Source organism: Perca fluviatilis, chromosome 21 (assembly GCF_010015445.1).
Source record: "Perca fluviatilis chromosome 21, GENO_Pfluv_1.0, whole genome shotgun sequence".
NCBI classification, from domain to species: domain Eukaryota; kingdom Metazoa; phylum Chordata; class Actinopteri; order Perciformes; family Percidae; genus Perca; species Perca fluviatilis.
In genome coordinates this window covers 20,244,564-20,378,529 of record NC_053132.1, presented here as the reverse complement: position 1 = coordinate 20,378,529, position 133,966 = coordinate 20,244,564, and the positions used below count along the sequence as shown (strand labels likewise).

The 133,966-nt window shown below is 40.6% G+C and overlaps 3 protein-coding genes and 21 non-coding genes across 24 annotated transcripts; 17 read left to right on the top strand and 7 right to left on the bottom strand.

The window, feature by feature from the left end:
- Positions 1-29,393: 29,393 nt before the first annotated feature.
- Positions 29,394-86,230, bottom strand: rhbdf1b (rhomboid 5 homolog 1b (Drosophila)). Its single transcript, XM_039788403.1, has 20 exons — positions 85,869-86,230; positions 50,295-50,430; positions 49,539-49,672; positions 49,009-49,155; positions 41,016-41,244; positions 39,824-40,030; positions 38,857-38,979; positions 38,236-38,378; positions 37,814-38,068; positions 37,591-37,702; positions 37,382-37,456; positions 36,170-36,331; positions 35,154-35,254; positions 34,918-34,981; positions 34,635-34,729; positions 33,651-33,726; positions 33,150-33,250; positions 32,488-32,641; positions 31,627-31,850; positions 29,394-30,026 (listed from the first exon to the last, which is right to left on the bottom strand). The coding sequence occupies exons 2-20, from the start codon at positions 50,400-50,402 to the stop codon at positions 29,831-29,833; spliced, it is 2,706 nt and encodes a 901-aa protein (XP_039644337.1). The 5' UTR covers positions 50,403-50,430; positions 85,869-86,230; the 3' UTR covers positions 29,394-29,830.
- Positions 30,177-30,248, bottom strand: trnap-cgg. The gene has a single exon. It is a non-coding gene; the product is annotated as a tRNA-Pro (tRNA).
- Positions 33,389-33,482, top strand: trnai-uau. Its single transcript has 2 exons — positions 33,389-33,426; positions 33,447-33,482. It is a non-coding gene; the product is annotated as a tRNA-Ile (tRNA).
- Positions 52,609-52,702, bottom strand: trnai-uau. The gene is made up of 2 exons: positions 52,665-52,702; positions 52,609-52,644 (listed from the first exon to the last, which is right to left on the bottom strand). It is a non-coding gene; the product is annotated as a tRNA-Ile (tRNA).
- trnai-uau lies at positions 53,110-53,203 on the bottom strand. Its single transcript has 2 exons — positions 53,166-53,203; positions 53,110-53,145 (listed from the first exon to the last, which is right to left on the bottom strand). It is a non-coding gene; the product is annotated as a tRNA-Ile (tRNA).
- On the bottom strand, positions 53,620-53,713 carry trnai-uau. Its single transcript has 2 exons — positions 53,676-53,713; positions 53,620-53,655 (listed from the first exon to the last, which is right to left on the bottom strand). It is a non-coding gene; the product is annotated as a tRNA-Ile (tRNA).
- Positions 55,135-55,228, bottom strand: trnai-uau. The gene is made up of 2 exons: positions 55,191-55,228; positions 55,135-55,170 (listed from the first exon to the last, which is right to left on the bottom strand). It is a non-coding gene; the product is annotated as a tRNA-Ile (tRNA).
- Positions 86,231-89,478: 3,248 nt separating the features above from the next.
- trnai-uau lies at positions 89,479-89,572 on the top strand. Its single transcript has 2 exons — positions 89,479-89,516; positions 89,537-89,572. It is a non-coding gene; the product is annotated as a tRNA-Ile (tRNA).
- Positions 89,573-90,557: 985 nt separating this feature from the next.
- Positions 90,558-90,651, top strand: trnai-uau. The gene is made up of 2 exons: positions 90,558-90,595; positions 90,616-90,651. It is a non-coding gene; the product is annotated as a tRNA-Ile (tRNA).
- A 1,384-nt stretch (positions 90,652-92,035) lies between these two features.
- Positions 92,036-92,129, top strand: trnai-uau. The gene is made up of 2 exons: positions 92,036-92,073; positions 92,094-92,129. It is a non-coding gene; the product is annotated as a tRNA-Ile (tRNA).
- A 524-nt stretch (positions 92,130-92,653) lies between these two features.
- Positions 92,654-92,747, top strand: trnai-uau. The gene is made up of 2 exons: positions 92,654-92,691; positions 92,712-92,747. It is a non-coding gene; the product is annotated as a tRNA-Ile (tRNA).
- A 4,025-nt stretch (positions 92,748-96,772) lies between these two features.
- trnai-uau lies at positions 96,773-96,866 on the top strand. Its single transcript has 2 exons — positions 96,773-96,810; positions 96,831-96,866. It is a non-coding gene; the product is annotated as a tRNA-Ile (tRNA).
- A 5,857-nt stretch (positions 96,867-102,723) lies between these two features.
- On the top strand, positions 102,724-102,817 carry trnai-uau. The gene is made up of 2 exons: positions 102,724-102,761; positions 102,782-102,817. It is a non-coding gene; the product is annotated as a tRNA-Ile (tRNA).
- A 1,133-nt stretch (positions 102,818-103,950) lies between these two features.
- On the top strand, positions 103,951-104,044 carry trnai-uau. Its single transcript has 2 exons — positions 103,951-103,988; positions 104,009-104,044. It is a non-coding gene; the product is annotated as a tRNA-Ile (tRNA).
- Positions 104,045-107,593: 3,549 nt separating this feature from the next.
- On the top strand, positions 107,594-107,687 carry trnai-uau. The gene is made up of 2 exons: positions 107,594-107,631; positions 107,652-107,687. It is a non-coding gene; the product is annotated as a tRNA-Ile (tRNA).
- A 4,182-nt stretch (positions 107,688-111,869) lies between these two features.
- Positions 111,870-111,963, top strand: trnai-uau. The gene is made up of 2 exons: positions 111,870-111,907; positions 111,928-111,963. It is a non-coding gene; the product is annotated as a tRNA-Ile (tRNA).
- A 1,132-nt stretch (positions 111,964-113,095) lies between these two features.
- trnai-uau lies at positions 113,096-113,189 on the top strand. Its single transcript has 2 exons — positions 113,096-113,133; positions 113,154-113,189. It is a non-coding gene; the product is annotated as a tRNA-Ile (tRNA).
- Positions 113,190-115,216: 2,027 nt separating this feature from the next.
- trnai-uau lies at positions 115,217-115,310 on the top strand. Its single transcript has 2 exons — positions 115,217-115,254; positions 115,275-115,310. It is a non-coding gene; the product is annotated as a tRNA-Ile (tRNA).
- A 1,117-nt stretch (positions 115,311-116,427) lies between these two features.
- On the top strand, positions 116,428-116,521 carry trnai-uau. The gene is made up of 2 exons: positions 116,428-116,465; positions 116,486-116,521. It is a non-coding gene; the product is annotated as a tRNA-Ile (tRNA).
- Positions 116,522-117,654: 1,133 nt separating this feature from the next.
- On the top strand, positions 117,655-117,748 carry trnai-uau. Its single transcript has 2 exons — positions 117,655-117,692; positions 117,713-117,748. It is a non-coding gene; the product is annotated as a tRNA-Ile (tRNA).
- Positions 117,749-120,656: 2,908 nt separating this feature from the next.
- trnai-uau lies at positions 120,657-120,750 on the top strand. The gene is made up of 2 exons: positions 120,657-120,694; positions 120,715-120,750. It is a non-coding gene; the product is annotated as a tRNA-Ile (tRNA).
- Positions 120,751-121,593: 843 nt separating this feature from the next.
- Positions 121,594-121,687, top strand: trnai-uau. Its single transcript has 2 exons — positions 121,594-121,631; positions 121,652-121,687. It is a non-coding gene; the product is annotated as a tRNA-Ile (tRNA).
- A 1,445-nt stretch (positions 121,688-123,132) lies between these two features.
- zgc:163057 (uncharacterized protein LOC563335 homolog) lies at positions 123,133-129,950 on the top strand. The gene is made up of 3 exons (XM_039789352.1): positions 123,133-123,464; positions 125,761-125,965; positions 129,030-129,950. The coding sequence occupies exons 1-3, from the start codon at positions 123,373-123,375 to the stop codon at positions 129,156-129,158; spliced, it is 426 nt and encodes a 141-aa protein (XP_039645286.1). The 5' UTR covers positions 123,133-123,372; the 3' UTR covers positions 129,159-129,950.
- A 1,434-nt stretch (positions 129,951-131,384) lies between these two features.
- LOC120551738 (hemoglobin subunit beta-1-like) lies at positions 131,385-132,762 on the bottom strand. The gene is made up of 3 exons (XM_039789276.1): positions 132,578-132,762; positions 131,754-131,976; positions 131,385-131,611 (listed from the first exon to the last, which is right to left on the bottom strand). The coding sequence occupies exons 1-3, from the start codon at positions 132,667-132,669 to the stop codon at positions 131,483-131,485; spliced, it is 444 nt and encodes a 147-aa protein (XP_039645210.1). The 5' UTR covers positions 132,670-132,762; the 3' UTR covers positions 131,385-131,482.
- Positions 132,763-133,966: the final 1,204 nt, after the last annotated feature.

Genomic DNA, 133,966 nt, shown 5'->3' with positions numbered 1-133,966 from the left:
GCAGAAAATGCTCCCCAAAAATAATCTTTAAATCGAAAGTACAAGATCGTTCCGGCCCACTTTAACCTCTAATCACAGCCAATGTGTCCATGTCTCTGCCTTTGATCCCAGAGAAACTCGATTGTGTCTTTTTTACCATTTGTATCCACATGCTCACCCGTATAGAAAAGAGAGGCAGAGGAGGAGAAGGAGAGGGCGACAGGACAGACACTTTCTGTATTCTCTATAATGAGCCGGTTTGAGCCTGAGCCAGACCTGGACCAGACCCGCAGCAGCTCGGTCCAGCTCATTATGCAAGGCTGCAGACAGCTCTGGCAGACAGAGGGGGGCCACAGCAAAAAGAAGAGAGGGGAAGATGAAATGAAAGAAGAGAAACGAAGGGAGGGACGATACAGACAGAGGGAGACTGACACATATAGGGAAAGCAAATGAAAGACGGGGATATGCGAGAGATAAGGGTAGACTCGCACAAAGAGAGGATGAGAGGGAGCGGGGGAGGGCTGAGGTCTGTCCTTTGGCCGATGGTCAATTAGTGGTGGGGAGAGAAAAAGGCCACGGCGAGCTGTGTGTGTGTCTGCGGCTGCACCGAGCTCTCAGCTTGTTTACTCTTCTAGTGAAGGAGACAGCTGGGGCACCTCTAACACTGAGGCCGTAGAGCATCATTAGAGGAAATATTAATGAGGTGAATGTGAGATGAAATGTTTCTTGTATGTCAGTGGAGTGAACAAAGGAAGTTGCTCTATAATTACATGCCCAGTGCTTGAAAAAAACAGATGTATCTTAGGGAATATAATACAGAGTTATGCCTAACGGATTGCAGCAGGATTTGGGAGTAAAATTACTTTGATATACCTTAAAATTAACTAAAGGTTTTGGATTGTTAAACACATTTTATGGGAGGATTACAGAGGCACTATTGGGCTAGTTCAGGGATTCAAGGGTACCCCAGGGTGTACTTATTCAGTTCCTAGGGGGTACATGGAAATATATTTGAAGAAGTAATTTGAAGAAAAATAAAATATAACAAAAACCCTTGTATTGAGTCAGCTGTACCACCGAGCACTACAGGTTAGGATTGAGAGTACATTAAAGAAACTAGCAACGAGCTAAAAGTAATAAATGTCTGAAACATCTAGCTTTTACCACTAGCATTATGAATGTGAACTGACTTTTCACCTTTCAACATTCACAGTACAATTGTGGAAAATTATTACTGTAATAATAAGCTAAGATGTTGCAATAAGTTACCCTTTATCAACAGTGGTATAGTCTAATGTATTGTAGTGGGTGTACTGTATGTATATATTGGCCACAATCTGCCTCTGGGGGAGGAGGGTGGGGGGCATATCATAGTAGGGGGTCTGGGTGTCCTCCCCCAGGGAAGTTTTGAGCATCAACGACTTCATTTCCTGAATTAGGATACACTTTTATGCACCAATGTGCGGTGGAAATACATTTATTTACCCTACGTGAAAAAGAAAAACACAGATGACAATTCAAAATACAGTATATCAAACATATAATGGAAAGTATGTTGTTGTCATTGAGCATTTGTAAGTGGGTATATGGAAATCCTGGAGCTTTCTTAGCAATTGCGTATCACGTAGACTACACCGCTGGTTTGTAAGTTGTAACTAATGGCATGGAAAAAATGTGAAGAATCTTGACCAAAATAACTCATAACCAAAGACTTGGTGGCGACAGTGTAAGACCCACACATATTTATTAATAGATCACCAACATTTATGACTGCATTATTACCAAAAAGAAAGGCTAAACACCAAGGATACAGCTCATACTATTGTTTGTTTTCCTAGGTGATCTACAACTAACCCTATTGCATGCTAAATGCCCGCAAAATGTCAAACGAATGTAAGTGTTAAAACTTTGGGTAGGTTTCAGACACTTGTTCGCGTTCCAGCATTTTCTCTTTCAGACTTAAGAGTCAGACGATGAAAGAGGAGAAGAAGAAGAAGAAGAAGATGAAGAAGAAGAAGAAGAAGAGAAGCCCTATTTTACAATTTCACTCCTGCAGGGCCAGTTTATGCGTTCCTGGCCAATCTCTATTGAGGGCCGGCTGATGTGGGCAGGCGTACGGTTTGCACAATCCTCTCCCCAGCATTCCTCTGTTTGTCTGCCTCTCCATTAAGGACATGTAGTCTGGCCAATATGTGTTTGTGTGTCTGGCAGGCTAGCTGGCTCGCACGGGCTGGGCGAAAGGGATGTGTGGGCAGAATGCTAACTCAGTCTGATTGTTAGTTAGTATCAAAGCGTGTGTGTGTGTGTCTGTGTGTGTGTGTGTGTGTGTTGTAGCCATGTCTGAGGACAACAAGGTCAAGATCATAATAATTTCTTTAAAAAAAACTGCATCACATAAATTGCTTGAAAGTGTTGATAATTCAGCAAGCGGCCCTGTTGCCCCACTGTGCTTGTGTTACTGCATTTTGTTTAGGAATCCCCTATAGTCTACGTTGGATGACTAAAAGAAGCAAACACAAATGAGGCAGTGACAAACAAACTTTCTCAAGCTTTTCAGGAAGACGTGAAAGGGTGATGTCAGTAGGCAATATGAGACAAACTGTTGGGAAAAAAAAAGAGAAGAAAAAGGAGAAGGAAAAAAAGCAGACAAACGTGTGACGTAGGACAGCGGGGTAAAAAGAGACAGACAATCACAGTGATATGTCTGGGAAATGAGGTCTTTATTCTGGCTTTGGTAACAGCAGCGCATCTCATCAATTTGTACCCCATAACAATACATGAATAAAACTGCTATTAATCTTCCATGTGTGCGTTTGTTGGCATACTTTTCGCAGACCTTTGTGAACTTGTACCGGTTGCGCGGACGTACACAAGGTTTCATTCATACTACAATTAAGGGTCCCTGTTGGTCTGGCGTTCCACGAATGCACATTTTCCAATCCAGCGTTTGTGCGATTTCTCGCCAGGAGTCCAACACCATTTGGTTGTCTTTGTATTCCTTCAAAGATGAATGATATAAATGTGTGTAACGCGGACCTCCCTACACAACCTGTCTCCAAAACAAGCATCCATTTGTTATCTTCTTCTTGGCGAAGCAGCTACAACGCCAAATTTTGGGCTGCATGCGGTTATCCACATAGGGGTAGAACTGCAAAGTTGATTCGATTATATGTCAACTATTAAATTAATCACCAACTATTTTGATGAGTAATTTTTAAACATTCTCTGATTCAATGAAAAAGGACAAAACAAGACATTTGAGGACGCGTATCTTGGGCTTTGGAAAACACTGACTGACACGTTTCACCATTTTCTGATATTTTATAGACCAAACAACTAATCGATTAATCAATAAACAATCGTTAGTTGCAGCCCTACATAGGGGGATTGGCGGACATTGGAGGATGACGACATTTACTTCACCCGGAGGATATATGGTGTGACATGGATATAAATCCTATATTTAAAAATGCAGCACATGTAATCACACCCTAAATATTAAAAGGGCATTTTCACCAGCGCACGTAGACATGGAAGAACCCTCTTTCTATTCAGCAGTTCTGTGCATTTACTTGGTGAAACACAGCACATTTCATTTTCTCGATTTCCTGTCAGCAAACAAAGGGGAAACCTGCTTTGTCAAAGCTCCAATTCCTCCGCTACACCCCTTCTGTGCTTCCCTGTGATTAGGTTCAGAGCACATCATGGGGGTGAGGGGCGTGAAATCATTTGTGGTTGTAATTATGGGCTCCCCTCTCCAGAGTAATCATGAGCTATTAAAAACCACCCTCAGCTCAGCCCCTCATCAATGCCAGTTAACATCTATGTTCCTCTGGGAGGCTGAGGGGAAGAGGCCAACTAGCCGCAAACTGCAGTGGGCACAGAGCGGTGTGTGTGGGGTGTGTGTGTGTGTGTGTGTGTGTGTGTGTGTGTGTGTGTGTGTGTTGTTCTGCATGTGTGGAGCTAGCACATACTTTTGACTTTTGTGTGCATGGAAAGACATGAAATAATACAGAAACTCTAACTCTGAGCTAAAACCCTGAACACACTTTAAAACAAAGAAATATAAATTTGGCAGCCTTTGCGACACGGCTACTTCTACTTTTTATTGACTTTGTATGTTACCGTGCGATCTCTACAAGATCTCTGTTTTTAATCTTAAAATGCTAGACAGACTAATAGTGCTGATGTAAGGTAATGGTTGATTTAAATCCTTGATTATAGCTCACTAATGGAACTTAAGCCGCTTACAAACCTAGGGCAAAAATCTTAAAGTGCCCATATTATGCTCACTTTCAGGGTCATAATTGTATTTTGAGGTTGTACGAGAATAGGTTTACATGGTTTAATTTTCTAAAAACACCATATTTTTGTTGTACTGCACATTGCTGCAGCTCCTCTTTTCACCCTGTGTGTTGAGCTCTCTGTTTTAGCTACAGAGTGAGCTTCCGATCCCATCTATGTTGGGACTCTCCCATGCGCAGTAGCTAGATAAGGACTACTAGCTAGAAGCTAGCGCTGCTAGCGGTTAGCCACCTCGTTCTCAATCACAAAACACTGCTACAACACGATAGAACTACTTACATGTTCTGCAGGTATTCCACGCAAAGTTGGAAGTGCGCCCTCGTTTAGAAGAAGTCTCCCAGCTAATCCTGCCTTGTACAGGTCGAAGTTGGAGAAACAGCTAGCTGATGTGGTATTAGCTAAAGTGGTTAGCACACACCAAATGTTTCGGCCAATGACGTAGATTTTGACCAGCTCACCCGGAGACTGAAGGCAGGATACATTCAGAAACCCTTATCTCACTCAAAACAGCATGGATGTTTTTTTTTTTCCAAGTTTGTATGTGTGGGAAGCACCAGAGACACAAAATAACACCCCAAATCCAAGAAAAAGTGATTTATTCATAATATGGGCACTTTAAGGTGGCGGTTACTGTGTTACATTTTTGGATTAAACCAATTTAAGTTGACTAAAAACATGACCAGGTTTAACTGATGTAAATGCAATGATTTAGCTCATCAGGACATGGAGCTTCAAATTATGTGGAGTAAACAGATAGCTAAGGGACTGAACGGAAATTATTGGGGTTGGGAGGAGAGACTGAATACAAAAGAAAAGCCCCATTATTGATATTTTCTTGGACCATCCCCTTAACTTAAAAAAAAACCTGCAATGTAATGTATTGTGTAGTGGTGTAAATATTTCATCATCTTAATTTTTTTGAACAAAAAAAAGGAGTGAACAAAATAAAATATGAATCTAGGATAAGATGATGTAAAAGACCCTCCCATGCTCTCCAAAAGATTTTAGACTATGCTTCATTCAGCAAAAAGTAAATTACCCCTTCCCCCTGAATAATTTGTATACAGTCCCTAACTCAGACTGCTGAAAACTCATATTGGCTTCAGTTGAACTTCAGAAGTTAAGATGGATTTTTTTTTTTTTTTTATAGCACATCATTTTTATAACAGTCTAAATTGCTTACTTAAATACTTACTATGGAATATGTTCTATATTAGGAATGAGGTCAGTGTCTCTCTTTCTACCCCTCACTCCCTCCCTCTCTCTCTCTGACAGTTTTATAGGCTTTGTGCCACCCCTCGTAGCACCCTGGTTGAATGAACACAATCCCATTATTGGTGACAGTCAATTAAACATCTAAATGCCAAATTCTGAATACTTGATGCCGCGACACAGAGGGCAATTGAAGATCGTTGGCCAGAGACTGATTGGCCCATCTGAGTCTGGGAGGGGAGTATTATGGTGATGACAGTGTCTGAATGGATGTCTAGTGTGACAAATCTAAATATTCAAAAGGTGGCATTTATACTGTACCAAAGTATTTCCTCAAAGTTCATTTTTTTATTGTCCACACTACAATTTGAGTAATCTCTGCATTTTACACACACATATGTGCAGAAGTAAAAAAATAAAAATAAACAAAACGCCTCAATTTTATAGTTGTTAATCATCCTACTTTTTAGTATTTTTTTTTAAATCTTTGTAGCGTGTAACACATTTTTACTTCCTCATCTAAAAGATTCCACGTTTACTCCTTTTGCTGATATACATCTTGGTTTTACTTTGGTTCTAATCTTTATCTTTGTGAACATGCACATTCTCCTCAGTTCATATTTGCTCTCTCCAATCTGAAACTGCTTCTGGATAGACTCTGGAACCATCCTATTTTTGACATAATACATTATTTGCATTGTTTTGTCTTCCACCAAGTCTCTAAATTTAGTTTAGGCTCTAAAAAGTTGTTGTAAAAAAATAGCAGCACAATGCACGTTCTAGCTAGCCTCTGTGCTAACATAACATGCCGTTCTACTGAGCTACTTTGAGCCAACTGTATGCAGATATCTCTTTATAGAAACGTCGTTTCTCAACTCCATTCTCGCGTCTCAAGTTGCTAATCGGACTAACAATGACCAGCGCACGGAACAACACAGAGATCCGTTACATATCCACTGGCTACACCGGACCCACAGAAATATTGCTCGATGCCCCCAGAGTTTGTGTCGTCAGACCGATAGCCGATGGGTTCTTTGATCGCAACTTGGGAGCTGTGTCTCACAAGGTGGTCCTACAGCCCACAAAGACTACAGCAAACAACACAAGTAGAAAAGAAAAGAAGAAGAGGACAGCGGAATACAAGACTGGGAAGAAAGGGAAAAGGTCATATCAACCGAGTGTGTGTGTGTGTGTGTGTGTGTGTGTGTGTGTGTGTGTTTGCTTTATTGAGAGGGAACTAGTGAACATTTCTGTCACATTGTATTGACACAGCAGGGAGCTGAGCGAGAAAAAAAAGAGAAAAAAGTGAGAGGAGTGTTTATTCTCTTTCCATTCCCTCCTCTACTCAGTCTTTTCCCTCCCTTTTTGTCCATTCAGTGGTGTATGTGCTTGTGTGTCCCTGTGTGTGTGTGTGTGTGTGTGTGTGTGTGTGTGTGTGTGTGTGTGTGTGTGTGTGTGTACACACTCTCTGGCACACTTGAGTCTTTTACTGATTACCTCACACACATCACGTCTTTCTGGAGGGCTTTTACCGGGGGAGGATTATCAGGCAGCCGGAGCCTTTTAACCCTTTCTCTGCCCTCCCTGCTTACACCAGGCAGCTAACAAATGCTTCCATCATGTCTCCATCTAATAGCTGCAATATGCAACGTTTTTACCTTCTAGTAGGCAGAATGAGCCAGAGGTAGAGAGGCCGACTGGAAATGATGTCATGAGGTCGCTGGTTCAATCCCTGGCGACCAACAGGAGGGTGTACTTCAGTTGTGAGCAAAATTATTAAAGAGTACTCTTTCGATGCATGTTAGCAGAAGGAAAATGGTGCCATTCATGCTCCTTCTTGACAGACCTTGAAGGGGAAGTGGCAAAGAAAAAAAATAGTCTCGCTATATGTAGGGCCTGTTGAGTTTAGCCTTTCGGAGGGGTGAAAGTGCACGTGTCATTCAGAACACAAGGCAAAATAAGAGTTCTCTTGCAAAACGTAATGTGCAAAATAATAGTTTTTTTCTCGATTACATTGTTTTTGAGATCATTAGGAGCCAAAATGTTATTAATTGCACAGCCCTACTTTACATTGTAAGGGTTACTGGCAAAAATTGCTTTTGAGAACATTTTCACAAAATCAGGCTTATTTTTGCTTATCCTAACTCGTTTGGAAGAAAAGTGAAAGGTTGTACCATGGCTTGTTGGAGGCTTGTGTTTTAAGTATATGCCAGTAAGAACAGGGAGAGTGTAATATATGCCTGAACTGAAGTCCCTCATAAACATAAATGCACATGTGCGCCATCTCTGAGGTGGTCGGGTGTTTGTCTCTTCTCCCTCCCTTTCTCCCCTCCTCATGTTTTCCTCTGTTTTATGTGTGTGTCCTGCCCATCCTCTTCCATTCAATCCCCCGTTTACCATGACAATAGGTGCCTGCCGAGACACCTCTCCCATGTATAGCCCTGGCCACCGCTGGCTACTGGCAGGGGCCCATTCACTGCCGCAACCCACCCTGCACCATAAAGAGCCTGGCAGGGCTGGCTAGCCCCTGTAAACAGCTGACACCACACTTGTTGTGTCTGCAGTCTATACTACCGGGGAAGGAGGCAGGATGGTTTATGTACTTAGAGGAGGGGTTTGGTTTTTATGTACCCAATAGGATAGACCTGCACTTTGAATGGACAGGAAAACTGTTAAGGACAAATTGTTCAACGTTTAACTTGAGAGGAAGAATAAAGGAGATGGTGAAGGACCAGATTGTTTCAAGACCAGACATGGTAATAGCAGTCTGAGTGCTTCATCCAACTTTTCCACCTGTAAGAAAATCAGTCTACTGTATAAATCCTCGGTGTGGTGTACTTACAAGACCATAATGATCAAAAAGAAAAAATTTGACTTGTATTTAATTTATCTGCAGCATTTATCTGCATGGATTTTTAGTTTGGGTCGACGCCGTCTGTTCTGGTAATTTGATTGAATCTATCTGTGAGGGTGGACACTAAAAATAGTTTGTTATCACTTACTTACTTACTTACTTACTAACAGTTAGCTGTTGCTTCGTGTCATGATTTGAGCTCTCCGTATGTTACTTCATGACTCAGCACATTAGTCACTCCATGTCATGTTTCAAGTTTTGATAGTATGGTCATTTGCCGTCACCATAACTCGACCCATCAGCTAACGCTAGCTAGACCCTGCTCTTATGCATAATACAGGACGTGTAGACGGAAGTAGAAGGAGGTGTTAAAATAACATGGACGATAAGCAACATCTGGTGGGAGTCCGTGCTAACTTCAGAAAGCTAAGCTAACAAGATTTAACTTTCAGAGTGGAAGCTAGTTAGCCTAGCACATTAACAGCATAACAGACAGCAGGCCCCCAGGAACAGCGCTCAGCCTTGCAGCCAGTTGTGTCCAGTGGCCACTTGCACTATTGAATCGAAAAATCGATCGGCTCAGAAAGGATTTTCCTCTATAGGCCACCATTGTAAAAATGACGTCAGTAAAACTGCTGCCAGGAAACCTTGAAATGAAAACAAGGTTGGTTTCGACTCTTTCTATTCTGAATTTTAATCCATGGACTTTTAATATTTGAAAACGAGAAAAAAGCGATTGAAAAACCTGTGACGTCACCACAATGAGCCAGCGGGAGAAACACTACTGCGCATATTAAGTGGGCCGCATATAACAGAAGTAAAAAAAAAACAAAAAAACGCCATTTTGGCGTAGGCGCCAGGCGAGCAACTCCATTAAACTGAACAGGGCCCCCCGAAGAGTAGTCTTTCTTATTACGTATTTTCAATCTTATACTTATAACAGCTTTAGGACAAAGAGACTTTCTTGACATTATTTTCTTTTAGATTGACAAAGATCATATGTGTAATTCATGGCTCAATTCAAACGGGATCAAATAATTATTTTTCCATCCCCATTCACTACTGTGCATATTTTAGGTCCCATTGTGGTTCCGACCGGAAAGAGAGCCACTTCGCCTCGTGGCTTGCTGCACAGATTCTGGAGGAGAGTCTGTCTTGTGCTTACGATTGCCAAATTACGGGGGACAAAATACTGCCACAAAACATTGCCCCCTCTCCTTGGCGATGGCTGGAGGTCAGATGGGTTAGCAGGCGACTGTACTGTAGCCTCTTTAGCAGAAGCCACACATGATTGGCTTCGTCTGAAGAGCTGCGTTCTCTCCAAAATCAGCAATTTAGTCGTGGGGCATTTACGAGGCTTTGATGTGATTGGAGGAGAGGTTTTGTGTGTGTGTGTGTGTGTGTGTGTGTGTGTGTGTGTGTGTGTGTGTGTGTGTGTGTGTGTGTGTGTGCATGCCTCAGACCTTGGGAGGGCTGGCTTTGCAAGCCCAAACTTGCCCGGGCGATGCCACAAAGCCTGTCAGAAATGAAAGATGATGGGAACACAGTGCCAAGAAGCATAAGAGGATATTCACCAGTAATTCTTCTAAAGACAAACACACACCCAACTGTCACACAAAAGCTGATATATGATCCAGCCACACTTATTGGAATTTGTCTGTTACTAAATCTGTGCTTTTTAAATCGCCCCATTGACAAAGAGATCAGGAAACAAAGAGCGAGGTGCTTATACCCCGTTTACACATACGTGGTTATTTTGAAAAACAGAGACATTTCCCTTCGTTTGTGCCCTTCGTTTACACACAAACGGAGAATTCGCCTCTGAAAACGATTATTTCTAAAAACTCCGGCCAGAGATTTTGGAAAACTTCGTTTGCATGTAAAACTGAGACAAACAGAGGTTTAGGCAGCGGTTGTTGCTATTTTCAGGATTCTGATTGGCTAACGTGGGCTTGAGCTTCTCGTTACACTGCCACCTACAGGTTTGGCATGCTCATGACGGTATATATACACGGGTTCCTATAAACGAACACTTTTCTGATAACTGACAGGTATGCACAATGTTATTTTTGAAAAACGGAGAGGGTGAAATGTCAGTTTATGAAAATAGTCGGCCACGTGTAAACGTAGCCTTAAAGGGAAGAGCTGCAGCCAACCGCTTTTGACGCAGGTGACCCACAGTTAACATATAAAAAGATAAAACCTATGATTACTACAGATTGTGTACATAGCAGTGTGTGTGTGTGTGTGTATTCTCTCTGCCTCACACAGGCAGAACTCCTATGAAGAAACATGATTAAACAACAAACTAAAATGGAGTTTACAGTTGTCTCCTGATAAGCAATGAGAGGAAAGCGCTTGCTGTTGATTTAACTTTAATCCTTTTAAAACGTATTGACAGGAGCTGTTGCTGTTGGCAGCGATCCATTGAAGGCGTGGAGTCGCTTGTGGAATTTTCCACTGGTTTCACACAGTACACAAACGACTTGTTCCTCTCACGCCAAGTTATCTATAGAGTTAGACACTTCAGACTGATTCCTGACTTATCAGAGGGGGCTCAGCTGATTAAAGTTCAAGATCAATTTCAAACTCACGGCGAAATGGCTTTTTCACGAAGGAGGGAGACCAATGAATACTGTGGCCCAACAACCTCAGAATATTCACGCAAATTTCAGAAATGGAAAGTCAGGGAGAAAATTGCACTTTATATGAAGTTTTGAAGGTTATAGCGATGAAGTTGATGACAGTGTTTAGTGTGGGCTCATCTTATGGCGCACCAAAAATATTCATGAGACATTGATTTGGTTGTCAAATTGTATCTCAGACAGGGCAGGCTCTGAAGTGTTGCTCTGGAGGGAAACTGAAGGAAAGAATGGGATGGAAGACGTTTGGAGAAGTGAAACTGAGGTTGATTTGCATTGTGATGAGCACAAAAAAGAAATGCAGGATAGATGATTTCTCTTTGCATAAATTTGTTTAAATATTAATCGAGGCAAACATACAGAATGTGATTCTATTTCACGGTTGTCTTGTCATGGAAAAACGCTGATGATTGACCAGCAAAAAAAACGTCCCTCAGCCATGCTCGGGGAAGTGGAACACCATGTCCTGCTGTGAGATGTGAAGAACTGTGGAACCTGTAGTTAATATCATTTAGTACTGGGGGGGAGAGTTGGTGTGTGTTTGCACATGTGTTTGTTAATGTGTGCAAGAGTGCACTCCTTCCACAACTGTTGAAGTATTGAGATCCTTTACTTAAGTAAAAGTACTAATACCCCACTGTAAAATACTGTCCTACAAGTAAAAGCCTTGTTAAAGTATTTTATTTATTTGTTTATTAATCTGTAAATGAGCCAGGTTATAGCATAAATGCTAATTTTCACCTGTAGTCCCGAGGCAGGAAGACAACAACATACAAGATAATGCAACACAAAAGAATATGACAATATACAATATCAAACAAGAAACACATTAGCACACATTTAGGGAGATTACATCAATAAAATTAGTCAAAATGATGACATAACTGGGAACTTTTAAGAAATTGTTTAAGGTGCTTTTTAAATGTGCAGTAAGTTGGACATTCTCTAATGTTTGTTGGGATGCTGTTCCAAAAATGACCTCCTCTAATAGAAAAATCCTCACAGTTTAGAAACTGGGAACGACCAAGACAGTTCCGTCAATCTAGTAAGTGTTTAATCATCTAATCATTCCTGCTGTACTTGTAGGCCTGTATATTGTTGGGTGATTTAACTTATAATAAAACATCATATTTTATAAATGACAGTAGTAGAGTAAAAAGCGGCATGAAAAGAAAAGACTCCAAAGTAAAGTAAGTACCTCAAATTTGTACATAAGTACAGTACTTGAGTAAATGTACTTAGTTACATTCCACCACTGGTGAAAAATCAAGTCACTTCAGGCAGCTTGGCAGGGTCAGCCCTATGTTCCCACAGCCCAATGGTCCCACAGCTCTATGTTCCCACAGCTCTATGTTCCCACAGCCCAATGGTCCCACAGCCCAATGGTCCCACAGCCCAATGGTCCCACAGCCCTATGTTCCCACAGCCCAATGGTCCCACAGCCCTATGTTCCCACAGCCCAATGGTCCCACAGCCCAATGGTCCCACAGCCCAATGGTCCCACAGCCCTATGTTCCCACAGCCCAATGGTCCCACAGCCCTATGTTCCCACAGCTCTATGTTCCCACAGCTCTATGGTCCCACAGCCCAATGGTCCCACAGCCCAATGGTCCCACAGCCCTATGTTCCCACAGCCCAATGGTCCCACAGGCCAGTGTTCCCACATTTCTAAGAATTTTTTTTTTCACTGAAAATTAGGCCCTATGTTCCCACAGCCCTATGCTCCAACATTTCTAAGATTTTTTCACTGAAAATTAGGCCCTATGTTCCCACAGCCCTATGCTCCCACATTTCTAAGACTTTTCTTAAAATTAGGCCCTATGTTCCCACATTTCTAGGACATTTTCAAAAGTGGGTCTTGTGTTCCTATTTCCCTTCCATTTCCCTTCAATTTAAGCCCTATCCTCCCACAAAATTCTTTAGGGTTAGGGGAATAAAATCTGATACAAAGTTATGAAAAAGGAAATAGGGCCTAACAACGAACATAGGGCCTAATTTTGGAAAGAAATCTTAGAAATGTGGGAACTGTGGGAACATAGGGCCTAATTTTGGCACGCTCCCCAATTGGCCAGGTGTGCAAGGGTGAGAAAATAGGGCATGATTTAAAACTTTTCATTCTTTATAAAAACAACTTCCATAACTTTTTGTTTGTAAAACCGAGTGCAACAACACAAATGCCCTTCATCCCCTTTTGTCAATTCATCGCAGCGTGTCCCTGTGAAAAGTGTCTTTGCTGTATGTACTTAAAGCATCAAAGTACTAAGTAGTAATAACACAGTCAAATGCTCAACTCTAGTTTCAAAGAAACCCAAGTACATGGTAGTTGTGATTTCACTTTCACTGTGTGTTGTGTGTGTGTGTGTGTGTGTGTGTGTGTGTGTGTGTGTGTGTGTGTGTGTGTGTCCCCTTCACACCCACTTGTGCCGAGTCATACTGGCCCATCACACCATCTCCAGTGACTGCTAACAGCCTCTGTCCAGGCAGGCCCAGACCTGCCTTGTACAATGATTAGTCCTGCTTGTCTTACACCAGACACAATGGCCCCTTCCTCACAGCCATGCATCGCTATTGACCCATCGCTAACTAACTGGAATACAATGAAACAGAGAGGGAGAAATGGACCGTTTCATTGATAACAATAAGTAGAAGCGCAATGTGGGAGAGTCACATTCCACTGATGATTGTAAGGACTGGGTACCAAACTGGAAATGTGACCGTGCTCATTCACTTTCCTTTTACACTGTAAAATTATATGTGTGTATGAAACTTTGTTTTATTTTCAGATTAGAACTGTAGTTGGACTTCAGCATGAAAGTGTTATCAAGATACTACTTAGCAATATCTGACTTAATTCAAAAAAATATTTCTAACTGGATTCAAGGAATAGAGCTGGAACAATTCCAAATTTTGCTGTACAATTAATTGTCTCAGAAATAATTGCTATTGTCTCTTTCGGTCAAATTTTAAAATAGTTATTTATTATTTTTTTTAAATAATGTAATAACTCAAATACACAGCCTATGAAGTAAACAACGCCTCTTCTCTTCGCCTCGTCTTTAACTGTATCCTCATTTGTCATTTTGTTGCTATGAAGGTGTATAGGGTCAACAACTAACAATTTAAATAATAATTAAAAATATTTAGTCTGACTAATAATCACTTATATAATTACAATTTGGCATATCTAAACTAAATCAACAATTACCAGAAAATGACAATTATGTAATAATTGTTATGGGCCTATCAAGGGAAATGTCTGTTAAAAAAGGCTATCACTGGCTATCATTTTGTAGGTTAATAGAGTCCAAACAGTATTTTTCAACCCAGCTCTAGTAGGGCTGGGTATTGTTAAAAAGAAATTTTAATACCGATACCAATACCATGACTTCCATACTGGTTCCTACATTTTTTTTTCTTTTTTCCAATACCAATATTATAAAACAAAAAGAAATTACAACATTACACATTATGTATTTTTCAGCTCCTACTACGTGAGGCCCATCTCTGTGCGTAACGTAGAGTTTTTCCTGCCTGCTTCGACGATGTGTAACGTTAGACAGCCAATCACAAACATTATTATATCTTGGCAGAAGCATGCTGCGTGCTTATTGGCTCACTGACGCGGATGGGATTTACTCTTTAGATATTGAAATTGGGTATTGAATGACGAGGCATTTTTTCGATTATTGATACTTTAGACGCAATTCGCTAAAAAGTATTGAATATGAACCCAGCCTTTTAAACGTTTCCAACCAGCGGGCAGCCTTTGTTTTATTAACTCACTGAATTCAGCTGCTGTTCAAATCTGTGAAATGCAATTTGATTGACCAGGACACTAGCTTAAATGTTGAAGCAAATTTTGAAGAAATAAAAAGGAATTTTTTGGGGTTTTAAAAGAAGACAGAATAACGCAGATTGGTCCAATAATATCAAGAGAAGTGACACTTGAATCTAAAAATTCTTTGAAACAAGTGTCTGCTGGTATACAGCTAGTGATGGACTTGTATCCAGGCTGGTATGAGATGGACCTGCCTCGTGACCCTACCTCATATCGAAACTCAAGAGACTATTTCCAGTAAACCGCACACCCTGTTTTCCAACCCAAATATTATCTGTTTGGTCACATATTTGTGTGAGACTTGCAATGCAGCATTAACACAACCACATTCTATATCTAATGTGATGCATATCACATCATATAAAAACAGACTGAACACACACATTAGACACAAATCATCTTGATTTCTGCATCAGGTATGTAATGGAACAGCAGCATTGATGCTTATTTATAAAAAAAAAAAAAACTAAATGATTTTCTTTGCTTTTATTTTAATTTTTTTCCAGGAGTTTACCTACTGCATTTCTCAACAAGACAAAATGAGTAAAAGTAAGTCTGTTTGATCGTTACAATTCTTATGAATGCTTTGGAATAGTTTTCTGTGCAGAGATATTTTTTTTGACAGGGATTTAGTTCATGTCTAATTTCTCTTTTAATTTGCACATTTCTTTTTTTGTCCACCACAGGCAACCAAAAGGTAAGTTTGTTTCCTTACAGTGCTTTAGGCCTGTGACTAACCGCATGAAAATGTGCATTTATAAAGCCGTTTCCCTCTCCTAGGACAAAATGGGAAAGGGGCCAAAGCAGGAGGAATCCTCAGGATCTGACTCAGACGGAGTAAGACATCTTTCATCTTACCTTCTCCCGAACTGCCTGAACTGTCTCGTTTCATTCCAGATGTTACTTCCTTCAATTGGTTATGAAGACTATTGCACATTCACACACCACACAATCAACAGCCCTGCTCTTACACTATCGTTAATGTCTTTTCTTACTTCTGTTGGCTTTGCTGCTACTCTGAAAGCAATCATACTGCAAAGTTCATAAGCGGTAACATAGAGGAGGTCACATTTAATTATAAGTCTTTCATTAAAATGCAGTTTTCCCTTTACTCTGCTGTTTTTCATAGGTAATTAATGAATTCTCATGACTTTGACACTGGTAGTTGATCCAGGCATAAACATGGGTGTAATGTGACACAAACCCGATATGATATAGGCCTACTCTCACACTCTTCTTTAAATTGCAGCCAGTCAATGACAGCGAAATCCCACCTGCCACAGAAGTTGATGAAATCACTGAAGGTGTTGCTGGTAGGTGTTCAGACTAGGAGTGGGGATTGAAACGAGTTCTTCAAAAACGCAGTAAATTTAATTATTAGTAAACATCTGTGACTGAAATAATGTGACTGAAATAAAATCACTTACGGCAAACTTTCCTCGTGAACTGGCTTTATCTACCTAGGACTAAAAGTGCAGCAGAGAGGAAGCCCATCACCTGTGGCTGGACCATCGACTTCAGCAGACACAGAAGAGCTGGTATGCTATAACACACCGTTTACACATTATTATTAGTGTCAGTAGGAATAAGGCCATGAGTGTTCTACAATATACTGTATGTAAATGTACCTTTCAGCAATACAATAAATGGAATGACAAGTAAAACATTTTCTTAATTAGACTAATGGTTTTTGAAAAAGTCTGGTCAAATAACTTATTTTTCTTGGCGGCCTGGATTTACATGTTAAGTGAGTTACAAAAACACTGGTTGCATATCTTCCAGATTTTTGTAATATTGTTGATGCCGTCAATAAATCCCTCTCAGCTCACACCTTTCACCTTCATACCAGCAGCAGCAGCCAGCGAGTAGGGTAATCATCCACCACCCAGACGTACCCTGTCCACCACCCCTGCCGTTAGATGGTCACAGGCTGGACCCAACCACATGTTCCTGTAGGCGCAGTCACCAACAACACCCAAATGTATTGTCCCTTAACATCACTTTCGACGAGGCAAGATCCATCGAGATGGCCACGAGGGAACAGAGTGGCAGCGCAGAGTGGCACAGACTGAGGAAGATGAGGCTCACCTCCTCCAAGTTCCGGGAGGTATGCCATGTCCAAAGTCCCCTCTCTGCAGACAACCTTGCAGAACGCATCCACAAAGGTGGGGTTCAGACAGCCTTGATGAAGAGGGGGCTTGAACTGGAGCCAGTAGCTATTCAGAAATATGCCCACATTAAACAAGTCAACTACTGGCCATCAGGATTAGTCATCCATCCAGATGCTCCCTGGCTCGGATCCTCTCCAGATGGTGTCATTTATGATCCGACGGAGACACCACCATTCGGGCTGGTGGAGGTGAAGTGCCCCAACGTGAAGGAATATGTGGAGTGCAAGTACCTGCACATGGAGAGCGGCGCCTCGCGCCTGAGGCCGAGCCACTGCTACTATTGGCAGGTGCAAGGCCAACTGCTTATCACCGGAATGCAGTGGTGCGATTTTGTGGTTTTTGCAGAGGAGGACTGTCTTGTACAAAGAATTTATAAGGATGCGCAGGTCGCTAGGGTTATAAGGGAGAAGGGGGATTATTTCTTTTTCCATCATTACTTGATCTGATCTTTTAAAAATCAATGGTTCATTCAATCAGTTCTGTTTCAATCAATAATAAATAAATAAATAAATAAATAAATAAATCTTCTTGTTCATCTTTACAAATCTATACAAAACCACACCTGACCACTGGCACCAAATATTGACATTTAAATTAATAAAATGAGGTGCTTTAAATGAACACATGAAAAGTTATGTAATGAAAAATTATATATTGATATTATCGGTATCGTGAGCCGTGTATCGTATCGTGTAGTACCCTGTGATTCCCACCCCTAATTTAAACACATTTAAAATGTATTGTGTACGTGTATGTAATGTAAAATAAATACATTTAATAAACTGGTAAGTAGGTGGCAGACTGGATCTGGACGGAGACAGTATGAACCTTCCATTTTCTTTACTCTCTTCCCCTTGTTTTTGCTTCTTTTTTCCTTTTCTTTTTTATTAACATTCTCTTCTCTTTCCTCTCTGGATCCCAAGTGTGCTACGTGAATATCAGATAACGATTCCATGACAATAAATCCAGTGAGACGTAACCCACACAGAGGGGGAGAAAGGAGGAGGTCGCGTGCACAGGGTGAGCGAGAGAAAAAGAGAATTACCAACCATCAGAGAGACTCTGAGAGGCCATTCAGGGACGGAGTATTGTTAGAGCGATCGCTAATGAGATGTGTGCACCTGTGTGTGTGTGTCTGTGTGTGTGTGTGTGTGTGTGTGTGTGTGTGTGTGTGTGTGTGTGTGTGTGTGTGTGTGTGTGTGTGTGTGTGTAGTATTAGTGACTGGGAGCCAATGAGTGGAGGATAAGAGCAGGTCTTTAGGACGGCTGGAGGACACATGGCAAGGAAGAGGAGGATTGTCCTCTGGAGATGACAGGGAAATGTGTGTGTGGAGGGAGGGAGGGGGGAACTCAGGAAGTATAAGACATGTCCCATGGCCTCCCCCCACCCCCGTTAATGCAAATCTCCAAAGAGTTTAGTGCAACCTCTTGACGGTGTTGCTTATGACAAACACCACATATAGCTACTTTATGTCGAACAAAGCCCGCACACCCAGTCAAAGCAAAGCATGTTCTATCAAGACGTATGGTGTCTTCTTTAGGCTTAAAAGCCCTTGTGTGATGTGAGGAAGAGACGCTCACTCAATAGCTCCTCTCACAGAGTCCAAATGGACGCTGGTTGACTTAAGATGTAGCAAATGAACTGCAACTGAAATTACAGTAATTACGATCCATTTCCCTGACAGGGCAACGGTTTGAAAAATAATATCCAAACACCACAACAAACAAGCTGGAATCAAATAGGGGTTTTAACAGTATGGAGTTTGTCTTCACATATACTAATTTCAACCTTATTGATATTAATAATGTATTTATCCCTTGTGTTGACTTCGGGTCAAATTGACCCGTTTTCCTTACCTTAAGAGTTAGTATGGTTTATGGGAAGCTGGGAAGATTCCCACTTCAAGCTGCAGTTAAGAATACATATAATATGGTAGTGAACGCAAAATATGAAAGATTTGTATGAAGCGATAAAATACCTCAAATTATAAAAATAATGTCATTAGACTTAAATACACACACACACACACACACACATGCACACGCACACACACACTTTGTCAGTGTCGGTCCAGGTGGTGTATAGGACTAATGTGGTTTCAGGGGGGCCTATAACATTACTCTCCATCAACTCTGCCATAGGTGGCATCATCAGACAGGTGCTTGCTAGGCCTGTGCCCCCCCACACACACACACACACACACACACCCCTCCCCCCCTTTTGGTCAGCCTCCTTTACCTGATGCCCTGGGTGCTGAGTCTGAGGAGACTGTGCGTGTGTGTGTGTGTGTGTGTGTGTGTGTGTGTGTGTGTGTGTGTGTGTGTGTGTGTGTGTGTGTGTGTGTGTGTGTGTGTGTGTGTGTGTGTGTGTGTCTTGGTTGTTTTAGGCACAATGAAGAGAGAGGGTCTGTCAGTGGCCACCTGTTGGCCAGCTGTCAGGGTCCCATTTCAGGGTCGCCTTTCCATGCAGACACAACAGCAGCTACATCTATCCATCTATCTGAACCACTCTATCTATCTATCTATCTATCTATCTATCTATCTATCTATCTATCTATCTATCTATCTAAACCACTCTCTGCTTTAGTCTATGCCTTAAACAGTCTATGACTGCTATTGATGTGGGAAACCTTCAATTTTTCCCCCCAAAAAAACAACAACCATCCATTAAAAGATGAGTTGAGGCGATGAGTAGAAGAAGGAAGAGGGGGAGGTCGGTGGAGTATCTGTGGGGTATCTAAGTGTGTCTCGTTTGATGCTGATCAATGGCTCGTAGATACCATCCTGTTCATGTCACATTACCATCTCTATAGAAGCTGTGATGGAGAGCCAGGGCTGCAGTGGGGATTGGAAAAATCTAATGATGAATGAGTGATGGAAATTGGGAGGCATGACATGGACAGGAGGAGGAGGAGGACGTGACAGGATGGAGTTAGATTGGAGAACGGACAAGTGTGTGTGTGTGTGTGTGTGTGTGGGGGGGGGGGGAGATAATTTCCTATGGAGGAGTCTGCAGGGGATGGGGGTGGCTGTGAGTTGGGGGAGGGGGTCTAACGACTCTGGGTGCTGCCTCTATTAAACCAAGCACCCACTAGATGACAGAATGAGAAATCCTGAGACGATTGGTCGGGATCTACATGTTGGCAGGGTCATTAATTTGTCACTATCAGCTGCTCCGCCAGATTTTATAGTGACGGCAGAGAGGAGGGGGAACAGAGAATATTAGATCATCACATAGTGTTATATGTGTAGTCTATGACGTAGCGTCACTGTGTCCACGTTCGGACACTTATTGGCCAACGCTCTATCAAAATATCTGTTCAAATACAAATATAAATGATCTATTAATGTTTTCAGTTAATTTAATGTTGTAAAACTAAAGTGTAGCTTCTTACCTTTCTAACAGTATATAGTTTTAACTGTTTAGTTTTTACTTTACAAGAGCCGGCTAAAGTACGCTATCTCCGGTGAATTAGCCGTGCGCTACCCTTGGCCATAACCGGACACCCCTATCTCCTCGCTGTAAACAATGGCCGTTGTTGGGTTTTCGGGGGTATTAAGTCCCATCAATGCTGTCAAAACTACCGGATCGTACTTCCGTCCTTCACAATAAAATGACATGCTTCAACAACTCTCAACTATGCAATAAAAGCTCCTTAATTTCCAGTACAGTAAAAATAGAAACGTTTTAGTGGAAAAGATCATCGCCCGAGCGTTATTACTTGTCTTCCCTATCAAAGTCACTTTGACATTTAGACATCTAAATGTCCATGTACATATAGGAAAATTCATACGTAGATTGTTAGATGGGTATGGATTAATTCTGCTAACATTTTTGGTGAAGATCGGAAACGTAAGTAGCCATACGTGGCCTTAGTCGGACGTGTCCGAATATGGCCAATAGCAGCGAGTGGTGTCTAAACGTGGACACAGTGACGCTACATGTACACTCACATGTTGAAGGAACTGATGGGATTACATTTCACTGAAACTGTACCATTTTCACGTGACCAAAAAAATGTATTGGTTAATTTAAATCTCACTTAAAGCTGCTATGGTTGATATTTCTATTATAACAATATATCCCATGAAAATGTGTGGGTCAAATGGGTCAAAATAAAGCTGTAAAAAACAAACACTACACACTACCTGCTGAGCACCAAACAGCAGACAGAGACAGTTAGCGACTAGGCGTTGAGCATAGTTGACAACTAAAAAGCCAGCTATTTCCCTCAGGAGTTGGTGGAGACCAAAAGCAGAGCTAAAAGAGAGTAAATATTGGACTTACATTCACCAGGTCACCAGAAACCCAACTCCAAATAAATGTTAAAATTGCTATTATTGCTATACTAGGCAACTTTATGCTAAAGTTTGTCATATAAAACATAAAAAGTGATAATATGTCAATGTTGTTTTTGTGGACAAAACAGTTAATGTAGGTTTAAAGACTGGAAACAAGGGGAAACAGCTAGCCTGGTTCTGTCCAAAGGTAACAAAATCAACTTACCAACATCCATGAACTAACTAATCAACACATGATCTCATGTTTGTTTAATTAGTACATAAACAAAACATATTTGTGCTGACTAAGCTAACTCTTTGTGCTAAGCTAAGCTAACCGACTGCTAGCGCTAGCTTTCTTACACAAGAGAGACACAAGAGTGGTGCTTACCCGCTCAGTGAACTCTCAAAAAGAAAGTGAATAAGTGTGTTTCCCAAAATGTCAAACTATTCCTTTAAAAAGTCCCATTGTTTGCCTTTTTATTTGTCACCTCGGTCAGTAAATGTTTAGCAGTGTAGGCTACGCACTATTCAGCACACACCAATGATAAGACTTCATAAAAAGGTCACCGCAAAAGTTGGGCAGAAATCCGCGCCCCTTAAATAACCTGATGCCCAAAATGTCAAATGGACTGACAATCAATAGCACTGGGTAGCCATGGCAAAGGTCTCCATCACTCTATCTATCTGTGTGAATGTGTGTGGAGAAAGAGAAGGAAACACTGCATATATTCAATTTTTTGTCTGAATTCCGAAAAAGACGATATTCCAACTAAGCCGTTTCCATGGCTAATGAAAGTCAATATTCCACTAATATTCCCGTTTACATGTAGTCGTACAAAATGATTTGTTTCAAAGTTAACCAGCGGTGGTGGACTTGTTGGACCGTGCTAACACAGCGTCCCTCTTTCATTCCTTTAACCAGCTTCTTGAAAAGATTGGCATAGCGATGTGTACGCATATCCAAAAACCTTGATATCCAAGTCTTTGATAATGTTTAAAAGTAGCTGTGCGTTTCTCCTTCTTATTGGGTCTGCAGCCTCGCAAACTGTTGGCTGGTTGGTGTGTGTACAGCAACCATAGTAATGCACTGAGCTGACCGTAAGCCTGCAGTAAAAACCCTGATTGAGGCGCATATTCCAAATGCGCTGTATACATGTCCAAAGAATGCCTCTAAAACCTGAATACCGGCATATCCTACATGTCTTAATCGGAAAATGCTATATTCGGAAAAAGGCCTTATTTGGAATATCCAACCGCAAATATGCTGTTTACATGACCTGTATCAAATTCTGAATATTTTCATAATAGTGGAATATTGGTGTGCATGTAAACGTACTGCCTGTTGCAATGTTTTTACACTTTGTTTTTTTATGATAACATTTTGAGTGTGTGACCTCTGATCCTGTTTAGATGGAAGGGGGTAAGTATGTCTTTTGGATAGATTGTTACAAAATTAAAATCAAATTATTGCAGCATTAAGTGCAAATATAGAATCCACTGTCATGTTTTGTATGCAGAATGCAGATCAGTGCGGTCTGTGTTTTTTGCTCTCACAGCTCCCATCCAACATAAGTACACACTTATTTAGACTCAATTACAGGCAGGACTTAATGAATGCCAGAGCAATCGTTTTTGTGTGTGTGTGTGTGTGTGTGTGTGTGTGTGTGTGTGTGTGTGTGTGTGTGTGTGTGTGTGTAAACTCAGAGAGAAAGGTACAGTGCACAGGGAGAATCAGGGATCATCACAAAGAGTTCTGCACGCTAATAAAGCTCCTGCTTGAATTAATGACATTCCAATCCCAAACAACAGCCCAGCAATGTTGCAGTAATTCAAGCTGTATGCCCTAAGCAGCAGCCTGGTACCAGGTTCAACCTGCGAGTTATTGGTCTCAGGTTGCCATCTAGTGGATAAAAAGATAAAAAGGATCCTTGCTTTTCTCATTTCTCTGTTTAGTACTGAGTCATACAGTAGAAGAAATGCAGGGGCAGATTGACATTCTCAGTTATGTAAGCTTGTTAGGGGTTCTCAAAACACAATTTTTATGTTCAGTTGGTACTACTATCCACAGTGCCTTACAAATGCTACAGCGGAGTATAAATTCAGAGATAACAAAGAAGAAATGGAAATAATAATATGTTTGCAGCCACTGTTCTCTATTTAGGCTAAGTAGCCTACCTACTTTTAAAAGTAAGGCAGGAAACAGTGCCTCAGCTATAGTTCTTACTAACTGTGTTTTCCCACTTCGTCCGTTTCAGCCCTGTAGAAGAACTCAGACCTATTAGGCAGCATTTTTTTGCGCGTATGTGAACACTCCAAAGGGACTCAGACCCCTCTGGAACCAACGGTTCGCTTCAAGTCCGCGTTACGGTTCTCTTCACCTGTGCATTGTGAACACAACATGCTTCAGGTTCGCGTTGCCCTTTTGCCTTTTGCCAATGTATTTTAGCCCTGATGCCCCATCAGAGCTGAAGTGGACCGGAAAGAGAACTAAGTCCTCTTTCAAGTAAACTGACAACGTAAACACAAAATGAACTGAGTTCCTTTTCTGTTGGTCCACCTTTCGGTCCACTTTAAGAGGACTGAGTTTAAAGAGTAGTATATGTGAAAACACCCTAAGCTAATTATTAAAACCACAAGGTACTGCTATGGGCCTGTCACTAGTCTAAATCCACGACCTACCACTTCCAGGATTGCTCCGTTGCCGCCGGAAATTCCGCCGTATGTCCTTTTTTTCGGCCGGATCTCCGTTACCTTACCGCTTTCTTTGTGTTGGAATTCTAACCTCCGGTGGATTTCTGAGGACTCTGGTTAACTGCTCCTCAGATCTCTGCAGGGTAAATCCAGACAGCTAGCTAGACTATCTGTCCAATCGGAGTTTTCTGTTGCACGACTAAAACAACTTTTGAACGTACAAAACACCAAAACAAGTTCCTTCCCGAGGCTATTTTGCAGCGGCACCGTGGCTCCGTCTGGCACTTAGCACTGCCCATGACGATTGTGACTGGTTTAAAGAAATGCTAATAAACCGGAGTAGAGCTGCAACGATTAATCGATTAATTGTCAACTTTTAAATTAATCGCCAACTATTTTGATAATTGATTAGTCGGTTTGAGTAAAGACAAAAGTAAAAATTCTTTGATTCCAGCTTGTTAAATGTGAATATGTTGTAGTTTCTTCTCTCCCCTGTGACAGTAAACTGAATATCTTTGAGCTGTGGACAAAACAAGACATTTGAGGACGTCATCTTGGGCTTTTTGGGAAACACTGATCCACATTTTTCACCATTTTCTGACATTTTACAGACCAAACAACTAATCGATTAGTCTAGAAAATAATCAACAGATTAATTGACTATGAAAATAATCGTTAGTCGCGGCCCTAAACCAGAGCACGTTTCTCGCCCATCCCCGAATGCTGTGTGGACTAGCCAGACCCTCCTCCGCAGCGCTGTGAAGGAAGGTCTGGCAAAACGAGACTATCCTAAAACAAACTCAAATCATTTTGCTTATGACTGACAAGAAAAACAAAAGTAACAAACTTAGCTGACCTCTCTGAAAAGATTATGTGCATATCAGTATAGTAGGCTAGGCTATATATGTAGCTTAAAGAAAACTTTGTTTGAAGGAGAGCATCGACAGCAATTTTTCTCTTTCTTGAAAAGCACACACATGCACACCTTTTCTTTAAAAAAAAAAGCTAGCTGCTGCATAAAGGCCAATACCCTGTAGTAGTCTTTGTTTGTGTTTTGGCATGAGTTATTCCATGTAAACAAGCAGTGTAATTATTAGGACTTACCAGTTTATATGTCATATCTTGACTACTCGTCTTGTGGTCAGTGTGAGCTCTTACGCCTTCAGCAGGTGTGTTTTTCAGAGAATTATTCTTAATCAACCACCATGGTAAAACTACGGTGCCCGGGAGGTGACATGGACGTCACCTAACAAAACGCGCAACGCTGTCCCCTTGCTGCCCCTTGGGCCGTTCGGATTTTGATGTGCGATTGTGTGTCTATTCGCGCCGTTACGGTAGCGGTGCTTCCAAATTTGACGGGTCATTCTAAAAGTGAGCTTACTTTCCCTGTACAGTTAACGTTTTAAACTGTAACACGATTATTAAAGAATATTAACCTGTAAATATAAAATTAAATAATAATTTATATTTGCAGCTAGATTCACCAATAATCTGTGTGCGTTTTACTTTGTTTCCACGCCACGTCCCTGCTGCTCAGTGAAAAAGTCTGTGTCTGTGTGTGTGTGTGTGTGTGTGTGTGTGTGTGTGTGTGTGTGTGTGTGTGTGTGTGTGTGTGTGTGTGTGTGTGTGTGTGTGTGTGTGCTGTTGGAGTTTGAACTGTAACAGCAGTCATGAAAGCACCGGCCAGTCTGGACTCTATGATCTCATCCACCAGTAACAGGCTGAAAAAAAAAGAAGCAACTAAACAATGTCACTTCCTGCTATCATCACAGCTGCTTTAGTCACAGCAACAGCAACAGCAAGGCCTGCTACTTCAAGGTGTTAGCTGCTGGTCTCCACATGTCCACAGCAGCAGCAGCAGGTCCTGACATGTGGAGTGACATAGTGGAGTGATGTCTGCTTCCTGGACAGATGTTGCAGGGTTCCAACATGGCAGATTTAAAAGTAGGCCCTCAAAACTAGGGTAGGTTTTTATCGCGATACGGTATTATACCGATCCTTTGGGCAACGATACGATATCTGCTGATATCTGTCTGTCACGATCAGTCTTGAATAAAGTACTTGAAAGCAATACTTGAGTGAAAGTACAAGTATCTTACCAGAAAATGACTTTGGTAGAAGTCAAAGTCTCCTTTTAGAATATTACTTGAGTAAAAGTCATAAAGCATCTGATATTTACAGTACGTAAGTATTATTAAATGTACTTAAGTATTAGAAGTAAAAGTAAAAAAAAACTTTGATTATGAACTTTATGGCCAAAGGTGTGTAACGTTATCTTCATCACCACTGTGGTCGGGGTGGTCATCGTCTGTTACCATGGCGGCAGAGCCTGCACCAGATGCTTCCGTAACACTATCAGTCATTATGCTTCCTCCTCTTTTTCTTTAGTTTCGGCCTATGGTTGTTGTTTTTTTTTGCCGCTTGGCAACAAACAGGCATTACAGTAGGTCACCAACTGGAATGGAGCGTGCAGTATCTTGGCAATTTAGGAGCAATGATTCGCCAAACCTGCTTTTTTTCCAGCGTACTTGTTTCCAGTAACGAGGAACCAAGATGCTTAGGGGAAATGTAGTGGAGTAAAAGCAGAAGTTTCCGGAAATATAAATAACCAATTAAAGTACAGATACGTGAAAATTCTACTTAAGTACAGTAGCGAAGTATTTGTACTTTGTTACATTACAACCCTGGTCACAATACAATGTTGATTCGATTTAATTGGATATTCGGTCTCATATCCATTTGAGTAATGGATATGAGACCGTATCATATGCCCATTTAACACAGCTACATTTATAGAAACTCAAAAAAAAAACATTTTAATTTAAAAAATTATTATTTTTATTATAAAAGAATAAATATAAAGTGGGAATCTATAATAAGGGGAATCTTACAGACTTATGTATCGATATTTTCACTTTGCATCGATAATATTGGACCGTGGATCATTAAAACGATGTATTGATCCCGATCGATGTATCATTACACCCCTACTCTAAACTATTTGACAGGCTCCAGAGGTGCAACCGGTCAGCGTGTGGTACTTGTAAGCCAGTAGCCAGCAGAGCGACGCTGAGGTTGAGAGTTCAAGCCTCACCTGGAGCAGGAAAGCTTAGCTTTCTGCACATGTCCTCTGTGTACTTTAAAAAAAAAAGAGCAGGACTCTGTTGTTTCTTTGTTGTGTTTATTGTCAGGTGGCTAAAACGCCACCACACTGAATAAAAACACAAATTCCCCTTCGTAACAGCTATTAACAATGAAGCAGATTAACATACAAGAGTGTTCTTTACAGATGTAACACTGGGCCAATATTAAAAAAAACAATCCATTTGTGATTTTAAGTGCGTTAAAGGCTCGGGCGGAAACTAAGGTTTCCAGTCTGGTGAAAAAACAAACAAAGTTGTAATTCTGCCACTAAATACTGAAGTAAAAACCAGTTTTACATGAGTTTGTCAGATTGTGTGATGCCGTTTCGACAGAGGTTAAGTAGCATCAGAAACTGCTGACACATGCTGATACATGGCACAAAAAGACATCATTGTGTCTGTGTGGTTTTATGTCAATAAGGCACATTTCAGAGTCTCATTTCTTGGTGAGTGTTACCCTTTAAAGACATCCAGTAAATGGACAGAACTGTTCGGACATCAGTGAAAAAGTACAAAACAAAATTCATCCGCTCATCCATTGCAGCTGTCTCAGGTTGTACTGTTCCTTTTGGGACCACATAAGCGGTGCTGTTAGTGCCAGTTTTTTTTTTTACCACAGAAGAGAGGTAAATGATTTGGCAGGACACAATTGTCTATGAAGCTCTCCTCCAGTGTGACTGGTCATTGATTAGCCCAGCTAGAGATCAGTCACACACAAGTCAATCGTTTCAGTCCACTTTACATTGATAGTTTCGTTCCCATGCGCGTGAATATTTTAATGAAATGCCCGGAGGCTTTCATGCATAGCCTTTATTCATACCGCGGGCTGTTGTACCTTCCCAAACAGTGACACAAATACATACACGTGATAACCTGAAATACTATTATTATTATTCCAAGAGAAGTTGCACTGCAGCTCCATGTGCAACTTTCGTCTTCATTAACATCGAGGCTGCGGTCGAAAAGTCCAAAAAAATAACCCGAGGCTACGTGCGAGGGGAATCCGACTGCCCTTTCCACTCGGCTGCCTAATAATTGCGACGGCGGGTGTTATCGACGAGGGTCTGCCGGTGAAACCACGCTGTTCTGAAGGTGGACTACAGAGAGGCATCTGGAGACTTCGCCCCATGCCTTGTCACCGTGGCGTTTCATGCTGGCTCAATAAACGTGGACAACCCGGTGGAAAATATGACTTCATCACCATTTTATTTCCCATCTTATTCTGCATTAAATATGTCGTTTCATGTGAAGCCCCTCCCCCGCGTGTCGTTTCGTTATTATAAAAGCACTGAGCTGTAGGCTGTTTCTTGTATGAAAGGTGTTCAGCAAATCAAGTTGATTATTATTATTGGTTGCTCTGAGCTCACCCCTCTTCCCACTCATTTTTATCCACATGAATCCAGATTAGGATGATTGTATGGAAATAACTGTTACATGTATGCAAGATAAGCAGAACGCGTTAGACCTACAGACCTACTGTAGGCTACATTTTATATAAGGGTTAGATGGTTGTGGGTGGGTGAAAGAAATACATTATTAATGAGGACAACATTCTCTAAACCGTAAACACAGCGGAGCTGTCCGCTATACTGTGCGCATCTACGCACGAGGACAGCAGTCAAAAGCTAAGCTTAAAGTCGCGTTAGGTATCCTCTGTCAAGTTTAGAACTACAGTTTTTAGTTGTTGCAGTTGAAATATCCCACGATATCAGCTCCAGTGACATTACTGCGCGCATGGAAACATTTACAGTTACTGAAAGCAGCCTCTCTCATCACTACAATACATCTTTAAAGAAAACACTGATACGTCACGACAATGCATCATTTAAAAGCAGTAGCCTACTGAGACTGTCGAAAGGGTGAAAATAACTTATTTGGGTTGGTGTGGGTGGGAGATTTCAGGTAATTGATTTGAGCCGACAGCGGGACAGCGTTATCTCCTTTCCTTTCGTGAAGGATGGTCCAGTGTATCCTATGCTAAAGGAGGTAACTAAGAAAGCTCTGAAGCACCTTTCCTTATCACTTAGACAATTCGAACGGCTCTTATCATGGCAGCCACTTAAAAGGGGCGCTATGCCGTTTTTGCAATTTCTTCGCTGTTTTCTCGCTTTTTGCTCACAGGATTCTCTATAGAGCTCCCCCTACAGCTTCGGAATAGATATTTGGTAACACTGTGTAACAAGTCGCTCGGTCAGTCTGCTGTTTCCTCTTTCTCTGTTCCTCCGACAATGCTTTCCTAGCTTTCTGCTTCTTTTTTGCCAGCTCAGCCATGACGATAGCGTAAAAGACTCCATCGCTACCTTGTTAGCCGGTTCCTGGATGGGTATGTGTGCAGTGCCTAAAGCAATTCGTTACATCGCGAGACCTGATATCACGCAATACTTCCTGACTCTGAGGCCAGCGGCTCGCTGGCCAAAAGTTGGGTGTTTTTTCTGCTCACAGGTGCTAGGGGGGAAGCGAGACGACCACAATTCAACCCGAAAAAAGTCATATAACCATTCCAATGACTCCGAAGCTGTTCAGTTGAGGTAAATTAAGCTAAAATAAGCTAAAACAAACGGCATAGTTCCCCATTAACTACTTCTGGGTCATTTCACTCCATTAGGAACCTTCCTAAGCTAATTTGACTATTCGACCGCAGCCCCAGTCCAGCATCAGAACACATCCAGAAACAGTCCAGCTGACATGTAATTCCAAGGGCTGACCACCGTTCACAGGAGATGTGCGTTCAGGTCGTACTTCTCGCAGAACTTGTCCGTGATTGGGATGCAGGTGAGGTACTCGCACCAGTCACACTTCACCGGGTAGACGTAGAAGAGGACGGCCAGGGCGGAGAGCAGAGCCAGGAAGACCAGCAGGAAGACGCAGATCTGGACCCGCTTACGGTACATGTCAGATTGCCCAAAGCTGAAGAGGAAGAAAGCTGCGTTATTCATCGTCTTATAATGGAATTAAAAGAGGAAGTCACATATAAGTCTTCCAATTCGGTTGAACTTCATTACCATTGTAAAGAGTACCGAGATTATGCTGTGCATTAATATTAACAATGAGAAAGCCGGGCTCGTCCGGGATTTGAACCCGGGACCTCTCGCACCCGAAGCGAGAATCATACCCCTAGACCAACGAGCCACATATGCATTAAAAGAAGATATAGAAGATTATGGTCCATAGTGAACAAATTCTACACTCAATACATTTGAGTTAGACACCCCTTTTAGCAATCTAAGGTAATCATTAATATAGTCTGATTAGGCTGACTTTTTAGGGAATAAGCTAATTTGCGTACTTGCTAAGAGTTGAGTTGAATATTGATATTGTTCTTGTATATATGTTCATAAAATATAAACTTAGGCCAGGAGAGGGAGCTTGGTGTAGCCGAAGGCCTGGAGGCAGCATCAAAGGGAAGCCAGGGGAAACAAATTTGAGCTTTAGAGGTGCTGGGTGGGTAGACCTATTTTTCTTCCTTTGGACAAAGCGAGGCTAGGTGTTCCTCACGGTTTCCAGTATAAATGCTAAGCTAAGCTAACCGTCTGCGGGAGCGCGCCTCTGTTCCCACAGCCCTAAGTTCCCACATTTCTAAGATTTCTTTCAAAGTTAGGCCCTATGTTCCCACATTTCCTTTTTCATAAATTTGATCAGATTTTATCCCCCTTTCTCCCAATTTGGTAGCCAATTACACCCAACCTATTATCCAGCAGCAATGGACTAGAGATGGAATGTAACCCTAACCCTAACATAGGGCCTAATTTTAAGAAAATTCTTAGAAATGTGGGAACATAGGGCTGTGGGAACATAGGACTGTGGGACCATTGGGCTGTGGGAACATAGGGCTGTGGGAACATAGGGCTGTGGGACCATAGGGCTGTGGGACCATTGGGCTGTGGGACCATAGGGCTGTGGGAACATAGGGCTGTGGGACCATAGGGCTGTGGGACCATAGGGCTGTGGGAACATAGGGCTGTGGGACCATTGGGCTGTGGGACCATTGGGCTGTGGGAACATAGGGATGTGGGACCATAGGGCTGTGGGACCATTGGGCTGTGGGACCATAGGGCTGTGGGAACATAGGGCTGTGGGACCATAGGGCTGTGGGACCATAGGGCTGTGGGAACATAGGGCTGTGGGACCATAGGGCTGTGGGACCATAGGGCTGTGGGAACATAGGGCTGTGGGACCATAGGGCTGTGGGACCATAGGGCTGTGGGACTATAGGGCTGTGGGAACATAGGGCTGTGGGACCATAGGGCTGTGGGACCATAGGGCTGTGGGACTATAGGGCTGTGGGAACATTTGGCTGTGGGATCATAGGGCTGTGGGACCATAGGGCTGTGGGAACATTTGGCTGTGGGACCATAGGCCTGTGGGACCATAGGGATGTGGGAACATAGGGCGTCTGCTGGCTCCAGCTTCCTATTTACCGTACAGCTATAATAGTGGCATCGATTTCCCCGTCCACCTCTTGGGAAAAGAAAGCAAATGAGCGAGACACATCCCTTTCTTCCTGTACCTGATGTATGGCAGGAAGGCGAAGGACAGGAAGAATCCCGACACAAAACCGCAGATGTGGGCGAAGTTGTCGATCCATGGAAGCAAACCGAAGGAGAAGAAGAAGACCGAGATGGCCAGCAGCTTGGCAAAAGCCCGCCATGGTCGCTCGAGGATCTGCCAGCTCTGAAACAGCTCCACGAACAGACAGGCCAGGATGCCGAACTGACTGCCTGCAGGACCCACCTGAAATAGAGGAAAAAGGTCGCTGACTGAGCTTCTGGGTAGGTGGGTTTCAAACACAACTTCGGCTACATCCACACTAATACGTGTTTCTTTCTAAACACCTATCTTTTGCTACGTTTACACCTCGCGCCCACACTACTCCGACATTTCAGAGACCCTTAAAATGAAGACATTTTCTGATGACCCCGGGGGTCACATTGTAGTTTGGACGGGCAGAAACGGAGACCTTCACTAACGACGCAGACGCCCACGTCAGTCTTATGGGTTAGGGCGGCATACATACCTTTCAGTAACGGATCCAACTCGTCATCAGTCCAAGCAAATAAAACCCTGATCTTACTTTCTGCTACTGTTGTTCTTTCTCCAAAGTATTTTCTGTATTTTCAACTTCTGCTTCCTGTTTACACAGGCACACACATGCCCAGTGTACGCGAATGGTCATGTGATATGCGTTTTCAGACGTGATAAATACAGACAAAGATCATTTCTGATATGGAGCCTAACACTGGTGTGGACGGAGATCTTTTTTCTTTTTTTTTTCAAAACTCTCACAAAAGGAGAGCGTAGTAGTGTGGATGTAGCCTGAGTCTCAGATCCAGCATCTTGTATACGGCTGGTTGTGAGGCTGACACTGTACCTCTGCTCTGTAGGGCAGGAAGATGGCTGAGGCCAAGTTGCCAGTGATGCCGCTGAGCATGTAGATGATGGAGATTCTCAGCCAGCCAGCCAGCTTCTCGATGTCCCTCAGCACCGTCATCTGGAAAACCACTGACACCAGGCAGTGCAGGATCCTACCGACACAGACACAGACAGGCCAAATCCGCCTGCTATCTTACTACTACTACAACTGTTTTAAACGGATTAAGCAGTTCTTTTTTCACATGAAACATCTTCAGGGTTCCCCCAGGATTCTCCTAAGTTAAATGTAAGACGTAAGACCTTTTGTTATACCACCTAGGATATGTAATTTGATGTAATTTAATGCCAACTTCACGGCCAAATAACGGAAAATCAGTGTGGATTTTTAACCCGAGAAAATGTGCCAAGTAATATTACCTGAATACAAAATAGAGTACATTTAAAACGTTACCCACACAAAACATTTATTTGAACCTACGAAAGACCTTTGTAAAGGAAATGTTTTCAGAATATTCAATTTAAGACTTGTTTTAATACTTTTAAGACCCTGCAAGTACCCTGCTCTTTCATAGTGCTGCTTCAAATTCTGAGGCCTATTGTCAGATGGCCAAAAAAAAAGAAAAAAGGATAGGACTATATTTATTTTAAGACTTTATTCACCCAGCATGAAGAAAAAGAGACAGCCAGAGTCGGGAGAACTGGTCTGGGATCTCCGGGTTGAGGAAAGGCAGCAGACCACAAACGTCAACCATGCAAGCCACCTAGAAAAGACACAGTCAGAAACAACAGTCAGGGCTGAAAGGGCCATCAGTCAGCCTGATGAACCACTGCCACCCTGTGGAGGAAAATGAGAGTGTCAAATTCAGTACAATGTCCTTTTGATTCAGGGAGGACTGCAGGCTCCAGTGGCGCAATCGGTCAGCGCGCGGTACTTATAAGACAGTGGCCTGCAGAGCAATGCCGAGGTTGTGAGTTCGAGCCTCACCTGGAGCAGCGGAAGTTTTAAATTCCATCCGTATGCATCTCATATACCCACTGAAATACTGATTAGTGTCTAAAAGCCTTTCGCCGTGAGCAAAAACAGCAACTGTTGGTATCGAGTGTGAAAAGGTGAATGAAAAGCAGCAGTCAGACTGATATGCGGAGAAGAAAAGCTCCTACCTGTGAGCAGAGAGTGGCCTCTTCGTGAAAGTAGCCGCGCATGAAATCACAGTACTCTCTTGAAGTGATTTCACATCTGCAACATGAAACGCATCACTTCATCAGCAATCACTCGCAGGAAAAAAAACACCAATGAGATGGATGCATCTTTGTTTTAGTGTTCAATAAGTGTGATAAAATGTCCAGTATTTTCACCCTAGTTACATAAAAACAGATCTGTTGATCCTGCAATGATATTATACGTTCTATGCACTGTGTTCTGTGTCATATTCTTCTGCAGTTAATTCTGCAGAAAAAGGTCTAGCATACTTAAGATTTTCTATATCATTTAACCCTTGTGTTGTCTTCCATTCGACCATGCATGATCCTCCTGGGTCAAAACTCGAAAATCTCAATTTTTCTGATGTTTTTGTCTCTTTTTGACACTTTTGGTGCTTTTTTCAATGTTTTTGGCGGGTTTTTTTATTTATTAATTTTCTTACATGTAATGCTTCTTTTCACTACCATGTATAAACATTACTAACAACAACTTATTACCCGTTTTGGTATTTTTTTTGGATTTCATGGTCAATAAACCTCATTTATAGGAAATTGTACTGAATTATTGATTTCAAAATTAGAAATGATGAATTATTTAGACTAATATTAAAGGAAGGATAATCACAGAAGGGTCAACGTTCAGTTGGGGTACTGTTTCAAAACATTTCAATTTTTTTTCTTCAGTTTGCTAAAAAATTTAATAAAACACCCAAAATTCAACGAACTTGTACTTGCGTTGTATGGAATCATGCGTGTTATTTTTGGGCTGTTTTAAGGAGCTGCTCATCTAAAGTTGTACTGTTTAGGCATGAAAATAGTCAAATTAAAGTGAATTATTACTGGCACATATGCACCAACTTCAAATGATAGGTAATAGCTTTAGAAAATCTATACTAGCTCTGTACTAGTCATAATGCCGTGCCGTTCAGTGCCGTTGATCCTTACCGTCCTTTGGTTCCGATGCAGCAGGGCCGGCCTGTTATGGTGCAGTCTATGTGGGGAAGGTTGGTGTGTTTCCCAGAGTTGTACCTTGTACAAACCTACAGATCATAAAAAGAGGAAAAAAAATTTTTAAACGTTAAATCCAGCCATTATGTGTGGAGGAAAGTGGTGCATTCAGACCTCAGTGTGTTCAAGTTACAGTAGACTTGTATTTACTTACTTTTGTTTGTAAGACAAGTGGCTGACAGCAGCAGATGATCAACTGAAATGCTTAAACTGTACTCACCGGCCACTTGGTGATGTCATCAGGCCACTCATGAGGCGAAACTGAGGCTGGCTCCAGACAAATTCTACAAAATCAAGAGCCAAAGTTAAAAACAAAGCACAGTTAACATTCCCGTTTTCTGTTGGAGCGACTGAGCCCCAACAATACAGTCCACACGTGCAATAGTGGTAACAAAACGTGTGCTCCTTTAACACACGAGGATAACAATCACACAGAGAGTGTTTTGGGGAAGTCACCTGGGGTCCTGATGACAGACGGCACCATGTTGGCGTAGTGTACCATTCAGATAGGGAGCACTGGGGTGGTGAGGCCACTTTACCCACAATGCCAGGGTACTCTGCAGTAGAGGACAGAGAGACGGAGGGAGAGAAATCATTGTTAACATTATGCTGTATATCTATTAATTTTGCCTGTGCAGTGGCAACTACAGCTATGATAAATGGTGCAACAAAAGCTGCCTAAAGGTGCTCCATGTAACACTTATATACAATATATCTCTGTTGAATCAACTGTGAAATCGTATATGATACCGTGAACAGTACTTGCGATAAATGATAAACCATAAAACCCCTCCCACCATCATCACCGGACAACAGGACAAACGCAGATTACAACACACAATTCGGACAGTTGAAAAAAAATCACTGGTGCCCCCTGCCCTCCCTTCAGGACTTGTACACTGGTAGGACCAGGAAGCGGGCAGAGAACATCACCAAAGACCCCACACATGCTGCACACACTCTCTTTAACCTCCTCCCCTCTGGCAAGCGCTACAGATCCCTTCGCACAAAAACAACCTGACATAAGAACAGCTTCTTTCCCACTGCCATCACTCTACTGAACTGCGGGATAAGTGGGGTCATCCCCACTTTGGCCACTCACCCACTTCTCTACACATTACATACTTATCATTCCAATATGCATCTTGCACACTACTTTGCGCTATTACTTTTTGCACCTTACATCCCACTCCATGTGTACTTGTCTTGATATTATGTCTTATTTGTATATTTGTATATTATGTTGATATGTGCCTATATGTATATTGTTGTCTCTATTGTACAGTATTGTCTACTGAATGTTACTACTACATGTATTTGTTGAATGTATGGAGAGTTAACACCTACCGAAGTCAAACTACTTGTGTATGTAAGTATACTTGGCCAGTTAAACTGATTCTGATTCTGACCAGAGACGTGCTGGCGACAGACACATTATATATGAGTGAACTGGTCAGGTTGGTTTGACTGACCGAACACTCCTCCTGTAAAGTCTGCAGGCAGCCGGAGCGATCGTTCCTCACGCAGCAGCCGGACTCTCTCTCGCGTGCTCTCTTCTCCTGGATCAGTTGGTGGATCTCTTGGTCTTGACGCATGCACGGGGAAAACTTGGCTCCCAGGTGGATCAGCGCCTCCTGCAGGACAGCGGGGGATGACATACAGCTTGGTCAGATTGTGGATCTAGACCAGTGGTTTCTATTTTTTTTCATGTACCCTTGAAATGGTAAAAGTCAGATCTAGACAACTAGAGTTTAATTCACTGGAGCTTTTCCCATGTTGACCCCCACATTTAAAGGTGCACTATGAGTTTGTGCATGGTTTCAGCGCAATTTAATTTTTATCTCAAATCGTAGGCACCTCTCCTTGATCCGCTAGCTGCCTGCCCCCTGAATACAGAGTGAATAAGCCCGGTCTCGGGAGAAACACAGGGGTCGTAAACGTAAAACAAACACTAGGGGCACAGGATAGGCACCAAAATACAACAAACCACTCCAGCTAATCGCTGACAAGCTGGCTGGGGGAGGGGGTGACAGTTAGTCATGACAGTGAAAGCTGTTATATACTAGACGTATCCAAGGTGGCGCGCGACATCGTGACGTCAAAATGATGTAATATCCGGGCCGGGGCGTCCGATTTATGGCGGGCGAGCCAAGGTCGCGCACGGCTCTTTTTTTTTCAGCGGCGCGGAAACAGGAGGCCTGAATGAGTTCGCCGACAACCGGATGTCAGGACTCTCAGAGTGACTGCAAGTCTGTCTGGTAAACTTACTGGGTTAAGATGAGTTCTTTTATTGTGAATGAAAGGGTTGATCTGACGAAGTAGCTCATTGAATCAAATCGAAGCATTGACGGCTATGCTGCTGCCAGTTCTGCCGTTGTTTACCTTTTTCTTCTTCTTCTAGTCCGTAGAAAGAGCAACGTCGGTAACCTTTGCTCATTAGCGCCACCGGTGTTCACGGAGATTTCATGACGTCACATATGCACGCGCCAGCTCGGCTGCGGTTACTGTAAAACAAGCTTTACGGAAACATGGGGGGAGGGGCGAGCTTGCTCTGTTTTGTTTGGAATTTACTTGGAATGTCAACAGAAGTGACATCATGCAGGAACTCATAGTGCACCTTTAAGAGCTGAGTAAAAACACAATCATAGACAAAAGATGCCAAATGGAAGATAGAACCTACTTACTGAGCTTGGACCCACCCAGAAGTTTTGTTGTTGCACAAACTTAACATTTTCATAAACTGCCTTGTTTCTCAACACCTAAAAAAAGAAAACAAAAAGCTATATTACTAATATTTCATTATACATAGTCATACATTTTCAGTGGAAATTCAACACAAATTATCCACAGACACTATACCAATCTAATAATAAATGCTGTAAAATATACTTACAGAGTCGACAGTTTCATGTTGTGAGAAGCCCATAGGGGCAATGCCGTAGATGGTGATAGCCAGAATGGTGACGAGCAAATGGACACATGTGATCCAGTAGGTAAAAAAAGGCCTAGGGAGGACAGAGGGACAATTCAGGCTCCGTTATCTGGGGCATTTGGCAATAACTCGATATAATTTAACATCAGAGGAAAGTCATCCTCCAAAGAACATAGCTGTTTACCTGTTATCGTCCATGTCCTCAATCTGCCTTTTGACATAGCTGTCAATGCGCTTGCGGTACGTTCGGTTTGTGAGACGACCGACCATGCCAAGGCCGTACGGCCTCTTCTCTCGGGCAAACAGCTTCTTAACAGGAACCACTATCCTTTGTCCCCGCTGCTGATGGCTGCTGACGCTCACCACTTCCTGTTTGAGACGAACCTTGGGTTGGACCAGAGAGCCATCTTTTGCCTTCCGCCATCCTCGCTCTAAGGGCCTAGTTTGAGGAAGTGTCAGGCAGGACATGTTAATATAATACAGTACAAAATATCATAAGAAGACAGAAACTTCAGCGATGCAAAAGTTGTAAATTTGTCTCCACACATCAGAGGTGCATGTGTAAATAACTAGGAGTAAATAACACTGTAGAAAATATAAACCCACAGCATGAGGTGACTCCTCTCCAGTTCGTTCCTATCCAGCGCGCTTCCTGTGAGCTCGCTCTCGTCCAGCTGTTTGAGGTCGGCCTCTGATGGCGTCTCAAAAACTTCGTCAGCATAGCTGGACAACTCATCCTGCAGGCCGTCCTATAAAGACGAAAACTAAGTCAGCAAGAATTCAAAGCTGAAGAACTCAGAATATATTGTTTGAAAGAGGGCACAAAGGGTCCTGACCAATACCAATACCCCCAAAAAATACAGTATTTAGTATACATACCAGAGTATATATCAGAGTAAAAAAGTGCTTTAAACCAACACATAAGTGACTTGCCTACGAAACATTTTGTGAGTGCAGGCAAAAGGACATAAAGAATGGCTTTTTGTGCTTCAAGCAAAAGTGGCAATAATTTTGTGCATTTTGTGTAATTATTTTTACGGCCTTTATTTGATAGGAGAGCTTAAGGGGGAATGACATGGAGCAAAGGGCTACAGATCAGAACTACATATGGGCACATGCTCTACCAAGTGAGCTACCCAGGCACCCAAATATTTTGAATTTGATACTATTACTATTATTTTAAAAGTTATCCTGGCAGCGGTGTGTGGAAGTGTGTCCACTGCTCACTCTGGTAAAGAAGGAAGTGTCGAGTTCATCAGGGAAGTCCACGGTGTCGTCTTCAAAGAAACTAGGGGGCATGAAACTCCGTCTGCGACGTCGCCCATAGGTGCTGTCGGCTAACGTCCGGCCCTAACAAACACACAGTCATCGAACACCACAATAACACAATCACACGGACATCACCGTTATTATGGTCAACAGATTGCAGTGCAATGATGCCATGACAGTTTATCTGGGGGAATCCTCTCCTTAATGATAGAGTCTGATGGCTGTGTGTCGGTGGATTAGCTCTGCAACTCTGGAATATCCCGTTTCAGCAGATAGCTGAGCATTCGGTGTGTATTATCACGGACCATCTGCTAGAGAGACCCTGTGACCCCCCCGGCCAACACACACTAGCACATACTCTCGCTGAACATCCATTCATCCCTTTGTATGTGCGAGTCTGCAGCCAGTGGCCACATGCTTTAGAGAGTCATTACTGTAAGATATTCCGCCTGAGTTTAATCTGCAATAACCCAAGCTGAGCTCATATTTTATATAACATGCCTAAACAGGCACACACACACACACACACACACACACACACACACACACACACACACACACACACATGAATATAGATAAAACCTATCCATTTATATGTAGAGGAGACATGGACATATTAGAATATAAATGTGTTTACAAAAACATAAGATAATGGAGATTAAAGTGTGTGTATGATAACTTTGCCCGCAATGGACTACAAATGCCTTTGTATTGCATAGTTATAGCTGATCCCAATGTGCGTTCCCACTGTGCAGAAAAGACAAAGTAATCTCAATTTCAGAACAACAGGGGCTGCGAGTAGCTTTGAAGTTAAAACAGGACAGGAGTTCAAAGCACAGATTTTGCAAAGCACAGACTATTTGGTGACTAAACTTAAATCTAGGGCATGAAAACAAACAAATAAATAAACTCGAAAAATGAACACCTTCATTAGTGCTGCTGCAGCCTTGAGACTCATGACTGCGACAGACTCCCGCTTGCGTCGCTGTGGCAACCGGTTGAGGGCCGAGCGGGAGCTGGAAAAGGAGCAGAGGGAGGCGGTGCCGGGCGTGATGGGAGTTTGCGGGACACTGAAGCCGTCTACCTCTTCCACCATGCGGAAGGCACGACCCCGGGCCAGGGGATCTACGATCTGCGCGCGCGAACACACACACACACACACACACACACACACACACACACACAGACACAGACACACGCACACACACACACACACACATACAACAGTAAACACACAGCGACAGAATAGTAAAAAGCAGGGGTAACACACATCTAAACTAGGGTTAGATTGATGCTCCAGGTTTCAGAAAGAAGCTTTTTTTTTTAAAGAGAACAATGCTTAATTAGTAGGTTTAAGTGATATATATTTGATATAAATATTAGACAATTAATACACATTATTGTTTACTTGTTAACTTCAGAATAGCAGCAGACATTTGTCTACTCTAGATTCCCACCCTCACCCAGTGCTGCTTTCTTAAACATTCAATAGGCTAGATGAGGACTACACTTCATTTGAAACAATTATATTTTCAAATGCTCACATCATACTTATTGTATTGTAATCTGACACAGATGTATGTAGTCATGATATAATTATTATAAAAAGTAATTCAATAAAAAGATTTTCAAGAGTTGAATTTGTTACTTTAAAACAGCATTTTGGGGCTACTATAGCACTTCCTTATGCTAGCATGCCAAACTGAATATTTAGAGAACACAAATATCATTTTGAGACTTATTTGTTTGTTTAATATGCATGTGAAATGGCCGCAGATGAAAATGTGTCACAATCCAAATCTGCACTAACAGTGCTGCAGTAGTTGTAATGCATGCCTGTGTGGTAGCATTGTGGGTTTTAGTGGAAAGTTATTGTGGGAAATCATGCATGAATTACTTGAAACATATGAAAACCTCTACACAGTTAAATTAGCTTTATGTTTCAGCCATCAATTGAACCCCAGCCTAGATGACAAAGCAAAAAGGTTAAGCAAGCGCCGAAGATCTAATGTGAAATAAAGAAATAGAGTGAAAAGGGTGAGGGAGAAAATGCGATGGAGGAAAAGGTGAATAAGCCTCATCTCCTCCTCTCTAACGTGGCCCTGGAACTGGCCTACCCTCTGCATGCCATAGTGGTGGTGACTGGGGTGGTGGGGGGGGAGGTAGAGGGGAGGAGGGGTCTCAGTGCTGGCCAGGGAGAGGTTGTCCTGGCTGTGGAGCTCCATCTCCCTCATCACCTGCGGCTTCAGACCCCCGTACAGATGGCTGCAGTGCTGCAGGCTCTTCCTCCTCCATCGCTGGGTGCTGTCGCTGTCTTTGCTCACCCCAAACCAGTCAGCCGTACCCCTGCAGAGAGGACGGACTCTGGTTAGTAAATCAGTGAAAACTGAACATTCTAATGTATTTGACTGGACAGATGTCTGCCTTTGGCTGGGTATCGTTACAAATTTTCAATACCGGTTCCGATTCCGATACCGTGACTCCGATACAGGTTCCTAAACGCTACTTTTATTTCGATACCAGTTGTATAAAACAAATAGAAGTTACAACAATTCACATTGCGGCGCAAATCTTTTTAGATATTTCTCAGCTCCTGCTACGTGAGCCCCCTCCCTGTGCGTAACGTAGAGTTTTTACTGCGTGCCTCTAAGACATGTAACGTTAGACAGCCAATCACCAGCTTTATTAGATCTTTGTAGAAGCATGCTGCACGCGTTATTATGGAACCCATGCAACTTCTAGGCAAGACCCGTCCTTTCACACGCTCTATTGGCCAGGCGTCCATGCTTATGCAAGGTAACGTACGGCTGCTCTCTCTTAGTCGATTAGTCGACTAATCGGTTGTTTTGCTCTTAGTCAACTTAGATTTCTTTAGTCGATTAGTCATGTTTTATGCTTTTTTCATGCTGACTTACTTATTTCCAAGAAACGTACGAGCACATCTCTGGTAAACACAAGAATTAAAGTGGTGCTTTTGCATGACTCTTTGCAGAGAAACTCAGATTTACAGATCTGTCGATTAAATCAACTAATCGATTAGTCGATACAATTGAATGAGTGTTAGTCGACTAAGAATTTCTTTAATCGAGCACAGCCCTACTGACCAGTCAGTTATCCTTACCTTAACTACTCAAGGTCAATGCCTAACCCCAACCAATCGGGCTGCTTCGTAGGGCGGGACTTGCCTAGAAGTTGCGTTGGAGCCATAATAAGGCATGCTGCATGCTTATTGGCTCACTGACTCTGATGAGATTTACTCCTTAGGTATTGAAATTGGGTACTGAATGACGAGGCATTGTTCAATACTCAATACTTTAAGTATATTTAAAGTTTTGAATTCGGTACCCAACCCTATTTCCCAGGGAGCTCTTTGTATAATTCAGGTAGCTATCAAAGAATACATAATTATAGGCTGTCCTACCATTTTATTGCTCTATGGCAACAACCCTCAATAAACATAGTTATTTTTGCAAGTCATGACAACAGGCTAAGCCGAACTTTCATGTCAACTACCAAAGAAAATGAAATAATAATAACCTTGCTTCATTTTTTTGTATACATAATCTGCTTCAGCCTTCAGAGAATCTCGGCCACACAAAATATTCTTTGACAGATTGAGCCGTACATCGTCCTCCTGATTAGCAGAACAATATGCTGATTACCTGCAGCTGGTTGTTGGGGATTAGTTGACTGGTTCATTTGTTGATTGCTCTCTTGTCTATGCCGTCTTTAAATGTGGAACCTTACCAGTCGTTGGCCAAAATGAACAGACATCTTTTTGAATGACTCTTTTTATTGTCTGCTATGTACCCGGTCAGCTAGTCGAAGCAACAAAGCAAGTGCTTATGAATCCCCAACCTTTCCATACTTGCTGTTATCGTAGGGTACTGCTCACACTGCCTGCTATGATGGTGCAGTCGCTCAAGACCTAGGAAGCGGGACAACCAATGAATGAACGGGAATGTTTGTCTTACAACAAGGACGCCAATAAGTGACTTGAGTCGAGCCTGCCAGCTACTCAGTGAAACAAGATCAAATGAGCCGTTCTCCGAAATAGGACTACTCAGTCAGTCAGTGACATTTCTGTAACACCGTATTGAGCTTACGTAGCGTAGCCTACTTTCATACAAGTGGGATGCTGAATCAATGCATTCAAATGAATATTTTATCTTTATCAATGTAAACTTATACATGATGACTGGTAATGCGTTGATGAGAAGTTTTGTGGGGCGGGCAGCACTAGCTGTCGAACGTGCAAGTACTACAACGTGTTTTAAGGAGAAACTGACTAATCATGTTTGGCAAAAAGTATCAAAACTCAAAAGGTTCGATACATTTACATGTATCAACTCGAAGGAACTCGAAATCTGCCCATCACTAAATATTACACTTTCTTTTTGGCACCTTAAATACTAAATAGAAAGCAAAAATTCATAGTTTCATATAGTTACAAAAACATTATTTTAAAGGCAACAAAAAGGAAACTCTGACCAGTTTAAACGACTTGTTTTGGTATTAAAAAGAAAGACTGAGTGGGGCAAATGTGCAAAATTAGATTTATAACAATAAATCAGCTTGAACTTTATTTAGACAGTGGAAGATAAAACATGGGCCGGCATCAACAGCACGCAGTGAGCAGGTCGGTTTATTAAGCTAATGTCTGTTGTGCAACATATCAGACAAAGACGTCATCATTGATTCAGCTCCCTTCTGTTATTTTTCTCTTTCTGTGTGTATGTGATCGTGTGGACGCTGCTAACTCAGCTTAGAGAGCCTGAATGAAAAATACTGTCTTGATCCATACACGGCCTACTGCCCTCTGCCTGATAGTCCTGCAGTTCATAAACTGACTCGGCTGTGTGTGTGTGTGTGTGTGTGTGTGTGTGTGTGTGTGTTTCTAAATAAATGTGCATCCAGGTCCCCATTTTCCCATGAAACAGTGCCTGCGTGCCAGGCAGCGTGTTAACCGAGAGGTGGGAGGGGGAGGCCACACCGGGGAAACTGTTTGGAGAGCAGAACACTCAGTAATAAACACTCAGCCCTCATCATCAAGAAAGACGCCAGCTGGGGAAGCCTTTTAAGGCTGCACAGGGGCAGGGAGGGGGTTGGCGCGGCTCTGACTCCTTCCAGAGAGGAATGTCTTCGGTTTTGGAAAGCAGAGAGAGATTGGAGTCAGATTGTTGGGCCTCTGACAGAGGATAGGAGGTCATAATGTGTAAATAAAATATTTCTTAAATACAGATAACAATCACGCTGAACATAACATCCACTACTGATGGTAAAACATGAAGCCAACGCCCGCCAACTTTGTGATTGTTTCAAGATAGATGACATTGTTTGTGTGTGTTTGTTTAGATAAGCGGGTGTTTGTCTGTGCGCACATGCAACGACAAGCACGCATGTCATATTCGCCAAAACAGAACCATAAATAAAGTTTTCATGACTGGTTGACGACAGCACAAATCCACCAACCATCAAAGATTAAAGCTAATGTGAAGCCACATGAATTAGCTTTCATAGCCTCAAGGTAAGGCTGGTTACACATAGAGCAGCAATCTACTGCACTGTAATTATAGGCTTAGACGGCACTCATTTCATCAGGGAGAAAAGGCCGAGTGGCAAATCTACAGAAAAACTATCACCGGAAAAATGGAGAGCAGAATAATAGAGAACATAAATATGAACACTGATGATAGGTTTTGAGTTTTCTCTCGTTTAACCTCGAAGTATTACCTCTCCTTGGATCCACCAATGAGAGGTATTATTCACCACTGAACAAAAACCTGCAAGGACATAACCCAACTAACTACATGTATTTAAATACTATCCTGAAAAACAAAACTGATGAACTTCCAATTGCCTCTTCATGCTTCTATTCCAGGTAATTCTAGAGGCAAATATTTTACTTTTTACTCCAATTTATTTACCTTTAACAGCTATGGTTCCGAGTTACTTTGCAGTTTCAGATATGACACGCTAAAAAAGAATGCAAGAAAACAACTATATTAAGTAGTTAAAAGTCGCTCCACCTTGACCAGCTTTAACATCTTAACAGACAGTAAAGGCATACAGAAATACCGGTATACAGTATAATATACAATGTAACAATGACAGGGGTCATTCTGCTGCATAGGTACTTTTACTTGTGATAATTTAAATACATTTCACAGTGCTAATACTAATATGTACCTATACTTTTTTACACTGTGGTATTGCTAATTTTACTGGTGTGTTCTTGGTGTTGAGTGGTATCGGTCTTCTCATGGTAAGCAAGCAAATAAGCCTATTTACAAAACAATTCCTTTAAGTATTTGAATACTACCTTCCCGACTGACAAAAGAGAGGGCCGGCAGTATTACATGCAATCAAAAATCCCAGTTTATCATTGTTCAGTAAAACACAAGATTCACAGCTATTAAAATATGAGCCACCAGTCTCAGCTAAATCTTATATTCTATTTTAAGAAAACCTTATCAACATCAACAGGGGCTTTGTTGAAATTGACTGAGGACTCACCTGTCCAGAGAGCTCCAGGAAGGGTTCAGGGTCTGGGTCATACCTGAGGGGGGGAGGGACTGTGGAACTGTGTATCCTCCATCATAAGCATCACAAACATACTGTCCCCGCTTACCCCAGGACCTGTTTTAAACCCTGATCCGCTGAAAACAAACTGATCCTCTGCAGCTCACACATACAGCGATCCATAAGGGGATTTCCCAATATCCAGGCCAGGAGTACCTTGCCACACACGCTGTTACGCAAGGAGAATATGATCACAACATGTCCAGCCGGCGTTGATTTCCCCAGTCAGACGGGAATCAGATCTCTACACCGTGATGTAAAGAGGACTTCCAGTCTTCTAACCAGCTGGATTTGCTCATTCAACGCTCTAATGAGCGGGAGGATTTTACATTTGCTGACCCTGTGTCACCACCAGCACACAACACAAGTTCCCATACGCCTGCGTGTGTGTGTGTGTGTGTGTGTGTGTGTGTGTGTGTGTGTGTGTGTGTGTGTGTGTGTGAAAATGTGTCCGTGTCTGGCAGGCCTCCCAGTATCCCTCCTCGAGAGTTTTTGCGTAAAAGGATGTGACCAACTGGGCAAAAAAGACAGCAGCTCTGGTCCTTGTCAAACTAAATAACCCCCTCCCCCCCCCACCCTTCTCTCCATTCAGAGCCCCAACGATCACTTTCAACGTGGCCCGTCACTCTCTTTCTCTGGCTTGTTTTTGCAGGAGTACACCAGTTCCACACCAGCACTCCACAGGAAATGGGAGATTAGAAGGAGGGAGAGAAAAAAGATGGGACATCATACACATTAGGAGGGAGGAGTGACAGAGGGAGGCACTGAGACATGCCTGGACATGACACACACACACACACACACACACACACACACACACACACACACACACACACACACACACACACACACACACACACACACACACACATACACACACACACACACACACCAGTACCACAAGGGTTTACCTTGAACCCCACCTTGCTTTGCACAGCGATATATTCGTGTCAGCAGTTTAAAAAAAAAAAGTCCAATGGAGCATGTGAACCTTACTTTAAACACCTATCATTACGAGCATCAGTGTGACTGAGACAAATGATTAACTCTGTGGTCTGATCTGTCAAAATGAATGCCTCCTCAACATGAAAAATGACTCATAAATAGCATTTTTTCTGTTTTCTGCCAGATCAACAAACATCAGGGTGTCCTCCTTAGTTACCCTACGAGCTAAATGTTTGCAGCAAATCACCCTCTGACATGCACTTTGTTTGAAGATTAAAGATTTAAGTTGTATTTGTGCACTCTTTTGATGAGGTAATTCATATATCCTCCTGTAAACACACACACACACACACACACAAACTTTCTCTGAATCCCATTAATTCTCTCATTAACGCATTAGTTCAGTTTCTCTCTCGCATACACACATACAAAGGCAGGTAGAACCTCGGCATGATAAAGTTAAGACATTAAGACACTCCTTTGAAGACAGTGTCTCTAGGTTTTAGTCTTGTGTTCAAACATTGACATTGAATTTAAGGCTTTGATGTGGCCCACATGCTGTGTTAGGCACATAGATAGTGCGTATGAGTAATTGTGTTATTTTGTCTGCCTCAAACCATGTGGTCCTGTGCGCCACCTGGACTGATACTGATACACTGTGTGTGAGAGAGAGCTATGTGTCATAGTCTGTGTTCAAAGCGTCACATCTGTGGCACAAAGAGACTACAACAGGCTAAAGGGATTTTTGTGCAAAACTCATTCAGTACAGACATTAAGGGATTAATTTTTTTAACTGTATTTTTAAACAGTTTAAGGTGTATTTACTTTTCCTCAACCTGCCTTGGGGGCAGCAGAAACAAGCTATAAACATTGACATATTGGCATATAACCTTTTAAGTCAAAATGGCGGACTTAAACTGTTGACTATTTACACATCAAGCAGATATGAAGCACATTCGGAATTTATTTGTATATATTTATTTGTTTATTTGGATTTATATTTTTCTGGCTACTTGATGAAATTTAAGTCCAATATTCCAATAGGTCCAATAAATTTGAATCTCCACCAAATACTTGGCTCTTTAGCTGCTAAGTGCTCAATCTACAGAGAAATGTACACAGGCTGTATTCAAAACGGTGCCTTTAAACGAGCCATCAGGACTTCCGTACGGTTGTGATGCCACAACTATACTAAACTTAGCACAAAAATTAAGGAAATTTGTGTTTGGTAGATTATTTCTCTGTGGTAACAATGCTTTTTGGCAATAAATGTTATACCGTTGGAAGGCCTGTTTAGTTCCCTTTCAAATGGTGCCCCATTTGTAAGGAACATGGATTTGTGGGATGAGCAGCAGTGCTGAGTATGTGGGTTACGCCCATGAACAATTTGCCAAATCTTCTCTGCCATTGCCAAACAGGTTATTTTACTTGTTTTGAGATTCTGGTACCCCAAGGTGCTGCCAATTAGAGATGAGATTCTGCAACCAGTGGCAATCCCATATCTCCACAGTCTGGGACCGAACTCTATCCTCCAAGATGACAACGCTCGCCCCCACAGGGCGGGGTTTATCAGAGACTACCTCCAGAATGTGGGAGTGGAGAGGATGGAATGGCCTGCCAGCAGTCCTGACCTCAACCCCATTGAACACTTGTGGGATCAGCTTGGGCGTGCTGTTCGTGCCAGAGTGACCAACACGACCACGTTGGCTGACTTGCGACAAATGCTGGTTGAAGAATGGGATGCCATCCCCCAGCAGTGTGTGACCAGGCTGGTGACCAGCATGAGGAGGAGGTGCCAGGCTGTTGTGGCTTAGTATGGTTCTTCCACACGCTACTGAGGCTCCTGTTTGCGAAATGAATAAATTGTTAAATTGCCAATAGGTCTTGTTTCTTCAAACTTCAATCATCCAATCCAACAAACACCAAAAGAGTCAATGGCAGAATAAGCTGTTTGGCAATGGCAGAGAATATATAGCTGCTTTAAAGTTGGACTATATTTCCAGTTGAAACACAACCAAAAAAGCCCAAAGACGTGAGCTTGCATACATTTGCTTTAGCTGTTTTGACCAGTGCTTAAGTACATTTTATTCACGTTTTAGGGGGCGTTTTTCCTTACATACTGTAGATGCATCTTGATGGCTGGAATATATTTATTTTATGACCATAACATCCAGTTTTCCCCTTTTACTTCCGCTAAGTAGCTTTAAGGTTGAAAAAAATCATCTTAGTCCACTCTGTCCGACAACATTATATATATTGTCTCATTTGACCTCTTCATTGAAGCACTATTTAGTGTACTGAAAAATGCAAAGTGAAGACTAGTGCACCATTCCATCCATATCACATATTTGATATTTTTGAAAACTTCTGGCTCGTCACTAGAATTTAAAATAAAGTGCTGTGGGTTAAAAATGACTGGCCCACCACTTGGTCAACATTGCCATCCACCTGGTGGTTAAAGAATCTGTGACAGCTCCAGGTTAGGCCAAAAATAATTTTAACAACATACTGTTTCAAATAGAAACAGGAAACCTTCAAACTGTTATCAGCTCCCTCCCTCCTTGCTCCACCTCTCCTTTGTACCTGATGATCTGTTTGGGTATAGATGAACGCCGTCGGGTCAGTATTTTGGGGACGCAGGACCGCCTTCGGATGGTTGACACCCTCCTGGGCCCCCTCTTGCCCTTTGGGGGCACTGTGTTGACTCGCTCAAAGCGCACCCTTTTCTCACTTTACGCACAGTGCAGCGTGTAGAGAAGAGGACAGGGAGGCAGTAGTGGAAAGCCAAAAGATGAAGGAAGAAGAAAGCAAAATCAAAGAAAAAGGCGGACAGGAGAGAAGAAAAGAGAGCAAGATTAATTTGTGTTAAATCAGAAAGGAGGCTGCAGCTTAAAATTGTTTTGTTAAAGATTTATTAGTGGAGAAGAATTATTAGGATTAGAAAGTATACCACAGGTTGAAGTCATAGGGAATTAGCAGCTGGAGGAAATCAGCAGAGGGGAATGAAGAGAGCCTCTTATGAATGTGTGTGTGTGTGTGTGTGTGTGTGTGTGTGTGTGTGTGTGTGTGTGTGTGTGTGTGTGTGTGTGTGTGTGTGTGTGTGTGTGTCTTACCTCTTGATGGACTGTGTAAAGGAGGGCAATCTCTCCAGAGGAGGTCTGAGGTAGTTGTTGGAAGTTTCCAAGGCAGCGATGCGTGTCTGGGGGTTTTCACCTGGCATGCTGACACTGCGTAGGCGCTTTACCGGCTGCAACACACACACACACACACACACACACACACACACACACACACACACACACACACACACACACACACACAAAAAACACAAATGATGCCCTCCGTGCCAAGTTATGTAAAAGTGAAAAGTCTGAGAAAAGGAAAAGCTTTTTGTCAAAACTGAGAATGCTTTCATGCTTACAAAGTTTTAGTTACACACAACATTTTACAATTCCAATAATTCAAGATTATGCATTGCTTCTGTTGGACTCCCTCCAGATTGTTTAGACTTGGTTTGAAAGATTGTTGCAAATTGTTGGAAATGCAAGACAGTGGATGACCAATTTCTTCATGTCCTATGGTCCTGTGATAAGGTGCAGGAATTTTGGACTGGGATACATGTTAACCTATGTCAGATTGCAGGGACACAGGTACCATTCAGCCCAAGATCATTTGTTCTGGGAGATGGGTCAATCCTAAGCGGGATAGATAAGCACATAAAAAAGTGGGTCCAAACTAGTTTTATGATAGCCAGACAGATTGTTTTAAGAGGATGGAGGAATGAAGGGGTGCTGTCAATCCAAGAGTGGCCTTGCGAAATGGCTAGGGTGGTGGCGTTTGAAAAGATGTATTTTTTTTATTTTTTTTACCTGGGTGAGTGTGTCGTCCGGCGTCAGCTGGATGGTTGGGATGTCCAGTTTTAGCCATGGCGGCTTTTTCCTCTGCAGGCTGCTGTTCCTGCTGGCGGGCTCATCCATGCTCGCTGGCTCCCCCTACGCCTGCCAGCTGGACAACACAAACAGAGGAAAATGGGACTGTAGGACAACTCACACAATCAGAATACATTTCACAGAGACATGATGGGCAAAATGATTCCAAGCATCAAAAGCCAAACAATTGGCCAGCTTGAGTAATTACAGACACTGGACAGAGTGAGCAACAGTAATCCCCGTCGCTCCACGTTGTGGGCTCAGACAGATCAGTGTGGAGGCAAAAGGCCCGAATAAACAAACGGCTTGAATCCAAACGTTTAAAGCTTCGAGTCTGTCATGCCCTCGGGCATCTTTTCCAAATAACCTGCATAACAAGGCACTGGTATGACTGGTAAAACTAACTGATGCTCTGACATGACAACAGGAACGAAGCAGCTACGTCACATCAGTATGAGCTGCCATATAACCACAACTGGTGTTCCACAGCATGAGCCAATGGGTAACTAAAACGTGGATTGAGCCAAATGTGCTGTGACTCAATAAAAAGAATGTCTTTAATGATTTAAAATTGAAAAAGTTGATAATTTCACAATGTGGAAATTAAATATAATTTAATATCAATCCAAGTGGAATTAATACGTGTAACATGCACCAGCGCTGCATTGACAAGTGTTTGGTCTCACTCAACAGTGACGAGTCCTGTCTGCTCTGATTCATGTCGAATAATCTCACAGAGACGATCAGCTAGTCAGGCCGTCTCCTGTGGTTCACAGCCTAGTTTAAAAACATCCTGCTCCAGGTGAGGTTTGAACTCACAACCTCGGCATCACTCTGCAGGATACTGTCTTATAAGTACCGCGCCCTGACCGAATGCGCCACTGGATACAGTATGTCCTCAATGAATAGAGACAGGCAGAAGAGAACGGGATGCTAGTACTCACTGATGAGTTTGCTCACATCCTCTTTAAACAGACTATCTACAAGTATAAGTGGTCTGAGTGTAGCGGGCCACCTACTAACAGACAAAGAGAGCCTGATAGATCGAACAAGTGAGGGAAAGCCCAGAATAATAGGCCAAAAGCCTCCACTCATCCTGTTGTTTACTGGTTAATGGGTCTATGGGTAAAGGGAAGCGTTTGGAGAGAGAAAGGGGTTTTCCTGCTTAACCATTTTGGTGGAAGTATAAACGAGGCAGCTCACCATCTCTGTAAAAGCCAGTGAGCAGACCAGTGCAAATGAGGCAGTTTGCAGTGAGATCTATTAATATGAAGTGTCAACACAAACAATAATCATTTCTTTTCCCATGGGGTTATGCATTTTACGGTAAAGCTGCTGAGCTGGTCAGGTGAAGCACAAACTCAAAACCTCAGCACCTTTCTGCTTCTTACTGGTGCCACATCGTAACAATAGCACTTTATCATGCACCGAATAGCTCCTCACCTAATTGTATTAAGTGCTGAGGCTTTGGAATTCACAATTCATCTCTATGATGACCAACACCAAGTCCAATGGACCGTTACCTCTCCGTTCTCACACGGCACACAATGCTGCTTACAAAGATCATGGGGGCACTTTTACCACTTGGAATTCATGGTAAATTTGGAAACAATGGGTCATTGACTTTAGTCAGATTCTAGATACATAAGCCTGAGTCACAAGGCAAAGTGTCGCCATGGACACTAAACTTGAACCTGTGCTCGTCTGGTGGGAGGGGTTTCGGACGGAGAAGGAATAGATGCAGGAGGAGGGCTGTATTTTCCAAATCCGCTGGTTGTTTAGCCTTTTCCCGAAAACTGCATAGCCCAGCTTTAATAGACCAATTGTTTGTTCTCTAAAACTTCCCTGCTCCAGGTGAGGCTCGAACTCACAACCTCAGCATCACTCTGCAGGTTACTGTCTTATAAGTACCGCGCGCTGACCGATTGCGCCACTGTAGAATGGGTCATTGACTTTAGCCAGATTCTAGACATAGAAGCCTGCATCACAAGGCAGAGAGATACCAACAACATTGAACTTGTCCAATTTAACTCCATACAATAGATGATTTGGGCCTATTGATCCTTCAGTCGTTCCATAAGTGTATAAAGCACCGAGGGGCTTTATCCTGAATGGTCAATGTTTTTCCTTTTATTCATTCATTAAAGGGCAGGGGGGTACAGTTTGGTCTTCCTCAACAATGACAAAGTTGGATTCTAATTCATTCTCATGTCCGAGTATCTCCTGGGATTGACAGTCCAGGTTAAAACTTCACTGCTCCAGGTGAGGATCGAACTCACAACCTCGGCATCACTCTACAGGTTACTGTCTTATAAGTACCGCGCGCTGACCGATTGCGCCACTGGAGCCTCTGTAATGCTACAGATTTAGTAGTTTCTTTTGAAGAAAAAAACACAGAGCTAATGGTGGCACATTTTTTGGTGGCAGAATTTTTTTATAATAATGGGTCATTGACTTTAGCCAGATTCTAGACATAGAAGCCTGCATCACAAGGCGAGAGATACCAACAAAATTTAACTTGTCCAATTTAACTCCATACAATAGATGATTTGGGCCTATTGATGCTTCAGTGGTTCCATAAGTGTATAAAGCACCGAGGGGCTTTATCCTGAATGGTCAATGTTTTTCCTTTTATTCATTCATTAAAGGGTAGGGGGGTACAGTTTGGTGTTCCTCAACAATGGCAAAGTTGGATCCTAATTCATTCTCATGTCCGAGTATCTCCTGGGATTGACAGTCCAGGTTAAAACTTCACTGCTCCAGGTGAGGATCGAACTCACAACCTCGGCATCACTCTACAGGTTACTGTCTTATAAGTACCGCGCGCTGACCGATTGCGCCACTGGAGCCTCTGCAGGGCTACAGATTTAGCAGTTTCTTTTGAAGAAAAAAACACAGAGCTAATGGTGGCACATTTTTTGGTGGCAGAATTTTTTATAACAATGGGTCATTGACTTTAGCCAGATTCTAGACATAGAAGCCTGCATCACAATGCAGAGAGATACCAACAAAATTGAACTTGTCCAATTTAACTCCATACAATAGATGATTTGGGCCTATTGATGCTTCAGTCGTTCCATAAGTGTATAAAGCACCGAGGGGCTTTATCCTGAATGGTCAATGTTTTTCCTTTTATTCATTCATTAAAGTGTGTGTGTGGGGGTAGGGTACAGTTTGGTCTTCCTCAACAATGACAAAGTTGGATTCTAATTCATTCTCATGTCTGAGTATTTCCTGGGATTGACAGTCCAGGTTAAAACTTCTCTGCTCCAGGTGAGGATCGAACTCACAACCTCGGCATCACTCTGCAGGTTACTGTCTTATAAGTACCGCGCGCTGACCGATTGCGCCACCGGAGCCTCTGTGGAGGAGCAGATGTAGTGGTTTCTTTTGGAGGGCAGTCATGCATCTTTAGCACCACAAGATGGCGTTAGGATTCTCAAAGGTAAGGCTCTCTTCTTACACTCAGACACCGCTCACACCTACACACACACACACACACACACACACACAGTATGTCCTCAATGAACAGAGACAGGCAGAAGAAAAAAGGGATGCTAGTACTGCCTGATGAGTTGGCTCACATCCTTCTATGTGAGGGTCTATGGGTAAAGGAAAGCATTTGGAGAGAGAAAGGGGTTTTCCTGCTTAACCATTTCAGTGGTGGTATAAACGAGACAGCTCTGTGAAAGCCAGCGAGCAGACCAGTGCAAATGAGGCAGTTTGCAGTGACATCTTTTAAGGGATGCAGTGATAGCACTTTTTTTAAGATCAAGTACAAGTACAACTACTTACATTTGGGTACTTGCCAATACCGAGTACCGATACGAGTAGGCCTACTTAATAATCCCTCTGGGGTCCGAGGGTGTTTGCAGACACACAGATGATTTTGGCCTTCTCTGATATTGTTGTCAATTAGAACAAAGCAGTATTTTCAAAGTACCATGCCTATTTTTCTATTCAAAGCTCAGTGCCTGGGCCTGGACATTTCCCCGGGCTACTGTCAATCAAATAAATCATATAATTCCTAATATCAAAATACTGAGTGAAGTTTAGAAAGAATGAAGAACGCAAAGTCCACTGACGTCATTCACGTGCATGTTAAGCACCAATGTGGATTTACCGATCCAGCGGAAAGGATGGTTTCTTTACGCCAGCAGCTAAGTTCACAAGATTTTGTCCATAATGGAAAGCCTCGTGGCAAACTATAACAGTTAAAAAAATTCGACTACACACCGAGAGCTTTCGTTTCAGCCTGTTGGTGAGAAAAAAAGAGAAGCTATTTACAGAGTAGCACTGTGGTTGTTAAAACAGCGCTGTGTAGAAACCACATGCAGACGGAGCAGATTGACGTATCACTTTCTTCATGTGTATGCCCGTTAAGCTGATGAGAGACATCGGGCTAACACTGCTACTCCAAACATCAGCGGTGAAGTTTACGGGCGACAGGCTGCTGATGTGCTTTCTTCACAAAGCAGCTTTGGAAACACGGTTTCTGTGATGTGGTGACGTGTGGTGAGAAGACGTCAAAACCGAGTATTATTAACGACCCACGCATTGGGCAAGAGCCTAGATATTTTTTTACAGCCACCTCTCCAAACGGCTGGCACTGCTCGTCTTCCATCTCCTATACCTGCTTGACGGAGAAGCTCTTGTCCCTTGGTATCGGGTGTGGTAGTATCGGAGTCATTTTACGACTACAGGCTCACGGCAAAGGACCGATAATTCATTCTCATGTCCGAGTATCTCCTGGGATTGACAGTCCAGGTTAAAACTTCTCTGCTCCAGGTGAGGCTCGAACTCACAACCTCGGCATCACTCTGCAGGTTACTGTCTTATAAGTACCGCGCGCTGACCGATTGCGCCACTGGAGCCTGTGTAGAGGAGCAGATGTAGTGGTTTCTTTTGGAGGGCAATCTTTGCATCTTTAACACCACAAGATGGCGTTAGGATTCTCAAAGGTAAGGCTCTCTTCTTACACTCAGACACCGCTCACACACACACAGTATGTCCTCAATGAACAGAGACAGGCAGAAGAAAAAAGGGATGCTAGTACTAGATTTGGAACGAGCTTGAGGAAAACTGTCTCCATCTTCAAGAAAAGCCTCAAGGAAAAATTGCTCATAACATATGACATATAGTTTGTGCTGGGACCGTCTGTTTGTAGTATTTGTCTATGTTAGTCTAAGTATGTCTGCATTTTGTATTGTCTATTTTGTGTTTATGGTAAATTGAGTTTTTGGTTTGTATATTATCTGTTGTTGTTTATCGTTATCGGGCCCCCTCCGAAAAGCTTTTAGTAGCTTATTTGGGGTTCCCCATTTCACGCGGCTTATATACGATCATTGTACCTTATGAAATTGTGTTTAATGATACATTGATGACGTGTGAAATAAACGTGTGTGTAAAGTTTATTTTAGAGAGAGAGAAAGGGGTTTTCCTGCTTAACCATTTCAGTGGAAGTATAAACGAGACATCTCTACAAGTACGAGTACATGCGCACGGCATCGGACCGATACCCGATACTGGCCTCGGTATCGGTGCGTACATCTTTTAATATGAAGTGTCAACACAAACAATAATCATTTCTTTTCCCATGGGGTTATGCATTTTAGCGTAAAGCTGCTGAGCTGGTCAGGTGAAGCACAAACTCAAAACCTCAGCACCTTTCTGCTTCTTACTGGTGCCACATAGTAACAATAGCACTTTATCATGCACCGAATAGCTCCTCACCTAATTGTATTACAGTTTTTGCCTATCAAAACCTTACACTCAAGGAGCAAAACGTTGGCCCAGATGTGCACCACTATAAGCACAATGTCAGCCTCACACTGTTCGCAAAACAATACACACAGTGATTTGCAAAAACACTAAACACACTTGTATACATTAGACAGAGAACTTTATTATGATGTCACTTCCTTGCCATTCCAAAGCACTGACTGTCAAATGACCACACCTATGAGCCAATCTGTGAAGCACAACCATCAGGTGAGCAAACGCATGATTGCTTAATTGTAGACACACCAATCAGGTTCAAGCATTATAAAAATGCAGCAGGTAGGTGTAGTATTTTCTGTACTGTATATTTTCGGTCTTTCTTTCTTTCTTCTTATTTTGTACTGTAATTGTAACCTGTACTGTATATAGTATATTATGTTTGTCCGTTGTTTGCTGAGCTAACAGTGTTATGCACACTACTGTAGTACTGTAGCATGTTCTCCATGTTGACTGATTTGGGTATATGGAGAGAAATACATTATATTTTCCTCAGTCTGCAGCATTGGTCTGTTGGTCTATTGGTATATTTGCACTTTCTCTGTTTACTTCATTTACAGTGCTCTAATCACTGAGAAGTAGAATTGCTAAAAGGGTTTTAGATTAGCAACAGCAGTGTATAACTGGTTCAAACTGAATGAAGTCATATAGAAACACGTGTGTACAAAATATGTTTTTTATAAATTAGTGTATAGTTTTTGCAAGAGTGTTTCATTTTGCGAAAGGTCTGAGGTGTTCTGCTAATTGGGTGTGTGGTTGTGCTAATTGTGTGTAGTGTTCTGAAAGACCGGTCCCTGCTTTCAAAATAGTGCTTAAGCAATCGGAAAAAAACTGTAAGTGCTGAGGCTTTGGAATTCACCAGCACAATCTTTTTTTATTTTTTATTTTTATTTTTGATAACCAACAAAAAGTCCAATTGACCTTTACCTCTCCGTTCTCACGCGGCACACAATGTTGCTTACAAAGATCATGGGGTTACTTTTACCAATTTTACAGTGGATGTGCTTTTGTGAGCAGGGCTGTTTATAACGTAACCGGTAAGCTCAGAAAATGTTAATAGTTAACGAATGAAAGGTTTCTTGGTTTCGAAAGTAGCACATAACATAACAAACAGTGTTCCAGCCAATAACCGACAAGAAGGAGTTGGTTGAGTCATGAATACGCATTGTGGAAGTAGCCTACGTGCTAACGCTGCTGCAGTGATGGCTCAACCAGCTCCTTCCTGTCGGTTATTGGCTGGAACACTGTTTGTTATGGTTCGTAGTGCAGGTTGGTGCAGTTTGTTTTTGTTGCCGTTTGTGGAGCCTGGGCTGTCTACAGACACCGCATTTTTTTTACAGTGTGTTCAGGGGACAGGCAGCTAGCAGATAGTGAGGAGATGTTTGCTGTATGTGACGAAAAATGTTGTAGCGTAAAAAACGCGTCACATCACTTAGAGCACCTTTAAGTACATTTAATATCAGAAAATTACTTTTGATACTTACGTACTGTAAATATCAGATACTTTTACTCAAGTAATATTCTAAAAGGAGACTTCTACTTCTATCAAAGTCATTTTCTGGTAAGATACTTGTACTTTTACTCAAGTATTGTACTTTATACAAGACTGATAAAGGCCTTCATTGGTTACAGCGTCTGCTTCTCTCTATCATCCTTCTATAAACTTGGTCTTTCACTTTACTAAAATGACATTTAGTGTGAAAAAAATGTGTCTGTGCTGCAGCTCAGCTTGAGACAACATGAGTAATTCTTTGGGTTGTAGCTCAGGCCAAGGGGAAGTAATTGAGCAGGAATGGAGGGACTATTACTGGATAATAGGACATCTGCATGGGGCTCTGGAGAGACGTAATGAGCGGCCACCAACCAGGAGCTCCTGTACATCTCAGCTGTGAATCATTCTGTCATTCATTGCTGAGAGGGAAATTACTGGCTGCCACTCTCTTTCCATAAAGCCATCAGCCGAACAATAATCTCCTCCATCAGACGTGGTGCTGGAGCCGATACTCAAACTTCTGGCCAAAGCCGAGTCTAACGAGCTGAAAGATATTCAACAACGGCAGCTGGATCACTTCTTCATACAGACTGCCTCGGACAGAACGGGACTTGCTTCCAAATGTCCACACACACACACACACACACACACACACACACACACACACACACACACACACACACACACACACACACACACACACACACACACACACACACACACACAGAATAACAGTTGCACTACATTATTAAGGGAAAAATCCCCCTTTGGTTACTCTCATTTGTCAAATACAATCAGTTTGGGTACCTATTTTGCACTAAATTATATCATTTTCTTTTCTGGTGTATCAGTTCTCACACAAACTGCTTTGTCTATTTAGCTAGTGATCTCCTACATTTCCCAGAAAGCGGTGCACAATGCCTACAGAACAGGCGTGAACTTGTGGCTCTCAGCAAAAGGTAGTGTGTTGGGACAAATCAAAAGTGTGATTACTCAGCTATATATGGGAGTTGTGGCACACAGCATGAGCACAGGCTGAGCACATGTTTTCACGCAGCTTAACAAAGATGTGAAACACATCATGGCTTGTTCCTGACATACTGATCTACTGAGGTTACTGGGGGTGTGGACGTTTGTATTTTTCTCTCCTACAATTTGACACTGAATTTAAAATTAAAGTCTCATACTGGATTCGCTTTATTCTTACGGTAGACAAAATCTTTTTAGCTTCCTGCAGTTCATAACTTTCTATATAAAACAGGTGTAAGTCCCCAATATTGGCTGTAGTTATAGTTATAAAAGTGCATAATTATTTTAATACTAAACATCAAAGCTACTATGTGTAGCATTTGAACTTCCGACTAAAGCCAAACCAAACGCTAAAATTGCTAATCTCATTCATTTTAGTCACACAAGCGGCGTTGGTTGGTCAATCAACCACTTTGGTCCGGACTGAAATATCTCAACAACTACTAAATGGACTAATCTTGCACAGACAATCATGTTTCCAAGAGGAACATGTCTTTGCTGATCACCTGACTTTTGTCCTGACATGTCTCGAGAGCTGTTGGATGGATTGCCATGAAATTTGGTACAGGCATTCATGTTCCCAATAAGATGAATCCTAATCATTTTGTGGATCCTTTAAATTTTTCCTCTATTGCCACCATCATTACCTCCGCCAAAGCGGTTATGTTTTGGGCTGGGGTTGTCTAATGGTATGGCTGTCTGTCAGCAGTATTACGGAAAAGCTACTAGCCTAATTTTTATGAAACATGGTGTAAAGGGTGTAGCATGGGCTAAGGAATAACTTTTTGGTGCGAATCTGAATCACAGGGTGGATACACTAATTATGTGTCGGAATAATCAGAAAGATAAGTTCCAAATGGAATAATTCCCACTGCATTTACATTGTGAGATGAGGCATGCCTTGGCGAAGGTCTGCGCTCTCCCAGTGCTATTCTAGTTATCCAATATCTTTGACCAGTTATCTGAAAAAATTAAAGACATTCCTATGAGCCTCAGCTGTACTTTGTGTTTAGTGCTAAGTATCAAATATCAGCATGCTAACACGCTAAACTAAGATGGTGAACATGGTAAACATTATACCTACATAAAAAGGAATATGCATAGTAACTTTAAACTCTGATCCCTGACAAAACAAATACCTTTTAATGGGACATTTGTAGCATACATTTGTCCATACACTGTATATAAAGTTTAAATACCCACGTAGACCAGCCCTAAAGGCAGGTTACAGAAAGTTGACTTTGATTAATTTTGCCTCTCAGTTCCCCTTGTCAGTGTGTGTGTGTGTGTGTGTGTGTGTGTGTGTGTGTGTGTGTGTGTGTGTGTGTGTGTGTTGGTCTGTGTGGTAGCCAGTGTGTTCTCTTACGGTCACAGAGGATAAACACACCCCTGCAAATAGAAACCTTGCTCAGAGCAATCTATAACCACATCCTTTGCTCATTCTGCAGTGATGATACTCAATGTGTGCTTGCGTGTGTGTGTGTGTGTGTGTGTGTGTGTGTGTGTGTGTGTGTGTGTGCACGCTGAAAGGAGCGCAGACTCACATGTACTTACAATAGAGAGCATGATGCTCCAGCTTCACACGTCAGGTTTTTGCAATTCTCCATGAAGAAGAGATACCGCATGGTCCAAAAATCAATCTTTCTTCATCTTTTTTTCCAACGTCCGACATTTGTTATTCCATGACCTCTCTTTTTTTCTTTTTTTTCTCTAGTTGGGTTTTCATGGCAGGCAGATTAAGGGCTGTAATCCCTGTGCTGTACACCACACGACATCGCTCCCTCTGTCAGTCCACCCAGGCTCATGCCGACCCCTGATTGGACGCCTATATCGCAGCGATGGTGTCATCAGCACCCAGCAGGAAGTTTATTCATCTTCAAAGCGGAAGAAGTGAAAGTCATCACAAAATTGTCAACTGCTGGGCTTTAAAGTCGAAAAAAATAATGCCAAGTTGCCTCTTGAAAAATATCACGGGAAATGTAGACTTAGCAGAACAGCGGCAGAACAGCGGCGTAATTGGATCCTTTTTTTACATAGGGTGACATTTCCTGACATGTTGAGACAGAATGAAACAAGGGCATCCCCTTGGAACCCAAGCAAGGCTTGTCCTGACACCGCTCTCTGACTCCGGTCTTTGAGGCCGAGGCACCCACTTATTGTGGCATGGGAACTCGCTGTGACTGCATGTCAATGAGATTTAATATCCAATAGATGGATGAATGGATCTTTATGTTAAGCAGTCCAAAACTTAGTCTCTGCTCTGTCTCCTTTCATTCTCTAAAGCTCCCTCCCTCCCCCTCTTTCTTTCTTCTGTCTCTTTCTGTCTTCTCTTGTTTCTGCTCCTTCTTGCAAACTGGAGTTTTTGTTTTCTTCTTTTGCTGCTTAACATTTAATGTACTGCCAAAATGATGGTTTGACAAATCGCTGCGATTCAATTGGAATTAACTGAATAATAATACCAAAATGACATACTTTGTACTGTGAGAAAGCCTGACAAAAATAGCATTTTGATTAAACAGAATTTTTAGGTTGGCTGAGGCTGGTTTCATTGCAGCTTTAACAAAATGCTATTTGGTCATTTAGTAAGTTTGCCATTGAGCAACAACCGCTGCAAAAACCTGTTCAGTTCTGAAAAGCCAATCTTGGCCCTATGTGAGCCAAAGTTAGTCAGAATAACCATGGTTACTTGAGCTTCATTTGTGCAGACTCTGTTAAAAAAAGCCAAGTATCTGCTGAATTTGAGGTCCAAAAAGATATTTATTGTCATTTGGCAGGTAAATAGTAGGCTATATAGAGGGAAGAGTTGTGGTCTTTTCTCTGCTCTTCAAGATAAAGGTGCTATAAAACGGACTGCAGTAGATTAATGCTCAGACAGTCCAGGTAGGTTTTGAACTTTATTACGCTGCATCGCTCTGCTCTAATAGGCACTTACAACCTGCCCAACAGCACCGCTGGGTCCAATTTAACTTTAGCTTTAACGTAGTTCTTTTTCAGGACAGTGCTTTCAGGCGTTGTGGTCATGGGAACTGACCGACTGCAGCCCTAAGAAAATTGCGTGCTCCAGGTGAGAGCTGAAGTCTTGAACTTTACGGTGGTAGGCACGCTGCGTGTAGCATGCAAGGATTTAAAAGGAAAAAATGTTGAGGCAAGCTTTCAGACATTTGATTTGCTGGCTTTTTAGGAGATGGTTTAATAGATGGTTTGTATGATCCTCTTAAAACTGAATTCATTACTTCCTGTGGAAAGAGAAACTACCATACGTTACACCAGAAACTGATCAGGGCATAGAGAAATAAATCTAAAGCTTCTGATTTGGGGAAAATGATTCTATTCTATCATCTGTTCTACAGATCCTACAAAATCCTGCCTCCGGAAGCTTAAAAAAAACTGTACATCTGCATTTTTTTTTTGTTTCCTGTGATGTAACAAAGCATGAGTAGATCGCATAGATTAACAGTGAGTTCCGCTTTTATTCTCCACCCCAAAACACCATAGGACCACGTATGCTCTGGGCTCTCATCTGCTCCAGATGTTACAGTCGTGACACAGTAGGTCCTTTCGTTTCTGTTCACAGAGTCCTGCAAACACTAATGAATGATTGAACATCTGCCCCAACAGGAGCAGTATGCCAGTTATGGGAATCATCATCTCAGAGAGCAAAACAATAAATGATAAATTCGAGGACCACAATGGAAATAAGTTTGTAACTTTCTTGTGTTATCCTCGACAGTTCTGATAAATGTACAATGTCACTGTGTTGGCATTTTGTTATGCATTTATTTCTGTTACTGTCTAATAAATCAATCAATCAATCAATAAATGGCATTGACAAAGAAAAATTCTACTTTGACTTCTTGACTTCTTTGAGCCTTTCACACTATCATCCTTTTCATTGTATCACCAACTGTTTCCTTTAATCACACCAGGATGGGTTTGGGGAACAGTATAAGGGAATGAATGAAGCTTAACTCCACAGCAAATTCCTTCATATGATGAACAAAAAATAGCCACCGACTGTAGGGGCGGGAATCTCTTTGCACCTCACGATTCGATTCTAAACCGATTATCGATGCATCTCGATGCAACAATTTTATGTTATTTAAAAAAAAATATACATATAAATCTGAGTTTGCTACTCAGAGTTTGCTAATCACTTCCTAGACAAAGCAGCTGGACAAGGCTTAGATTTTGACATATATTTGTCACACACAGGTTTTAATGAAATGTTTTGTCTACTGAGGTTTTTATTTTGTGGTCATTCCATGCTTACGCCTTAAACATGCTTGTGAAAGTCCCCTTCTCTCCCAGTAATCTTCCATGTCAGAGGGCCAGTCATGTTTAAAGGTGGACAATTGGCTTCTTAGAACATGAAACATGAGCTGGTCAGATGTAATGTGATAAAGTAGATGAACAGCCTATATGTGTTTTGCCTAATTATTTTATGAATGTCTTATTAGTTCATGAGTGTATATATACACAACATTTAAAAAAAATGTTTCCTTTTGGCCATTTTTGTGTGTTTTTTTTCTGCATTCTTGCCTAAACTCTTAAGTTGTTGGCCATTATCCCATCCTCTTTCAGTCACTCTGTTTTCTGATTTGTACTTGTCTGGAGACAGTAACTTTTAAATTAAAATCAACACATTTAATTATTTTAATTTAATTAATAAATTATATTTTTTATTTTTTTTAATCGATTATTAACTTATCTGAATTGAGCATCGAATCATTCTAGAGAGAATCGCGATGCATCTAAGAATCTATTATTTTTCCCACCCCTAACCGACTGTACATGATAAAACACTGGCTGCTAAAACATCCATCTGTAGTTTAAAGGGTTTGAAAGACTCACACTGGGGGCATCTGTCTAAAAGACTGCTTTGATTGTCTTGTGTTGTCTGTCATTCATCTCGTTACTGCAAATTACACGAGAATGAGCGATTCATTAGTCAGACAGCCGAATCACATCGGTGTGCAGGAGTTGTGGACACGTGTCCCATCCACTTTGACACACATACTTTACAAAACCACACACACACAGGAAGTAGCTACTTAAAGCTACTGTATATGTAGCATTTTCATATGTACGTCAACATATCTTCAAATCTGACGTTTATGTATTTCTGTACAAGCCAGTATCTTTGTTGCAGCTTCTTAAAATGAAGACCCCTCTTACCTCCTGTCACATAAAGGCCTTTGAAGCCTTGTATACTACCTGGTTTTCTCATTCACTGTACTAAAGTGTCTTTTCCATCTGTCTTCCAAAACCATTACACCATCTGCCATTGTGAGAAACTCTCAAAAGCTTTGAATCCATTTTAGTAGAAAACCAGTGCCCTCACCCTGTTTCTGTAGAGCAATCTCCTTCTGTGCCATAAAACGGTAGAAATTCAAATGTGATCTGGTGGCATTGTAGGAGATCCAAGTCAATTCATCGGTGGTCATTTGTCATGGTTTACTGATGTTTAAATTAGTGCTGTCAAACGATTAAAATATTTAATCGCAATTAATCGCATTAATGTCATAGTTAACTCGCAATTAATCGCACCCTTTTTTATATTCTAAATGTCCCTTGATTTCTTTTTGTCCCATTATTTTTTCTCATTTTAATGCTCTTATCAACATGATAAAGTGGATCGGCTTGCTTTGTGCTTTTGTCGCCTGGCTTTGACGAGGGGGCGGAGAATTTGCATCAGCTGTGTGCTTGGCCATCAAGTGGTATTTCAGACTGGACGTGCTGCGATGATAGCTCAGTTCACAACGACTAAACACACAGATCAGATCATTTTGGTCTTGTCAGTAGAATTATTTGGCAACTTTTTAAAAGTAAACTTTCCATTCAAAATCTTATTGGCATCCATTTCGGCGTCTCCAGCTCGCCATCCACTCAAAACGTAACGTTAGCCTACTACTCTTTGGCCGGCTCGCAAGCCCAAACCAGTGTGTGCGGCGTGCATGTTGTTTTGTTTCCGGTCTAGCTAGATCCGGTGTGGTGTTGGGGTTTTTCTAACATTACTAGTTGTTGCAACAGCATGTGAAAAAAAATACAAAGTTTGATAGGCCAAAAAGAACGTTAATCTTGCGATAAAGAAATTGACGCCATTAAAACGGGTTTGCGTTAACGCCGTTAATAACGCGTTTAACTGACAGCACTAGTTTAAATGCTACATGGAAGCATAAGAAAAAGCTGCAAGCTAACAAGAGTAAAATGCCGTCCGCTACGTCACAATAGGCCAGCGTGTGGTACCTCGGTTGAGTTCAATCATCCCCTTGACAGCCTTCAGTTATTATACCCTGCAACATAATGTGATGATGAGTAATTGTGCAATCTGTTAACTTCTCTCTGCTTTCTTGCTAAAGTACTAGAATTAAAACGCACTAAGATTAGCACATTAACACCGTACATTTCATATTTTATATATTATTACTGTATATTTGTTTTTATTATATATGTTAAAAGTCTTGATTATATATGTTGTTTTTATTTGTTTGTATACCTGGAGTGGTAACAAAAATAATTTCCCCCTGGGATTATTAAAGTATTTCTGATTCTGATTCTGATTAGCTCAGTGGTTAGTTGCAAACTATGTTGCTTTTTTTTTATTTGGGTGAACTGAATTCGAAGCTTAAATGCTTAAGAAAGATGTTTTTTCTCCTCTGGTAGAATGTCCTTTGGCCTCAATAAATAAGGGAACAGCATAAAAAGCTGCTTAACTACACGGAGATAAACAGTAGCGCAGACAATCAGAGCAGATCAGAGGTCAGGCCTACATTCTTTGTCAGCCTCTAAGCGCAATCATCTCTCTCTCTACTCTACTACTCACAATTGTTAAACTTCCACCACTCCCTGGTTTTGCCTAATCTAAATTAGCTCTGTGGCCGACCATCGATTCCTCATGTGCTGCAACCTGTGTCCAACCTGCCTTACTGTGTGCCACAGGAGGTAGGAAATACCTCGCATTCCTGTATCCCTTGCATCCCATTTCACCGTGTTCACTCCTGCCTGCTGCAGCATGACAGACACGAGATCGTGGAGGTCAGGCTGGTTGTAAAACAGTATAGCCCATGAATCTATGCCAACCCTGCATTAAAGCCCCAAAATAAAGATTTAAAAAAAAAATCTTAGTACCAGCATTTTGGGGGATTTGTCACTTTTTATCTATGGCTTATTTATCCAGCGTACAATGTCAGTGACTTCATCTCATGAATGTTAGAGACCTGCTTACTTTGGTTCCTATGTGGCCAAGTGTGTGTTGTTCGGGTTGTATATGAAGCCATACGGTGGCGTAATGTATGGCGTCCATCTGCAACACTTGCCATTGAATAATGAATGATGAAAAGCATATGAAATATTTACACCATGAGGAACAAATCACACATAAACTGTAAGCAAACTGTACCGTGTACATATATGTATTTGCAAACAGCAAGAAAAGCCAATGCATAATTCAGTCGGATAATCTGGTTCAAAACACAGCAGCTTAAACACATTCAAACGGGCAGCGGTGAAACGTTAGAGACCGTAGGACTGCAGTTTGAGCACTTATAATAAAGCTTTTTCATTCACCTCCCTAGGTAAAAACATCTCCAATCTGACAATTGTGAATTGAAATAGAAGTTTGAAGGTACATAAAAATCCATGAATCATGGATGTGTTGATGACATAAATGAGGAAATATTAGAGGACTTAAGGAGACGTGATGTTGAACTACGGTGGGATTGGACACTCTGGCGGAATCTGGTCCAGGAGTAATGCGCGATGTGCTCCTGGTGGAGCGGGTGGACGGAGATGGAGTTGGGGGAGGAGGAACGGGCACAACAGGAGCAGGTGGTGCGTTTGGAGGCCCACGCTCCATGGCTGCAGCAATCCTCTCCAGACTTGCGGAGATGCGCCCGAGTGGCCGCAGCAACATCGCCACCTGGCAAAGACGGGCATTTATTACTTTGCCGCATCTCGGACAGCTCCCGCTGGCGTGCGGCAGGCAAATCCGCCGTCATAATAGCAATCTGCCATGGAACAAGCGCGCCTGCTCTTAAAGGGAATGTGAGACGACGCTCTGATTTGTTATTTTCACGTTACACCCAAACCACACCTAGCTACTTCAGACCAACCCATTTTAGATTTGCATCGGGCGCAAGAGTCATTTATCCCGCCGGTATAATAGCAACAGCACCCGAGATCCGCCCACAAAGCTACTTGCGTTTTGCGTTTCATACTTGCGTTTCAGATCGTTAAAATAGGGCCCTAAATGTCAAATAACTGACAGCCCCAGTGCATTATCTGGAGTAAACAGGACAAGTCTCAGGGACAGATGTCTCAAAACCTCAGCACATATAAAACTGAATTTACAGTATGTGCATGGCTCGATACAGGTAAGAGAGAGAAGCTGTGGTGAGTCAATGATTGATTAGTCCACTGACAGGAAATTTATTAATTTTGTTAATATATCATTTTCAAGCAAAAATGCCAAGCATTTTATGCTTCCAAAATGTGAAAATGTACTGCTTTTCCTTGTCTTAGGTTATAAATATAAAGGTTGAATACCTTTTGGTATGTTGGTCGGACAATACAAGACATTTTCATAATTTTCTAATGTTTTAAAGACCAAACGATTAATCGAGAAAATAATTGGCAGGTTAACCGAAAAAATCGTTAGTTGTGTGCTTTTTAAAATTTGGGTGAACTGAATTCAAAGCTTAAATGCTTAAGAAAGATGTTTTTGATCCTATGGTAGAATGTCCTTTGGCCTTAATAAATAAGGGAACAGCATAAAAAGCTGCTTAACTACACGGAGATAAACAGTAGCGCAGACAATCAGAGCAGATCAGAGGTCAGGCCCACATTCTTTGTCAGCCTCTAAGCGCAATCATCTCTCTCTCTACTCTACTACTCAGCTGTGCCAGCAGGAGAGATATAATTGGCAACTTGAAACCGGGACAAAAGCAGAAAAAGTTCAAATCCTCGGCTAAACTTCCACCACACCCTGTTTTGCATAATCCAAAAGTCTCAGATCTTGCTTACAGTGACAAATGTCTCGCATGAAAGCCATTATTAAGAGATGATTAAAGGATTGGCATAGGTTCCTGCCCTCAAGTGCTTCCGATACTCTAGTCTAGATTGATGTGTGGCCCGAGGGAAAGCAGCTTTTGAATCTATAATATTCAAACATCGACTCCCTGAACTTCTCTTCACACCCACACATTTCTTATGAAGCAGTCTGCACAGGAAGACAAGGAGAAAAAAAAGTGTTATGATCTTTGAAGGGCATGCTATCAAATAAAACCTCAAGGTAACTGCTGCTGGCTTCTGTAAAGATCTTAAGATATCAAAAATGTTGACAGTCAACGCTGGTGACATTAAAAAAGAAAGTACTCAAACGTTCTGTATGCATGTACGCTATGATTGGAAATGTTCTCCCACAGTGTTAACACGACAATAAAGCTGTGGCCACAAGCCTCAGGCTGCCTCTTTTCTGCAGATGATGGCCTAGGGCTGGGCAGTATATCGACTTTTTAAGGTAACGATATATTTTCAAACGAGATATGGGATGAGACAATAACATTTATATATGTTAAATATATTTTCAAACAGGGACAAACATGTCTTTGCATTTCATTTTGATAACAGTCTATTTTAAGAGAGTGCGCCCCATGTAGGCTGAGTCCTTTGCAGCGGCCAGGGTTTGAGTCCGACCTCCGGCCCTTTGCTGTGTGTCATCCCCCATCTCTCTCCCCCCTTTCCTGTCTATCCACTGTCACTATCAAATAAAGGGAAAATCCCCCAAAAAATAATCTTTAAAAGAAAAAAGAAAAAAAAGTGCCTGTGATATCTCACATGTGGCTTTGACTTACAACGGAACATTTAGCCTACTTTGTATAAAATACAGAGATAGGCCTGCACAATTACTCGTTATAAAATCGCGATCTCGATTCACCCCTGTTCGCGATTTAATTTTTATATGACTTCAATTATTTTTTTTATTTTTTTATTTTGGGGGGGGGGGGGGGGCATTTTCGAGCCTTTATTTTGATAGGACAGCTGGAGACATGAAAGGCAAGCAGTTAAAAGAGTGTGCTAAGAAATCATTCTGTTTTTGATAATGTACTTAAATTGGCAATTTATAAACTCCAATTCTCTAGAGACTGAAGCTGTAGCTGCAGCATGTTGACATGTTTTAATTATGTAAAGACATGTTCAAGGAGTTCAGACAGAGCCGGTATCAGGGCCATATTTAGTTTTGTGTGTCACTATTTTTGGTAGCCTACTGTACTTAAATAGCCAGTATGTACTTTATTTTCTTTATTCATTGAAGCCTCTATGTTTACAGGCTTGTGGTGATGCGCAATGTGCTATAGGTGCCAATTTGTTTTGTTTTGTCATGGTTCATGTGTGCGATAAACATTACACTTCATAAGAAAAAAGAGAGAAGAGAATCGTGATATCAATTCTAAGCTAAAAAATCGTGATTCATATTTTTCCCCGAATCGTGCAGGCCTATACAGAGAATTTAGCTTAAAAATACAGAGATATGATTTTTGGTCCATGTCGCCCAGCCCTAAGATGACCTGGTATGTATCAAGGCAGAGCGAAGAGGAAAATACAGCAACAGATGGAGCCAGATGAAAAAAGCAGAGAAACTTTCATGTCATGTTGGGAGAAGATGAAAGCAGAGAGGAGCAGTCAAAGAGAAAGAAAGAAAGACATTGCAACCAAGCAGAGAATAAACACTATGACACTGTGTAGAGGGGAAAAGAGAGATGGGTGTGCAAGAGACACATTTTCTATCTAAATCAAAAACAGCATGGGACAAGCATTTGCGTAGTTTCACAGTGTGTGTGTGCATGTGTACATGTTTGTGCTTGTTAATTCATACCTCTATGCATGTGGTGAGTGTGTGGGTCTGTGTGCATTTCCATCTGTCTGCTATGCCAAACATCTGCATTAGTTTACCTGTTTCTGCCATTGAGCCGTAGGGTAGGTTTAGTTTAGGGGGAAGCTTCAGAGACAACAGTAACACTGCACCAGTCTGTGTATTATAACGAGTGAGTGCTGACAGATACATTTCTTTAGATCCTATTCTCTTACCAGTGGCTTATCCTGACCATAACCACTCGAGGTCAATGCCTAACCTCAACCAATCAGGCTCCTATGGCGAGTCTTGCCAAAAAACCAAGTGGGATTCATAAAAAAGCATTGTTGACGTTTATCACCCTTTAATTTGATATGCTAAATTTGTTAGCAAATAGTTGTTTATTTACATAGTCAGTGGATATTATAAGCTTTAACAATAGCATTCATTTGCAGTCATGTTTTGTTTTGTGTCCACCTGATTCACTCTCGTTTAGCTCCTTTTTTGGTCTCCACCAACTCCTGAAGAAAATATCTGGCTCTTTAGCTACTAGATGCTCTGCTATGTTCACAAGCTAGTTGCTAACTTTGTCGTCTTACTGTTGGTGCCGGGAAGGTTGTGTATACAGCGTGTTTTAGAGCTAAGCGACTTTGAGTCCATGAAAAGTGCTATATAAATTCAATTTATTATTATTATTATTACCTGCTGCAACTGAAAATTACTGAAATTCTTTGTTGTTTTGTCACTATGAGCGTCTGTCACATTACACTTATCCATTGTTACTGTAATATGGAAATATTGATTATAGCAGCTTTAAGTTTTCTGTAAAAAAAAACCTCATTAAACAGGTTCTACAGTATTTCATAGGGACTTGACTTGAGATTGGAAATACAAGAAAAACATGTCAGTAAAAGCTTTGGGTGAAATCAGTTCATATTAACTGATTAGTCTAACTCATTGTCAGGTTAAACAGTAAATAATGACTGGCAAGTGGAAACTGCAGGGCAATACAACAGAAATTACTTAATGGAAAAACTCCTTAAAGAAAAAGCCAGCACTGCCGTTCGTCAGTCCAACTGTTCCAACACCTCACGGCACATTTGACGGCCAAAAATGCCACTGGAGAAAGTGAAACGGTTTCTCAGCTACTGTGCCAGGTATAGGACTTGAGAGGCTAGAGCACAGTTTTCTAAGCAGAGAGGATGTCTGGTTCCTGTCTGGTTCCTGTCTGCTAGTGGAGTCTCTTATAAAGTAGAAGCTGGTGACAGAAGCTGCCAGAGACTGCAGGATGATGTGATGGAAGATGAGGGAGGAATGAGAGAGAGGACCAGAAACAGGCTCTGTTTCTCTTTTTGTTTCTGTGTACTATTCAAACTTCTTTGACTGGACTGTAGGACCAGGACTACAACCTCAAAACTTCTACAATTGGTCAGAATGAGTGTGATGACGTCAGTCGGCCATTGCCCTTTAAACTGCATTGGACTTAGCAGCACAGGCAGAGTAGGCTACATGCAGATGAATAGCACTCATAGCAGTGTGTGTGTGTGTGTGTGTGTGTGTGTGTGTGTGTGTGTGTGTGTGTGTGTGTCTGTCTGTCTGCTCCTCTCTGTCGCTCTCGCTTCAAACATAAATTAATTTGTGGAACAAGTAGGCCAACGTAATTTAGAGGAAAGAAAACAATCACAAACGGCAGTGGCATGAGGCTATTTCTGAAATGAATATAGTGGATGGGCAGGTTTTAATATTTCATCATGAAAAAAATCGGGGGAATTGAAACTCCAGGAGAACAGCAGGGACAGAGTCAGGAAGATCAAAAGGGTTGTCAAGCAAGGGATGCATATTTGATCATAAATCAGAATCGGATCATTTATATCATATATAATATGTCTTCTATATCATTTCAAACAGATTATTAGCGTGTTGTCCTGCAAGATACCCTCGCCGAAAAAATAGATGATCGCTGCAACAGCACAATTGCTCAACATGAGCGCCAATAGGAAGTTAGCGGGCAGTGGTTCGGCAGATTGTGAAATATAAACTACTCAAATAAAAAAAAAGGAAGAGGCCTACAAATTAGAAAAGGAGTAATAATCTTTAAAAGAGAACCGCAAAGGAAACTATGCCAGTGGGACTTAAGTTTAGCTTTCAGTTTCCAGCAGAAAATAAATGCTGTTTGTAGACATCAGGCAATATCAGTCATTCATCCTGTCCTCCTCCCTCCGCTGAGGTCCGACGATGCATACAGATTAGCCATGTGGATTTACCGCTCAAAGAGGGAGGAGGGGCTGGTTCTTAGTTTACAAGAATTGGCATATGTTAAGATACGTGGCAAACTAAGATACAGAGTCAGACTTCTTTTGTTGTAGCTTTTTACAATTAGCAGAGCTAATTAGCTTTTAGCAGAGCTAGCTAGGTTTTGACCTAGCTGACCTTAGTTTTTTTAGTTCCCCACCCATTAGCTTGCCCAATCAAAACAAGAATGGCCTCATTGAGCATGACAGATACACCTGTGCTGATGCAGCACATAATAAAAGCAGGTTCATACATGCATGCTATTTTTACTTCACCGTTGATTCTTTTGCATAAAACTCATTCTCTCTTTTCTCCTGTCCCTTTGCTACAACTGGGTATTTTGCCTTAAATAAAAATGAAAGTTACTGTTTTAAAATATTCAAATGTTGGTACTTACTTCATGTTCTGGGAATATTTTGCAAGCCACAATTTCACTTTTTTCACTTTTCACTCAGCACAAATACCTTCCTATAATGAAGGATGATTGAGGCCAAAGTGTCCTGTGGGGAATTACTAGGCATTATATATTATATTATAGGTGCAAACTGAATGACACTAGAGTCTTGCCTGTGTAATATGGCACATTTAATGGACATCGTGAAGAGTGCATCGCTGCTGAACTCCATGTAAAACCTTCTGGCTGGCTGCTCTGCCAAGAACTACAGAAAAACTGACCTCCAAAACATCCACGGAAAACACTAAACGGCCAAAACACTTTTGCAACAAAACAGGGAAAACTAAACATATAATTATGAGGTTTAGGCTATATAATTAAGTTCAAGTCTTTTTTACTGTCTGAGCATTACCATGTTTGTGCTAAAGTCTAACATGACTATCAAATCAAGAGTATAGCAACGGTGTCATGTTAGTTGAATACAGAAATTATCACTCTCAAACTACTGCAGGTAAAACAATTATTAGCCAAAATGCAAAAATGATAACACTAGAGGAGTTGATTGGCCACATATTGACCACATCTGTAGAATTAGGAACATTGAAGCCCCATGAGTCATTGAGAAACAATGTTCTTATATTCTTATATATTAACACCTGACTTTGAAAATCCACTCTTAATTGCATACTGCTCATTTAAAGGTGCAGTAGGTAAGACTTATAAAACTAACTTTCTGTCATATTTGCTGAAACTGACCCTATGTTCCAGTAGAACTACAGGTGCACCAATCAGGGCCGGGGGGGTGTCTAACTGCGTGTCAATCACTGCTCAGGCACACGCATTTAATTTGCAACAGCAAATGTGCAATATGTTTGAGAAAAAAATGTAATGCCACGCAGGTTACACTTTTTTGTCAACATGTTCTTGCAACACAATATCTGCTTCTGCCAACTAAAACATTTTTAAAGGTTTTTGCTGTTAGGTTCAGGCACTGGCAGCACTTGGTTATGGTTAGGAAAAGATCATGGTCTCAGTAAAATATTGAAAAATCAAAAATGACTTGAAGCTAGAGAAAGGATGTGTCTATTTTATTTACACTTAACCCAAAACCAGAATCCTTCTTTAACTATAAAATGACAACAAACCATGTTCCTATTCATAGTTACAATAGATCACGCAGCGTTCTTGCGTCTTTCAGCTCAGTGTTTTGGTTATATGACCCGCAATTGCCAGCCATGCAAACCAAGCGACATAATTAGGCTACTGTAACAAGCATTCCGTTTAACTACATCATTAAGTAACGTAGGTCCATTTTAGCTAAATGTCTACAACGTTGTCTCATCAATTAGTCTCATGTTCCAAAACAAACACAAAACCAAATTGCTTAATAATGTCTTAGTTATGAAAGTATTAGCCTAGCTATTATTATCTTAGCCTAAAGTAAATGGAACCATTATGGGCTAACGTTAACGTTAAAGGTCCAATGTGTGGGAATTTCTCCCATCTAGCGTTGAGATCATATATCGCAATCAACTCTCTCGCGCCACGCAGTTCAAAGTACGTATTACAGCTACGGTAGCCTTCACGCTTTTTTCTGATGACGCCGGTCTCTTGCTCTTTTCAGTATCCTTTTTCTTTTTCTGGGTGAAGAAGAAGACTCCTGTTCCTGAAATTTGGATTTTGAATACGTGTGGTCCTCCACGTTTCCTTCTTCAAACTTGCCGGGGCCGGGAAGCTACGATACCCATTAGCAGCATTAGCAGCACCTGTGAGTTTATCATGGGACAGCGAAAACGCGAAAAGCGGAGCAGCATGTCCTGTATGTCCCTTACCGGCTAACGTATTTCAAGATGGCGCATGAATATGGAGCGTCTACCCCAGTTCATGCAAGTGCAAATGTAAAATTTCAAGCCAAAAGGAATACTTGGAATTGATGGAGGTGGTCAATATTTATGAAAAAGGACAAGTTGGTGAACGGGCAACACAGATTTTGATAATGAACAACTAAACACGTTACACACTGGACAGTTAAATTAGTTGGCACTTTGGCTGAGGAGCTCAGTGTTGTAGTCATCGGCAAAATGAGAACGTTAGTAACGTTTATTGAGTAGTGCCAGAGCACACTGGAATTTGGAATAACAAGTACGTAACTTCTAACTAACGTTAGACTCCATGACAATAAAACCTAACCTTACATCCAAATTGTGATGGCTAGCAGTCGCTAAATCAAAACAACTCTATCTTATCAGGCTGAATAACAGTCCTAAGCTTGACATATCATCATATAAACCAATTAGGGTTATCATAATGCAAGATACTTAAGAGATTCTTACCTTTAAACCTACATTCTGTAATTTTTTGAGTTGATTCTTAGCAAAAACTCCTTTGTTCTTTCACAAATATGTGCTCATTCATGTGTGATTACTTCCACCAACTAATCAAAGTATTCTCGTAAGCGTAGAATCTGACATTTAGAATCATTCAGAATACATACTAGCGAGTTGCTCGAATAAAAGCAGCCATTTAGCACCTCCATCTTTAAAATACATTAGCCAAGGAGGGACATACCTCCGGCTTTCGCGCTTTTAAACTCAGTGGCACCGTGACGAATGCCAGGGGGAGATTACTCGCCAGGGAAGCGAAAAAGAGAATTAAGACGACAATGTGACAGGCAAAGCAACAAGACCAATTGGAGTGGCTAGAACAGCTGCGTGTAAACGATGGAGATACTACGAGCTAATTTCGGGTTTGGCCACCGTAGGAGTTGAAATGCACTCGGAATGGGAAGGGCTAGAAAGTAATATTCAGTTGGTTGTCATATACAATTTCACGGCTAGATGGGAGAAATTCTTACACAATGTAGCTTTAAGGCATGCTTGCAGTCAAACGCTGACCTCAATTCTTTCCATGTTACTTTGTCCTTACAGACCCAGACCAGCCCAATAACTTGAGCCTTTCCTCATCCCAAAGAACCAAAGAACTTACCGAATTTGAAGTAAATGAATGTAATTTCTAAGAAATAGGTAAGCCACCATACATTTTCACACAGTCTAACACCGGTTACTGTCTGATAAGATCCACTGCCGGTTTCTCAAGGACACAGTGCAGATGAAAGATATGAAGGTAAATATGGTGCAAAACGTGAGAGCTTGTAGAATACGATGTGAGAACTTGCAGAACAAAAAATCTGAACGTGTATGTTAAAATTTGCACTTGTAAAACTAAAATTTGCACTTGTAAAAAATATTCACACACGTGATCTGAATTTGAAGTCACAAAAAGAAAAAAAACACGAGAGCTTGTAAAAAAAATCAGAACTTGTAAATTGAAATTTGCACTTGTAGAAAATATTCACACACCTGTATTCTGAATGTGAAGTCGCAGAAAAAATATTCACAAATGTGTAGATTGATATTTGCATGAACACAATGACAGCTGCAAACTTATAATGCAACTCTACTCGTGTACTTTTTTTTTTTTTACTCAGGTTCATTTTCCATCACAACCACAACTCAGTGATTACAACCTCTCGAATCTGTCACTGCATCTGCGGCTGCAGGACCTGGAGCTCACCACCAGTGTTTCAGTTTGACTGTTAAAAAGTGTTAAGATAATTAAAAGGTATTTATTTAGAAGCAGGCTGGTTGGTTAGTTAGCTAACGCTAGCTTGCTATTCCACCAGGCTTCCATGCTACATAGCTAAATAAGCTGGACAGAGTTGTCCCTCATCTGGCGATAGAAACCCTGCTTTCCCCGCAGCTGTCATTGTGTTCATGCAAATATCAATCTACACATTTGTTAATATTTTTTTCTGCGACTTCACATTCAGAATACAGGTGTGTGAATATTTTCTACAAGTGCAAATTTCAATTTACAAGTTCAGATTTTTTTTACAAGCTCTCGTGTTTTTTTTCTTTTTGTGACTTCAAATTCAGATCACGTGTGTGAATATTTTTTACAAGTGCAAATTTTAGTTTTACAAGTGCAAATTTTTTCAGACCACGTGTGTGAATATTTTTTACAAGTGCAGATTTTAATTTTACAAGTGCAAATTTTAACATACACGTTCAGATTTGTTGTTCTGCAAGTTCTCACATCGTATTCTACAAGCTCTCACGTTTTGCACCATATTTACCTTCATAGAAAGAATGGTAAGCATCTCTAATTGGCTTTCCCACTGTAGTCATTTCTAGCCAAAGATTTAAGCCAGACTACTGTGCACACTGGACTTGGCTTTTGCTGAAAGTGACAGGACTAGGGCTGTGTATCGTTCAGAATCTTTCGATCCGGTGCCAATTTCGATACCTCAGTTTCGATACCGATTCCTAACGATACTTTTTTCGATACCATATGTTTTAAAATCCATTTCAACATCAACAAAAATACATCAAACACAAAGCTTTTATTTTCCACCTTAATTGTGAATCACAACAGTTAACAAAATTAAAAAATTCTGGTAAAACTGCTCACTCAGAGTAACATTAATAAAAGTGCCTTGCCTTGCAAGCTCAGCCTGTCAGTCAGTCAGTCATCAGGGCAGAGAAAACACCATTGTGGCTGCTTGTTAGAGGAAGTGTAACATCAACAGCACCGCGACCGCTTTCGGCTCGCCATTAATATCATATAGCAGCAAACTCTCTCTGCGTGAAGTTTTAAAAAACTGTAACCACACAGACCAACCGTGACTCTCTGTGACATCAACAAAACTGCACAGTTTACTCCGTCCACACCTCTCCGTGTGCGTGTGTGTGGGCGTGTGTGTGTGTGTCGGTCGGTCGGAGCTCCGCTCTGTGACAATATGCAGAGAGGACAGATAAGCTTGCGCTTACGCGCTCAGACGCTTTTGGAACCGAAATTGGCACGAAAGATAAATAATTTTTCGATACTCATAGGATTGGAGTATTTTTTTCAATACCATAAAAGTATCGACGTTCGGTACCCAGCCCTAGACAGGACATCCTCTGAATATCACACATAAGGTTAAAGGTCATGCAACTACTCCTCTTGTCACAGCATGAATCTAAATATGAACCGTTTCAGCCGCAAACACTGTCCTAATCACCTCATCAAGGTTTTCCTATATATTGTATGGGTCTTTGTCTTGTAATGTAAGTCGGTAAACCCCACCATGCTAAATTGCTTCAATCTGTCACTGGAGAATGATAGATGTCGGTTTGATAAATAATGAGAGAATTCAAAAAAAGGAACATTTAATCACACAGTGAGTAGCGACAGACATGGAAAGAGAGACACAGTGACGAGCTGACAGAAAGGATGAGAAACAAAGAGGGCAGCTCAGCTGACCCTCACGAGGCTGCTTTGTGTTAGCTGCATGGTGACAGGAAGGTCACCGCCACAATAAGAGTCTACTCAAGTATTTCCTCGCCTGGAGACATGAATAGACCTCCTCAGCAGCCATCCCTCCCTCCCACCATCCCTCCTTCCTGCCGTCCCTCCACGCAGCCAGCACACTCATGCTGAGAGCGCCAACACAACAGCTTTCTCTGTTGGCTGGCCTTGTATGAAAACGTAATGGTAATTGCCCACAGATGCCACATTAGGTTAAGATAGTGGGTGGAGAGAGAATTGGCTCTGAAAAGAATATTCAAAGGGAAAAACGGAGGTCATAATTGCGGTTTCAAGGAAACAGAGAGGAGTCATTCAGGATCTTCGTGGAGAAGTTGGAAGTCCCTCAAGAACATGGCCGAGGGACAGCATTGTCATCGAGCGGGCATTGAAGTTTTGGAGGCCAGTATATGCCACATGATGGGCTGATTAAAATTCCTTTTTGATGGACAGTTTTGCTATTCATCCAGACTTTTTGTTACAAGTTCAAGAAAAAGAAGATCTGTTCCTATTCAAGAATTTCGTATGCAAAATTGAAAATTAGAAAGGTTTAATGGAAGAAATCTGTCCAATGGATACAGCTGTCATTTATTGTACGTATTTTTACACAAATGTCAGGAAAAAGCGCTCAAACCAGTAGTTGGTTTACTTTGTTTATCCCTCTACACAAACATCTGCGACTGGCACATCATTTCCGCTGGACAGTGTAGTTACTCAAAGACTCCAGACGCAGATTAATATAGGTTTGGTCCTTGAGTGCGTATACTGCAGCAGGGTAGTGTATGTGGGATTGACACAAAATAAACTAGTGTCTGTGTTCATGGTAGTGAAAAGAACATGTCATGATTGTCACCCAATGCAACAGTGTGGTTCATTTATGTCAGGCTTCAGGTAGGGCTGGGCGATATATCGATATAAACAAATATATCGATATATTTTTAAATGAGATATGGAATTAGACCATATCGCATATATCGATATAGTTCAAATGTGATCCTTGCTCCCATAGATATGTCGCCGTGAGGTTCTAAACATACGTCAAAACCCGCCGCCATCTTGGAACAGGGGTCCGAAGCATTCAGATCAACGCTAAAGATGCCGGACTTTTGTACTGCTTAATTATGTTCGATAGAGGAAATGAAAAGAACAAACAGCATGGATAACATTTAACAGGTGACAATGTGTTTTATGATTATATATGCCGCCGACCAGCAATCTGAGCTCCGGCGGCAGCGGAGGCGGAGAGCCCGTGTGGCGCCGCCGTGTCTCTTCCCCGGGCAAAAACACAGCTTCGCTTCGCTGCTGCCGGGTCCCCGCTGATCCAGATCGGACCAGCCAAAGACAGAGTTGTGACCGGTAGGATCTTACACGTAGTCCAGGACGAACTGTATGTCGATATCGGGCGGAAAGTTCCACTAAGTTTGCCGGGCGGTCGGACGGGAAAGAAGCTACAGGGGGGCAGCGAACGTCTGCGGCTGCAGGATCTGGAGCTCAGTGCCCGTTAAAATTACATGTAACGCTTAAATACATACAGAAATAAATAGTGGAGGAATGAGCCTGGACATTTCAGTCTGTTTAAACTTCACCTTGAAGCAGAAACTCTTAGTTCAGAAGGGTGAAGTTTTGTGGACTCAGATCTGTGAACCGATCATAATAAATTTCTTTGTTTTGTAGTCGATAGTTCATCTTTTAGTTTACTTAAGTGGAAGCAGTATCAAGTGGAAGAATGGGACTATAACCTAGGCTTACAGGCATGAGGCATTACATTTTGAACAAAGTAGATTATATTAATATCAAAAGCTTAATTGACCTTTGGAACGAATCACAAATAGCCTATGGAGCTTTGATTTCAAAAAAGGTACTCCTGTTATACAGTATTTAGGTTTACATTTTATTGTTATTTGAACAGCTGAGCATTTAATCATGAACCAGGTGAAGAAACCGGTTTATTATTTATTTGATTTTGCAACTGTTTCTATGAAACTACTTGTGACATGTCATATTTGATTTGGGCTTTGACTGAACATTTGCTCTCACTTCGCGGAAAAAATATCGGGATATATATCGTATATCGATATTCAGCCAAAATATATCGGGATATGACTTTTGGTCCATATCGCCCAGCCCTAGCTTCAGGCAGCCGGGATCAGTTCATTGATGGTTTTTGGTCTTGTCATGGTATTTGCTGAAAATAAGTGCATTTGTTTTGATGGAAAATATTGTTTAGTATTTTGCAGAACACACCAATCTACAATTGTTCAAACTAGCGATTTCAAACTAGCGATACTTGAATCCAAGGTGACACTTTCGCAGTTGTCGGGGGTACATGGGAAGATTGTGAAGTAGAGCGACTTATTTGCTTATTTGAAGAAGAAGAAAAATGGAAATTACAGAAATCACGGAAAAATCTGCATATCTGGTTGCATTTTATTTAAAAGATTCATAAGAAGGGCGTTACAAAGTACAGTACATCTGGCCATTATTCATTCCTGCTACCGTAACCTTAATTCAATAATCCACTCATGACCGCTCAACGACCCATCAGGGAATACTTTCACTGTACACACAGTCACTGATTCTTCAGTTGAACCCTGTTTGATGTACTACAGTTCTATTTCTGTCTCTATCTCTAGGATGGAAGAGGAAAATTAAACCAAACAACGACGTTCACCACAGAGGACAGATAAAAGTAATTATGGGTGGGTGTTGAAAAGATGATTAGTATAACTGCAAATGTATAGTTGTGTCCCAGAGAGTAACAGAACGATCCCCCATGTAATCCCTGAAATATAGTGACATTGTTTGGTTCTCTATTATTTTATTATTTTATGTAAAAAAAGCATGCAAGTATGACTCTTTTCTATCTTCTGTGAGAAAGGATGAGAGAGAGAGAGAGAGAGAGAGAGAGATAGAGAGAGAGAGAGAGAGGAAGCTTTCAATCATGGTATCAATGCCAGAGAGAATCCATCGAGATGAATAAGCGAGTAGCATCTGTCATCCACCACGGCTATACCATAGTGACGGCCTTTCCTTTACACATGGTGTCTCTCTTTAAAGCCATCTGTAGACAGCAGTTATCTTCTCCATCTGTTCTCTCTAAATGCACTGATGATGTCACCGTCAGGCCACGATTACGCACGGCAGATCCGCTGGTTACATTTGTGCAACACCTGATAGTTGAAAAATAACCACAGACACCTTCATGCTTACGTACGGTATGTTACAAACTTGTTGCAATGAATTGATCTGCATAGTTTTCTGCTGCAATGTAAACCAAAGAAGCATGTTGGAGATGGAGACTGATACATTGGAAACAGTCCCACGAGTCAATTTAAACTTCCCCTTCCCCTAGGGCTGCAACTTACGATTATTTTTGCTGTCGATTAATCTGTCAATTATTTTCCTCGATTAATCGATTAGTTGTTTGGTCTATGAAATGTCATAAAATGTTGGAGTGTCGATCAGTGTTTTCCAAAGCCCAACATGATGACTCAAATGTCTTGTTTTATCCACAATTTAAAGATATTCACTTTAATGTCATAGAGGAGTGAAAAAAAACTAGAAAATATTGACATTTAAAAAGCTGAAATTAAAGAATTGTTATGGTCTTCTTTTTTTTTAAATGACTCACAACGATTAATCGATTATCAAAATAGCTGTCGATTAATTTCATAGTTGACAACTAATTGATTTATTTTTGCAGCTCTCTAATAACTCCCTCAGGATTGTCCCTGACCATAGGCGGACTGGCAATCTGGCAGTTCTGGCAAATGCCAGACGCGCCGAGGAAATTCGGAAACACTATCCTTTCACACTAGTTTGACAAAAAATATGCAAGACTGTACGGCTGCAGCCTGGAGCCGCCCGCCATCGGGCTTCTACTTTGTGTTTAAGTATACTAAATATGCAAGCATTTCCGTTCTATTCCAAGATGGTGCCATTGGTAGTTTATTTGAAGGTTTTATGAAATTGCTTCAGTGTGTGTATTTTTTCATTATGAAAGCCTGTAAGTGTGACTCATGCTGCTGGTGCCAGAATCTCATGTGAGAATGTTTTTTTGCAATTATAAAACAAATGATGTCCCCGTCTGAAACCGCCCCTGTCCATCACTGTGCAATTTTCAAGTTAACCATCTTAGGTTAACATGTAAGAATGCCAAGATTTGCCAATCAGCACCTAACACAAAGTGTTGGCAATCACATCGTAGATCGAGGATTGATCAACGGGATGATCGTCGATTAGTTTTTCCTACGCCGATATTAAGGTGATTTTAGCAAACTTGCTATCAGAACGGAGATGTTATAAAACAATCTGTAGAATCTGCAACCTACTGTGCATTTAGAGATGCGGCATGTCCGCCCGCTGAGCCAAACAAAACGAGTGACAAGTCAATTTGGAATTTCTAAATTTGCCCTGATGATCGTGCTAAAGGTAAATAAGGGGTCAATTATTACAATTCATCCTTAGGGGAACATAAATATCTGAACAAAATGAAACAGCAGTCCATTCAATAGTTAATGAGATATTTCACTCTGGAGCAAAGTGGTATACCGACCAACAGACCGACATTGCCTTCCTTACAGCCACGGCTCTAGTGTGGCTAAAAACCTTTCAAAAGACGCTTCCTCGGATCTGCAAAATTGTGATGGCCATTTTCTCCACTGTTTTTCACTATACACATGTTATGACAGCCTCCTACTGTGGATGTGAAAACTACTTGCGCAGTGACAAGCGGTGGCATAAAACAAACAAGCAAAGGAAAGATAAACAGTACAGCTTGTAGGCATTGGAGAAGATCCACTCATGGGCAAACCACCATGAAAAATGCATTGTGAAAATGCTGGAGGGCTCCTAGAAAAACCAAACCAGTTTTCCACCCTGATGCACCCGTCGGAGGGCTCCATATAAACATGAAGGTGCATTCAACTCCTCAGAGCAGCGGCCCAGAAATAAACCAGCCATTGTCACTGCAGCGTTTCTATCCAACCTGTTCAAACACGCTTAAACACTGTGGTGCTCAGACAGTGTGCCAAGAGAAAAAGACAAAGAGATCAAAAACCCACCTGCAAAATGCCACCGTGCTCACAGATACCACCAGATACCATATATTCACGCTTACAGAGTGACGGTTGTCAGCTTCCTGTCTAGAGCTGTGTTTGCGTGCGTGCGTGCATGTGTGTGTGTGTTCTGCTTTTGTCTTCAGACCATGTGGCAAGCAATTTCGGTTGCAATTTGACATGTGTCAAAGTCAGGACATGTTTTACTGCAAAGCAGTTTACAGTTAAAATAATCAAGGTTAGTTTTAGGTTCCGCTATAGGGACGGTTAAAGGTCCATTTTAAACCTTTAGTGTGATTTGATTTTTTTTTTTTTTACCATTTTCTAAATCTTTCTAAATGTTAATTTTGACTAAAGCTCTCACACAACAGCAGCAAGTTTGGGTTTTCATGAAAATGAAAATGAAAATGATGCCTCGGGCTTCAGGAAATTGTAAAGAGCCTGTGTCACTAGTTTAAATACCTAACAATTAACTGATTAATCGAGAAGATCAGCAGCAGGTTAATCAATAACAAAAGAAATTCTCAGTTGAAGCGTTAATTGTAACAACTTTTACATTGCACCAAACTGACCCTCTCAGGCCATTCACCCCCATTTAGCTCCTAAAAGCAGAAAACAAGTGGAGATTTAGTTCTATTCATCACTGACAATGGAAAGCCAGCAGTACTGTTTTGCAAAGTTTCCCAAATGAGAATGCTCAACATATAACAAGACGCTTTCACTACCAGCTACAGTACAGTGTGAAATGAAAAACAAGGCAATGCTAGATTTTTTGCTTCTTTGCTGGAAGTAACCATTTTGGAGCAAGAAACATCTCATAATGAGATAAAAGTAGGGCCGGGGCAATATGGAGAAAATCAAATATCACAAAATTTTTGACCAAATACGTCGATATCGATACCGCAACGATATTGTAGTGTTTACTATTGGTGCTTTCACAAAATATTTACACAATGAGATTTGTGATAAATAATCATCAATAATGTGGATACAATGACTAAGCGGGTAAAGGCAAATAACAGAACAGTTACAGCAGTCTGGTAAGTTCAGAAAATGACATCACTTTACTGTAATGCAGCCTTTAGAACCAGGAAAAGACAACACTTATGACATATTACGATATCCAAACTTGAAGACAGTATCTAGTCTCATATCACGATATCGATATAATACCTATATATTGCCCAGCTCTAGATAAAAGCACGAGAAAATAATCTACAGTCACTAAAAAAGTCAAGCAATGCTGGTCACGAGTAGAAGAATAGAGTCTGGAAGGTCCTTACACAGTCTCAAGTCTCCATGTAGAACTGCAGGCCGCAGGTTCAAACCCAGGCCACTAATCCTCTAAACGGGTGTTCCAGGTGTGTGTGTGTGTGTGTGTGTGTGTGTGTGTGTGTGTGTGTGTGTGTGTGTGTGTGTGTGTGTGTTGTGTGTGTGTGTGGTGCATGAGATTGTGTGTCTGTATGTGCTCCTGCCATCTGGCCCAAAAGTCTGCTTCCTACCACCTTTCCAAACAGGAAGTCCAAACAAGTCCTTGATGACAAGGGTCAGGAGTTTAATTGTCTCAATGGGATTTCTGTGCAGCCAGCAACCAAAACTGCCCCCTTTCATCTCAACAAAACTCACATTGATCTAACTCTCTTATAACCATACGTGGGTGCGGGTGCATCATGTACATGCACATGCATGCAACTTTGACTTGATTTAGTACAGCATTTTGGAGTGTAATAATTAGAGGGAATTTTGCCTGTTGGTTATATTATAATTTAAGTATTGCAAGCCTCTTTTCTCTCTGACAAATACATGCATGAATAAAACGAGGGGAATAATGGGAAGGAGAAACATTATGAAGGTAAATATGGTGCAAAACGTGAGAGCTTGTAGAATACGATGTGAGAACTTGCAGAACAACAAATCCGAACGTGTATTTTAAAATTTGCACTTGTAAAACTAAAATTTGCACTTGTAAAAAGTATTCACACACGTGGTCTGAAAACATTTGCACCTGTAAAACTAAAATTTGCACTTGTAAAAAATATTCACACACGTGATCTGAATTTGAAGTCACAAAAAGAAAAAAAACACGAGAGCTTTGAAAAAAAAATCAGAACTTGTAAATTGAAATTTGGACTTGTAGAAAATATTCACACACCTGTATTCTGAATGTGAAGTCGCAGAAAAAAATATTCACAAATGTGTAGATTGATATTTGCATGAACACAATGACAGCTGCGGGGAAAGCAGGGTTTCTATCGCCAGATGAGGGACAACTCTGTCCGGCTTATTTAGCTATGTAGCATGGAAGCCTGGTGGAATAGCAAGCTAGCGTTAGCTAACTAACCAACCAGCCTGCTTCTAAATAAATACCTTTTAATTATCTTAACACTTTTTAACAGTCAAACTGAAACACTGGCGGTGAGCTCCAGGTCCTGCAGCCGCAGATGCAGTGACAGATTCGAGAGGTTGTAATCACTGAGTTGTGGTTGTGATGGAAAATGAACCTGAGTAAAAAAAAAAAAGTACAGGTGAAGGTTGCATTACAAGTTTGTAGCTGTCATTGTGTTCATGCAAATATCAATCTACACATTTGTGAATATTTTTTGGGTGACTTCACATTCAGAATACAGGTGTGTGAATATTTTCTACAATGCAAATTTGATCTCAATTTACAAGTTCTGATTTTTTTACAAGCTCGTGCGTTTTTTTTTTTTCTTTTTGTGACTTCAAATTCAGATCGCGTTTAATGATTTTTACAAAGTGTTTGTTTTAAAGTGCAAATTTTAATTTTACAAGTGCAAATTTTAACATACACGTTCAGATTTTTTGTTCTGCAAGTTCTCACATCGTATTCTACAAGCTCTCACGTTTTGCGCCATATTTACCTTCATAAAACATATACGTTTTCATCTCAGTCTACCCCTGGAAATAAGACTTTATGGTTGTGTATAAAAAAAAAAAAAAAAAAAAAAAAAAAAACAATACACACACACACACACACACACACACACACACACACTCACACACGCACACAAACACACCATGCACTTTAACTGTCTGTCACCCATTGGTCTCCCATGTTAGCCTCGGTTGGGAGACCCACCCGGAGACCCAGCTGTGTGCTGCAGCGCCGTTAAAACCCTGCATACCTGCACTGTGAACGAGATGCTGACAGCTCGTGCTCCCGCCCGTACAAACAGCGACATGTGCACACACACACACACACTGACAGCCTGTGTAAAAAGCGGCTCGGTATGATACCCGGTGTTTCCTCGCTTACCTTCCAAGTGAGTCCGGTTCCTGCCTGCAGCCCAGCAGCGACGGCTCCACCGGTGAGATGCTAACACCGGGTCACTTCATAAGTTAGCCCTGCCACACATCACGCGGGCACGAAGAGGAGTTAGTTTCACTATTAAGCGCGAGCTCCAGATGTTAGCGAGGGCGGTGTTCGCGTCCCATAAAGATGTAAAATATCAGCCGAAATGAAACCTCTTTTCTGTATGGAGCACACCGGGTCCTCTGCAGCTGTCCTCCCTCCGCACTGCTGAGAGTTTCAGCGTCAGTGTAGTATTCTCCCGTTCCGCACAGGCTGCTGCTGCCGCCGCCGCTGCCGCCGCTGGATGAAAGGACACCGACCGACTGACTGACGGAGTGCCTCTCGCTGCCTGCCTGCCTCTCCTGGCCTCTCCGCCGGGCGACCTCACCCCGCCGCCTACCGGTGATACAGAGTAACTGCAGGTATCTGTTAAAGTAACTGTAACCTGTTAGAAATCTGCAGGCTTGTTGTTATTTAAAGGGTTTACATAATTGAGTAATAGCAGAGACATCCATCTGGCCACACTGTTATGTAAGCTGTTTGTTTGTGTTTTTAATTATTAAATACACTAACAGCTATTAAAGAATAAAAGCCGAAACAATTATATCAAATATGCCAATTATCCAGATTAGCCTGTATAATGTTTTTGTTTTTTTGTCACTTGTTAATGATTGAGTTTTTTAGAATACCAGCTCATGAAACTATTTTTTTTTTTTTTAAATACTGAATATTAAGATATTTTTATTATGGATTTTTTTTCTTTTCTTTTACTCACTGGTTTTGCAAGCCATCTCCTGTTGGGGTGTCAAGATCAGTTCTAATCTAAATTTTAAACATGACTTGTTTTTTAAAGGAAATTTGAGATTGCCTTCATTGCTGTAGATTGTGTATTCTATATTGAGTCCTAAGTCAAAGCTGAATCCTCAGCTCAACATGTTTTAGATATTACACTTCTTGTTTATTTTTTGGGCATTAATTAATAAAAAATTAATTAATCAACAAAGGGCCACAGGTCAGACTTGAACACACAGCCGCTGCATCAAGGAGAAAATCTCCACATATGTGCAACCGCGCTGCCAACTGAGCTAACCCGGCCACTAGATACTACACTTCTTGAAATATGTTTCCAAACCTCAGTAAGGGGTTCAACTTTCTTGTATTACAGTAAGAAAGACAAGAACAGGCCACCTGGTGTTGTATCTAATACTTCACAGTTGAGCATGCGCACTTTCCAGTCAGATGCCTGAACTGAACTGCTGCACACACACACACATTTTGACACATTATCCTGTCATTTCTGTCTTTCTCAAGGACACTATGGCAAGACAACCAATATGAGGTGGTACCCTTACTTCTTTGACTGACAGAATTTTTGCCGCACCCCCCAAAATGGTTTCAGCCTGAGCCAAAGGAAAATTTACCATTGCAAAAAGCTCCAGAGGAATAGCTGCTGCTGATGTGGCATCAGTATTGATCTGAGACAGATTTATAACCGGTTAAAAACATCTCCGTTAAATAGTGGTCTACTTTTGTTTTGGTATGTATTTTTCCCAAGTGGACTTGGCCACGGATCGACCAACTGTGCCCGGGTATGGTACGCAGTGTTTAAACTAATGAAACAAACTGGACTTTGGGGTCAAGTGTACTTGGATCCGGGCCCAGGTCCCTAATGTAAAAGCCCCCTTACTGCATTTTATTCCATTGTATTTTATTATATTTTTAATTGTCACCTGCCTCCTGAGTTGTTTTCCTTTACATAAATAAAGATGTTTCCACCAGATTTCGGTGCATAAAAATGTATCAGAAGGCAGGAAATGAAGTATTTGGCGCTCAACATTTCCTGGGAGGACCCTCAGCTTGATATGTGTGGTCCCCCCCCCCCCCATGTTCATTCTAGAATTTTTATCAAGGTGCTGCAAATACAACTTCTTGCAATCTACTTCACCAAGTGCATGAAGACAACATTGATATATAGTGTCGCTTTATCCCTCTTGTAAATGCTGCACATGACCCTCTATTTTAGCCGAAACAGTTTCCCCTGCAGGGTCGGTGTCCTGTTCCTTCAAACCCCTGAATCTTCTCATTGTCTTCGCCCACCATACAGCCTTTGATGGGTTAATCCGACCACCATCTCTCATCCCCGCCGCCCACCACAACGTTCAGTCACTGCAACAATGTGGTGACACATGTGATAATTTAAATAAAAAAAAAAAAAAAAAAATAAAAAAATATATTTTTATTTATTATTAATATATTAAAAAAATATTAAGTGGTATTGTTTTGTGTTTTTTTTTTTTTTTTTTTTTTTTTTTTTTTTTTTTTTTTTTTTTTTGACATTGTTTTACAGCAAAGCATGTTTTGGCAGTTGCTGTATCTCACAAAGCCTATGAGTGCTGGACACAAATATCCTGCTGACAGTGACAAGAGAGTAATATGAAGTCGAGGGTTTGTTCAGTATGTAGTCACATACTTGACTTCCACTCAAAGAAAGAAAGAAAGAAAGAAAGAAAAACTGTTGCTGAGGTTTCTGTTTCTCTGTTAAAGAAAATTCACACACACACACACACACACACACACAAAAACATTGGGATTTGTGCATTGATTGACAGTGAAACAGTTATGTGTGCGCACATATGCAGGTAATGCATGCAGCAATTTTCAATGCTGCTCCTTTGGCAAGATGTTTTCTGCAAGCAGCATGGGGCATCACTAAAAATCTAAAAGCTTTCAGAGGGTTGAACTTAAACCAAAGGAGCACTGCAGACTGGGACTGCAGACTCTTTTTAACGCACACAATGCTGAAATATGCATATGATAGGGAAAGAGCAAGCTCAGTCCCGAGGGAGATTTTGTCTCATTGCATCATTGGAACTTTGGCCTCATAATGACTGAAGCACACAAGTTAACTGTGAGGCGAGTGAGCTGGACCTTCATGATAACTAATGGCTAGCTGGCGTACTTACTCCTCTTCATCCCCTATGGGACATAAGGTTTCAATGAGCACTCTCCATTGCATTGGGTCCCTGGCAGCATATTGGGCCTCTCCCCATGACAGGTTCATCTGTTCCAGCTCTTGTGTCACAGTTCTGCGCCAAGTGGTTTTGGGCCTCCCAGGTTTTCTTTTCCCAGGTGTGATGCGGTCCTGCTCCATCCTCAACACGTCCTAGCCATCTCAGGTGTCTGTGAGTAATCTCCTTGGTGATGCTCCGGCTTCCCGTTTTCTTGTACAGTTCATTGTTGGAGATCTTATTAGGCCAAACAATCTGACATGTTCCTCGGAGGCATCCATTATGGAACACTTCCATTCTCCTCATGTCTGTTTTGACAACTCGCTAGCTGGTGTGGGATGGTATTAATCTTTTCTAACAAACATTGTGTTGTCATCTTCTTCAGAGATGCTAAGGACTGTATACAAATTACTCAAGGGAGGGTGATCTGAAATGTTTGGGATAGCATGGGAGGGTCTTTAAGCGACCTCTTTACTCAGGCTGTAAGACTCCTCAACTCATCCTTCATACTCCACTAATAAAGTAATCAGTCAGATTTTTCAGGACCTGAATATTGCAGCATTCAAGCTCCAGTGGCGCAATCGGTCAGCGCGCGGTACTTATAAGACAGTAACTTGCAGAGTGATGCCGAGGTTGTGAGTTCGAGCCTCACCTGGAGCAGCAGAGTTTTACCATGTAGGGGATGACTTGAAAATTCTCTGTTCACAAACAAATCAAGCTACCTTTCGAATAACTAAACTGCTAACTTAAACTACTAGTCCTTGGCCTTCATGCTGCAACTTCCATGATTATAAAAAGGTGTGCATTTTTTTGACAAAAGTTTTGATCAATAGCTCACCTTCATTTATTGATTTATGAGAACATGAATCAAAATGTCTGAAATGTGCCAGTAATAGCCAGCTGGCTAATTTTCAATGCCGCTCCTTTGGCAAGATGTTTTAAAGCAAGCGATCACGAGACTCAACTGAAAAAAATCTAAATCAATCGAAATTCCGAGTGGTCAAGTTAGAAAACCAGTAAATCCTGATCATCACATTACTTATTTGGATGATTAGACTACTTTGACCATGGAAAACACAACATGACCCTGCTGCATGCATGTTGACTTCTATTTGAAGGTATTTAGATGTCCACTAGGAAGTGTCACATGGATATCTCTTCAACGGCTGAACTTACAAGATACAAGTTCTAGATTTTGAGTGCAAACCTGCCCAATTCATAACAGAAGTTCTACTGTATAATGCTGTGTCATGTTCATCAAGGTTTGGCAAAGGGGGCTAGATGTCTGAAGCATTGCTTTCATGTGTGGGTTTATTCAAGATAGTGCACCGCCGCTAGGATCTCGTATTAATCGGTCAGCGCGCGGTACTTATAAGACAGTAACCTGCAGAGTGATGCCGAGGTTGTGAGTTCAAGCCTCACCTGGAGCAGGGGGGTTTTAAATTGTGTTGTCATCTTCTTCAGAGAAGCTAGCCACTGTATACAAATTACTCAAGGGAGGGTGATCTGAAATGTTTGGGATAGCATGGTAGGGTCTTTAAGCGACCTCTTTACTCAGGCTGTAAGACTCCTCAACTCATCCTTTATACTCCACTAATAAAGTAATCAGTCAGATTTTTCAGGAACTGAATATTGCAGTATGCAGGCTCCAGTGGTGCAATTGGTCAGCGCGCGGTACTTATAAGACAGTAACCTGCAGAGAGATGCTGAGGTTGTGAGTTCGAACCTCACCTGGAGCAGCGGGGTTTTACCATGTAGGGGATGACTTGAAAATTCTCTGTTCACAAACAAATCAAGCTACCTTTCGAATAACTAAACTGATAACTAAGCTAACTTAAACTACTAGTCCTTGGCCTTCATGCTGCAACTTCCATGATTATAAAAAGGTGTGCATTTTTTTGGAAATTTTTTTTTTGATCAATAGCTCACCTTCATTTATTGATTTATGAGAACATGAATCAAAATGTCTGAAATGTGCCAGTGATAGCCAGCTGGCTAATTTCCAATGCCGCTCCTTTGGCAAGATGTTTTAAAGCGCCCATATTATGCTCATTTTCAGGTTCATAACTGTATTTTAAGGTTGTACCAGAATAGGTTTACATGGTTTAATTTTCAAAAAACACCATATTTTTGTTGTACTGCACAGCTCTCTCTCACTGCTGCAGATCCTCTTTTCACCTGGTTTCTGTTTTAGCTACAGAGTGAGACCTCTTTTCATCTTCTTCTTCACTACTATCTTTGATGGCACTCGCACATGCTCAGTAGCTCAGATGTAGAGCATGTCAGCTAGCTAACTCCAGAGACAGTAAAAGAGAGCCTGTTTCTCCAACTTTGGTCAGTTACAAGGCAGGATTAGCTGGGAGACTTCTAAATGAGGGCGCACATGTAAGTAGTTCTTTTGTAGATTATGGTGAACTTGTGTGTGTTGTAGCAGTGCTTTGCTATTGAGAACGACGTAGCATGCTAGCGTTAGCATGCTAACGCTACGAGCTAACGGTTGTGGTTAGCCAGCTCATTTCGGACTGTGACGTCACACGTCTGAGCCGATTTTGAACAGCTCACTAGGAGACTGATGGCAGTACACATTCAGAAACCGTATCTCACTCAAAACAGCATGGATGGATTTTTTTCAAAGTTTGTATGTGTGTGGAAACACAAGAGACACAAAAGAACACCCCAAATCCCAGAAAAAGTGATTTTTTCATAATATGGGCACTTTAAAGCAAGCGATCACGAGACTCAACTGAAAAAAATCTAAATCATCAATCAAAATTCCGAGTGGTCAAGTTAGAAAACCAGTAAATCCTGATCATCACATTACTTATTTGGATGATTAGACTACTTTGACCATGGAAAACACAACATGACCCTGCTGCATGCATGTTGACTTCTATTTGAAGGTATTTAGATGTCCACTAGGAAGTGTCACATGGATATCTCTTCAACGGCTGAACTTACAAGATACAAGTTCTAGATTTTGAGTGCAAACCTGCCCAATTCATAACAGAAGTTCTACTGTATAATGCTGTGTCATGTTCATCAAGGTTTGGCAAGGGGGGCTAGATGTCTGAAGCATTGCTTTCATGTGTGGGTTTATTCAAGATAGTGACACGCTGCCTAAGAGCTCCAGTGGCGCAATCGGTCAGCGCGCGGTACTTATAAGACAGTAACCTGCAGAGTGATGCCGAGGTTGTGAGTTCGAGCCTCACCTGGAGCAGGGGTGTTTTAAATTGTGTTGTCATCTTCTTCAGAGATGCTAGGCACTATATACAAATTACTCAAGGGAGGGTGATCTGAAATGTTTGGGATAGCATGGTAGGGTCTTTAAGCGACCTCTTTACTCAGGCAGTAAGACTCCTCAGCTCATCCTTCATACTCCACTAATAAAGTAATCAGTCAGATTTTTCAGAAACTGAATAGTGTAGCATGCAGGCTCCAGTGGCGCAATCGGTCAGTCCGCGGTACTTATAAGACAGTAACCTGCAGAGTGATGCCGAGGTTGTGAGTTCGGGCCTCACCTGGAGCAGAGGAGTTTTAAATTGTGTTGTCATCTTCTTCAGAGATGCTAGCCACTGTATACAAAGTACTCAAGGGAGGGTGATCTGACATGTTTGGGATAGCATGGGAGGTTCTTTAAGCGACCTCTTTACTCAGGCTGTAAGACTCCTCAACTCATCCTTCATACTCCACTAATAAAGTAATCAGTCAGATTTTTCAGGAACTGAATATTGCAGTATGCAGGCTCCAGTGGTGCAATTGGTCAGCGCGTGGTACTTATAAGACAGTAACCTGCAGAGTGATGCTGAGGTTGTGAGTTCGAGCCTCACCTGGAGCAGCAGAGTTTTACCATGTAGGGGATGACTTGAAAATTCTCTGTTCACAAACAAATCAAGCTACCTTTCGAATAACTAAACTGCTAACTTAAACTACTAGTCCTTGGCCTTCATGCTGCAACTTCCATGATTATAAAAAGGTGTGCATGTTTTTGACAAAAGTTTTGATCAATAGCTCACCTTCATTTATTGATTTATGAGAACATGAATCAAAATGTCTGAAATGTGCCAGTGATAGCCAGCTGGCTAATTTTCAATGCCGCTCCTTTGGCAAGATGTTTTAAAGCAAGCGATCGCGAGAATCAACTGAAAAAAATCAAAATTCCGAGTGGTCAAGTTATAAACCAGTAAATCCTGATCATCACATTACTTATTTGGATGATTAGACTATACTTTGACAATGGAAAAAACAACATGACCCTGCTGCATGCATGTTGACTTCTATTTGAAGGTATTTAGCTGTCCACTAGGAAGTGTCACATGGATATCTCTTCAACGGCTGAACTTACAAGATACAAGTTCTAGATTTTGAGTGCAAACCTGCCCAATTCATAACAGAAGTTCTACTGTATAATGCTGTGTCATGTTCATCAAGGTTTGGCAAGGGGGGCTAGATGTCTGAAGCATTGCTTTCATGTGTGGGTTTAGTCAAGATAGTGACACGCTGCATAAGAGCTCCAGTGGCGCAATCGGTCAGCGCGCGGTACTTATAAGACAGTAACCTGCAGAGTGATGCTGAGGTTGTGAGTTCGAGCCTGTAGAGTTTTACCATGTAGGGGATGACTTGAAAATTCTCTGTTCACAAACAATTCAAGCTACTCTTTGAATAACTAAACTACTCTTAACAACAAAGATTACTACTTGTCCTTCATGCAGCACCTTCTTTGATTATATGAAAGGTGTGCATGTGGTTGACAAAAAAATGTGATCAACGGCTTACTTTCATTAATTCAGTGAATGTGCCAGTGTTAGCCAACTAGCTAATTTACAACTGCGGTCCTTTGGCGATATGTTTCGTAACCAGTGATCACACGACTCAACTGAAACAATCAAAATCACTGGTAAATCCTGATCATCACATTCATTTAAGTTAAAGTGGAAAAAATAATTTGAAGTAAAAATCAGTTGAGCTTGATGCTTAAATTGGGAGAAATACATAAATCGTTTAAGAGGGCAGACATGTTGCCCTCATAAAAAGCACGGCTGCTGAATCTTTTTGAATTATTGGAATAAATTATGTATGTTGCATTTCGACATTGGTGTGTGAACACAGCAAATTTTCTCCTGCTGCCTGTTTAAAGAGGGCTTATGCAATTTTGGTAATTTTAAGTTAAGTTTTATTTCTCGCTTTTTGCTCGCAGGTTTCTCTATAGAGCTCCCCCTACAGCTTTGTTGGCAACTCTCCCCCCTCCCATCTTCTCCCTCTGGTCGCTACCTTGTTCTTATAGCTAGCCAGTTCCTGTATGTGTGTAGTGCCGTGAAGCAATTTGTTACATCGCAAGACCTGATATCACGCAATACTTCCTGACGCTGAGGCCGGCGGCTCGCCAGCCGAAAGTTGCAAGGGTGGTTTTTCTGCTCACAGGCGCTCGAGGGAAGAGAGACGACTACCATTCAACTCGAAAAAAAAGTCATATAACCATTCAAGTGACTCCGAAGCTGTTCAGTTAAGGTAAATTAAGCAAATATGACCTACATAGTTCCCCTTTAAGTTGCTTAACGTCACTTTAAAGCTGATCTCCTCCTGCTGCAGTACTGCTCCTGGGACAGGAAGCAGTACTGGTAAACCTAACAAACGGGCCTATGTTGGGAGGGACTGGGTCCAAGCTTTTTATACATGTGAGTTACTAATAAAGACCGGAGGAAAGAAAATTGAATCTCAGCTAGAGTTTCTTTAGAGATTTGATGCATTTTTGTGCCAATTCGTTGCGTCACTTGTACTTTCAGTATGTTTAGCATGTTGGTATTTAAGCTATTTACAATTCACAGATTTACACAGATACATACACTCACAAATGTATGCCACCATGCAACCTACAGTATACACAAAGGCTCGTTTCTAAATGCTATTAACCGCAACACTTGTTGCTCTTTGTTGTGTTGCACACTGTGAGAGTCACATTACGTGCAGGACATACAGAGAACTGCTTTTGTAAAAACTGATTATAATGCGTAGCTGCAGGAAACAAGCTTTAAGGATAATCAGCTGAGGCAGGAAACCGGAGAAACGTGAAAGGTTTATAGACTCTACAGGGAAACATGTTAATTCAAATGAGGAATTAATTACCCCTTTTCAACCTGCTGTCCTTTGATTGTCATTTTTGTGTCACATAAATGTTGGTTTAGGTTGTGTGCAGAAGATTTAGCACAATGGGAAAATCAGGCTGCAATGCAGTCCAGTCACATTAAAAGGACCATACTAAAATGTGTTTGCGTGTTGCAGCTAATTTTCATCATATTATACACGTTACTGCTGACAATTTAACAAAAACAAACTTTGTTGTTTTAAAATGATAAATGGTAATTGGTGCAGACTTTTTTTTTTTAAATGAAACAACACTTACATTGACCACATGATGACAATGGAACATTTTGGGGAGTAAATGATCACTGCAATGGATTAAAGCGATTGTTATACCTCCAAATGTATGGTCAAACCAATATATCAACTAAAATCAAACTTCATTTCAAAAAGTATCATTTCTGTTGAGCTTTGATTTTAACATCGGCAGAATATATCTTACAGAATCTGAATACTGAAAAAACCACTGGTACTAGAAGAAACAGTACTTTCTTATATTTTCTACCTCGTAGCTCCACCTTGTGGAGTGATAAAGAGATTACAATTAAGAAAATATTTTACAGGGTTTGGGGTTGTATTTTTTTGAAATGTGATGAATGAATCAGTCCATTTGTTGTGGTATGATGCCAGTCTGCTCATATAAAGAGAACTTTTAGAAAACAATAACTTTCCTCCATGAAGACCTGCTGCTGTTTGGACATGTGGAGACCAGCAGGTGTTGCTGTTCCTGTGAGCAGCTGTTGCTGAGATGATAGCAGCCAGGAGGCCGTTGGTCACTGTGTTACTGGTTTGCTTTCCTGGCCAGTTCCTGGTAGATTAGATCATAGAGTCTCTCTACAGACCGGGCCACTGCTTTTATAACTTCTGTTAGAACAGGAAGTCTTTCAACCATGGTACGAGCAGCAATTAGTAGTGTTCTTGGCATGGCAGGAGCAGCAGTTTTTTTTACAATGGCCCTGAGAGGCCACTGCACTGCAGCTTAGAAAAACACATGCAAATAGCCCACAACACAACACATTAAGAAAACATGCTAATAGACCACAACACAACAAATTAATAGAGCACATGCAAATAGATCACAAAGCAATGGAAATGTTTCCACAGGACACTTCTAAGTGACGCACACATCTGGCTTGCTTGCTGCAGTTTGATGACTTCTTAACATGCGCTTTCTTAAGTTGCAGTGCAGTGGCCTCTCAAGGCCACCATAGTTTTTGATGTGGTATTGTGATGTTTTCACCTCAGCACAAGGAATATTTGTATTACTACTACCATGGGGAGAGCAGGATTGGTCACAGTTCTTGCGGTAGAGGAAGCAGTAGTCTTCCATGGTTTTTTTTTAGATTATTTTTTGGGGCATTTTCAGGCATTTATTTGACAGGACAGCTGAAGACAAGAAAAGAGAGAACGACATGCAGCAAAGGGCAGCAGGTCAGAATCAAACCCTTGGCCAGCTGCATCGACGAGTTAACCTCTATATATGGGCACGCTCTCTACCAACTGAGCTAACCAGGCCCCCATAGGTTTCCATGTTTTTTGCCCGAGCGGGAGCAACCACTGTGGAGAGACACTCACCAACTGTGGTCGAACTGGTCAGCTTACTGGTTGACAAGCTGGAACAGTTTTTTGTACTCCTGCTAAATGTCTTTCTCCTGCCTTTTTATTGACCTGTCTGGCCAGAGTAATCAGTCTGATTTGCCACGAATTTGATAGCTTCTTTTATGTGCTCCAGTGGCGCAATCGGTCAGCGCGCGGTACTTATAAGACAGTAACCTGCAGAGTGATGCCGAGGTTGTGAGTTCGAGCCTCACCTGGAGCAGCTGAGTTTTACCATGTAGGGGATGACTTGAAAGTTCTCTGTTCACAAGCTAAACTGCTAACTAAGCTAACTTAAACTACTACAGTCCTTTCCCTTCATGCTGCAGCATCCTTGATTATGAAAAGGTGTACATGTTGTTGCAAAAGTTGTGATCAATAGCTCACCTTCATTTATTGATTTATGAGAACATGAATCAAAATGTCTGAAATGTGCCAGTGTTAGCCAGCTGGCTAATTTTCAACGGCACTCCTTTGGAGAGATGTTTTAAAGCAAGCAATCACGAGAATCAACTGAAACCAGTAAATCCTGATCATCACATTACTTATTTGGATGATTAGACTATACTTTGACAATGGAAAACACAACATGACCCTGCTGCATGCATGTTGACTTCTATTTGAAGGTATTTAGCTGTCCACTTGGAAGTGTCACATGGATATCTCTTCAACGGCTGAACTTACAAGATACAAGTTCTAGATTTTCAGTGCAAACCTGCCCAATTCATAACAGAAGTGCTACTGTATAATGCTGTGTCATGTTTATCAAGGTTTGGCAAGGGAAACTAGAAGCATTGCATTCATATTTGGGTTTAATCAAGATAGTGACACATCACTTGAGAGCTCCAGTGGCGCAATTGGTCAGCGTGTGGTAATTTTAAGACAGTAACCTGAAGAGTGATGCTAAGGTTGTGAGTTTGTACCTCACCTGGAGCAGCAGAGTTTTACCTGCAGCAGGTGAGACACTCAGACAGATCTATCACTCCAGTCATTCATTAAAAAAATAAAATAAAAATATTTAATGTGAAACACCTGTATAATGAATTACGAAATATCAATCGACCTTATTAAATATTGTTAGGTGACAGAGAGTGTTTTTTTACTAAAACTGGGTAACAGTGCTTTCCTTTTACCCACCTACCACATTGAAGCATAAAGCATGACTGTGCATTTTATGTTAAACTGCATAGCAAGAGGCCATGAGATCCCCTTGTTATGCTGAGTCATCCCACATCACTCTGGGTAACAGCGAAGGTCTGGCAATGTTTCAAATAAATAAAAACCAAGTGAAAACTATATTTCGAGGCTAAAACACTGCATTTGTTGGGGATGTGCCCTACATGTTACTGATGTAATCATTATGCGATCATTGTAAAAAGTAGCACTTCTTATTATTAATTTTGTTCAACTGTGAGATTGTACAGCATTGAACACAACTGTCAGAGCATCGTTACTGATATAAAACCTCACAGGAGCTTTAAAAGAAAAACTGCTGCATGTCTTTGGCCCATGCATGGATGAGGGGAGGGGAGGGGAGGGCGTGGGGGAGGGGGTCATGCAAGGTCACCATAATTACTAGATCGTTCTAGAAATGATGTAAGGTGCACCACCCACTCTCCCCCACCCCAAGCTTTTACTCTCTTGTTTTCTTGCGCAGATGTCCTTAGATGACTTTCCACTCGTGTAAAACAACTGAAATTTGTTGTTTCTGCAACTGTTCGGAATTGTTGATGATCTTTTCGGGCTGTCTGCAAAACTACATTTAAAGGCAGAACTGTCCCGCTGAGAAACAGTCACAGACTCAATAGTCCATTTGTCTAGTCCAGAATCGGGATGAAAGAGGACTCAGCTTTCTTCATTTCCGTTGATATACGTATAGTTAAACATCAATCAACATTGAGCTTAAGCTACAGCAAAATCACTCCAGTCTGTTTAAATGATGTCTTCAAACTTGGGTCTTTCACATTTTTCATTCCAGCACGGAAATACATTTTTATTTGACATAAAACGTCCTTTATTGTGTTTTAATGTAGTCTTTGAATAGTCCAAGTGACAAAAAGTGGTTCATCAAATTGTCACATCCCTGTTTGGTCCAACTCCAGACAAACCGGAGCCTATAAATCAAGGCTGAATCATCAATGGAGCAACGTGGGCAACTGCTTTGAAGCCCCAGAATCCCCAGAATCCCAGGGGGCCCCCAAAAGCAAGCTTTCACTATGTGGCATTTGGTATGTGATAATATGATTAGCTGTAACCTTGTTGGGAAATACACACTACTGTTAAATTGTAGGGTTATTAAAACTGTCACCACATCTTGCTTCTTCTAACACTGGAAAAACCTCTGCCTGCTCTCTGGCCTCTGGATGCATGATGGTGTCGGTTCAAATGCATTTTAAAAGGCACATGATGTGTTACAGAAAAGGTAAAGTCCTCTGACTCCATGGTTCTTCGCACAATGGTATCTGATGCAGACTGGCCTCACGCCCACTGTCCCTTGACCAGCAGGCGCATGGAGCTGCAGATAGCTGCAGTTGAAATTTTATCTGAAAAACCTTCTCCACACTGCAAAATATATTCCACTGTGAAACCTGTGACTCACATTTAATATGCTTTTTTGCCCCTTGCCATGGTGTGGAATAAGAACGAAATGGTCAAGAGTTCTATATAGAGAAAATAATGAAAAATAACGTCTTTATAGTTTGATTTTTATTCACTTAGTTAAGTGTAAGCAACTCTGGAGCAGATGAGCACCTACACCTGCTAAAATCCCCATAAACAAACAAAATAAGAATAATGTGAAGGCCCCGAAAGGGCCAGCATCGGACACTGGTGGAGGAAGTATTCAGATCCTTTACTTACTAATACCACACTGTAAAAAATCAATACTCCACTGCAATTAAAATGTTACTTAAGTAAAAGTACATAAGTACAATCAGAGAAAAATACTCAAAGTATTAAAATTAAAATGACTTAATGCAGAGAAATGTCCCCTGTGACTGTTATACTATTTTTTATATTATATCATTAGGTTATTACATTCATTACATATACATTCATGGAAAAGCAGGATTTTTGTTTTTTATATCGGACTGCTACTAGGCTACTGATTATTTCCATTGTGGATTAATCTGCTCATTATTTTCTCAATTAATTGATTTATCAATTAAAAATAGTGAGAAATTACATCACAATTACCCAGAATCCCAAGGAAAGAAAAGACTCATGAGCCTCAAAATTGTACTTAAGTAGAGAAGCCCATTGGTTCCCAAACTTTTTTTTTTACGTCAAAGACCCCTAAACTGACAAATTTAGGCAAAGGTAGGTAAAGGACCCCCACTGACATGAATGTGTCCTATGCAGGGTCCCCCATCTGACAGCAACCTCTATATATGAGCCGCTGCTCTACCAACTGAGCTAACCGGGCCCCCATAGGTTTCCATGTTTTTTGCCCGAGCGGGAGCAACCACTGTGGAGAGACACTCACCAACTGTGGTCGAACTGGTCAGCTTACTGGTTGACCTGCTGGACCCGTTTTTTACTCCTGCTAAATGTCTTTCTCCTGCCTTTTTATTGACCTGTCTGGCCAGAGTAATCAGTCTGATTTGCCAGGAATTTGGTAGTGACCTTTATGTGCGCCAGTGGGCATATCGGTCAGCCGCGGTACTTATAAGACAGTAACCTGCAGAGTGTGCCGAGGTTGTGAGTTCGATCCTCACCTGGAGCAGCACAGTTTTTACAATGCAGGGGATGAGTTGAAAGTTAGTAAAAATAACTAAACTGCTAACTAAGCTAACTTAAACTACTACAGTTCTTGGTCCTTCATGCTGCAGCTTCCTTGATTATAAAAAGGTGTGCATGTTGTTGACAAAAGTTGTAATCAATAGCTAGCCTTCATTTATTGATTTATAAAAACATTAATACAATTCACTTATTCACTTAGTTAAGTGTAAGCAACTCTGGAGTGGATGAGCACCTACACCTGCTAAAATCCCGATAAACAAACAAAATAAGAATAATGTGAAGGCCCTGAAAGGGCCAGCATCGGATAGCACTGGTGGAGGAAGTATTCAGATCCTTTACTTACTAATACCACACTGTAAAAAATCAATACTCCACTGCAATTAAAATGTTACTTAAGTAAAAGTACATAAGTACAATCAGAGAAAAATACTCAAAGTATTAAAATTAAAATGACTTAATGCAGAGAAATGTCCCCTGTGACTGTTATACAATTTTTTATATTATATCATTAGGTTATTACATTCATTACATATACATTCATGGAAAAGCAGGATTTTTGTTTTTATATCGGACTGCTACTAGGCAACTGATTATTTCCATTGTGGATTAATCTGCTCATTATTTTCTCAATTAATTGATTTATCAATTAAAAATAGTGAGAAATTACATCACAATTATCCAGAATCCCAGGAAAGAAAAGACTCATGAGCCTCAAAATTGTACTTAAGTAGAGAAGCCCATTGGTTCCCAAACTTTTTTTTTTCGTCAAAGACCCCTAAACTGACAAATTTAGGCAAAGGTAGGTAAAGGACCCCCACTGACATGAATGTGTCCTATGCAGGGGTCCCCATCTGACAGCAACCTCTATATATGAGCCGCTGCTCTACTAACTGAGCTAACCAGGCCCCCATAGGTTTCCATGTTTTTGCCCGGGCGGGGAGCTACGACTGTGGAGAGACACTCACCAACTGTGGTCGAACTGGTCAGCTCACTGGTTGACCTGCTGGACCAGTTTTTTTACTCCTGCTAAATGTCTTTCTCCTGCCTTTTTATTGACCTGTCTGGCCAGAGTAATCAGTCTGATTTGCCAGGAATTTGGTAGTGACCTTTATGTGCTCCAGTGGGCATATCGGTCGCCGCGGTACTTATAAGACAGTAACCTGCAGAGTGATGCCGAGGTTGTGAGTTCGATCCTCACCTGGAGCAGCACAGTTTTACAATGCAGGGGATGAGTTGAAAGTTAGTAAAAATAACTAAACTGCTAACTAAGCTAACTTAAACTACTACAGTCCTTGGTCCTTCATGCTGCAGCTTCCTTGATTATTTAAAGGTGTACATGTTGTTGACAAAAGTTGTAATCAATAGCTAGCCTTCATTTATTGATTTATAAAAACATTAATACAATTCACTTATTCACTTAGTTAAGTGTAAGCAACTCTGGAGTGGATGAGCACCTACACCTGCTAAAATCCCCATAAACAAACAAAATAAGAATAATGTGAAGGCCCTGAAAGGGCCAGCATCGGATAGCACTGGTGGAGGAAGTATTCAGATCCTTTACTTACTAATACCACACTGTAAAAAATCAATACTCCACTGCAATTAAAATGTTACTTAAGTAAAAGTACGTAAGTACAATCAGAGAAAAATACTCAAAGTATTAAAATTAAAATGACTTAATGCAGAGAAATGTCCCCTGTGACTGTTATACTATTTTTATATTATATCATTAGGTTATTACATTCATTACATATACATTCATGGAAAAGCAGGATTTTTGTTTTTTATATCGGACTGCTACTAGGCAACTGATTATTTCCATTGTGGATTAATCTGCTCATTATTTTCTCAATTAATTGATTTATCAATTAAAAATAGTGAGAAATTACATCACAATTACCCAGAATCCCAAGGAAAGAAAAGACTCATGAGCCTCAAAATTGTACTTAAGTAGAGAAGCCCATTGGTTCCCAAACTTTTTTTTTTACGTCAAAGACCCCTAAACTGACAAATTTAGGCAAAGGTAGGTAAAGGACCCCCACTGACATGAATGTGTCCTATGCAGGGTCCCCCATCTGACAGCAACCTCTATATATGAGCCGCTGCTCTACCAACTGAGCTAACCAGGCCCCCATAGGTTTCCATGTTTTTTGCCCGAGCGGGAGCAACGACTGTGGAGAGACACTCACCAACTGTGGTCGAACTGGTCAGCTCACTGGTTGACCTGCTGGACCAGTTTTTTTTACTCCTGCTAAATGTCTTTCTCCTGCCTTTTTATTGACCTGTCTGGCCAGAGTAATCAGTCTGATTTGCCAGGAATTTGGTAGTGACCTTTATGTGCTCCAGTGGCGCAATCGGTCAGCGCGCGGTACTTATAAGACAGTAACCTGCAGAGTGATGCCGAGGTTGTGAGTTCGATCCTCACCTGGAGCAGCACAGTTTTACAATGCAGGGGATGACTTGAAAGTTAGTAAAAATAACTAAACTGCTAACTAAGCTAACTTAAACTACTACAGTCCTTGGTCCTTCATGCTGCAGCTTCCTTGATTATTTAAAGGTGTACATGTTGTTGACAAAAGTTGTAATCAATAGCTAGCCTTCATTTATTGATTTATAAAAACATTAATACAATTCACTTATTCACTTAGTTAAGTGTAAGCAACTCTGGAGTGGATGAGCACCTACACCTGCTAAAATCCCCATAAACAAACAAAATAAGAATAATGTGAAGGCCCTGAAAGGGCCAGCATCGGATAGCACTGGTGGAGGAAGTATTCAGATCCTTTACTTACTAATACCACACTGTAAAAAATCAATACTCCACTGCAATTAAAATGTTACTTAAGTAAAAGTACATAAGTACAATCAGAGAAAAATACTCAAAGTATTAAAATTAAAATGACTTAATGCAGAGAAATGTCCCCTGTGACTGTTATACTATTTTTATATTATATCATTAGGTTATTACATTCATTACATATACATTCATGGAAAAGCAGGATTTTTGTTTTTTATATCGGACTGCTACTAGGCAACTGATTATTTCCATTGTGGATTAATCTGCTCATTATTTTCTCAATTAATTGATTTATCAATTAAAAATAGTGAGAAATTACATCACAATTACCCAGAATCCCAAGGAAAGAAAAGACTCATGAGCCTCAAAATTGTACTTAAGTAGAGAAGCCCATTGGTTCCCAAACTTTTTTTTTTACGTCAAAGACCCCTAAACTGACAAATTTAGGCAAAGGTAGGTAAAGGACTCCCACTGACATGAATGTGTCCTATGCAGGGTCCCCCATCTGACAGCAACCTCTATATATGAGCCGCTGCTCTACCAACTGAGCTAACCAGGCCCCCATAGGTTTCTATGTTTTTTGCCCGAGCGGGAGCAACCACTGTGGAGAGACACTCACCAACTGTGGTCGAACTGGTCAGCTTACTGGTTGACCTGCTGGACCAGTTTTTTTTACTCCTGCTAAATGTCTTTCTCCTGCCTTTTTAGTGACCTGTCTGGCCAGAGTAATCAGTCTGATTTCTAAGGAATTTGGGAGTAACCTTTATGTGCTCCAGTGGCGCAATCGGTCAGCGCGAGGTACTTATAAGACAGTAACCTGCAGAGTGATGCCGAGGTTGTGAGTTCGATCCTCACCTGGAGCAGCACAGTTTTACAATGCAGGGGATGACTTGATAGTTAGTAAAAATAACTAAGCTAACTTAAACTACTACAGTCCTTGGTCCTTCATGCTGCAGCTTCCTTGATTATAAAAAGGTGTGCATGTTGTTGACAAAAGTTGTAATCAATAGCTAGCCTTCATTTATTGATTTATAAAAACATTAATACAATTCACTTATTCACTTAGTTAAGTGTAAGCAACTCTGGAGCGGATGAGCACCTACACCTGCTAAAATCCCCATAAACAAACAAAATAAGAATAATGTGAAGGCCGACAAAAAGCGAGCATCGGACACTGGTGGAGGAAGTATTCAGATCCTTTACTTACTAATACCACACTGTAAAAATCAATACTCCACTGCAATTAAAATGTTACTTAAGTAAAAGTACATAAGTACAATCAGAGAAAAATTCTCTTAAGTATTAAAATTAAAATGACTTAATGCAGAGAAATGTCCCCTGTGACTGTTATACTATTTTTATATTATATCATTAGGTTATTACATTCATTACATATACATTCATGGAAAAGCAGGATTTTTGTTTTTTATATCGGACTGCTACTAGGCAACTGATTATTTCCATTGTGGATTAATCTGCTCATTATTTTCTCAATTAATTGATTTATCAATTAAAAATAGTGAGAAATGACATCACAATTACCCAGAATCCCAAGGAAAGAAAAGACCAGAGCCTCAGAAATTGTACTTAAGTAGAGAAGCCCATTGGTTCCCAAACTTTTTTTACGTCAAAGACCCCTAAACTGACAAATTTAGGCAAAGGTAGGTAAAGGACCCCCACTGACATGAATGTGTCCTATGCAGGGTCCCCCATCTGACAGCAACCTCTATATATGAGCCGCTGCTCTACCAACTGAGCTAACCGGGCCCCCATAGGTTTCCATGTTTTTTGCCCGAGCGGGAGCAACGACTGTGGAGAGACACTCACCAACTGTGGTCGAACTGGTCAGCTTACTGGTTGACCTGCTGGACCAGTTTTTTTTCCCGCTAAATGTCTTTCTCCTGCCTTTTTATTGACCTGTCTGGCCAGAGTAATCAGTCTGATTTGCCAGGAATTTGGTAGTGACCTTTATGTGCTCCAGTGGCGTAACGGGTCAGCACGGTACTTATAAGACAGTAACCTGCAGAGTGATGCCGAGGTTGTGAGTTCGATCCTCACCTGGAGCAGCACAGTTTTACAATGGCAGGGGATGACTTGAAAGTTAGTAAAAACGTAACTAAACGCTAACTAGCTTAAACTACTACAGTCCTTGGTCCTTCATGCTGCAGCTTCCTTGATTATAAAAAGGTGTGCATGTTGTTGACAAAAGTTGTAATCAATAGCTAGCCTTCATTTATTGATTTATAAAAACATTAATACAATTCACTTATTCACTTAGTTAAGTGTAAGCAACTCTGGAGCCGGATGAGCACCTACACCTGCTAAAATCCCCATAAACAAACAAAATAAGAATAATGTGAAGGGGCCAGCATCGGACACTGGTGGAGGAAGTATTCAGATCCTTTACTTACTAATACCACACTGTAAAAAATCAATACTCCACTGCAATTAAAATGTTACTTAAGTAAAAGTACATAAGTACAATCAGAGAAAAATTCTCTTAAGTATTAAAATTAAAATGACTTAATGCAGAGAAATGTCCCCTGTGACTGTTATACTATTTTTATATTATATCATTAGGTTATTACATTCATTACATATACATTCATGGAAAAGCAGGATTTTTGTTTTTTATATCGGACTGCTACTAGGCAACTGATTATTTCCATTGTGGATTAATCTGCTCATTATTTTCTCAATTAATTGATTTATCAATTAAAAATAGTGAGAAATGACATCACAATTACCCAGAATCCCAAGGAAAGAAAAGACTCATGAGCCTCAAAATTGTACTTAAGTAGAGAAGCCCATTGGTTCCCAAACTTTTTTTTTTACGTCAAAGACCCCTAAACTGACAAATTTAGGCAAAGGTAGGTAAAGGACCCCCACTGACATGAATGTGTCCTATGCAGGGTCCCCCATCTGACAGCAACCTCTATATATGAGCTGCTGCTCTACCAACTGAGCTAACCGGGCCCCCATAGGTTTCCATGTTTTTTGCCCGAGCGGGAGCAACGACTGTGGAGAGACACTCACCAACTGTGGTCGAACTGGTCAGCTTACTGGTTGACCTGCTGGACCAGTTTTTTTTACTCCTGCTAAATGTCTTTCTCCTGCCTTTTTATTGACCTGTCTGGCCAGAGTAATCAGTCTGATTTGCCAGGAATTTGGTAGTGACCTTTATGTGCTCCAGTGGGCGTAATCGGTCAGCCGCGGTACTTATAAGACAGTAACCTGCAGAGTGATGCCGAGGTTGTGAGTTCGATCCTCACCTGGAGCAGCACAGTTTTACAATGCAGGGGATGAGTTGAAAGTTAGTAAAAATAACTAAACTGCTAACTAAGCTAACTTAGCTACTACAGTCCTTGGTCCTTCATGCTGCAGCTTCCTTGATTATAAAAGGTGTGCATGTTGTTGACAAAAGTTGTAATCAATAGCTAGCCTTCATTTATTGATTTATAAAAACATTAATACAATTCACTTATTCACTTAGTTAGGTATAAGCAACTCTGGAGTGGATGAGCACCTACACCTGTTAAAAACTCCGATAAACAAACAAAATAAGAATAATGTGAAGGCCCTGAAAGGGCCAGCATCGGATAGCACTGGTGGAGGAAGTATTCAGATCCTTTACTTACTAATACCACACTGTAAAAAATCAATACTCCACTGCAATTAAAATGTTACTTAAGTAAAAGTACATAAGTACAATCAGAGAAAAATACACCAAGTATTAAAATTAAAATGACTTAATGCAGAGAAATGTCCCCTGTGACTGTTATACTATTTTTATATTATATCATTAGGTTATTACATTCATTACATATACATTCATGGAAAAGCAGGATTTTTGTTTTTTATATCGGACTGCTACTAGGCAACTGATTATTTCCATTGTGGATTAATCTGCTCATTATTTTCTCAATTAATTGATTTATCAATTAAAAATAGTGAGAAATTACATCACAATTACCCCGAATCCCAAGGAAAGAAAAGACTAATGAGCCTCAAAATTGTACTTAAGTAGAGAAGCCCATTGGTTCCCAAACTTCTTTTTTTACGTCAAAGACCCCTAAACTGACAAATTTAGGCAAAGGTAGGTAAAGGACCCCCACTGAAATGAATGTGTCATATGCAGGGTCCCCCATCTGACAGCAACCTCTATATATGAGCCGCTGCTCTACCAACTGAGCTAACCAGGCCCCCATAGGTTTCCATGTTTTTTGCCCGAGCGGGAGCAACGACTGTGGAGAGACACTCACCAACTGTGGTCGAACTGGTCAGCTCACTGGTTGACCTGCTGGACCAGTTTTTTTTACTCCTGCTAAATGTCTTTCTCCTGCCTTTTTATTGACCTGTCTGGCCAGAGTAATCAGTCTGATTTCTAAGGAATTTGGGAGCGACCTTTATGTGCTCCAGTGGCGCAATCGGTCAGCGCGCGGTACTTATAAGACAGTAACCTGCAGAGTGATGCCGAGGTTGTGAGTTCGAGCCTCACCTGGAGCAGCACAGTTTTACCATGCAGGGGATGACTTGAAAGTTAGTAAGAATAACTAAACTGCTAACTAAGGTAACTTAAACTACTACAGTCCTTGGTCCTTCATGCTGCAGCTTTCCTTGATTATAAAAAGGTGTGCATGTTGTTGACAAAAGTTGTAATCAATAGCTAGCCTTCATTTATTGATTTATAAAAACATTAATACAATTCACTTATTCACTTAGTTAAGTGTAAGCAACTCTGGAGCAGATGAGCACCTACACCTGCTAAAATCCCCATAAACAAACAAAATAAGAATAATGTGAAGGCCCTGAAAGGGCCCGCATCGGACACTGGTGGAGGAAGTATTCAGATCCTTTACTTACTAATACCACACTGTTAAAAATCAATACTCCACTGCAATTAAAATGTTACTTAGAAAAAGTACATAAGTACAATCAGAGAAAAATACTCAAAGTATTAAAATTAAAATGACTTAATGCAGAGAAATGTCCCCTGTGACTGTTATACTATTTTTATATTATATCATTAGGTTATTACATTCATTACATATACATTCATGGAAAAGCAGGATTTTTGTTTTTTATATCGGACTGCTACTAGGCTACTGATTATTTCCATTGTGGATTAATCTGCTCATTATTTTCTCAATTAATTGATTTATCAATTAAAAATAGTGAGAAATGACATCACAATTACCCAGAATCCCAAGGAAAGTAAAGACTCATGAGCCTCAAAATTGTACTTTTGTACTCCTGCTAAATGTCTTTCTCCTGCCTTTTTATTGACCTGTCTGGCCAGAGTGATCAGTCTGATTCTAAGGAATTTGGTAGTAACCTTCATGTGCTCCAGTGGCGCAATGTAACCTGCAGAGTGATGCGCGGGTTGTGAGTTCGAGCCTCACCTGGAGCAGCAGAGTTTTACCATGCAGGGGATGACTTGAAAGTTAGTAAGAATAACTAAACTGCTAACTTAAACTACTACAGTCCTTGGTCCTTCATGCTGCAGCTTCCTTGATTATAAAAAGGTGTGCATGTTCTTGACAAAAGTTGTAATCAATAGCTAGCCTTCATTTATTGATTTATAAAAACATTAATACAATTCACTTATTCACTTAGTTAAGTGTAAGCAACTCTGGAGTGGATGAGCACCTACACCTGCTAAAATCCCGATAAACAAACAAAATAAGAATAATGTGAAGGCCCTGAAAGGGCCCAGCATCGGAGCACTGGTGGAGGAAGTATTCAGATCCTTTACTTACTAATACCACACTGTAAAAATCAATACTCCACTGCAATTAAAATGTTACTTAAGTAAAAGTACATAAGTACAATCAGAGAAAAAATACTCAAAGTATTAAAATTAAAATGACTTAATGCAGAGAAATGTCCCCTGTGACTGTTATACTATTTTTATATTATATCATTAGGTTATTACATTCATTACATATACATTCATGGAAAAGCAGGATTTTTGTTTTTATATCGGACTGCTACTAGGCAACTGATTATTTCCATTGTGGATTAATCTGCTCATTATTTTCTCAATTAATTGATTTATCAATTAAAAATAGTGAGAAATGACATCACAATTACCCAGAATCCCAAGGAAAGAAAAGACTCATGAGCCTCAAAATTGTAAAAAATTATTAATTTTTTTTTACTCCTGCTAAATGTCTTTCTCCTGCCTTTTTATTGACCTGTCTGGCCAGAGTAATCAGTCTGATTTCCAAGGAATTTGGTAGTGACCTTTATGTGCTCCAGTGGCGAAAGGGGTGGGGGGGGGGTTTGGGAAGAATGTAACCTGCAGAGTGATGCCGAGGTTGTGAGTTCGATCCTCACCTGGAGCAGCACAGTTTTACAATGCAGGTGATGACTTGATAGTTAGTAAAAATAACTAAGCTAACTTAAACTACTACAGTCCTTGGTCCTTCATGCTGCAGCTTCCTTGATTATAAAAAGGTGTGCATGTTGTTGACAAAAGTTGTAATCAATAGCTAGCCTTCATTTATTGATTTATAAAAACATTAATACAATTCACTTATTCACTTAGTTATTTAAGCTGTAAGCACCTGCCGCGGATGAGCACCTACACCTGCTAAAATCCCCATAAACAAACAAAATAAGAATAATGTGAAGGCCCTGAAAGGGCCAGCATCGGACACTGGTGGAGGAAGTATTCAGATCCTTTACTTACTAATACCACACTGTAAAAAATCAATACTCCACTGCAATTAAAATGTTACTTAAGTAAAAGTACATAAGTACAATCAGAGAAAAATTCTCAAAGTATTAAAATTAAAATGACTTAATGCAGAGAAATGTCCCCTGTGACTGTTATACTATTTTTATATTATATCATTAGGTTATTACATTCATTACATATACATTCATGGAAAAGCAGGATTTTTGTTTTTTATATCGGACTGCTACTAGGCAACTGATTATTTCCATTGTGGATTAATCTGCTCATTATTTTCTCAATTAATTGATTTATCAATTAAAAATAGTGAGAAATGACATCACAATTACCCAGAATCCCAAGGAAAGAAAAGACTCATGAGCCTCAAAATTGTACTTAAGTAGAGAAGCCCATTGGTTCCCAAACTTTTTTTTTTACGTCAAAGACCCCTAAACTGACAAATTTAGGCAAAGGTAGGTAAAGGACCCCCACTGACATGAATGTGTCCTATGCAGGGTCCCCCATCTGACAGCAACCTCTATATATGAGCCGCTGCTCTACCAACTGAGCTAACCGGGCCCCCATAGGTTTCCATGTTTTTGGCCCCGAGGGAGCAACGACTGTGGAGAGACACTCACCAACTGTGGTCGAACTGGTCAGCTTACTGGTTGACCTGCTGGACCAGTTTTTTTTACTCCTGCTAAATGTCTTTTCTCCTGCCTTTTATTGACCTGTCTGGCCAGAGTAATCAGTCTGATTTGCCAGGAATTTGGTAGTGACCTTTATGTGCTCCAGTGGCAATCGGTCAGCGCGGTACTTATAAGACAGTAACCTGCAGAGTGATGCCGAGGTTGTGAGTTCGATCCTCACCTGGAGCAGCACAGTTTTACAATGCAGGGGATGAGTTGAAAGTTAGTAAAAATAACTAAACTGCTAACTAAGCTAACTTAAACTACTACAGTCCTTGGTCCTTCATGCTGCAGCTTCCTTGATTATAAAAAGGTGTGCATGTTGTTGACAAAAGTTGTAATCAATAGCTAGCCTTCATTTATTGATTTATAAAAACATTAATACAATTCACTTATTCACTTAGTTAAGTGTAAGCAACTCTGGAGCGGATGAGCACCTACACCTGCTAAAATCCCCATAAACAAACAAAATAAGAATAATGTGAAGGCCCTGAAAGGGCCAGCATCGGACACTGGTGGAGGAAGTATTCAGATCCTTTACTTACTAATACCACACTGTAAAAAATCAATACTCCACTGCAATTAAAATGTTACTTAAGTAAAAGTACATAAGTACAATCAGAGAAAAATTCTCTTAAGTATTAAAATTAAAATGACTTAATGCAGAGAAATGTCCCCTGTGACTGTTATACTATTTTTATATTATATCATTAGGTTATTACATTCATTACATATACATTCATGGAAAAGCAGGATTTTTGTTTTTTATATCGGACTGCTACTAGGCAACTGATTATTTCCATTGTGGATTAATCTGCTCATTATTTTCTCAATTAATTGATTTATCAATTAAAAATAGTGAGAAATGACATCACAATTACCCAGAATCCCAAGGAAAGAAAAGACTCATGAGCCTCAAAATTGTACTTAAGTAGAGAAGCCCATTGGTTCCCAAACTTTTTTTTTTACGTCAAAGACCCCTAAACTGACAAATTTAGGCAAAGGTAGGTAAAGGACCCCCACTGACATGAATGTGTCCTATGCAGGGTCCCCCATCTGACAGCAACCTCTATATATGAGCTGCTGCTCTACCAACTGAGCTAACCGGGCCCCCATAGGTTTCCATGTTTTTTGCCCGAGCGGGAGCAACGACTGTGGAGAGACACTCACCAACTGTGGTCGAACTGGTCAGCTTACTGGTTGACCTGCTGGACCAGTTTTTTTTACTCCTGCTAAATGTCTTTCTCCTGCCTTTTTATTGACCTGTCTGGCCAGAGTAATCAGTCTGATTTGCCAGGAATTTGGTAGTGACCTTTATGTGCTCCAGTGGCGCAATCGGTCAGCGCGCGGTACTTATAAGACAGTAACCTGCAGAGTGATGCCGAGGTTGTGAGTTCGATCCTCACCTGGAGCAGCACAGTTTTACAATGCAGGGGATGAGTTGAAAGTTAGTAAAAATAACTAAACTGCTAACTAAGCTAACTTAAACTACTACAGTCCTTGGTCCTTCATGCTGCAGCTTCCTTGATTATAAAAAGGTGTGCATGTTGTTGACAAAAGTTGTAATCAATAGCTAGCCTTCATTTATTGATTTATAAAAACATTAATACAATTCACTTATTCACTTAGTTAAGTGTAAGCAACTCTGGAGTGGATGAGCACCTACACCTGTTAAAATCCCGATAAACAAACAAAATAAGAATAATGTGAAGGCCCTGAAAGGGCCAGCATCGGATAGCACTGGTGGAGGAAGTATTCAGATCCTTTACTTACTAATACCACACTGTAAAAAATCAATACTCCACTGCAATTAAAATGTTACTTAAGTAAAAGTACATAAGTACAATCAGAGAAAAATACTCAAAGTATTAAAATTAAAATGACTTAATGCAGAGAAATGTCCCCTGTGACTGTTATACTATTTTTATATTATATCATTAGGTTATTACATTCATTACATATACATTCATGGAAAAGCAGGATTTTTGTTTTTTATATCGGACTGCTACTAGGCAACTGATTATTTCCATTGTGGATTAATCTGCTCATTATTTTCTCAATTAATTGATTTATCAATTAAAAATAGTGAGAAATTACATCACAATTACCCCGAATCCCAAGGAAAGAAAAGACTAATGAGCCTCAAAATTGTACTTTATAGTAGAAGCCCATTGGTTCCCAAACTTCTTTTTTACGTCAAAGACCCCTAAACTGACAAATTTAGGCAAAGGTAGGTAAAGGACCCCCACTGACATGAATGTGTCCTATGCAGGGTCCCCCATCTGACAGCAACCTCTATATATGAGCCGCTGCTCTACCAACTGAGCTAACCAGGCCCCCATAGGTTTTCCATGTTTTTGCCCGAGCGGGAGCAACGACTGTGGAGAGACACTCACCAACTGTGGTCGAACTGGTCAGCTCACTGGTTGACCTGCTGGACCAGTTTTTTTTACTCCTGCTAAATGTCTTTCTCCTGCCTTTTTATTGACCTGTCTGGCCAGAGTAATCAGTCTGATTTCTAAGGAATTTGGGAGCGACCTTTATGTGCTCCAGTGGCGCAATCGGTCAGCGCGCGGTACTTATAAGACAGTAACCTGCAGAGTGATGCCGAGGTTGTGAGTTCGAGCCTCACCTGGAGCAGCACAGTTTTACCATGCAGGGGATGACTTGAAAGTTAGTAAGAATAACTAAACTGCTAACTAAGGTAACTTAAACTACTACAGTCCTTGGTCCTTCATGCTGCAGCTTCCTTGATTATAAAAAGGTGTGCATGTTGTTGACAAAAGTTGTAATCAATAGCTAGCCTTCATTTATTGATTTATAAAAACATTAATACAATTCACTTATTCACTTAGTTAAGTGTAAGCAACTCTGGAGCAGATGAGCACCTACACCTGCTAAAATCCCCATAAACAAACAAAATAAGAATAATGTGAAGGCCCTGAAAGGGCCAGCATCGGACACTGGTGGAGGAAGTATTCAGATCCTTTACTTACTAATACCACACTGTAAAAAATCAATACTCCACTGCAATTAAAATGTTACTTAAGTAAAAGTACATAAGTACAATCAGAGAAAAATACTCAAAGTATTAAAATTAAAATGACTTAATGCAGAGAAATGTCCCCTGTGACTGTTATACTATTTTTTATATTATATCATTAGGTTATTACATTCATTACATATACATTCATGGAAAAGCAGGATTTTTGTTTTTTATATCGGACTGCTACTAGGCTACTGATTATTTCCATTGTGGATTAATCTGCTCATTATTTTCTCAATTAATTGATTTATCAATTAAAAATAGTGAGAAATGACATCACAATTACCCAGAATCCCAAGGAAAGTAAAGACTCATGAGCCTCAAAATTGTACTTTTGTACTCCTGCTAAATGTCTTTCTCCTGCCTTTTTATTGACCTGTCTGGCCAGAGTGATCAGTCTGATTCTAAGGAATTTGGTAGTAACCTTCATGTGCTCCAGTGGCGCAATGTAACCTGCAGAGTGATGCCGAGGTTGTGAGTTCGAGCCTCACCTGGAGCAGCAGAGTTTTACCATGCAGGGGATGACTTGAAAGTTAGTAAGAATAACTAAACTGCTAACTTAAACTACTACAGTCCTTGGTCCTTCATGCTGCAGCTTCCTTGATTATAAAAAGGTGTGCATGTTCTTGACAAAAGTTGTAATCAATAGCTAGCCTTCATTTATTGATTTATAAAAACATTAATACAATTCACTTATTCACTTAGTTAAGTGTAAGCAACTCTGGAGTGGATGAGCACCTACACCTGCTAAAATCCCGATAAACAAACAAAATAAGAATAATGTGAAGGCCCTGAAAGGGCCAGCATCGGATAGCACTGGTGGAGGAAGTATTCAGATCCTTTACTTACTAATACCACACTGTAAAAAATCAATACTCCACTGCAATTAAAATGTTACTTAAGTAAAAGTACATAAGTACAATCAGAGAAAAATACTCAAAGTATTAAAATTAAAATGACTTAATGCAGAGAAATGTCCCCTGTGACTGTTATACTATTTTTATATTATATCATTAGGTTATTACATTCATTACATATACATTCATGGAAAAGCAGGATTTTTGTTTTTTATATCGGACTGCTACTAGGCAACTGATTATTTCCATTGTGGATTAATCTGCTCATTATTTTCTCAATAATTGATTTATCAATAAAAATAGTGAGAAATTACATCACAATTACCCAGAATCCCAAGGAAAGAAAAGACTCATGAGCCTCAAAATTGTACTTAAGTAGAGAAGCCCATTGGTTCCCAAACTTTTTTTTTTACGTCAAAGACCCCTAAACTGACAAATTTAGGCAAAGGTAGGTAAAGGACCCCCACTGACATGAATGTGTCCTATGCAGGGTCCCCCATCTGACAGCAACCTCTATATATGAGCCGCTGCTCTACCAACTGAGCTAACCAGGCCCCCATAGGTTTCCATGTTTTTTGCCCGAGCGGGAGCAACGACTGTGGAGAGACACTCACCAACTGTGGTCGAACTGGTCAGCTCACTGGTTGACCTGCTGGACCAGTTTTTTTTACTCCTGCTAAATGTCTTTCTCCTGCCTTTTTATTGACCTGTCTGGCCAGAGTAATCAGTCTGATTTGCCAGGAATTTGGTAGTGACCTTTATGTGCTCCAGTGGCGCAATCGGTCAGCGCGCGGTACTTATAAGACAGTAACCTGCAGAGTGATGCCGAGGTTGTGAGTTCGATCCTCACCTGGAGCAGCACAGTTTTACAATGCAGGTGATGACTTGATAGTTAGTAAAAATAACTAAGCTAACTTAAACTACTACAGTCCTTGGTCCTTCATGCTGCAGCTTCCTTGATTATAAAAAGGTGTGCATGTTGTTGACAAAAGTTGTAATCAATAGCTAGCCTTCATTTATTGATTTATAAAAACATTAATACAATTCACTTATTCACTTAGTTAAGTGTAAGCAACTCTGGAGCGGATGAGCACCTACACCTGCTAAAAATCCCCATAAACAAACAAAATAAGAATAATGTGAAGGCCCTGAAAGGGCCACGCATCGAACTGGTGGAGGAAGTATTCAGATCCTTTACTTACTAATACCACACTGTAAAAAATCAATACTCCACTGCAATTAAAATGTTACTTAAGTAAAAGTACATAAGTACAATCAGAGAAAAATTCTCAAAGTATTAAAATTAAAATGACTTAATGCAGAGAAATGTCCCCTGTGACTGTTATACTATTTTTATATTATATCATTAGGTTATTACATTCATTACATATACATTCATGGAAAAGCAGGATTTTTGTTTTTTATCGGACTGCTACTAGGCAACTGATTATTTCCATTGTGGATTAATCTGCTCATTATTTTTCTCAATTAATTGATTTATCAATTAAAAATAGTGAGAAATGACATCACAATTACCCAGAATCCCAAGGAAAGAAAAGACTCATGAGCCTCAAAATTGTACTTAAGTAGAGAAGCCCATTGGTTCCCAAACTTTTTTTTTTACGTCAAAGACCCCTAAACTGACAAATTTAGGCAAAGGTAGGTAAAGGACCCCCACTGACATGAATGTGTCCTATGCAGGGTCCCCCATCTGACAGCAACCTCTATATATGAGCCGCTGCTCTACCAACTGAGCTAACCGGGCCCCCATAGGTTTCCATGTTTTTTGCCCGAGCGGGAGCAACGACTGTGGAGAGACACTCACCAACTGTGGTCGAACTGGTCAGCTTACTGGTTGACCTGCTGGACCAGTTTTTTTTACTCCTGCTAAATGTCTTTCTCCTGCCTTTTTATTGACCTGTCTGGCCAGAGTAATCAGTCTGATTTGCCAGGAATTTGGTAGTGACCTTTATGTACTCCAGTGGCGCAATCGGTCAGCGCGCGGTACTTATAAGACAGTAACCTGCAGAGTAATGCCGAGGTTGTGAGTTCGATCCTCACCTGGAGCAGCACAGTTTTACAATGCAGGGGATGAGTTGAAAGTTAGTAAAAATAACTAAACTGCTAACTAAGCTAACTTAAACTACTACAGTCCTTGGTCCTTCATGCTGCAGCTTCCTTGATTATAAAAAGGTGTGCATGTTGTTGACAAAAGTTGTAATCAATAGCTAGCCTTCATTTATTGATTTATAAAAACATTAATACAATTCACTTATTCACTTAGTTAAGTGTAAGCAACTCTGGAGTGGATGAGCACCTACACCTGCTAAAATCCCGATAAACAAACAAAATAAGAATAATGTGAAGGCCCTGAAAGGGCCAGCATCGGATAGCACTGGTGGAGGAAGTATTCAGATCCTTTACTTACTAATACCACACTGTAAAAAATCAATACTCCACTGCAATTAAAATGTTACTTAAGTAAAAGTACATAAGTACAATCAGAGAAAAATACTCAAAGTATTAAAATTAAAATGACTTAATGCAGAGAAATGTCCCCTGTGACTGTTATACTATTTTTATATTATATCATTAGGTTATTACATTCATTACATATACATTCATGGAAAAGCAGGATTCTTGTTTTTTATATCGGACTGCTACTAGGCAACTGATTATTTCCATTGTGGATTAATCTGCTCATTATTTTCTCAATTAATTGATTTATCAATTAAAAATAGTGAGAAATTACATCACAATTACCCCGAATCCCAAGGAAAGAAAAGACTAATGAGCCTCAAAATTGTACTTAAGTAGAGAAGCCCATTGGTTCCCAAACTTTTTTTTTTACGTCAAAGACCCCTAAACTGACAAATTTAGGCAAAGGTAGGTAAAGGACCCCCACTGAAATGAATGTGTCATATGCAGGGTCCCCCATCTGACAGCAACCTCTATATATGAGCCGCTGCTCTACCAACTGAGCTAACCAGGCCCCCATAGGTTTCCATGTTTTTTGCCCGAGCGGGAGCAACGACTGTGGAGAGACACTCACCAACTGTGGTCGAACTGGTCAGCTCACTGGTTGACCTGCTGGACCAGTTTTTTTTACTCCTGCTAAATGTCTTTCTCCTGCCTTTTTATTGACCTGTCTGGCCAGAGTAATCAGTCTGATTTCTAAGGAATTTGGGAGCGACCTTTATGTGCTCCAGTGGCGCAATCGGTCAGCGCGCGGTACTTATAAGACAGTAACCTGCAGAGTGATGCCGAGGTTGTGAGTTCGAGCCTCACCTGGAGCAGCACAGTTTTACCATGCAGGGGATGACTTGAAAGTTAGTAAGAATAACTAAACTGCTAACTAAGGTAACTTAAACTACTACAGTCCTTGGTCCTTCATGCTGCAGCTTCCTTGATTATAAAAAGGTGTGCATGTTGTTGACAAAAGTTGTAATCAATAGCTAGCCTTCATTTATTGATTTATAAAAACATTAATACAATTCACTTATTCACTTAGTTAAGTGTAAGCAACTCTGGAGCAGATGAGCACCTACACCTGCTAAAATCCCCATAAACAAACAAAATAAGAATAATGTGAAGGCCCTGAAAGGGCCAGCATCGGACACTGGTGGAGGAAGTATTCAGATCCTTTACTTACTAATACCACACTGTAAAAAATCAATACTCCACTGCAATTAAAATGTTACTTAAGTAAAAGTACATAAGTACAATCAGAGAAAAATACTCAAAGTATTAAAATTAAAATGACTTAATGCAGAGAAATGTCCCCTGTGACTGTTATACTATTTTTATATTATATCATTAGGTTATTACATTCATTACATATACATTCATGGAAAAGCAGGATTTTTGTTTTTTATATCGGACTGCTACTAGGCTACTGATTATTTCCATTGTGGATTAATCTGCTCATTATTTTCTCAATTAATTGATTTATCAATTAAAAATAGTGAGAAATGACATCACAATTACCCAGAATCCCAAGGAAAGAAAAGACTCATGAGCCTCAAAATTGTACTTTTGTACTCCTGCTAAATGTCTTTCTCCTGCCTTTTTATTGACCTGTCTGGGCCAGAGTGATCAGTCTGATTCTAAGGAATTTGGTAGTGACCTTCATGTGCTCCAGTGCGCAATGTAACCTGCAGAGTGATGCCGAGGTTGTGAGTTCGAGCCTCACCTGGCCAGCAGAGTTTTACCATGCAGGGGTTGACTTGAAAGTTAGTAAGAATAACTAAACTGCTAACTTAAACTACTACAGTCCTTGGTCCTTCATGCTGCAGCTTCCTTGATTATAAAAGGTGTGCATGTTGTTGACAAAAGTTGTAATCAATAGCTAGCCTTCATTTATTGATTTATAAAAACATTAATACAATTCACTTATTCACTTAGTTAAGTGTAAGCAACTCTGGAGCGGATGAGCACCTACACCTGCTAAAATCCCCATAAACAAACAAAATAAGAATAATGTGAAGGCCCTGAAAGGGCCAGCATCGGACACTGGTGGAGGAAGTATTCAGATCCTTTACTTACTAATACCACACTGTAAAAAATCAATACTCCACTGCAATTAAAATGTTACTTAAGTAAAAGTACATAAGTACAATCAGAGAAAAATACTCAAAGTATTAAAATTAAAATGACTTAATGCAGAGAAATGTCCCCTGTGACTGTTATACTATTTTTATATTATATCATTAGGTTATTACATTCATTACATATACATTCATGGAAAAGCAGGATTTTTGTTTTTTATATCGGACTGCTACTAGGCTACTGATTATTTCCATTGTGGATTAATCTGCTCATTATTTTCTCAATTAATTGATTTATCAATTAAAAATAGTGAGAAATGACATCACAATTACCCAGAATCCCAAGGAAAGAAAAGACTCATGAGCCTCAAAATTGTACTTTTGTACTCCTGCTAAATGTCTTTCTCCTGCCTTTTTATTGACCTGTCTGGCCAGAGTGATCAGTCTGATTCTAAGGAATTTGGTAGTGACCTTCATGTGCTCCAGTGGCGCAATGTAACCTGCAGAGTGATGCCGAGGTTGTGAGTTCGAGCCTCACCTGGAGCAGCAGAGTTTTACCATGCAGGGGATGACTTGAAAGTTAGTAAGAATAACTAAACTGCTAACTTAAACTACTACAGTCCTTGGTCCTTCATGCTGCAGCTTCCTTGATTATAAAAAGGTGTGCATGTTGTTGACAAAAGTTGTAATCAATAGCTAGCCTTCATTTATTGATTTATAAAAACATTAATACAATTCACTTATTCACTTAGTTAAGTGTAAGCAACTCTGGAGCGGATGAGCACCTACACCTGCTAAAATCCCCATAAACAAACAAAATAAGAATAATGTGAAGGCCCTGAAAGGGCCAGCATCGGACACTGGTGGAGGAAGTATTCAGATCCTTTACTTACTAATACCACACTGTAAAAAATCAATACTCCACTGCAATTAAAATGTTACTTAAGTAAAAGTACATAAGTACAATCAGAGAAAAATACTCAAAGTATTAAAATTAAAATGACTTAATGCAGAGAAATGTCCCCTGTGACTGTTATACTATTTTTATATTATATCATTAGGTTATTACATTCATTACATAGACATTCATGGAAAAGCAGGATTTTTGTTTTTTATATCGGACTGCTACTAGGCAACTGATTATTTCCATTGTGGATTAATCTGCTCATTATTTTCTCAATTAATTGATTTATCAATTAAAAATAGTGAGAAATTACATCACAATTACCCAGAATCCCAAGGAAAGAAAAGACTCATGAGCCTCAAAATTGTACTTAAGTAGAGAAGCCCATTGGTTCCCAAACTTTTTTTTTTACGTCAAAGACCCCTAAACTGACAAATGTAGGTAAAGGACTCCCACTGACATGAATGTGTCCTATGCAGGGTCCCCCATCTGACAGCAACCTCTATATATGAGCCGCTGCTCTACCAACTGAGCTAACCAGGCCCCCATAGTTTTCTATGTTTTTTGCCCGAGCGGGAGCAACGACTGTGGAGAGACACTCACCAACTGTGGTCGAACTGGTCAGCTTACTGGTTGACCTGCTGGACCAGTTTTTTTTACTCCTGCTAAATGTCTTTCTCCTGCCTTTTTATTGACCTGTCTGGCCAGAGTAATCAGTCTGATTTCTAAGGAATTTGGGAGTGACCTTTATGTGCTCCAGTGGCGCAATCGGTCAGCGCGCGGTACTTATAAGACAGTAACCTGCAGAGTGATGCCGAGGTTGTGAGTTCGATCCTCACCTGGAGCAGCACAGTTTTACAATGCAGGGGATGACTTGAAAGTTAGTAAAAATAACTAAACTGCTTACTAAGCTAACTTAAACTACTACAGTCCTTGGTCCTTCATGCTGCAGCTTCCTTGATTATAAAAAGGTGTGCATGTTGTTGACAAAAGTTGTAATCAATAGCTAGCCTTCATTTATTGATTTATAAAAACATTAATACAATTCACTTATTCACTTAGTTAAGTGTAAGCAACTCTGGAGCAGATGAGCACCTACACCTGCTAAAATCCCCATAAACAAACAAAATAAGAATAATGTAGAGGCGGCCCCGAAGACGGGCCAGCATCGGACACTGGTGGAGGAAGTATTCAGATCCTTTACTTACTAATACCACACTGTAAAAAATCAATACTCCACTGCAATTAAAATGTTACTTAAGTAAAAGTACATAAGTACAATCAGAGAAAAATACTCAAAGTATTAAAATTAAAATGACTTAATGCAGAGAAATGTCCCCTGTGACTGTTATACTATTTTTTATATTATATCATTAGGTTATTACATTCATTACATATACATTCATGGAAAAGCAGGATTTTTGTTTTTTATATCGGACTGCTACTAGGCTACTGATTATTTCCATTGTGGATTAATCTGCTCATTATTTTCTCAATTAATTGATTTATCAATTAAAAATAGTGAGAAATGACATCACAATTACCCAGAATCCCAAGGAAAGAAAAGACTCATGAGCCTCAAAATTGTACTTTTGTACTCCTGCTAAATGTCTTTCTCCTGCCTTTTTATTGACCTGTCTGGCCAGAGTGATCAGTCTGATTCTAAGGAATTTGGTAGTGACTTTCATGTGCTCCAGTGGCGCAATCGGTCAGTGCGCGGTACTTATAAGACAGTAACCTGCAGAGTGATGCCGAGGTTGTGAGTTCGAGCCTCACCTGGAGCAGCACAGTTTTACCATGCAGGGGATGACTTGAAAGTTAGTAAGAATAACTAAACTGCTAACTTAAACTACTACAGTCCTTGGTCCTTCATGCTGCAGCTTCCTTGATTATAAAAAGGTGTGCATGTTGTTGACAAAAGTTGTAATCAATATCTCTCCTTCATTTATTGATTTATAAAAACATTAATACAATTCACTTATTCACTTAGTTAAGTGTAAGCAACTCTGGAGCGGATGAGCACTTACACCTGCTAAAATCCCCATAAACAAACAAAATAAGAATAATGTGAAGGCCCCGAAAGGGCCAGCATCGGACACTGGTGGAGGAAGTATTCAGATCCTTTACTTACTAATACCACACTGTAAAAAATCAATACTCCACTGCAATTAAAATGTTACTTAAGTAAAAGTACATAAGTACAATCAGAGAAAAATACTCAAAGTATTAAAATTAAAATGACTTAATGCAGAGAAATGTCCCCTGTGACTGTTATACTATTTTTATATTATATCATTAGGTTATTACATTCATTACATATACATTCATGGAAAAGCAGAATTTTTGTTTTTTATATCGGACTGCTACTAGGCTACTGATTATTTCCATTGTGGATTAATCTGCTCATTATTTTCTCAATTAATTGATTTATCAATTAAAAATAGTGAGAAATTACATCACAATTACCCAGAACCCAAAGGAAAGAACAGACTCAAGAGCCTCAAAATTGTACTTAAGTACAGTAGCCCAGTGGTTCCCAAACTTGTTTACGTCAATGACCCCTAAACTGACAAATTTAGGCAAAGGTAGGCTAAGGACCCCCATTGACATGAATGTGTCCTATGCAGGGGTGCCCCATCTGACAGGATCTTTGCTTTTAGATGTTTTATTATGGATGATACCCATGATCAAAATAGTCATGCATTCTGTCACTTATGGATGGAATAGACTTTTCTTTTTGATGCTGCCTTTTTTAAATCAAGTGATTGTTACTTTCTTACACTGCACTGAAAATTGTATTCTTGTATTTTATAGCTGTCTTATTCTATTTCAGCTATATTAATAAAGCTTCTCTTTAATGAATGTTTGCTCATTCATGTTTTATGTAAATCGCTTTGAATTGCCTTGTTGCTGAAGTGTGCTTTATCAATAAGGCTGCCTTGCCTTATAGTGAAAATAAATGATTCCCCTTTCTGGGGACCCCCCCTGGAACAGGACCCCGGGTCCCGACTCTCCACTTTGGGAACCAATGCAGTAGCCTACTTAAGTAAATGTACTTAGTTACTTTCTACCTCTGCCCTCGGGCAACCCCAGACCAGCTGCACTTTGTGGTCGACCACTGAATGTTTGTTATGGTGGAAACATCCAGCGTGACGCACGTGAAGCAGCAGATAGCGCAGTGGCGTGGAGCCCCCCCACCCACCCCACCCTACCCTGCTGCTGCTGCTGCGGCTGTCCGATAACACCGGGCAGGGAAACAACACGGCCGCGGACATCTTCAGCTTCACACGTCGTCATCTTCACACAGAAGTAGCCTAATTTTTTACTTTTACTCTCCTTTTGCGCGTTTTGGTTAACGGCGTTAATGTGGTGTTAAGATGGTTTTAGGCTTTAAGATGTTGTAAAGTCATCTCACACTCTGGATATTCCACTACAAAGAATTCTCTAACGTCCAGTTCGAGAGGCTGCGATGCTCTCAACGAGGGAGAAAGAGCTCATTGCAGAGATATGGGGAAGACTGACTCCTGTGGCAGAAGATATTGGAGCAGAGGCGCTTCTTAGGTAGGTCCATATTCTGTTGTTGCTGTAGACGTTTCCGAATTATAAACCGTCGGTTTGCAAGGAGATGTTTTATCTTATCTCTTCAGTCAACTTAGACCCACGGAGAAGCTGTGCTATGGTCGGTGACCATACTCATACTTTGGGACTGTCCGAAAATACAAACATTTTGGAAAAACGTTACAAAAAGAAATAGAGAAATGTCTGGAAACGTACTTTCCCCCTTGGCCCCCTATTGTTCTTATTGGAAGTAACACCTAAACACATTTACTACAGATCAGTGGTATGCATTGTAATTTTTATTGGTGATTGCAAGAAAAATTATTTTATTACAAGGCTATTTATTGAATGACTATGGATACAAAAAGTCAAACATGTTTCCATGATGCAACACATGACTGCCCAGCTGTGTGTGTGTGTGTGTGTGTGTGTGTGTGTGTGTGTGTGTGTGTGTGTGTGTGTGTGTGTGTGTGTGTGTGTGTGTGTGTGTGTGTGTGTGCGCGCGCGTGTGTGTGTGTGTGTGTGTTTGTTTGTTCTATATTTCCTGTGAATGTGTATTAATGGCAATAACGTTTAAAAAAACCTGGACATGGCTGGGTTGGCTCAGTTGGTAGAGCAGGTGCACATATACTGAGAGAGGCCTTGATGCAATCCAGGGTTTGAATCTGACCTGTGATGATTTCCTGCGTGTATTCCCCCTCTCTCTCACCTAGCTGTCCTGTCAAAAATAAAAAAGGCGGGAAAGCCCAAAAAATAATCTTAAAATAAAACTTGGACTCACTTATGAATAGCTAAGCCCCTTCCTTATGCCTTATTAGAAAGTGAAAACCCTTCATCAACATGTGTTCCTGAAGAATTGATGGTGTATTTTTTATTATTATAAATAAGTAATTGACTGTATACATTATGGCCATAAAACATTGGTAAATGATTTATCAACTACTGGGTGGCTATTAGTTACCTTTTAAATTCTATATAGGATGTCATGGATGCAAGCTAATTGAAATGACTCTAAGGCTATGTTCACACTTGGTGTCTTTTTTAAGCTGCCAGTGTCTGTTTTACATTATAATCCTATAGAGTAAACCATGTTTTAAAAAAATTCGTGAGTGCTTTTTTAAACGCCACCTCCGACATTTTTTTCTGCAGCTTGCAACTTTTCTGAAAAAAAATGCCCTACGTCCAGCGCTTTTTTTTGACAGCCGACCAATGCCAAGCGGAGACGCCAGACCTGTCGTTTTCATAACAAAAAGAAAAGGGTGCTACCTGTACAGGGAACTCGCTTTGTTTTATGTAACGTTAGTAGCACCGCTCTCTCGCTCTGTGTTCTTTCTCTAGCCCGCTCCACCACTTTGTTTTATCTAACGTTAGCACTGCTCCACATAGCGCTCTAGGATACTGTAGCAGTAGCTGTTGTTATAGCAACAAAAGATGCTCTCGGCTGCTTTTTGGAACCAAAATACGCTGCCAGTTTCTTCCTTTTTTTACTACAAAAGCACCCTAGTTAACGAATGAATGAATGGGCCGTGTGTTCACACCAGGGATGATGATGATGATGATGATGATGATGATGCTGCTGATGATGATGATGATGATGATGATGATGATGATGATGATGATGGCAGCAAAGGAGTGGCCAATATCAGTCTCCATATCTCACCCACTCTGATCGTCAATAATGTTTTCTGTGACTACATTTACAATTTGTTTTGTTTTAAAAATTAATATCTTTTGCCACATTTATGCCTTCACATCCCTAAAAGCCCCTAAAACGGAGAAATTTGGAATCACAGCTGCCCCGTTTTGGTTTGCTGTGTAGTTTAGATGGGCATGAATGGAGACCTTTGGAAATGACGATGCACGTCAGTCAGTCTTATTGGTTAGCTAGGTTTACCTACCTTTCAGTAACAGTTCCACCTCGTCGTTGGTCCAAGCAAATAAATCCCTGGTCTTACTTGTTCGCCATTGTTGTTCTTTCCCAAAAGTATTTTCTGTATTTTCAGGTTGTACATCCATGATTTTGAACCGCTGAGTAACATCGGACAGTCTTCCTGTTACCACTGTCACGCGCTTGCACAATGTATGCGAATGGTCATGTGATGTGCGTTGTGAGGCGTGTTAATATGAACATAGATTAGTTCAGCTACTGTAGCTAAAACTCTTGAGTGGACAGAGATTGTTCTTGTCTCAATACGCCGCTTAAAAAATGAAAACATAGTAGGGTGAATGTAGCCTGTCTTTCAATTACGAATGTGCACCATTGCAACACTACTGACAAGAATTCCAAATTCCTCCACAGGATGTTTGCTACTGAACCAGGTTCCAAGACATACTTTTCCCATCTTGACATCAGCCCCAGCTCCGCTCACCTGCGCTCTCACGGAAAGAAGATTGTTCTGGCCATCGCAGAGGGAGCCAAAGACATCAGCCAGCTGGCCGTCACCCTGGGTCCTCTGCAAACCCTGCACGCTTACCAACTCCGGATAGACCCCACCAACTTCAAGGTGCCTTTACAAGAGCATCAGTTCTACTGATGGATCATACTGAGGAGAATAAGACTTAAAAAATGAATGGTTACTGATTAGTTGTTTCTTATTAACAGTGGTGGGGGAAGTATATAAATTAAAGTACTAATACATTGTAAAGAATATTCGTACATATGCATTTTGGGTTTTTAATAGAACATGTTTACACACTTTAATATTTAAAAATGTTTTCCTCATACTGTCTGTCTGAATATACCTGCATTCACCCTCTGTCTGAAATGCTCAGTTTTAGCGCCTGTCTCTTTAAACCCCCCTCTGAAAAAGCCCAGTCTGCTCTGATTGGTCAGTGTTTCCGGGTCTTCTGCCTCGCAGAAAAATGGCCCCTGTGACTGATATACTATCATATATTATATTATTAGATTACTATTACTCATGCTTTAATGTAAAAACAGGATTTAACTTGTAATTCAGAGTTGTTTGGGGCTTTTTTAAATTAAATTAAATTTCAAACCAGCTCCTCCCCCCAGCATGGCCACTTAATATGCACGTGAATGAGGTCATCATGCCGGTGATGTCTGCATTCTTTATTCTTTCTCTTCACTGTGTATTAGACTTCTGAAAATGTGTCCCCCAGAACAGCGTAGTTGAATAGCCCTGCTGTAAGCTTTTTACCATCAAATTTACCCTCTGGTTAGTGAACAGCTCTTCTTTTTTTTAAGGGTCTTGGAATTTGGCAATAAATTTTTTTTGCTTTTTCTAAAAAAGGAAACCTGTCTTTTGTACAGACGTGTATAAAGTACTAGAGACCCATACTTGAGTAAAAGTACAAGTGCTCTCAGTGATCAAAAAGGGGACTTGAGTAGAAGTTGAAGTGCTCTTTAAGCACTACACTTAAGTAGAAGTACTAAAGTATTCAACATTTGTTGTACTTAAGTATTGCAAGTAGTTTATTTTAAAATGTAATACTCAAGTACTGAAAGTAAAAGTACAAGTACTGTGTTATTTAGTTATTAAAGAAAGCAGTCAAAAATTTGAATATTATATTGTTTATATGATTTCAAATGTTTAGCCTAAAGGACACTTTGGCTGTTGCCAAAGGAATTAACAAATATGAAATATATTATATTATATTAAAAATAACAAATATTAACAAATACTGAAATAAAATGTACAATTATCACACTGTGTCAGTAAAATGAACATCATCTCCAGCACAGTAACAATTAAAGCCCCAAATGTGTGATGACAAGTGTGATGTACAGGAAAGTTAGCAAGCTAGCAACATCCAGATAAACTAGCAGCTTCACATCACAGGGTCAAACGGTTAACATTCAGGACTCACTGCAGACTCAAACAACTCAGGAATAGATTACTCTGCTGCAACAATGGCTAAATAGAAAGAGTACAAACTTACATTGTCTCTGACTTCTGAACGGGCGATCGCTGTAATGAAAAGAAACAAGACGCGATCTTGGGGATTTGTTACGTAATTAGCGTACGTAACTAGCGTAACCGTAACTACACACACTGTAACCTACACAGTCTCCGTGGTGTGAGGAATTCACAACAGTAACGAGTAATCATGCAGCACATAAAAAATTTATCGGAGTAAAAGTATTTCATTTATCGAAAATATGTACTCAAGTAAAAGTGGAAGTAGGAGAAAAAAAGAATACTCCAGTAGAGTACAGATACAGCCTTTTAGTACTTAAGTAGAGTAGTGAAGTAGTTCTACTTCATTACTATACAGCTCTGCTTTTGTATATATATATATATATATATATATATATATATATATATATATATAAAAGACAGGTTTCCTATTTAGTAAACAGCAATAATAAATATTTACTATTGCTGTTTACTAAGTATTTCTTACTAAGTATTTCTTATCCGATTACACGATTAATCTATGGAATAATCGGTAGAATACTCGATTACTAAAATAATCGATAGCTGCAGCCCTAATTGCAACTAATTATTCTTTTTTTTTTTATTTCTTTCTTAGTTACACTCCACCACTGCTAATTAAAATGTTCTCAAGGTTTTCATGGCAGTATGGTTTTGAGTTTTGGGTGGTGCAAAAGTGACACCATTTCACCTCCATATCAGATCAGAGTCCACTGACGTCAGCAGGAGCAACATGGCTGCCATATTTCTCCCAACAGCCCAAGTAGCTTAACACAGACTGTCTGCAACACAAATATATTTTCCATATATGGAAAATATAATATTGTCACACACATTGAGGAAAATAAAATATTGTGGAAATAACCAAATAATAAATAAAATTTAAAAAATATATATTTTGTGATACATTTGTATATGGAGTCTATTTATATCTCATATCTCTCTTAACACATTATTTGAAATATGTGGCATATCATTTTATGTGTATGTTAGATTTAAAGCTGAATGCATTGAGTTTTCTTGGATGTATTATTTTCATCATAATTTCCAATATGATTTGATGTACATGAAGCATGGAGGGGTGTTGTGCCGTGCACCCCTGCCGAGAATTGCATGCATGCATGAAATGTTGCTATTTAGTCTAATAAAACATTGATGACTCAAAACATTCTAAAAATACAGACTTCAAATTATTCATCATCATTGATGAACAAGACAAAGACGTTAATTTAGTTTTTAAACAAATGTGAGGGGACTGTATTTATATAGCGCTACTCAAAGGAGCTTTTACATATTACAGGCACCATTCACCATATTCATACTCTGTGGCCTGTGGTGTCAGATAAACATTCATACGCCAATGGCGCAGCATCAGGATCAATCCCAGGTTCACTGTCTTGCCCAAGGACACTTTGACATGGGACTGCAGAGCAAGGGGATTGAACCCCCAACCTTCTGATTGGTAGGCAACCGCTCCACTACCTAAGCTAAAACTCCCTTGCTGATGCAAGTCAGGCAGGTGAAAGGACTGAAAGGACTTTACTTTGAACTAGCTCCATGTTTATTGATATCTGAATAAGTTGCCGTGAATTTTATATTTTATTTATTTTAAATGAAAGGCCCAACAGGAATCAGCATTGATAACAATAACGATCCTTTATCTTCTCTGCAGTTCTTCTCACACTGTATGCTCGTCACCCTGGCAGCTCACATGCGCAACGACTTCACACCAGTTGCACACGCAGCAATGGACAAGTACCTGTCAGCTTTCGCAGCCGTGCTCGCCGAGAAATTCAGATGAGACCCAGCCACGGGTTTTTAGGAAGTATGTGAACCATTTATGATGTCATACAATGTGAGGTATTTATTTATGTATGTGTAGTTATTATAATGCAATATTTTGTAATAATAAAAATGTGAAACTAACAATTTTCCTGTTGTGTTGTACCATACAAAGGACCAACCATGGGCCAAACCTGTGTTTTTGCATGTGTTATCCCATTTATTACAAATGATGTAATTATGACCATTTTCAAAACACAACATACATTATTAGATTGCAATGCTGTGTGTAATTCAACTCAAAGACATTTGAAATCCCTGCAAGTTGATTTGTATACCATACTATCTTAAATGGAAAAAAATGACAACTTGAAACACAGGGAATCTGATCTGATATTTATAATTGTAATTTGGGTGGCCTTAATACAACAATGATGAACTAATACGTACATAACTTTGTATGTTTACTGATAGTGAATGTGTACCTTAGGTGTAGGGCAGTGTTTTAGAAAATTATTTTTGAGTAATAACGCTGGATTTTTGACCATTTTTGTCTTTAAAATTGTGACAATTTTTGAAAATCTAAATAAAGCAGCAGTAATTTGTATAAACTTGAAACAATAGGAAAGCTGCGATGCAAGAAGTCACTGTGGAAATGTGTGAGGCACAGTAACGGCATATCTACATCTTTTTAGGGTTGCAATGGTATACTGGTTTCATGTATACCATAGTATAAAAATTGACGGTTATCGTATTTGTGTACATTTTCATAGAGCTATCCCTACTGCTGAAATAAACGTGTAATACATTAGTAGCTGTCTGTGGTGCTGAAATAAACAGTATGCGGCGATGCCCTCTAAAAAGTACCATACTCTTAATAACTTTAGTATGTTATTTCTTAGTGTTACTAGAATTATTGAGTTATCACAAGAGGATTAGAAACCACATAAACCAGTGTTATGTGTCTCAGATTTGACTACTACAGCTCTATAGGCAATGATAAGGTAGCATCTTATCATTCACAGAGGTCATTCAAAGTGCTTTACATTGGGCCAGTACTCACCAGTACTGAGAACCGGCACTTCTGTCACACTTTTTGATCACATGAGTCCCCTTATTTCTAATTGTTATTAATAGGCTGATTTTTATGCTAAATATATCATGATTTACTGGGAGAACATCAGACATTCAGCACCCCTGTATAGCCTGAATAGATCGATCCTTTGTGTCATAGCCACATTTTCAGACACTGCAACGATTAGACTGTGAGATTGGTCGAATCAGGCATCCTTACAAGACATACGTATGAATATAAATATATCCAAGACACTGCAATGATCATGCCATGGAACTGCTGAATCAGGGTACTAGCACCTGTTGTGGTCCAATTCAGGCACTGGATAAATGAAAAAACAGACACATTTTTACAAAAGGTTTAAAACCTAATAAATAAAAATACTATAAACAAAAAAGGTGACTAATTAAAAGCTGTGGAAAAAGAGAACAGTCTTTAGCTTAGTGTTTAAAATGGCTACAGTTGGGCCATGTAGTTCCAGGGGTGCTCATGATTCCAGCAGTGGACTAACTGTGGTCACTAACTGACCACTCCCTGCAGATCTAAGAGATCCACCCAACTTGTAAACATGCCTGCAATATAAGTCGAAAAACCATTTTAGTAGTCAACATGATTTAGTGAGGTATAATCTGTCAAATATAACCCTCATGAATGAAATCATATCATTTTGAGACAGAAAAATTCCTTTCAGTCAATAAGGAGAGGCCTCAATCACCTTTTGCCAAGTCAAAAACTATAATGTTACTAGTTATATTGGCCATTTAAAGATTTTTCAGAAGGTAAACATGATTTGCTGGGCTAAAAATGTGTTAAATATAACCCTCATGAATGAAAGCAAGAACGAAACTTTCAGTAATAAGGTGGGAGCTGCAATCACTTTTTGGCAAGTGGAAAACTAAGTTTATAGGCTATATTTTATCTGACAAAAATGGCTGGACTGGTTGGCACAAGTAAAATAATGTAGAGTCATAAGCATAATTGCAAGAAAGATACTTTATTTTATAATGTATAACGTGTTAATTACAGGCTAGGCTACTGCAGTCCGTTTTCCAAATATTAACAAGGATATCAGACGCAGGACTGCCAAACACATATTCCATCGGAAATATAAAAAAAATAGGCTTGTGTGTAATTACGCACGCACGAGAAAAAGAAAGAAAAGAAAAAATAGACTTTTCTTCAGTTTGACTTTATTTCTTTATTGAGGAGACGGGTGAACAGACGTCAGATCTCCTTCATGGTATCCAGATATACGGAAGCTGCTGGGTTTAGTGGTACTGCTTTCCCAGAGCGGACACCACCACGCACAGGAACTTCTGGAAGATGACCTGCGTTGCCGCTGTGAAGCAATCTCCCATTTTGGCGGCGATGGTAATGGTCAGGCAGTCAGCCAGCAGCTATACGAAGGGAAAACAGTCAGTAAAGTCAAAGTCCTTAGTGTGTGTGTGTGTGTGTGTGTGTGTGTGTGTGTGTGTGTGTGTGTGTGTGTGTGTGTGTGTGTGTGTGTGTGTGTGTGTGTGTGTGTGTGTGTGTGTGTACCTTGAAGTTGTCGGGGTCCACGTGCAGCTTCTCCGAGTGCAGGATGCTCAGCTCGGCATAAGTGGCCTTGATGTTGTCCATGTTCTTCAGAGCCCGGTCCAGACCGTGCAGCACCTTGATGCCGTGGGCTGCCGCTTTTTCGTTTTTCATGATGGCAGCGGGGGTGGTGAGGTCACCGAAGGTGCTGAAGTGCCTCTGGGTCCATGGGTAAACGATCAGACACCTGCAGGGGGAGAGACAGGTAGGGTAAGACCGGAAGGATTCTGTTGGATTAACTAGAACACTTTTTTTTTTTTCTACTTCATTTAATTCAACTTTATTTCAGACACACGGGTCCACGTCAGCATGTAAAACACAACCAAACAGGCAAGAACAAACACCGTTACATACATTGAAGTTCATCAGATCAAAGTGATTTAAACACATACAGACATGTCTAAAATAAGAAGTGTGTGGGGTCAGTTAAAGCCATTATAATTACCTTTTTTTTTTTTTTAAATAACTTAAGCGACACATACATTTGTACTATTCCTCAAAAATAGCATGAAAGGTGGGAACATTACTAGTCACAAACTTGCCCTGGTAACACTTTACAATAAGGTACACAAAAAATAGGTAGTTAATGATTAGTTACTGTTTTGCCCTTGTCCATCTATCTCGTCCAGTTTGAGAAAGATTCTGAGCGCGTCATTAAATGCAACCTAAAGCTTTTTCATGTTTGCCCTTCTGTAGCTGCGCCACAACTCGGCTTTTTAGAGGGCTTAACTTTACAATTCAGAGCAGTTGGGTTTTAGTTTTTTTCTCTCTCTCTTCCTGTAGCCTACCTGCGCAGAGCCTTGGGGCCGATGTCATCATAGTCCAGGTTGGAAAAGATGGTGCTGATGACTTTGCGCTCCTCATCACTCCACTTAACCATGGTGGCTCTTTTTTTTAATTTGTGTCCTGGCTTTACAGAAGAAAAAAAAGCTGAATCGTTTTCTGGCTACTACTCCGGCTCGACCCGCGTTTATTTAAGCCAAAGCTCCCCCACCCGCTCCCCCGGCTGTGATAGGCTGGAGATGAGAGTTTCAGATAAGCTGCAAACTCGTCCAGGTGTTTCTAGAAAGTTGGACAAGGATCCGGCTGCAGCCTGTAGCTGACCCTCACATGCACGTCACTTCAGCCTGTCCTGCGCCCACCTCGCGCGTCACCCTAACCGTCACCCCACATACAGTACTGACCAGTGCCAAATTGGCGCAGCCTATTAACATATTTACAAAGATTGAAGTCGATTTTTCAGGCTCGGATAAAAGAAGTCAATATGAGAAATTTGTTTTCAGCCTCCACTTTCATAGAGATGTGAATGTGAAAGGAATGGATGACTGGGAAAGGAAATATAATGCAAGTAAGCACAATGTCATTGTTTCCTTGCTGTAACGCCAAACTGGAATCTCTTATGAAATGATAGGTTTCAGGGTGCCTGGGTGGTCTTGTGGAAGAGGCTTGGTCCTCGACGCAGCACCTTGCTGCATGTCATTCTCTCTCCACTTGTTTGTCCAAGCTGTCACAAAATAAGTGCCTAAATGCCCCAAAATAAATTCTATTTAAATAAAATGAAGGTGTGAAATGATTTCCACTGCTTTGACGTTGGGCCTTGTTTTCAGCACAATCCCTAACTGCTTATTAACTGGTACCACCCATCATTAATACATGGTAAGTTGATATTTTAGTTGAAAGCTATTCTAATGTTAACAAACACTGAAATGATGATTTATAATACTTCGTTGCAAATAGTTTGTTAATACATTTAGATATAGCCTATACTCGTGCTTATGCACATTAGTTATGGATTAATACGTGGTTTATAAAGCTTTAAGTATAACATTAATAACATTATTATCATCATCCGTCGCAACTTCAATAGCCAATCAAATCATGTTTGTTGAAGGCTTACAAACGATGTCTTAAAGGTTTACAAATCATTTGGTAATATTAAGAAATACTTGATATATTAAATGCTATGATGTGTGCAATAATACACCGCTAAAGGTAACACTTTATAAAAACCATCATTCAAAAATGGTAAGTTGATAGTTATATATAGTAATTATATATATATATATAAGTGTATATAATTTGGCCTAGGTTGACCCCCATTTTGGCTTAAAATGACTTATTAGGCTAAATAAAGCTTTAGTAGTTTTATATATATATATATATATATATATATATAT

Coding starts and splice junctions, on each gene's coding strand:
- LOC120551738 (XM_039789276.1), bottom strand. CDS start 132,669: ATGGTTAAGTGGAGTGATGAGGAGCGCAAAGTCATCAGCACCATCTTT. Junction 131,977..132,577: donor GGCCCCAAGGCTCTGCGCAG/GTAGGCTACAGG, acceptor CTCCCCCTGCAG/GTGTCTGATCGTTTACCCAT. Junction 131,612..131,753: donor TGGACCCCGACAACTTCAAG/GTACACACACAC, acceptor CCCTTCGTATAG/CTGCTGGCTGACTGCCTGAC.
- rhbdf1b (XM_039788403.1), bottom strand. CDS start 50,402: ATGGATGAGCCCGCCAGCAGGAACAGCAGCCTGCAGAGGAAAAAGCCG. Junction 41,245..49,008: donor ATACCCAAACAGATCATCAG/GTACAAAGGAGA, acceptor TCCTCTCTGCAG/GGGTACGGCTGACTGGTTTG. Junction 33,251..33,650: donor AGGCCACTCTCTGCTCACAG/GTAGGAGCTTTT, acceptor TGTCTTTTCTAG/GTGGCTTGCATGGTTGACGT.
- zgc:163057 (XM_039789352.1), top strand. CDS start 123,373: ATGCTCTCAACGAGGGAGAAAGAGCTCATTGCAGAGATATGGGGAAGA. Junction 123,465..125,760: donor GGAGCAGAGGCGCTTCTTAG/GTAGGTCCATAT, acceptor ATTCCTCCACAG/GATGTTTGCTACTGAACCAG. Junction 125,966..129,029: donor TAGACCCCACCAACTTCAAG/GTGCCTTTACAA, acceptor TCTTCTCTGCAG/TTCTTCTCACACTGTATGCT.